This window comes from Andrographis paniculata, unplaced genomic scaffold (assembly GCF_009805555.1).
Source record: "Andrographis paniculata isolate CXL003 unplaced genomic scaffold, ASM980555v1 Contig80END, whole genome shotgun sequence".
Lineage (NCBI taxonomy): Eukaryota > Viridiplantae > Streptophyta > Magnoliopsida > Lamiales > Acanthaceae > Andrographis > Andrographis paniculata.
In genome coordinates this window covers 245,002-389,180 of record NW_026137618.1, presented here as the reverse complement: position 1 = coordinate 389,180, position 144,179 = coordinate 245,002, and the positions used below count along the sequence as shown (strand labels likewise).

Sequence of the window (144,179 nt, the reverse complement as noted above, 5' to 3'; positions counted from 1 at the left end):
TGAGCCATTACGATGCATCCCTAGTTTCAATGGTTGTTCTGACCCTGAGACATTCCTCGATTGGGAGTGAAAGATAGAGCTTGTATTCAATTGTTATGGATACAATGACGAACAAAAGGTACGAGTTGTTGTACATGAATTTACTGATTGTGCTTTGAGTTGGTGGGACCAGATCCATCGCAAGAGAAGAGATAAAGGAAAAGCACCCATAACTACTTGGGAGACACTGAAAAGAGCGATGAGAAAAATATTTATACCATTTTGGTATGAACGAGAGCTTTACCAATGTGCACAAGAACTCCATAGAAAGAAGATGAATAAGCGAGTTGATTGCTATATTCACAACCAGGAAGACAAGGCGATGAGCAATATAATTCCCGTGGAAGCATGCAACATTTTATTTAGGCCGATGACGCAGTTCCATGAGGTTTCTGTTTATGATTGTGAGATGACCACATTCACCTTAATGTCCGAAGGTGAGAAAAAGGTACAAAAACCACCAAGTCTTGTTCGTGAGGCTAAAGAAATAGAAGAGGGTGAAGTGAATGAGAGAAAAGAGAGTCAAACACGAGAGAAACGTAAGCAAAAAAGAGTGAGGGAAGTGAGTTGAGTGTTAGCGAATTGAGAGCAAATATTGGGGAGAGTTCACTCACTTTAAAGGATTGTAGATCCATACAAGTGGAAGAAATCGATAGGCATAATATTTATATGTATAAGTCTTATTGCCTACCACTTCAAGATTTTAAATCTAACCCATTACCCGAGTTTTGTGCTGTTTTGCAGAAACTTTTTGATGCCTCTACTAATGATCTACCCAGAGGATTGCAACCAATGAGAAATATTGAGCATCCAATTGATGTCATCCCCGGAGTTCGACTACCAAATCAAGCAATATATAAAGCTAACACCAAGAAGATGAAAGGAATCCAATTCCAAGTTCCCAAATTCTTTTTGAGATCGATCTTTACTTACATTTCCACACCTTCAATATTGGTGATACAAAAGGAAGAAAATTTTACTTGGGGGGAATGCATTTGAGTATTTTGATTATTCATCCACACTTGCACATATAATTAAAGTTCCTAATATTTATTTAACCTTTGAACTTGAATATGTTGCATTAGGAATTGGTGTAGGAGTTATGTTGATATGGAGCTAGCTGCCAACTAACTCTTTTTATGAGCAAATAAATAGAGTTGCCTTGAATTCTCCAACATATGAGAAGGATGTGTATCCACTCATTCAAGCCCAACAGGTTTGGCAACACTACTTACATGCTAAGGAAATTTTTATATACATTGATCAAGACTCCCTTAAGCACATTAAAAGTCAATCTAAATTGTGCAAGAGGCATGTTCATTGGATTGCATTCATTAGAATATTTCCTTATATCATTAAGTTCAAGAAAGGGATGGAAAGCGTGGTTGGTAATGTTTTGTCTGAGCCTACATATCCACATGCTATCTTGATATCATGATTGATAGGTTCAATAGTTATGAAAAACCTACATGAGCATGATTTAGACCTTGTTGAATCTTTTCCAAGATGTCAAGAATCTGTATTTAATGAGAACTTTTTTCTTGATGGATTTTTGTGCGAGTCTTACATAATGTGTATCATTCCTAAAGGATTATTTAGACTTGTGGTTACTAATAAAGCCCATGAAGATGGACTTACGGGACATTTCGGTGTCACCAAAACTTACAAGTTGTTGCAGGAAAACTTCTATTAGCCGGCAATACACGCTGATGTTGTTAAGCATATTTTTGGATGTATGGTAAGGCGAGCCAAACCCACGGTGAAGATGCATGATTTTGTCGAGGATGTTCTCTACATGCCTTGGGTTGATGTTAACTTGGACTTTGTCCTGGGATTGCCCCGAACAAAGGAAGGTAAGGATTTTGTGATGGTAGTAGTAGATCAATTTTCAAAGATGGCTCTGTAACACCCCGATCAGCTCAAACCAGAGCGTCACTGCCACACCACACCGTAAGGCTCGTTCACCAACCAACTAGCCCTACGTTTTGGCGCTAAAGCTAAAATAACCATTAAAAAACAACTATTTAGAGATTTAGAATTAAAGCGCACCGGTTTATCATTTAAATAAATAATGTTCGAGTCAAAAGCATAAGTTGGAAATAGTTCAAAAGGCATTAGTTCTTAAACATTAATAATGGATTTGAAAAATATTTTAGAAGATAATGTAGTTATAGTTCTCCCAGATGGATCATACGATGTGGATGAATCATTTCGGTATAACAGAAACATGATCACCTACAAAAAAGTTGTAAGAAGAGGGTCAACACAATGGTTGAGTAAGCGCAATTAATCGAAGATAAATAATACGGTATAATGCCACAAAATTATTTGAAAAAGGTGATTTGAATAAGATGACACATATCACATAAGGATAACTCACACACACGAGTCTTTTAGCGCCTCCCTTATATCTCATTTTCATTCTCAAATAATAGTGATGAGCACATCACGAAGAAAACTCCACTAGGCCTTAATCAGGGCCGTCTCGACCCGGTTTTCCAACCTTATTACTTCGTATGATACGTCACATAGTTTCACATAACAAACATAGGGTCACAACCCTCAACGAAAACTCCACAATATGTACATAAGGGTTCGAAACCCAAAATACACGTAAATTAATTTATTTATTAGTTTGCGAGGGGCGCCAAATGGCCCATAACCCTCTAGTCTCCAATATAACATACCAAGAGGGGATTGAATGCAATCCAACCCTCCATCATGGATGACGGTTAAAAGACCTTTTTCATCGTGAATGACGGGCACCTCGGAATCACGCAAAAAGGGAACCCGCCATCTCAATCCCTCGACCTAGCCCATTCGGGATCTAGGTCAAGGTTAGCTAGTTATCCTAAAATACCGGTATACCCTCACGTGTTTGCAAGGCACATAGGTGGAAGGCTATGCCTTAACACCCAAACAATCGACGAGTTGATTGGACTCGACGGGTAGTTTTAATTACCAATTTGACCCAATATTCAACATGCTATTTGGAAAATTTCAAAAAGAGAACTTTAAACTCAAAACATTCCAATTGCTAACATTTAACCAACCAAAAAGTGGAATATTAAACCCAACAAGTTCGTTATTATCTCACTTTATTTCGCCAAATAAACATTAAAAAAATATGTCAATCACAATAGGCATGGTCTAACTCCAAAAATCATAATATTTAAATATAATCGTAAATCATTTTCCAAAAACCATAACTAGGTTAGGGAAAAACTAAGGTTTCAAACCCATCCCATAAATTCTATGATTTTCAATTTAGAATACAATAATAACCTTCACATAAGCCTCAGTTGACATTATAATCAACTTTCTAAAAGAAATTGGCAAAACCTAACACTTTTAGGGTAAACCCATTTGAAAATAATTTTGACTCATTCTCTCTCTATATATAGGCACTCTAACTTGGATATGATATATCTTAACAAACTACGGATAAAGATATCTAAATCAAGAGATACAGATAAACTAAATCTAGTTTATTATTTATTTTACCCCAAACTCAATTTTACTCCTAATTTAAAGTCAATTCATTAATTTCTTACACCAAAAGTCCAAAATAAATTAGGTCCAAAATAATATGGTTCGACTCCGACGTCGAACTCCGGCAAGTTCGGGCGAACTTCCAGCGAGTATTTTTACAGGGTATTACAGCTCACTTTGCTATTTGTCGCAAAATTATTGTTGGCATGCATATTGCTAGCTTATTTTTAAATGAAATCGTGGGTTTGCATGGACTGTCCGTCACTATTGTGTCTAGTAGGGTCACAAAGTTTTTTTGTTGGTTTTGGAAAATTGTTTTTGGAGAGTTGGGTATTGAGTTACTATTTTCAATATTGTACCACCCAGAAACTAATGGAAAGATTGACATGATCACGAATGATATGGTCATATATTTTGCTACTAGTATGTCTTACTTTTAAGTTGTTTATGGATTTTACCCACTCACTCTACTTAATTTGGTGCCATTGCCTAGCAATGAACAATCTCATAGAGATTTCAATAGAACAAGTGCACAAGATCCTACAACTTCACAAAGAAAAAGAGCATCAAGTGAAATTGTGCAATTCAGAAACCAAAAAGCATGCCAACCACAATTCCAAGAGAGTGATTTTTCGACATGGATATAGAATACGGTTGCACCTTCGGAATGAGAGTTATCCTACCAAAAGAAATTCCAAGTCATCCCTACGAGAAGATGGAAATGAATGGTTGATGGAACAACCTTTTGAAAAGGGAGAGATGATGTGACCATCATGAGAGATATTAAATCATCAATTTTCCTAGCCGAAATGAATACCTGGGGCCGAGTACAATAAATTCAAATAGCTATGTTCTTCTTCGAAAATCGTACCATGGATTCCATTATCGAAGAGACTGCCAAAGATAGACCAGCTATGGAGTATTATAAGTTTGTTCCCCAATCACTTAATCATCCCGTGATCATCATTAGAAGATTCAAGACTACCAACCAAGATTTCCAACAAAAAATATCAATAATTATCGAAGGAGTCCAAGTTTCCATATTACCTATTTCTTTATAGTATAAGTTTCCTTTTATTATATTTCCTAATAAGTTGTTTCCTTATTTTTCTATTTCCTAGTTTAGATGTAGCCTTTCAAATTATTTCCTTATTTTCCAGTGTTTCATTTCTTCTATCCTCAAGGACCTCTATATAAAGGCCTTGTTTATCATTGTAAAAACACACAACCATGATATTTCTTATAAAATTTCTTTGCTTTGAAGAGTGATTCTTGCTTGCTTTATTATTTGAGAATGTGAGACGCAATCCTCGGTAGTCTTTCAAAATCGGGTTGTTTTTGAGTGATTCGAGACAGATCATCGCCTCTCAATCGGTGCTTGACCGTTTATTGCGTCAACTCCATTCTTTGATTGGTTTAGAGATCTTGTGTTGCGTGCTGCCTAGTTCTCACGTGGTGCTCATCCGACCAACCATGTGGATCAAGAATCCAGATTATCCTTCTTTATTCCTTGTTGGTTTTTGAGATTCTGTGTTGCATGCTTCTCACGTGGTGCTCATCCAACCAACCATGTGGATTGAGAATCCAAATTATTCTTCTTTATTCCTTGTTCGGTTTAGAGATTTTGTGTTGCGTGTTACTTAGTTCTCACGTGGTGCCTATCCGATCAACCTTGTGAATCGAGAAACCAAAGTATCCTTCTATCCATATCTTTTTCATCCTTATCCTTCCACCAAATTCTGTATCTTTCTTTTTCTTTATTCCCGGTGGTTTGCAAGTTTCCGAATCCTTCGGTTACGTTCGCATCATAAACCCAATACAAAATCCATACTAATATCTATCCAAGGTCCTTTACGGGGGTGGAAGAGGTATGTAGAGTCCATCTGGCTTAAGTGTTGACTTTGGCTTGAGATACGTCACGCATTGCGAAATATAATCTGCCACTTGCTTGCGTATTCCAGGCCTATAAAATTTCTCTCCATGAGTTTCCATTGTAGCATTCTTCCCAAAGTGGCCTATCATGTCACCACCGTGAACTTCTTGTATTAGTAACTCCCAAATGGAGCATCTTGGGATACAAAGTCAATTATCGTAATACAAAAATCCCTCATGTCTGCAATACTTATCATGCCCATGCAATTCACACAAAGCATACACATATTTGAAATCCTAATCAGTGTGGTATAATTCCTTACATGCTCAAATCCTAATAAATGCGTGGACACGTATGAAACTAAAGCATACTTGCGTGAGAGTGTATCCGCGACAATATTATCCTTAGCCTTTTTGTACTTGATGGTGTATGGAAATGACTCAATAAAAGATACCCAGTATGCGTGCCTTCGATTCAGTTGTTGTTTCCCCCTCAAGTGCTTCAAGGTCTCATGATCGGTGTGTCTCACAAACTCTCGTGGCATCAAATAATGTTGCAATGTCTTTAAAGCCCATACTGGTGTGTATCACACTCAAATTCAAAGGTCTTCTTAAAATTTAGTAGCACAAGTACTGGTGCATGAGTAAGCTTTGCCTTCAATGTCTCAAATGCTTCTTGGTCTGCTTGTTCCCATTTAAATGAGACCCCCTTCTTGAGCAAGGACGTGAGAGGAGCAGCGATCAAGCTAAAATCAAGCATGAACCTCTGAAAAAATCCACACATTCCCAAAAACCTCCTAATTTCTCCCACATTCATTGGAGGTGCCATTCTTTAATTGTCTTCACTTTTGTTACATCAACCTTCAAGCCATCCTCGCTAACTACAAACCCAAGGAAAACAACTTCAGTAGTGTGGAATATGCACTTTTTAAAATTAGCATAGAGTTGTTATTCCCTTAACCGTTGAAAGACGAGTCGCACATGCTCCTATTCACTTTTACTATAGACAAGAATATCATCAAAGTACACTACAACAAATTTACCAATGAAAGCACGTAGAACATTATTCATTAAACGTGTGAAGGTACTAGGGTCATTAGTTAGACCAAATGGCATTACAAACCATTCGTACAAACCTAGCTTCGTTTTAAATGCCATCTTCCACTCATCACGGGGTTGTATACGAATCTGGTGGTATCCACTCCGAAGGTCAATCTTGGAGAAGATTATCTCTCCATTGATCTGATCAAGCAAGTCATCAAGGCGCGGGATTGGGTGTCGATACTTAATTGTAATCGCATTCACCGCTCTATAATCCACACACATCCTCCAAGTTTCATCTTTCTTGGCGACAATGATAACAGTAATAACACATGGTAATAAGCTCTCCCGAACCCATCCCTTCTCAAGAAGTTCTTAGACTTGTTTTTGAATCTCGTTATTCTCATCTGGGTTTCACCTATACGAAGAACAATTTGGAATCGAAGCACCAGGTACGAACTCTATTTGATGCACTATCCCACGAGTGGGCGGTAGTCCTTGCGGTAGTTCCTCTGGGTATACATCCTTCATCTCTTCAAGCATCCTAGCAAAGAGATGGGAAATTCGAGAGTAGATTATGTTTATCAGAATGAAATAAATCTTTGCATAACAACATAAAACAACCCTCCTTTTGATAATCTAGGTCACCAACTTCTCGCTAAGAATTGGTAAGTGAAAGAAGGATGTTGAAACCCTTAGCATTAGACTCTCTCTTTTCCTCTTTGGATACTTGTTTTCCTTTAGCTCTTTTAAGGCTTTCAGCCTCTTGCATCTTCCTTCGCAAACTTTCTTGATCTTTTTTAGCCTCCTTCAATGGCAAAGAATGAATCATTACCTTAGCTTGTAGCCCTTGTAATAAAATCTAACTTTGTTAGTCTTTTCATCATAGATAATTCCTTTATCGGATTGCCATGGTTGTCCAATGAGCACATGGCATGCGGTCATCGGAGTAACATCACAAAGGACATCCTCTTTGTAGGGGCCGATTGAAATTGGAACTTTGGCTTGCCTAGTAATCTTCATATCTCCACTAGAGTTTATCCATTCAAGATGGTACGGAGCCAGATGCTTGATAGTTTGGAGTCCAAGCTTGTCTATCATATACCAACTTACGACATTGGTGAAACTTCCATTATCAATGATTATCGATGCTTGTTTCCCACCAATCTTGCACCGACAATGGAATAAATTTTCCCATTGCTCCTTAAGCCGATCAACAAATTTTTCCAATTCCTGTGGAACAGGGCCAAGCATTTGTAAAACCACTAGAGACTCCCCGGATAAATTTTCTTCAACTTGCTCTTCCATCTCTTGGATTGTTTCATCCTCACTCGCCTCAACCTCATGTTCCAAATCTTCAACCTCATCATCTGAAAAATGTACATAGTTCCCATTGTCACAAATCACAACAGTTCGCACATTAGGGTATGCATTGACGTAGTGACCTTTCCTTTGACACTTAAAGAATGTGATATCCTTTGCTTTGTTTGGTGAACCATCATTGCTGACTTTCCTTTGTTCATCACGCTTAACAACCTTAAGTGGCTCATTCTTGGTCGTGTGCTTTTCATCTCCTTTGGGCCAAGATTTTGTTGGTCCCGTATTACCCCCATACTTGTTGAAATTTGGTGACGCCTTTCCAAAGCTCACACTTACTCCTACCTTTCCTTGCGATTCAATTTTAGTAGCAAGTTGGCCAAGTTCCAAAGTAGAATTGTAAGGATACATATCCATTTGAACCATAATATCACGCCTCAGCCCATTGAGAAACCGATACATGGCGACTCCATCATCTTCCACAAGCTGAGCCCGTATCATAAGCATCTCCATTTCCTAGTGGTATTGCTCAACCGTCTTGCTACCTTGGACTAAAAATTGAATTTTCTGAAGGAGATCCATTCGATAATGCGGGGGCACAAAACGTGCATGCATAGCTCGAGTAAGGGCTGCCCATGTCTCAATCGGAGGCATTCCGTACCTTGCAATATCTTGTACCTTCTCCCACCAAACAAGAGCGTACTTCTTAAACTCCACAACAACAAGCTGAATTTTCTTGCGCTCTGAGTAATTATGACATGCAAACATCATCTCCACTTTGCTTTTCCACTCAAGAAACTCATTAGGATCAGCCGATCCTAAGAAATGTGGTATGGAGAACTTGATGGACTGCGTGTTATCATCAACCTCATTAACTCGAACTCGGCTCCTTCGGTCATAGATATCTTCTTCCAAGTCAAATTCATCAAGCAACTCTTTGGTAGCATCCTGTTTTCCTCGTCGGCCTTGGATAGATGTAGGCCTTGGACTAGTATGATGCTTTCGCCAAAATCATTAACTTGGATAGATCGATTTGGTAGAATACTTGTTGAGCCAGTAGGTTGCTTGGCAAGGTGGATTTCTTCATGTCTAGCATCACTATGACTTCCCCTTTCTTCAAGAGTAGCAACCTTACTGAAAACCTCATCGAGTTTTTTTTCGATATTTTGATCAACCTTCCTCAACAAGGCCTCCGCATAAGCCTTTATCCGAGCATCCACGACATCTTCTATGTCATCTCGAACATGATCTACTTGACTCCGTAGGTCATGTATCTTTTGACCTTGCTAATCCACTCAAGATGTCATGCTATCCATCTTTCCGCCTAACTCGTCTTTAATATGTCGCATATCCTTGCGTTGCTTATTTATCGCAGCCAAGATATCATCCAATGAAGCCATACCTGCACCAAAACAAACTAATATATGTATATTGAAAGTTAGTCCTCACAAGTCCCCCTCTCGCACACTCGTGTATACCTCTCGACAAATGGATAGAGTTTCCAAGCTCTTAAAGTGTGCCTTGATGGAGTCGTAAAGGTGGAACCTGAGTGATGTATGCGTTTAAAGTGGACAAGAAACTTTAAACACCACTCAATCAAAGAAAGCTCAAGATAGTGTCAATCATGCAATGCAAAGAACCAAGCTCATTCATTCATGGACGAATGACCAAACGTACACAACACACAAATGCCGGAACTAAGCAAGTCAACAACAAACACAAGCTGAATTAGATCTAAAAAACCACCAAGTCACCAAAATACTCAACCCCTTTTAAAACGTGTCAAACGAATATGAAAAGCACAAAATCGATTCAAACTCAAAAACCCAAAACTGAATAATCAATGTCAATTACAAATTAACAAAACCTGATTAATATATCTTTATCCCCACTTCACAAGCTTTTCAGTAACATATCATACATGAAAAATAAAGCTCGTATGAGAAAACCACAACTCAAACAAGATTATCGACAAAAATTTGCTCTAGTCCTCCCGATCGATTTTTTTTTTCGTATTTCATTTTTTTTTTGCAACTTCTTGTTTTTATTTTTACTTTTTCACGGAAATATTATGAGGCCTAGGCAAAACAATACATCAACAATAACTCCTTATACTTCCCCAATAACATCCAACTCAAAATTAATTCAACCTCACTTTAAACAACAAGGAACTCAACAACCTGCAAACTTGCAAAACTCAAACAAGAGTGAAGTTGCAAAACTCAAACAAGAACAAACTTTAAACACTCAACCAAGAACAAACTCGCAAAACTCAAGCAAGAGCATGAAGTGTACAATTAAAATCACTCGTCAACAAAGTCACAAGCTTGAGTTCATATAATGCATATGGATGTAAGGTGCATGTTGTACACTAGGAAGCATAGATGATCAAATCCTCTACACTAGAAGGCCAAGCAATGACAAAACTTGAGATCAAATTTACGTCAATGATATGCATTAAAAAAAACTCAACTAAGTTACAAGAAGATAGAATGAAAAGAAAAAATATCAAAGGAAATTTTTTTTCAGAAATTTTGGAATAAAGATAGTGTAAATTGATCAAACTGCTCAGATACCAAAATTAAATAATATATGTCAGGGACCGAATTGACCAACTACACAAGACACAAAATAAACTAACTAAACATAACTAACTAATAAACAACGAGAAAAAAACAAATAACTAAACGAAACTAACTAAGCAAGAAAACAATGAATTAACTAAACGGAACGGATAAAATGAGAAAAAGGATAATCAAAAGAGAAGCAAACCTAAGTAAGTACTAACGTAAGCACGGCGACCTGATACCCTTCTAGCATCGAAGCATCCTCCACGAAGGCACCACCTCGGTCGACACTTTGAAGAGCTCTTCCACCTTCCCCAAATGCCACGAACTTGAGGCTTTATACTCAAATAAGAATTTTTAAACTATACCCCATGGAGCATGCAATAGAAATTGTATTCCATGAAATATTAGACTAAAAGAGAAAGTATTGCTATGAAGCATAACTTTCCATAAAAGAAAGTGATCATAAATGATCAAATATTCATAAAAATATATTTGCTTGGTGTGTCTTACAATGCACCTTAAGGGTCCTATTTATAGGAGTGGGGGAAGGAGAAAGTAGAGTGATTTTCCAATGTGGGATGGGTTTTGCATAAGTAATCTCCCAATGAGTGACACCTAACTAATGCATGTGAGAGACATGAAAGAGCTTATTATATATATATATATATAAGTGGTACCAATGGATGGTCCCCCCACTTGAGCATGTGCAAACCTAGGTTTATATAATTACATATTAAAACCTCTACTTTAACAAACTCCTAGGTTTGCACAATTTTTCCGTTAGTTGTTCGATTGAGGCGTTACAAGCTCCAGTGTAACCTTTACAACCACGGCACTCGCCCTAGGATTTCCATCATGTCCTCGCATGTTGTAACATAGTCCGTCGGTTGGGCTCCAATTCTCTAATTTCTTCACCAAGCCTTGCAATTTTTCAATGCACGCTTTCGCTCGAGCTCTCGATACTCGTCTGATTGGAATATGTGGGATTGTAAGTCCCGATCTTTTTGTATCCGTGTCACATTTTGTAAGGTAAGTGGCTAACGTATTATAAGTGTTCTATAGTATGATCCCAGTTGTATCTTAGAATGATAGTTGTGCAAAAATTAGACCTTTGCAAGGGTACATTCACATGTATATTGAAGCACTTACAGATGAATAATTTTAGTTTTATTGTCAGTGCAATTTTGAATGTACAAACACGACGATGTAGACAACACAAGCAAGATAAGAAATTGCTAATTATCTATAGATTTTGAGACATCAATAAAAAAAACTTCGCCTAATAATCTATTACTTTTGTTGAAACAGTAAACACGTTTTGCTAAGTAAGTATAACTAACGATAATGGAAACGAAAACAAATCATGAGACATTTTCATTAATAATGTAGGAAGAAAAAGAAAGAGATACAATATAAATGCAATGTCGCATTGCATGACAAGAGAATCCGCTTGCAACTCTAGGTTTCCACCTTAAGTTTAATCGTTGGCCATGGATTTGCACTATTTTTCAAAAGGAAATTCATCTTCAAGAAATGGTTGAAATATTGTCTGACTTTCCCATTAAAAAAAAACAAGCCTCTCTGATTGAAAAGCTTAACAAAAAACAACCGAATTTAAGTTTTGTAAATACCATATAGTACACTTTTCTTTCCATATCACTCTTCAAGCGAAAATCATACATCATTCCTAAACAAGACAATAATCATATGCTACATAGAGTGCAAATTAATTAATCGATTACCACAAACTTAACTATTGTCAAAATTGATGGCCATAATCTTATCCATCATGATAAACACTATGATTTAAAAAAAAAACTATAATTCAAACTGTTTAACGAAACACATAAATAAGATAATCAGATAGGTCAAGAATAAATAAATTTGACCGATAACAGTCGGTACAATTTTCTTATTATGAAGAGGAAAAAAGAGAATATGAACTAGATTATGGTGTGCTTAGGAATGTTTTGTTACCTTTAAATTGAGAAAAGTACCTTAGAACATAAAGCATTTCATAAGGGAAGTGGCTAACGCATTTTAAGTGTTGTCCAGTGTCATTCCATATGTATCTTAGAATGATAGTCGTGCAAAAATTAGGCCTTTTTAAGGGCACAATCACGTGTTTGTTGAAGCACTTATAGAGGAATAAATTGAGTTTTATTGTCAGTGAAATTCTGAAAGTACAAACACGGCGATGTAGACAACATAAACAAGATAAAAAATAGCTAATTATCTACAGATTCTGAGACAGTATCAATAAAATAACTTCGCCTAAGAAGCTATTACTTTAGTTGCAATATTAAAGACATTTGGATATGTATGTTTAGCTAACGATAATGGAAACCAAAAGAAATCATGAGACACTTTCATTAATGACGCAGGAAGAAAAAGAAAGATATACAATATAAATGCATATATTGCATGCATTGCATGACAAGAGCATCCGCTTGAAACTCTAGGTATCCTCCCTAAGTTTCATCGTTGGCCATGGATTTGCACTATTTGTGAAAAGGAAATTCATCTTAAAAAAATGGTTGAAACATTGGTTTACTTTCCAATGAAAAGAAACAAACCTCTCTGATTGAAAAGCTTAAACCAAAACAACTGAATATAAGTTTTGTAAATACCATAAAGCACACTTTTCTTTCCATATTACTTTTCTAGCTAAAATCATACTACATTCTCAAACAAGACAATAACCATATGCTACATAGAGTGCAAATTAATTAATTGATTACCGCAAACTTAACTATTCTCAAAATTGATGGCCGGAATCTTATGTCATGATAATCACTATGGTTCAAAAAAGACTATAATTCAAACCATTTTACGAAACACGGAAAGAAGATAATCAAATTGGTCAAGAATAAATAAATTTGACCGATAACAATCGGCACAATTTTATTATTTTGAAGAGGAAAGAAAAGAATATGAACTAGATGATGCTGTGGTTAGGAATGTTTTGTTACCTTTAGATTGAGGAAAATACTTTAGAACATAAAGCATTATATAAGGAAAGTGGCTAATGTATTATTAGTGTTGTCTAGTGTCATCCCAGATGTATCTTACAATGATAGTTGTGCAAAAATTATCAAATATCAAGATATTTGTTATTTACTTCTAATTCTCAAATCATCTTTTCTTATATATATATAAAAAAAAAAATCTATTTGGATTATTTGTCTTCTACCTTCATTCTTAACTTATATTTCTTTTGCTTTCACTGCTGTTTTGGATTATTTGGCTATCGTCTTTGGGAGAATTCCATCGATTTGATTTGAGTCTTTTTCGTGAGATGAAGAGGTACATAAGGTGTGGAGTGATACACAAGAGTTCTAGTGAGGTTATTATTATTTTTTTCTTCTCTTTTCTAATGGCAAGGGATGAAGGATCCAATTCTCAACAAGTTGATGTACAAGGTCTTCTCAATACCATTCTACAAGAGTTCAAAACGCTTCACTATTCTGGATTGGAATTGATGAATAATAGGATGGATCAACTAGAAGAGAATCAAAAAACATACAAGAGAATATCCAACCGTTACTTGAAGCTCAGAGGTGAAATGATGTTCAACCGCATTGAGGCCAAGACGCAACATCTGGCCCCCACCCCCACACAACTTTGATGAACCCGACGATGAGGAGTTTGAAGGAAATTGAGAATGACCTAAGCATCATAATAACCATCACCGACGGGATGGAGATGAGGCTATCAACTCGATCAAGTTTTAAGTGTACCGTTCCAAGGAAAATCCGACCCTAAAGCATTTTTGCAATGGGAACAAAGGTTAGAACTAATCTTTGATGTTCGACAATTAACTGACGAACAAAAACTCCATGTGGCTGTAACGGAGTTTTTGGATTATGCCCTTGCATGGTGGGACCAATTGAGCATCAACCATCATAGAAATAGGGAGGCTCTAGTGCGTACTTGGACAAAACTTCGTACACTCATGTGAAAGAGGTTTGTTTCCCCTCATTAACATCATGAAGTATTGCAGAGATTTCAGAGTATACAACAAGGCTCCCGGTCAGTGGAGGAGTACTATAAGGAGCTTCAAACACTTCTTCTACAAGCTGATATATGTGAAGATCAGGAGCAAACGATGTCTAGATTTTTGAATGGGCTTCTAAGGGATATTGCTGATACGGTAGAGATGTACCAATACGTGGATCTTGAGGAGATGGTACACTTGGCCATAAAGGTTGAGAAGCAACTAAAATCAAAGCAGATGCAAGGTAATCCGTTTAAACTTTCTCCAATTGTAGGGTTACCTGCCGCTTCCACAACATATCAACAAGGGAAAAGAGGTAGAGCGAGTTGATTCGACGCGCCTGCCAACAAATGCCCAAAAGAAGACCACCCGTAGCCGAGATGTGTTATGCTTCAAATGCCAAGGCCGAGAACATTTTGCGAATCAATGTCCACACAAGCGTACTATGGTTCTTACGACCTCCGGCGAGTACGAATCCGAGTCAGAAACTGAAGAGGCTAATGAGGCAAATACCTATGACCAAGAAGCTGTAGAATCCATATGGAGTCCAATTTGATGTTAGTACTCTCCGAGCTCTTAGCACCCTTCCAAAGAAGGTTGAAGATACCAAACAACGTGAAAACTTATTCTATGGAAGGTGTAAGATTGCGACTAAGAAATGTACTCTTATCATTGATGGTGGTAGTTGTACTAATGTCATTAGTGACCTTGCAGTGAAAAGACTTAATTCGAGGATGAAGTTGCACCTGAGGCCTTACAAACTACAGTAGCTTAATAATTGTGGGGAAATCAACGTCACCAAACAAATGTTGGTGGGAATTGAGCTACAAGGTTACAAGGATGAGGAAAAATGTGATGTAGTTCCAATGCAAGCATGTCATGTTTTGCTTAGGAGACCATGGAAATTTGACAAAGAAGTTGTACATGATGGCCGCGGTAATTGATATACTTTCACTCATATAGGACAGACCATAGTTCTAAAGCCGTTGAGTCCTCGAGAAGTAAATGAAGTTCAAAAATACTTGTACAAGCAGTTTTCCACTGAAGCAATAAAGAAAATAAACCAAAATAATGACGACAAGATGGTGAGCTATGTCGCTGAATCAACTCGATGTGAGGAATCCAATTTGAAATCCTCCTTAGAATCACCCACAACAAAAGTACTCCGCATACAAGTGCATCTACTCTTTCATATAGCCTAACTACCCCACAACCTCTCAAATCTTCATCCTCACCAATAAATACATCTACGCCAAACCACTCTCAAATACTCTACCCTTCTACTCAAAAATCAAACAAGAGTGTAGTGATTTAGGGTGAAACCAACTGGAATCTTAAACACGACAGTGGGAGGTCTTATCTTTTTATGTGTAGGAAGAAAGCTTTACGCTTAGAACATGGAGTTCATTGTTTACTATTACTTTCTAAACCTACTTATTTTTTCATGAATGACTCTACCAAACTTCCATCTAGTTTTGCTAAGTTATTGCAAATGTATGATGATGTTTTTCCTGATGAAGTACCCCATGGTTTACCACCCACTTGTGGAATTGAGCACCAAATTAATTTTGTCCCGGCAGCATTAATTCCTAATCGGCCAGCCTATTGAGCCTACCCGGATGAAGTAAAAGAAATAAAAGGCAAGTGGAGGATCTACTGAGCAAAGGTTGGATTCGTGAAAGCCTAAGTCCTTGTGTTCTACCTATCCTATTGGTGCCAAAAAAAGATGGAGGTTGGTGCATGTGTGTGGATTGCCGAGCCGTCAATGTTATAACAGTTAAGTATCGTCATCCCATTCCTAGATTAGATGACATGCTTGATAATTTGTGTGGTTCTATAATTTTTTCAAAAATTAATTTAAAAAGTGGCTATCACCAAACTCGGATGAATCAAGGTGATGAATGAAAAACTTCCTTCAAGACTTCTTTTTGTCTATTTGAGTGGTTAGTTATGCCATTTGGACTTACTAATGCCCCAAACGCGTTTATGCAACTGAAATCATGTTTTAAGGAATTTTATAAATAAGTTTGTGTTAATATACTTTGATGACATACTTGTTTACAGTACTTCTATTGAAACACATGTTGTACATTTACAAGCAGCTTTAGATGTTTTATTGGCTGAGAAGTTATATGCTAACTTAAAAAAAATGCGAATTTAGTGTCGACAAGTGCAACTTTTTGGGTTTTATTGTAGGAAAAGATGGAGTATGTGTAGATCCTGCGAAGGTTGCAGCCATCCAAGAGTGGCCTACACCTACTAGCGTACGTGATGTCCGCAGTTTCCATGGCCTTGTAAGTTTCTACCGTCGATTTGTGCGGAACTTCAGCATTATTGCAGCACCCTTAACTGCAATTACCAAAAAAGAGGATAAGTTTGAGTGGGGAAGTGAACAACAAAATGCTTTTGATACTTTGAAATTGAAACTTACATGTGCAGGCGTACTTGTTTTACTTGATTTCTCTAAACCGTTTGAACTTGATTGTGATGCCTCTGGTGTTCCTACACAAAAATTTCAAGATTCATTAATAATCCCTGACCGAGGATTAAATAATATGTATTGATTATACATTTAATTATTTTGTATTGTATTGAGAATTGTAAAATTTTTAATATATAGGTGATGCAGTGTACTTATGTGGAAACATGTAGTTAGTTGTCGAGCTGCTTCGATCCAATGGTAGGTTTCATAATACATGTTTAAAATGGAAGTCGTTTTCAAGTAATGATATTTTTCTTTTTTCCTAAAAAGAAATAGTAAAATTTTTACCTTACATTGTGGAACAAACCATCAAAAACAAATTGAGATCACAACGATTTTACTTTTGGGAACTGAATTTGCTTCTTAGATGAGAATATTTATTTGAAGATCTAAGTGTTAAATTGGTTCGTTGTATTCTCCATAAATGTGTGAGTAATGATTTTGTGTATATTGTCAGACTGTCTGTGTATTTTAAGGATATAAGTACATGTGCTACTGCTATATGTATGTTATTTTAAGCTTGAATGGTGGACAATAGTCCAACAAATAAATGGAATTGATGGATTATCAAGACTGAGATTAATCTCAAATCTAAACAGTTGGCATGAGAATTGACACATATTTCTTGTAACGGTACATCCTTGTTGGTTTGATGAGAAATAGTTGTGAATATAAATAAGTATTCGGGCCTATTGTTGATATTTGTTACTCTTGTTATAGAGGTACATACCGTCGGTTTTCCCCTTATATTGTGAAGGTTTTGTGTTAGTTAAAAATACAAAACAAGTGCCTTGCATAAACATAGGTGTGGTTTATTCTAATGAATTCTACAACTTCGTTTTTTCTAAGATGGAGTATGCCCGTGGGAAAATTTTATATCATGGTTTTTTATTGTGTTAATTTTACATAGTGTCAATATATATTATTTATTAATATAGATACTCTTTACATAGTGTCAATATATATTATTTATTAATATAGATACTCTAAAGTATATATCTGATCATATATATATGTATACGTACATATATTGGTTTGCTCTTCATTATGTTCTCGTTCTTGTTGTACATCGTTGCCAATTACTATTGCATTTAAAAAATATAAAGCTTGGTTAATTGAATTAAAAATTTTGTAGTAGATGATGGTATGAAGATGGTGAATATGATCAGCGTTAGTTTCACGTATTATTGTTATGATTTAATATCACATTTCTAGGTAGATAATGATAGTGCTCCTCACTTCTCACCTTAACTATTTATTTTATGTTATTTTAAGGCCTTCATTATTATTAGTCAATTAAATGGCCTTTTTTACAAATGGATTCATACATTATATGCATGCCATTTTCACACACTTTTAATTTGTTTAATTGACAAAGTAGCATTTAGGCAAGGGTGGTAAGATCTACAGAACGGACTTGCAGACATGAAAACAATTATGGCTGATATAAAAACCATTAAGGCTGATGTCTCTGCATGTTTTCGGAGAAACTTTGAAGCATTTACTGGCCGATCGGTAAGTTTTCCAAATTTCTATCTTACCCGTAATACTACATCACATTGTGTAATTGAAAAGGAATTAATACTGTTATTCTTATTCTTAATAGGCCACACCTTGCATCGAATAATTTCTGAATCGTTGAGCCTGATTTCAAACCACCTATGATGGTATGATGCCTTGAAACACTGGAAAATAAGAATTAATCAATGCAGTGCTTTCTTTAGGTTCTCCTTGATATCTATCAATGTATTTAACTCAATGAAAATACCCGTTGTAGGTTGGAACCCGTGTGCTTTTATTATCCCGTACGTTGGAAAAGCAAGTTGTTGCTGAGGTTATAATGCTTTGCCTACTTCCGGTTTCTGGCCTAATGACCCAGGTTTTTACACTAAAAGTGGTCAATAGGGTGTTCGTTCCATTCTGCAAATGATGTTATAGTTCAGGTTTTGTGTGGCATATGATACATGGCTTTGTAATCTTAGCTTATTCAAATCGATGCATGTGTCTGGTAGATTAATATGCAGGTTCACAATAGAGGGATTTTACCTATGCTAATAGTATGGATTTGATCAATCATGTTCCATTTATTTTCCATTTTTCATTCTTGAAGTGCACATTGCACACGCATAACAGTTAAATGTTGGTTTATCATCCCTTTTCTCTGTAATCCTAAGCTGCTTACACTATATGTGACAGGCTATGGTTTAGTAACATTTTAATAGTGCTTATGTAGTACGGTAGTGCCCTAGAAATATTCTTGATTTGTCCTTGTTCGATAGTCCGATCTTGAACTTCCGTACGGGTGTTTTGCATAATCTATGCATAAATGGTTATTAATTTTATTAGACGTGATTTTAAGACACAAATATATGGAGCAATGACATCTGGGAGTAACCTTATAAATTTACTCGTTGCTGAAATTAGTATTTTAATGTTGTTGACGATTGATTCATTACCAATCATTTTTTAGGTGTTTAATTGAGTTAAAAGGGGTGGGATCATTAAGGAAATTACTAGTTTGTGTGTTTATGTGGCTAATTTATGGGTAAAAAGCCTTACATTGTCACTACAAAAAATAATATATTTGTAACGGAATTATGTCCCTAAAGTTCACGTAGCTAACGTAATTCCATTACTAATTCCGTTTCTAATGTCATTAATAACAGAAAAATTAGATTTAGAGACAAAAAATTTTTGTTACAAAAATGATTTTTTCTTGTAGTGTGTACTCCCTCCGTCCCAAACAAGGTGCAACATTTGATTTTGGCATGAATTTTTCGGTCGGTAGTATTAAATAGGATAATTTAGAAATTAGGTGATGTGATGGAGAGAGAAATATAAATTTAATTTTTTTATTTGGATGATATGAGGGGATAAAGTGTGGGGTAGAGATTAAGTATAATTAATTATTTCTTATTTTGCAAATGTTGCATAGTGTTTGGGACATACCAAAAAGGAAATGTTGCAGGGTGTTTAGGACGGAGGGAGTATTACTTGTTGAAATGTCTATACACATGAATATTGAGTTGGCAAGTTTACATTTGGATGTGTGAAGGCAAGTCGAGGTTATTGTTCTCAAGTGTCTTGATATGTACAGTGAATTACGTACTCACATATTTTCCTTGCGAATATTGTAGGTGATTCACTTTTCCTTGTCAAGGTCTTTGTGGCATCCGCCTTAGTCCTAGACACACCCCTTATTCTAGAGCAACTACAATTCCTTATGTCATGTTATACATACAGTTTGAATGTGTGTTAATATATACGGTGAACTATATGCTCACAAATTGCACTTGTGAATATTGTAGGTAACACATTTTCTCTTGTCAAGGTCTTCGTGATATCCGCCTCAACCCTGGACACACCTCTTATTTTGCCAATCATTGTTAAGGCGACTACCATTCGCGACGTTGTCAATGAAGATCTATTAAGTGGAACTACAAAGACGTACGGATCTACTTTCATACCTTTCATATATTGAATTTCAAAACTTAAAATAAATATAAGTTAAACTATACCTCTTATGTTTGCAATTGCAGCTCATGCGCTACCCCTGAAGCATATTAATTGATTGCCTGTTTTGATGGTAGGTTGTTATGGCTATGTGAAGTACCTATGTATTAGATGTATAGACATTTGGAATTATCTTTTTGTAGTGAGAACCGTGGTTATGGATTGATGGATAGCCCTACTTGCTTATTACTTGGTTGGATGTTTGAAATTCTTGCGTTTTGCGGAACATAATGTCATAGTGGAGATGTTACTAGGCTTGTTTGATGGATTACTTAATTTTGTTGTTAGGTGATGAACATCGACTAGTAAATATTGTTATGTTAATATCCTATATTGGGAAGAAGATTTTACGTTGTCTATTTTTTGCAATTATGACCGATCGTGATATTTATAGTATGGTTGTATACATAATTTCTTTCGGTATAAGGAAGATCACAAGAGGTCAATTTGTTACGCACAATTTCAACTACATCAAAACTACTATTTTTTATTAGACACTATTTTTCTGTAACAGAAGGATGAAATGACATAACAAAAAGTGGTTTCTGGATGTTTGTTGTTACGGCCGATTTCGTGACCATAAGAAAATATATTTTTTATTACAGGTTCAATGACGTAACAAAAAATCGTAACATAATCATACTCTGACAAACGGTCACTCTAAGTTTTTTGTAACGCGAGGAACTTTCGTAACAAATATCATGACTAAAAGCCCTGCCACTCGCACGGAAAGCTGAACATTTGATTACGAGAGAAAATTTGTGACAAATGTCGTAACAAAAACCCTCCCATAGGAGCGTTGACCGACATTAATAGTTACAAAAATTGGCGTGGCAAAAAATATTCGTTACATGAGTATACATTACAGATAAAAATCGTCACTAAGGCGTAGCAAATACGCAAATAGTACGAAAAATGGTTTTTTGTTACGATTTTTCAGCTGTAGTAGAAAACAATTTTTTTGGTAGTGTACCAAAAGAAATTCCAAGTCATCCCCACGAGAAGATGTCAATTTCAATTGATTGAGTGGATAAACAACTATGCTTCTAACTTGGGTTTACAAGGTAAGTACAATATACATGTTTTTGATGTTTCTAACTAAACTCTTTTCGATGTAGGAAATGAACGGTTGATGGAACAACCTTTTTAAGTGGGAGGAGATGATGTGACCACCATGAGAGCTACTAAATCATCAATTTTCCTAGCTGAAATGAATACTCGAAGCCGAGTACAATCTATTCAGAAATTGACAACTGAGCGTCAACAGGGCCGACCCGCCCCCGATGCTAGTCGATCTACAAGGCGAAATCCTATATAACGAGGTAGGGAAGACTCTTCTGAAAATTTTGATGAAGAATGGGAGCCACCCCCTCCAAATAGAGACAACCGAAATCAAGATCCTACGAGGAACTTGAAGATTAGCATCCCCTCTTTCAATGGGAGTTCTGACCCGGATGTTTATCTTGATTGGGAGAGGAAGATGGAGTTGATTCGAGATTACTTTACATATGATGATGAGCTATGGATGAGAATTGTTTTAATGAAGTTCACCGACTATGCCCTTAATTGGTGGGAACAACTGAGTACAAAACGAAGGCGAGAAGGGTAGGCCCGGATCACCACATGGGATGGGCTCAAAAAGGCTAGAGGAAACGATTCATACCATCCTGGTATAGGAGGGAGCTGCACGAATGAGTTCAAAAAAGGTCTTAAGGTAATTGAACTGTAGAGGACTATTACAAAGAGTTTGAGACAACCATGATGCGGGCTGATATTGTGGATGACTCTGAAGCAACCATGGGTTGATTCATAAGTGGAATCAACCGAGATTTTAGGGATACTCTAGAGCTACACCAGTATGTTGACTTGTTAGAATTGCTCTAACGTGCGATTTTATTGGAGAAACAACACAACCGAAAGGGGCAAGCTGATTCCTTCAATCGACCACCACTCCGGTCCACCCAAACTATCCTGGAGCCCCGAGGTATTCCCAATACTAACGTCAATAAATTTTCTAATGTTGACAAAGGAAAAGGTGTTGCGTATGCTAGAAAAACTCGAAACCCCCAAAAGGAATATGTCTATGGAAGGAATCCCCGAAACAATGAAATTACCTATTTTCGGTGTCAAGGGAAAAGGCACTATGCCTCTGAGTGTCCGAACAAGAAGGCCATGATCTTGACGGGTGCGGGTGAAGTCATCACCTATGAGGAATGATATGTAGACGGTGAGCAAATTCTTGAATGTAAGGAGAGTACTGCTGTAGAAGATGATGAATATTCCAAAATCACGATGGTAACTCTGCGGTCTCTTAGTACATTTCAAAAGGAGGAACCAACCCAAATGCAAAGGAAGAACATCTTCCATTGTCGTTGCAACATATACGAAAAGCACTATCTTTATTAGCTTAAAGCACTATGTAACATATACGAAAAGCACTGTAACTAGAACTCTAGAACAAAAAGTATAATCCCATAAAGCGTTATTCAGTAAAAGGAAAAGTGGTGAAGAAACAAAAGCACTAACTTTATTTACTTAAAACACTATATAATATATATGAAAAGCACTGTAATTAGAACTCTAGAGCAAAAAGAATAATCCCATCAAATATTATTTAATACAAAGGAAAAACGGTGAATGAACAAAAGCACTATCTTTATTACCTTAAAGCACTATATAACATATACGAAAAGCACTTTAATTAGAACTCGAGAGCCAAAAGTATAATCCCATAAAGCGTTATTTAATAAAAGGAGAAGTGGTGAAGAAACAATAGCACTAACTTTATTCACTTAAAACACTATGTGACATATACGAAAAGCACAATAATTAGAACTCTAGAGCAAAAAGTGTAATCCCAAAATGCGTTATTTAATGCAAAGGGAAGGTGGTGAAGAAACAAAAGCACTATCTTTATTACCTTAAAGCACTATGCAACATATAGGAAAAGCACTGTAATTAGAACTCTAGAGCGAAAAGTATAATCCTATAAAGCGTTATTTAATACAAAGGAAAAGCGGTGAAGAAACAAAAGCACTATCTTTATTATCTTAAATAACTATGTAACATATACAAAAAACACTGCAATCAGAACTGTAGAGCCAAAAGTATAATCCCACGAAGCGTTATTTAGTACAAAGGAAAAGCAGTGAAGAAATAAAAGCACTATCTTTATTAGCTTAAAGCACTATGTAATATATACGAAAAGCAATGTAATTAGAACTCTAGAGCCAAAAGTATAATCACACAAAACGTTATTTAATACAAAGGAAAAGCGGTGAAGAAACAAAAACACTTTCTTTATTACCTTAAAGCACTATGTATCATATACGAAAAGCACTGTAATTAGAATTCTAGAGCAAAAAGTATAATCCCATAAAGCGTTATTTAATACAAAGGAAAAACGGTGAACAAACAAAAGCACTATCTTTCTTACCTTAAAGCACTATATAACATATACGAAAAGCACTGTAATTAGAACTTTAGAGCCAAAAGTATAATCCCATAAAGCGTTATTTAATACAAAGGAAAAACGGTGAACAAACAAAAGCACAATCATTATTCCCTTAAAGCATTATGTAACATATATGAAAAATACTGTAATTAGAACTGTAGAGCTAAAAGTATAATCCCATAAAACGTTATTTAATACAAAGGAAAAGTGGTAAGAACACAAAAGCACTATCTTTATTACCTTAAAGTACTATATAACATATGCAGAAAACACTGTAATTAGAACTCTAGAGCCAAATGTATAATCCCATAAAATATTATTTAATACAAAGGAAAAGCGGTGAAATAACAAAAGAACTACCTTTTTTACCTTAAAGTACTACGTACCATATAAGAAAAACACTGTAATTAGAAGTGTAGAGCCTATAGTATAATCCTACAAAGTGTTATTTAATACAAAGAAAAAGTGGTGAGAAAACAAAAGCACTATCTTTATTTCCTTATAGCACTATATAACATACACGAAAAGCACTGTAATTAGAACTCTAAAGCCAAAAGTATAATCCTATAAGGCGTTATTTAATACAAAGGAAAAGCGGTGAACAAACAAAAGCACTCTCTTTATTACCTTAAAGCACTATGTAACATATACGAAAAACACTCTAACTAGAACTCTAGAGCTAAAACTATAATCCCATAAAGCGTTAGTTAGTACAAAGGAAAAGTGGTGAAGAAACAAAAGCACAATCTTTGTTACCTTAAAGCACTATGTAACATATACGAAAAGCACTGCAATTAGAACTCTAGAGCTAAAAGTATAATCTCATAAAGCGTTAGTTCGTACAGAGAAAAAGAGGTGAAGAAACAAAAGCACTAACTTTATTTACTTAAAACACTATGTAATATATACGAAAAGCACTGTAATTAGAATTATAGAGGAAAAAGTAAAATCCCATAAGAAGTTTTTTAATACAAAGGAAAAACGGTGAAAAAAAGCACTATTTTTATTCCCTGAAAGCATTATGTAACATAAAAAGCACTGTAATTAGAACTTTAGAGCGAAAAGTATAATCCCATAAAGCGTTATTTAATTCAAAGGAAAAGCGGTGAACAAACAAAAGCACTATCTTTATTCCCTTAAAGCATTATGTAACATAAAAAGCACTGTAATTAGAACTCCAGAGCCAAAAGTATAATCCCATAAAGCGTTATTTAATACAAAGGAAAAGCGGGGAAGAAAGAAAAGCACTTTCTTTATTACCTTAAAGCACTATGTAACGTATACGAAAAACACTGTAATTAGAACTTTAGAGCTAAAAGTATAATCCCACAAAGTGTTGTTTAATACAAAGGAAAAGCGGCGAAGAAACAAAAGCACTATCTTTATTACCTTAAACCACTATGTAACATATACGAAAAGCACTGTAACTAGAACTCTAGAGCTAAAAGTATAATCCCATAAAGCGTTAGTTCGTACAACGGAAAAGTGGTGAAAAAACAAAAGCACTAACTTTATTTACTTAAAACACTATGTAATATATACGAAAAGCACTGTAATTAGAATTCTAAAGCAAAAAGTAGAATCTCATAAAATATTATTTAATACAAAGGAAAAGGGGTGAGGAAACAAATGCATTATCTTTATTACTTTAAAACACTATATAACCTATACGAAAAGCACTGCAATTAGAACTCTAAAGCCAAAAGTTATTCCCATAAAGCGTTTATACAAAGAGCAAAAAGTATAATCCCATATACGAAGAACCCAGTAATTCGAACTCTAGAGCAAAAAGTATAATTCCGTAAAGCCTTATTTAATGCAAAGGAAAAGCGGTGAAGAAACAAATGCACTATCTTCATTACCTTAAACCACTATGCAACATACACGAAAAGTACTGTAATTAGAACTCTAGAGCCAAAAGTATAATCCCATAAAGCGTTTTTTAATACAAAGGAAAAGCGGTGAAGAAACAAAAGCACTATCTTTCTTACCTTAAAGCACTAAGTAACATATACGGAAAACACTATAATTAGAACTCTAGAGCCAAAAGTATAATCCCATAATGCGTTATTTAATACAAAGGAAAAGCGGTGAACAAACAAAAGCACTATATTTATTCCCTTAAAGCATTATGTAACATAAAAAACACAGTAATTTGAACTTTAGAGCCAAAAGTATAATCCCATAAAGCGTTATTTAATACAAAGGGAAAGTGGTGAAAAAAAAAACACTAACTTTATTTATTTTAAACACTATGTTATATATACGAGAAGCACTGTAAGTAGAACTCTAGAGCCAAAAGTATAATTCCATAAAGCATTTTTTAATACAAAGGAAAAGCGGTGAAGAAACAAAAGCACTATCTTTATTAGCATAAAGCACTATGTAACATATACGAAAAGCACTGTAATTAGAACTCTATAGCCAAAAGTATAATCCCATATTGAGTTATTTACTACAAAGGAAAAGCGGTGAACAAACAAAAGCACTCTCCTTATTACCTTAAAGCACTACATAACATATACGAAAAGTACTGTAACTAGAACTCTAGAGCTAAAACTATAATCCCATAAAGCGTTATTGAATACAAAGGAATAGCGGAGAAGAAGCAAAAGCACAATCTTTGTTACCTTAAAGCACTATGTGACATATACGAAAAGTACTGTAATTAGAACTCTAGAGCCAAAAGTATAATCCCATAAAGCGTTATTTAATACAAAGGAAAAGCGGTGAACAAACAAAAGCACTATCTTTATTCCCTTAAAGCATTATGTACCATAAAAAACACTGTAATTAGAACTTTAGAGCCAAAAGTATAATCCCATAAAGCGTTATTTACTACAAAGGAAAAGTGGTGAAGAAACAAAAGCACTAACTTTATTTACATAAAACACTATGTAATATATACGAAAAACACTGTAATTAGAATTCTAGAGCAAAAAGTAGAATCCCATAAAATGTTATTTAATACAAAGGAAAAACGGTGAAGAAACAAAAGCACTATCTTTATTACCTCAAAACACTATATAACCTATACGAAAAGAACTTTAATTAGAACTCTAAAGCCAAAAGTTATTCCCATTAAGCGTTAATACAAAGATCAAAAAGTATAATCCCATATACGAAGAACCCAGTAATTAGAACTCTATAGCAAAAAGTATAATCCCATAAAGCCTTATTTAATGCAAAGGAAAAGCGGTGAAAAAACAAAAGCACTATCTTTATTACCTTAAAGAACTTTGCAACATACACGAAAAGGACTGTAATTAGAACTCTAGAGCCAAAACTATAATCCCATAAAGCGTTTTTTAATACAAAGGAAAAGCGGTGAAGAAATAAAAGCATTATCTTTATAAGTTTAAGGTACTATGTAACATATACGAAAAGGACTGTAACTAGAACTCTAGAGCCAAAATTATAATCCCATAAAGTGTTATTTAGTACAAAGAAAAAGTGATGAAGAAACAAAAGCACTAACTTTATTTACTTAAAACACTATGTAATATATACGAAAAGCACTGTAATTAGAACTCTAGAGCAAAAACTATAATCCAATAAAGCGTTATTTAAGATAAAGGAAAAACGGTGAAGAAACAAAAGCACTACCTTTATTACCTTAAAGCACTATGTAACATATACGAAAAGCACTGTAATTAGAACTCTAGAGCCAAAAGTATAATCCCATAAAGCGTTACTTAATACAAAGGAAAAGCGGTGAACAAAAAAAAACACTATCTTTATTCCCTTAAAGCGTTATGTAACATGAAAAGCACTGTAATTAGAACTTTAGAGCCAAAAGTATAATCCCATAAAACGGTGAAGAAACAAAAGCACTATCTTTATTACCTTAAAGCACTGTGTAACATATACGAAAAGCACTGTAACTAGAACTCTGGAGATAAAACTATAATCCCAAAAAGCTTTAGTTAATACAAAGGAAAAGTGCTGAAGAAACAAAAACACTAACTTTATTTACTTAAAATACTATGTAATATATACGAAAAGTACTGTAATTAGAATTTTAGAGCAAAAAAGTAGAATCCCATAAAATGTTACTTAATACAAAGGAAAAGCGGTGAAGAAATAAAAGCACTATCTTTATTGCCTTAAAACACTATATATCCCATACGAAAAGTACTGTAATTAGAACTGTAAAGCCAAAAGTTATTCCCATAAAGCGTTAATACAAAGAGCAAAAAGTATAATCCCGTATGCGAAGAACACAGTAATTAGAACTCTAGAGCAAAAAGTACAATCCCATAAAGCCTTATTTAATGCAAAGGAAAAGCGGTGAAGAAAAAAAATCACTATCTTTATTACCTTAAAGCAGTATGCAACATACACGAAAAGTACTGTAATTAGAACTCTAGAGCCAAAAGTATAATTCCATAAAGCGTTTTTTAATACAAAGGAAAAACGGTGAAGAAACAAAAGCACTATCTTTATTAGCGTAAAGCACTATGTAACATATACGAAAAACACTGTAATTAGAACTCTAGAGCCAAAAGTATAATCCCATAAAGCGTTATTTAATATAAAGGAAAAGCGGTGAACTAACAGAAGCACTATCTTTATTCCCTTAAAGCATTATGTAACATAAAAAGCACAGTAATTAAAAATTTAGAGCCAAAAGTATAATCCCATAAAGCGTTATTTAATACAAAGGTAAAGTGGTGAAAAAAAAAGCACTAGCTTTATTTATTTTAAACACTATGTTATATATACGAGAAGCACTGTAATTAGAACTCTAGAGCCAAAAGTATAATTCCATAAAGCGTTTTTTAATACAAAGGAAAAGCGGTGAAGAAACAAAAGCACTATCTTTATTAGCATAAAGCACTATGTAACATATACGAAAAGCAGTGTAATTAGAACTCTAGAGCCAAAAGTATAATCCCATAAAGCATTATTTATTACAAAGGAAAAACGGTGAACAAACAAAAGCACTATCTTTATTCCCTTAAAGCATTATGTAAAATAAAAAGCACTGTAATTAGAACTCTAGACCAAAAGTATAATCACATAAAGCGTTATTTAATACAAAGGAAAAGCGGTGAAGAAACAAAAGCACTATCTTTATAAGATTAAGGCACTATGTAATATATACGAAAAGGACTGTCACTAGAACTCTATAGGCAAAAGTATAATACCATAAAGCGTTATTTAGTACAATGAAAAAGTGACGAAGAAACAAAAGCACTAACTTTATTTACATAAAACACTATGTAATATATACGAAAAGCACTGTAATTAGAACTCTAGAGCAAAAAGTATAATCCAATAAAGCGTTATTTAATACAAAGGAAAAACGGTGAAGAAACAAAAGCACTATTTTTATTACCTTAAAGCACTATGTAACATATACGAAAAACACTGTAATTAGAACTCTAGAGCCAAAAGTATAATCCCATAAAGCGTTATTTAATACAAAGGAAAGGCGGTGAAGAAACAAAAGCACTATCTTTCTTACCTTAAAGCACTACGTAACATATAGAGAAACACTATAATTAGAACACTAGAGCCAAAAGTATAATCCCATAAACCGTTATTTAATACAAAGGTAAAGTTGTGAAGAAACAAAAGGACTAACTTTACTTCCTTAAAACACTATGTTATATATACGAAGAGCACTGTAATTAGAACTCTAGAGCAAAAAGTATAATCCAATAAAGCGTTATTTAATACAAAAGAAAAGCGGTGAAGAAACAAAAGCACTATCTTTATTACCTTAAGGCACTATGTAACATATACGAAAAGCACTGTAATTAGAACTCTAGAGCCAAAAGTATAATCCCATAAAGCGTTATTTAATACAAAGGAAAAGCGGTGAACAAACAAAAGCACAATCTTTATTTCCTTAAAGCATTATGTAACATAAAAAGCTTTGTAATTAAAACTTTAGAGCCAAAAGTATAATCCCATAAAACGTTATTTAAAAAAAAAAAAAGGAAAACCGGTAAAGAAACAAAAGCACTATCTTTATTACCTTAAACCACTACGTAACATATACGAAAAGCACTGTAACTAGAACTCTGGAGCTAAAAGTAGAATCCCACACAGCGTTATTTTATACAAAGGAAAAACGGTGAAGAAACAAAAGCACTATCTTTATTGCCTTAAATAACTATGTAACGTATACGAAAAACACTGTAATTAGAACTGTAGAGCCAAAAGTATAATACCATTAAGCGTTATTTAGTACGAAGGAAAAGCGGTGAAGAAACAAATGCACTATCTTTATTAGCTTAAAGCACTATGTAACATATATGAAAAGCACTGTCATTAGAACTTAGAGCCAAAAATATAATCCCATTAAACGTTAATACAAAGAGCAAAAAGTATAATCCCATATACCAAGAACACAATAATTAGAACTCTAGAGCAAAAAGTATAATCCCATAAAGCGTTATTTCATGCAAAGGAAAAGCGGTGAAGAAACAAAAGCACTATCTTTATTACCTTAAAGCACTATGCAACAGACACGAAAAGCACTGTAATTAGAACTCTAGAGTCAAAAGTATAATCCCATAAACAGTTTTTTAATACAAAGGAAAATCGGCGAAGAAACAAATGCACTATCTTTATTAGCATAAAGCACTATGTAACATATACGAAAAGCACCGTAATTAGAAATCTAGAGCCAAAAGTATAATCCATAAAGCGTTATTTAATACAAAGGAAAAGCGGTGAAGAAACAAAAGCACTATCTTTCTTACCTTAAAGCACTACGAAACATATACGAAAAACACTGTAATTAGAACTCTAGAGCCAAAAGTATAATCCCATAAAGCCTTATTTAATGCAAAGGAAAAGCGGTGAAGAAACAAAAGCACTATCTTTATTACCTTAAAGCACTACGTAACATATACGAAAAACACTATAACTAGAACTCTAGAGCTAAAAGTAGAATCCCACAAAGTGTTATTCATACAGAGTAAAAACGGTAAAGAAACCAAAGCACTATCTTTATTACCTTAAAGCACTATGTAATATATACGAAAAGCACTGTAATTAGATTTCTAGAGCCAAAATTATAATCCCATAAAGCGTTACTTAATACAAAGGAAAAGCGGTGAACAAACAAAAGAACAATTTTTATTCCCTTAAAACATTATTTAACATAAAAAGCACTGTAATTAGAACTTTAGAGCCAAACGTATAATCCCATATAGCGTTATTTAAAAAAAAAAGGAAATGCGGTGAAGAAACAAAAGCACTATCTTTATTACCTTAAAGCACTACGCAACATATACGAAAAACACTATAACTAGAACTCTAGAGCTAAAAGTAGAATCCCGCAAAGCGTTATTAATACAGAGGAAAAACGGTGAAGAAACCAAAGCACTATCTTTATTACCTTAAAGCACTATGTAACATATATGAAAAGCACTGTAATTAGAACTCTAGAGCCAAAAGTATAATCCCATAAAACGTTATAACAAAGAGCAAAAGTATAATCCCATATACGAAGAATACAATAATTAGAACTCTAGAACAAAAAGTATAATCCCATAAAGTGTTATTTCATGCAAAGGAAAAACGGTGAAGAAACAAAAGCACTATCTTTATTACTTTAAAGCACTATGCAACAGACACGAAAAGCACTGTAATTAGAACTGTAGAATCAAAAGTATAATCCCATAAACAGTTTTTAAATTCAAAGGAAAAGCGGCGAAGAAACAAAAGCACTATCTTTATTAGCATAAAGCACTATGTAACATATACGAAAAGCACTGTAATTAGAACTCTTGAGCCAAAAGTATAATCCCATAAAGCGTTATTTAATACAAAGGAAAAGCGGTGAAAAAAAATAAGCACTATCTTGATTCCCTTAAAGCATTATTTAACATAAAAAGCTCTGTAATCAGAACTCTAGAGCCAAAAGTATAATCCATAAAGCGTTATTTAATACAAAGGAAAAACGGTGAAGAAACAAAAGCACTATCTTTCTTACCATAAAGCACTACGTAACATATACGAAAAACACTATAATTAGAATTCTAGAGCCAAAAGTATAATCCCATAAAGCGTTATTTAATACAAAGGTAAAGTGGTAAAGAAACAAAAGGACTAACTTTATTTACTTAAAACACTATGTTATATATACGAAAAGCACTGTAATTTGAACTCTAGAGCAAAAAGTATAATCCAATAAAGCGTTATTTAATACAAAGGAAAAGTGGTGAAGAAACAATAGCACTATCTTTATTACCTTAAAGCACTATGTAACATATACGAAAAGCACTGTAATTAGAACTCTAGAGCCAAAACTATAATCCCATAAAGCATTATTTAATACAAAGGAAAAGCGGTGGACAAACAAAAGCACAATCTTTATTCCCTTAAAGCATTACGTAACATAAAAAACACTGTAACTAGAAACTTTAGAGCCAAAAGTATAATCCCATAAAGCGTTATTTAATAGAAAGGAAAAGCAGTGAAGAAACAAAAGCACTATCTTTATTACCTTAAAGCACTAGGTAACATATACGAAAAGCACTGTAACTAGAACTCTAGAGCTAAAAGTATAATCCCACAAAGCGTTATTTAATACAAAGGAATAGCGGTGAAGAAACAAAAGCACTATCATTATTACCTTAAATAACTATGTAACATATACGAATAAGATAGTAATTAGAACTGTAGAGCTAAAAGAATAATCCCACAAACCCTTATTTAATGCAATGGAAAAGAGGTGAAGAAACAAAGGCACTATCTTTATTACCTTAAAGCACTATTCAACATACACGAAAAGCACTGTAATTAGAACTCTAGAGCAAAAAGTATAATCCAATAAAGCATTAGTTAATACAAAGGAAAAGCGGGGAATAAACAAAAGCACTATCTTTATTACCTTAAAGCAATATGTAACATATACGAAGAGCACTGTAATTAGAACTCTATAGGCAAAAGAATAATCCCATAAAGCGTTATTTAATACAAAGGAAAAGCGGTGAACAAACAAAAGCACAATCTTTATTCCCTTAAAGCATTATGTAACATAAAAAGCATTGTAATTAGAACTTTAGAGCCAAAAGTATAATCCCATAAAGCGTTATCTAAAAAAAAAGGAAAAGCGGTGAAGAAACGAAAGCACTATCTTTATTTCCTTAAAGCACTACGTAACAATACGAAAAGCACTGTAACTAGAACTCTAGAGCTAAAAGTAGAATCGCACAAAGCGTTATTTAATACAAACGAAAAACAGTGAAGAAACAAAAGCACTATCTTTATTACCTTTAATAACTATGTAATGTATACAAAAAACACTGTAACAAGAACCGTAGAGCCAAAACTATAATCCCATTAAGCGTTATTTAGTACGAAGGAAAAGCGTTGAAGAAACAAATGCACTATCTTTATTAGCTTAAAGCACTATGTAACATATATGAAAAGCACTTTAATTAGAACTCTAGAGCCAAAAGTATAATCCCATAAAACGTTAATACAAAGAGCAAAAAGTATAATTCCATATACGAAGAACACAGTAATTAGAACTCTAGAGCAAAAACTATAATTTCATAAAGCGTTATTACATGCAAAGGAAACGCGGTGAAGAAACAAAAGCACTATCATTATTACCTTAAAGCACTATGCAACATACACGAAAAGCACTGTAATTAGAACTGCAGAGTCAAAAGCATAATCCCATAAACAGTTATTTTAGACAAAGGAAAAGCGGCGAAGAAACAAAAGCACTATCTTTATTAGCATAAAGCACTATGTAACATATACGAAAAGCACTCTAATTAGAACTCTAGAGCCAAAAGTATAATCCCATAAAGCGTTATTTAGTACAACCGAAAAGCGGTGAACAAACAAAAGCACTATCTTTATTCCCTTAAAGCATTATTTAACATAAAAAAAACACTGTAATTAGAACTCTAGAGCCAAAAATATAATCCGTAAAGCGTTATTTAATACAAAGGAAAGGCGGTGAAGAAACAAAAGCACTATCTTTATTACCTTAAAGCACTATGTAACATATACGAAAAGCAATGTAACTAGAAATTTAGAGCTAAAAGTATAATCCCACAAAGTGTTATTTAATACAAAGGAAAAGCGGCGAAGTAACAAAAGCACTATCTTTATTACCTTAAATAACTATGTAACATATACGAAAAACACTGTAATTAGAACTGTAGAGCCAAAAGTATAATCCCATAAAGCCTTACTTAATGCAAAGGAAAAGCGGTGAAGAAACAAAAGCACTATCTTTATTACCTTAAGGCACTATGCAACATACACGAAAAGTACTGTAATTAGTACTCCATAGCAAAAAGTATAATCCCATGAAGCGTCATTTAATACAAAGGAAAAGCGGTGAACAAACAAAAGCACTATCTTTATTCCCTTAAAGCATTATGTAACATAAAAAGCACTGTAATTAGAACTCCAGAGCCAAAAGTATAATCCCATAAAGCGTTATTTAATACAAAGGAAAAGCGGTGAAGAAAGAAAAGCACTTTCTTTATTACCTTAAAGCACTATGTAACGTATACGAAAAACACTGTAATTAGAACCGTAGAGCCAAAACTATAATCCCATTAAGCGTTATTTAGTACGAAGGAAAAGCGGTGAAGAAACAAATGCACTATCTTTATTAGCTTAAAGCACTATGTAACATATATCAAAAGCACTCTAATTAGAACTCTAGAGCAAAAAGTATAATCCCATAAAACGTTAATACAAAGAGCAAAAAGTATAATTCCATATACGAAGAACACAGTAATTAGAACTCTAGAGCAAAAAGTATAATTTCATAAAGCGTTATTTCATGCAAAGGAAACGCGGTGAAGAAATAAAAGAACTATCATTATTACCTTAAAGCACTATGCAACATACACGAAAATCACTGTAATTAGAACTGCAGAGTCAAAAGTATAATCCCATAAACAGTTATTTAATACAAAGGAAAAGCGGCGAAGAAACAAAAGCACTATCTTTATTAGCATAAAGCACTATGTAACATATACGAAAAGCACTCTAATTAGAACTCTAGAGCCAAAAGTATAATCCCATAAAGCGTTATTTAATACAAAGGAAAAGCGGTGAACAAAAAAAAGCACTATCCTTATTCCCTTAAAGCATTATTTAACATAAAAAACACTGTAATTAGAACTCTAGAGCCAAAAATATAATCCGTAAAGCGTTATTTAATACAAAGGAAACGCGGTGAACAAACAAAAGCACTATCTTTATTACCTTAAAGCACTATGTAACATATACGAAAAGCACTGTAACTAGAACTTTAGAGCTAAAAGTATAATCCCACAAAGTGTTATTTAATACAAAGGAAAAGCGGCGAAGAAACAAAAGCACTATCTTTATTACCTTAAATAACTATGTAACATATACGAAAAACACTGTAATTAGAACTGTAGAGCCAAAAGTATAATCCCATAAAGCCTTACTTAATGCAAAGGAAAAGCGGTGAAGAAACCAAAGCACTATCTTTATTACCTTAAGGCACTATGCAACATACACGAAAAGTACTGTAATTAGAAATCTAGAGCAAAAAGTATAATCCCATAAAGCGTTATTTAATACAAAGGAAAAGCGGTGAACAAACAAAAGCACTATCTTTATTCCCTTAGAGCATTATGTAACATAAAAAGCACTGTAATTAGAACTACAGAGTCAAAAGTATAATCCTATAAACAGTTATTTAATACAAAGGAAAAGCGGCGAAGAAACAAAAGCACTATCTTTATTAGCATAAAGCACTATGTAACATATACGAAAAGCACTCTAATTAGAACTCTAGAGCCAAAAGTATAATCCCATAAAGCGTTATTTAATTCAAAGGAAAAGCGGTGAACAAACAAAAGCACTATCTTTATTCCCTTAAAGCATTATGTAACATAAAAAGCACTGTAATTAGAACTCCAGAGCCAAAAGTATAATCCCATAAAGCGTTATTTAATACAAAGGAAAAGCGGGGAAGAAAGAAAAGCACTTTCTTTATTACCTTAAAGCACTATGTAACGTATACGAAAAACACTGTAATTAGAACTTTAGAGCTAAAAGTATAATCCCACAAAGTGTTGTTTAATACAAAGGAAAAGCGGCGAAGAAACAAAAGCACTATCTTTATTACCTTAAATAACTATGTAACATATACGAAAAACACTGTAATTAGAACTTTAGAGCCAAAAGTATAATACCATAAAGCTTTACTTAATGCAAAGGAAAAGCGGTGAAGAAACAAAAGCACTATCTTTATTACCTTAAGGCACTATGCAACATACACGAAAAGTACTGTAATTAGAACTCTAGAGCAAAAAGTATAATCCCATAAAGCGTTATTTAATACGAAGGAAAAGTGGTGAACAAACAAAAGCACTATCTTTATTCCCTTAAAGCATTATGTAACATAAAAAACACTGTAATTATAACTCCAGAGCCAAAAGTATAATCCCATAAAGCGTTATTTAATACAAAGGAAAAACGGTGAAGAAAGAAAAGCACTTTCTTTATAACCTTAAAGCACTATGTAACATATACGAAAAACACTGTAATTAGAATTCTTGAGCCAAAAGTATAATCCCATAAAGTGTTATTTAATACAAAGGAAAAACGGTGAAGAAGCAAAAGCACTATCTTTCTTACCTTAAGGCACTACGTAACATATACGAAAAACACTGTCATTAGAACTCAAGAACCAAAAGTATAATCCCATAAAGCGTTATTTAATACAAAGGAATAGTGGTGAAGAAACAATAGCACTATCTTTATTAGCTTAAAGCACTATGTAACATATACGAAAAGCACTCTAATTAGAACTCTAGAGCCAAAAGTATAATCCCATAAAGCGTTATTTAATACAAAGGAAAAGCGGTGAACAAACAAAAGCACTATCTTTATTCCCTTAAAGCATTATGTAACATAAAAAGCACTGTAATTAGAACTCCAGAGCCAAAAGTATAATCCCATAAAGCGTTATTTGATACAAAGGAAAAGCGGTGAAGAAAGAAAAGCACTTTCTTTATTACCTTAAAGCACTATGTAACGTATACGAAAAACACTGTAATTAGAACCGTAGAGCCAAAACTATAATCCCATTAAGCGTTATTTAGTACGAAGGAAAAGCGGTGAAGAAACAAATGCACTATCTTTATTAGCTTAAAGCATTATGTAACATATATGAAAAGCACTCTAATTAGAACTCTAGAGCCAAAAGTATAATCCCATAAAACGTTAATACAAAGAGCAAAAAGTATAATTCCATATACGAAGAACACAGTAATTAGAACTCTAGAGCAAAAAGTATAATTTCATAAAGCGTTATTTCATGCAAAGGAAACGCGGTGAAGAAATAAAAACACTATCATTATTACCTTAAAGCACTATGCAACATACACGAAAACCACTGTAATTAGAACTGCAGAGTCAAAAGTATAATCCCATAAACAGTTATTTAATACAAAGGAAAAGCGGCGAAGAAACAAAAGCACTATCTTTATAAGCATAAAGCACTATGTAACATATACGAAAAGCACTCTAATTAGAACTCTAGAGCCAAAAGTATAATCCCATAAAGCGTTATTTAATACAAAGGAAAAGCAGTGAACAAACAAAAGCACTATCCTTATTTCCTTAAAGCATTATTTAACATAAAAAACACTGTAATTAGAACTCTAGAGCCAAAAATATAATCCGTAAAGCGTTATTTAATACAAAGGAAACGCGGTGAACAAACAAAAGCACTATCTTTATTACCTTAAAGCACTATGTAACATATACAAAAAGCACTGTAACTAGAACTTTAGAGCTAAAAGTATAATCCCACAAAGTGTTATTTAATACAAAGGAAAAGCGGCGAAGAAACAAAAGCACTATCTTTATTACCTTAAATAACTATGTAACATATACGAAAAACACTGTAATTAGAACTGTAGAGCCAAAAGTATAATCCCATAAAGCCTTACTTAATGCAAAGGAAAAGCGGTGAAGAAACAAAAGCACTATCTTTATTACCTTAAGGCACTATGCAACATACACGAAAAGTACTGTAATTAGAACTCTGGAGCAAAAAGTATAATCCCATAAAGCGTTATTTAATACAAAGGAAAAGCGGTGAACAAACAAAAGCACTATCTTTATACCCTTAAAGCATTATGTAACATAAAAAGCACTGTAATTAGAACTACAGAGTCAAAAGTATAATCCCATAAACAGTTATTTAATACAAAGGAAAAGCGGCGAAGAAACAAAAGCACTATCTTTATTAGCATAAAGCACTATGTAACATATACGAAAAGCACTCTAATTAGAACTCTAGAGCCAAAAGTATAATCCCATAAAGCGTTATTTAATACAAAGGAAATGCGGTGAACAAACAAAAGCACTATCTTTATTCCCTAAAAGCATTATTTAACATAAAAAACACTGTAATTAGAACTCTAAAGCCAAAAATATAATCCGAAAAGCGTTATTTAATACAAAGGAAACGCGGTGAACAAACAAAAGCACTATCTTTATTACCTTAAAGCACTATGTAACATATACGAAAAGCACTGTAACTAGAACTTTAGAGCTAAAAGTATAATCCCACAAAGTGTTGTTTAATACAAAGGAAAAGCGGCGAAGAAACAAAAGCACTATCTTTATTACCTTAAATAACTATGTAACATATACGAATAACTATGTAATTAGAACTCTAGAGCCAAAAGTATAATCCATAAAGCGTTATTTAACACAAACGAAAAACGGTGAAGAAACAAAAGCACAATCTTTCTTACCTTAAAGCACTACGTAACATATACGAAAAACACTGTAATTAGAACTGTAGAGTCAAAAGTATAATCCCTTAAACAGTTTTCTAATACAAACGAAAAGCAGCGAAGAAACAAATGCACTATCTTTATTAGCATAAAGCACTATGTAACAAATACGAAAAGCACTGTAATTAGAACTCTAAAGCCAAAAGTATAATCTCATAAAGCGCTATTTAATACAAAGGAAAAGCGGTGAACAAAAAAAAGCACTATCCTGATTCCCTTAAATCATTATGCAACATAAAAAGCACTGTAATTAGAACTCTAGAGCCAAAAGTATAATCCCATAAAGCGTTATTTAATACAAAGGAAAAGCGGTGAAGAAAGAAAAGCACTTTCTTTATTACCTTAAAGCACTATGTAACATATACGAAAAACACTGTAATTAGAATTCTTGAGCCAAAAGCATAATCCCATAAAGTGTTATTTAATACAAAGGAAAAACGGTGAAGAAGCAAAAACACTATCTTTCTTACCTTAAGGCACTACGTAACATATACGAAAAGCACTGTAATTAGAACTGTAGAGTCAAAAGTATAATCCCATAAACAGTTTTCTAATACTAACGAAAAGCGGCGAAGAAACAAAAGCACTATCTTTATTAGCATAAAGCACTATGTAACAAATACGAAAAGCACTGTAATTAGAACTCTAGAGCCAAAAGTATAATCCCATAAAGCGTTATTTAATACAAACAAAAAGCGGTGAACAAAAAAAAGCACTATCTTGATTCCCTTAAATCATTATGCAACATAAAAAGCACTGTAATTAGAACTCTAGAGTCAAAAGTATAATCCATAAAGCGTTATTTAATACAAAGGAAAAGCGGTGAAGAAACAAAAGCACTATCTTTCTTACCTTAAAGCACTACGTAACATATACGAAAAACACTGTAATTAGAACTCTAGAGCCAAAAGTATAATCCCATAAAGCCTTATTTAATGCAAAGGAAAAGCGGTGAAGAAACAAAAGCACTATATTACGTTAAAGCACTATTCAACATACAAGAAAAGTCCTGTACTTAGAACTCTAGAGCCAAAAGTATAATCCCATAAAACGTTATTTAATACAAAGGAAAAGCGGTGAAGAAACAAAAGCACTATCTTTACTACCTTAAAGCACTATGTAACATATACGAAAAGCACTGTAATTAGATTTCTAGAGCCAAAATTATAATCCCATAAAGCGTTATTTAATACAAAGGAAAAGCGGTGAACAAACAAAAGAACAATCTTTATTCCCTTAAGGCATTATTTAACATAAAACGGACAGTAATTAGAACTTTAAAGCCAAAAGTATAATCCCATATAGCGTTATTTAACAAAAAAAAGGAAAAGCGGTGAAGAAACAAAAGCACTATCTTTATTACCTTAAAGCACTACGTAACATATACGAAAAACACTATAACTAGAACTCTAGAGCTAAAAGTAGAATCCCACAAAGCGTTATTAATACAGAGGAAAAACGGTGAAGAAACCAAAGCACTATCTTTATTACCTTAAATAAGTATGTAACGCATACGAAAAACACTGTAATTAGAACTATAGAGCCAAAAGTATAATCCCATTAAGCGTTATTTAGTACGAAGGAAAAGCGGTGAAGAAACAAATGCACTATCTTTATTAGCTTAAAGCACTATGTAACATATACGAAAAGCACTCTAATTAGAACTCTAGAGCCAAAAGTATAATCCCATAAAGCGTTATTTAATACAAAGGAAAAGCGGTGAACAAACAAAAGCACTATCTTTATTCCCTTAAAGCATTATGTAACATATACGAAAAGCACTGTAATTAGAACTCTAGACCCAAAAGTATAATCCCATAAAACGTTATTAAAAAGAGCAAAAAGTATAATCCCATATACGAAGAACACATGAATTAGAACTCTAGAGCAAAAAGTATAATCCCATAAAGCGTTATTTCATGCAAAGGAAAAACGGTGAAGAAACAAAAGCACTATCTTTATTACCTTAAAGCACTATGCAACAGACACGAAAAGCACTGTAATTAGAACTGTAGAGTCAAAAGTATAATCCCTTAAACAGTTTTCTAATACAAACGAAAAGCAGCGAAGAAACAAATGCACTATCTTTATTAGCATAAAGCACTATGTAACAAATACGAAAAGCACTGTAATTAGAACTCTAAAGCCAAAAGTATAATCTCATAAAGCGTTATTTAATACAAAGGAAAAACGGTGAACAAAAAAAAGCACTATCCTGATTCCCTTAAATCATTATGCAACATAAAAAGCACTGTAATTAGAACTTTAGAGCCAAAAGTATAATCCATAAAGCGTTATTTAATACAAACGAAAAGCGGTGAAGAAACAAGAGCACTATATTTCTTACCTTAAAGCACTACGTAACATATACGAAAAACACTATAATTAGAACTCTAGAGCCAAGAGTATAATCCCATAAAGCGTTATTTAATACAAAGGTAAACTGGTAAAGAAACAAAAGGACTAACTTTATTTACTTAAAACACTATGTTATATATACGAAAAGCACTGTAATTTGAACTCTAGAGCAAAAAGTATAATCCAATAAAGCGTTGTTTAATACAAAGGAAAAGTGGTGAAGAAACAAAAGCACTATCTTTATTACCTTAAAGCACTATGTAACATATACGAAAAGCACTGTAATTAGAACTATAGAGCAAAAAGTATAATCCAATAAAGCATTATTTAATACAAAGGAAAAGCGGTGAAGAAAAAAAAGCACAATCCTTATTCACTTAAAGCATTATGTAACATAAAAAGCACTGTAATTAGAACTCTAGAGCCAATAGTATAATCCCAAAAAGCGTTATTTAAAAAAAAAAGAAAAGCGGTGAAGAAAGAAAATCACTATCGTTATTACCTTAAAGCACTACGTAACATATACGAAAAGCACTGTAACTAGAACTCTAGAGCTAAAAGTAGAATCCCAAAAAGCGTTATTTAATACAAAGGAAAAACGGTGAAGAAACAAAAGCACTATCTTTATTACCTTAAATAACTATGCAACATATACGAAAAACACTGTAAATAAAAATGTAGAGCCAAAAGTATAATCCCATATAGCGTTATTTAATACAAAGGAAAAGCGGTGAACAAACAAAAGAACTATCTTTATTCCCTTAAAGCATTATGTAACATATACGAAAAGCACAGTAACTGGAACTCTAGAGCTAAAAGTATAATCCCACAAAGCGTTATTTAATACAAAGGAATAGCGGTGAAGAAACAAAAGCACTATCTTTATTACCTTAAATAACTATGTAACATATACGAATAACACTGTAATTAGAACTGTAGAGCTAAAAGTATAATCCCACAAACCCTTAATGCAAAGGAAAAGCGGTGAAGAAACAAAAGCACTATCTTTATTACCCTAAAGCACTATTCAACATACACGAAAGCTACTGTAATTAGAACTATAGAGCCAAAAGTATAATCCCATAAAGCGTTTTTTAATACAAAGGAAAAGCCGAGAATAAACAAAAGCACTATCTTTATTAGCATAATGCACTATGTAACATATACGAAAAGCACTGTAATTAGAACTCTAGATCCAAAAGTATAATCCCATTAAGCGTTATATAATACAAAGGAAAAGCGGTGAACAAACAAAAGCACTATATTTATTCCCTTAAAGCATTATCTAACATAAAAAGCATTGTAATTAGAACTCTAGAGACAAAAGTATAATCTCACAAAACGTTATTTAATACAAAGGAAAAGCGGTGAAGAAAGAAAAGAACATTCTTTATTACCTTAAAGCACTATGTAACATATACGAAAAGCACTGTAATTAGAATTCTTGAGCCAAAAGTATAATCGCATAAAGTGTTATTTAATACAAAGGAAAAACGGTGTAAAAGCAAAAGCACTATCTTTCTTACCTTAAGGCACTACGTAACATATACGAAAATTACTGTAATTAGAAGTCTAGAGCCAAAAGTATAATCCCATAAACCGTTATTTAATACAAAGGAAAAGCGGAGAAGAAACAATAGCACTAACTTTATTCACTTAAAACACTATGTGATATATACAATGAAAGACACAGTAATTGGAAGTCTAGAGCAAAAAGATTAATCCAATAAACTGTTATTTAATACAAAGGAAAAGCCGTGAAGAAAGAAAATCACTATCTTTATTACCTTAAAGCACTATGTTACATATACGAAAAGCACTGTAACTAGAACTCTAGAGCTAAAAGTAGAATCCCAAAAAGCGTTATTTAATACAAAGGAAAAACGGTGAAGAAACAAAAGCACTATCTTTATTACCTTAAATAACTATGCAACATATACGAAAAACACTGTAATTAAAAATGTAGAGCCAAAAGTATAATCCCATATAGCGTTATTTAATACAAAGGAAAAGCGGTGAACAAATAAAAGAACTATCTTTATTCCCTTAAAGCATTATGTAACATATACGAAAAGCACTGTAACTGGAACTCTAGAGCTAAAAGTATAATCCCACAAAGCGTTATTTAATACAAAGGAATAGCGGTGAAGAAACAAAAGCACTATCTTTATTACCTTAAATAACTATGTAACATATACGAATAACACTGTAATTAGAACTGTAGAGCTAAAAGTATAATCCCACAAACCCTTAATGCAAAGGAAAAGCGGTGAAGAAACAAAAGCACTATCTTTATTACCCTAAAGCACTATTCAACATACACGAAAGCTACTGTAATTAGAACTATAGAGCCAAAAGTATAATCCCATAAAGCGTTTTTTAATACAAAGGAAAAGCCGAGAATAAACAAAAGCACTATCTTTATTAGCATAATGCACTATGTAACATATACGAAAAGCACTGTAATTAGAACTCTAGATCCAAAAGTATAATCCCATTAAGCGTTATTTAATACAAAGGAAAAGCGGTGAACAAACAAAAGCACTATATTTATTCCCTTAAAGCATTATCTAACATAAAAAGCATTGTAATTAGAACTCTAGAGACCAAAGTATAATCCCATAAAACTTTATTTAATACAAAGGAAAAGCGGTGAAGAAAGAAAAGAACATTCTTTATTACCTTAAAGCACTATGTAACATATACGAAAAGCACTGTAATTAGAATTCTTGAGCCAAAAGTGTAATCCCATAAAGTGTTATTTAATACAAAGGAAAAACGGTGAAGAAGCAAAAGCACTATCTTTCTTACCATAAGGCACTACGTAACATATACGAAAAGTACTGTAATTAGAAGTCTAGAGCCAAAAGTATAATCCCAGAAAGCGTTATTTAATACAAAGGAAAAGTGGAGAAGAAACAATAGCACTAACTTTATTCACTTAAAACACTATGTGATATATACAATGAAAAATACAGTAATTGGAAGTCTAGAGCAAAAAGAATAATCCAATAAAGCGTTATTTAATACAAAGGAAAAGCCGTGAAAAAACAAAAGCACTATCTTTATTACCTTAAAGCACTGTGTAACATATACGAAAAACACTGTAATTAGAACTCTAGAGCCAAAAGTATAATTCCATAAAGCGTTATTTAATACCAAGGAAAAGCGGTGAACAAACAAAAGCACTATCTTTATTTCCTTAAAGCATTATGTAACATAAAAAGCACTGTAATTAGAACTTTAGAGCCAAAAGTATAATCCGATAAAGCCATATTTAATACAAAGGAAAAGCGGTGAAGAAACAAAAACACTATCTTTCTTACCTTAAAGCACTACGTAACATGTACGAAAAACACTATAATTAGAACTCTAGAGCCAAAAGTATAATCCCATAAACCGTTATTTAATACAAAGGGAAAGTGGTGAAGAAACAAAAGGACTAACTTTATTTACTTAAAACACTATGTTATATATACGAAAAGCACGGTAATTAGAACTCTAGAGCAAAAAGTATAATCCAATAAAGCATTATTTAATACAAAGGAAAAGCGGTGAGGAAACAAAAGCACAATCTTTATTCACTTAAAGCATTATATAACATAAAAAGCACTGTAATTAGAACTTTAAAGCCAAAAGTATAATCACATAAAGCGTTATTTAAAAAAAAAGAAAAGCGGTGAAGAAACAAAATCACTATCTTTATTACCTTAAAGCACTATGTAACATATATGAAAAGCACTGTAACTAGAACTCTAGAGCTAAAAGTAGAACCCCACAAAGCGTTATTTAATACAAAGGAAAATCGGTGAAGAAACAAAAGCACTATCCATATTACCTTAAATAACTATGCAACATATACGAAAAACACTGTAATTAGAAATGTAGAGCCAAAAGTATAATCCCATAAAGCGTTATTTAGTACGAAGGAAAAGCGGTGAAGAAACAAAAGCACTATCTTTATTACCTTAAAGCACTATGTAACATACACGAAAAGCACTGTAATTACAACTATAGAGTCAAAAGTATAATCCCATAAACAGTTTTTTAATACAAAGGAAAAGTGGCGAAGAAACAAAAGCACTATCGTCATTAGCATAAAGCACTATGTAACATATACGAAAAGCACTGTAATTAGAACTCTAGAGCCAAAAGTATAATCCCACAAAGCGTTATTTAATACAAAGGAAGAACGGTGAAGAAACAAAATCACTATATTTATTACCTTAAATAACTATGCAACATATATGAAAAACACTGTAATTAGAACTGTAGAGCCAAAAGTATAATCCCATTAAGCGTTATTTACTATGAAGGAAAAGCGGTAAAGAAACAAATGCACTATCTTTATTCGCTTAAAGCACTATGTAAAATATACGAAAAGCACTCTAATTAGAACTCCAGAGCCAAAAGTATAATCCCATAAAGCGTTATTTAATACAAAGGAAAAGCGGTGAACGAACAAAAATGCTATATTTATTCACTTAAAGCATTATGTAACATATACGAAAAGCACTGTAATTAGAACTCTAGAGCCAAAAGTATAATCCCATAAAACGTTATTACAAAGAGCAAAAAGTATAATCCCATATACGAAGAACACAGTAATTAGAACTCTAGAGCAAAAAGTATAATCGCATAAAGCGTTATTTCATGCAAAGGAAAAGCGGTGAAGAAACAAAAGCACTACCTTTATTACCTTAAAGCACTATGTAACATATACGAAAAACACAATAATAAGAACTCTAGAGCCAAAAGTATAATCCCATAATGTGTTATTTAATACAAAGGAAAAGCGGTGAAGAAACAAAATCACTATCTTTATTACCTTAAATAACTATGCAACATATACGAAAAACACTGTAATTAGAACTCTAGAGCCAAAAGTATAATCCCATAAAGCATTTTTTAATACAAAGAAAAAGTGGGGAATAAACAAAAGCACTATCTTTATTAGCAAAAAACACTATGTAACATATACGAAAAGCACTGTAATTAGAACTCTAGATCCAAAAGTATAATCCCATTAAGCATTATTTAATACAAAGGAAAAGCGGTGAACAAACAAAAGCACTATATTTGTTCCCTTAAAGCATTATGTAACATAAAAAGCACTGTAATTAGAACTCTAGAGCCAAAAGTAAAATCCCATAAAACGTTATTTATACAAAGGAAAAGCGGTGAAGAAAGAAAAGAACTTTCTTTATTACCTTACAGCACTATGTAACATATACGAAAAGCACTGTAATTAGAATTCTTGAGCCAAAAGTATAATCCCATAAAGTGTTATTTAATACAAAGGAAAAACGGTGAAGAAGCAAAAGCACTATCTTTCTTACCTTAAGGGACTACGTAACATATACGAAAATCGCTGTAATTAGAAGTCTAGAGCCAAAAGTATAATCCCATAAAGCGTTATTTAATACAAAAGAAAAGTGGTGAAGAAACAATAGCACTCATTTTATTCACTTAAAACACTATGTGATATATACGATGAAAAACACAGTAATTAGAACTCTAGAGCCAAAAGTATAATCCCATAAAGCGTTATATAATACAAAGGAAAAGCGGTGAAGAAAGAAAAACACTTTCTTTATTACCTTAAAGAACTATGATTTATATACGAAAGCACTGTAATTAGAATTCTTGAGCCAAAAGTATAATGCTATAAAGTGTTATTTAATACAAAGGAAAAACTATGAAGAAGCAAGAGCACTATCTTTCTTACCTTAACGCACTACGTAACATATACAAAAAACACTGTAATTAGAACTCTAGAACCAAAAGTATAATCCCATAAAGCGTTATTTAATACAAAGGAAAAGTGGTGAAGAAAAAATAGCACTAACTTTATTCACTTAAAACACTATGTGATATATACGACGAAAAACACAGAAATCAGAACTCTAGAGCAAAAAGTATAATCCAATAAAGCGTTATTTAATACAAACGAAAAACAGTGAAGAAAACAAAGCACTATCTTTATTACCTAAAAGCACTATGTAACATATACAAAAAGCACTGTAATTAGAACTCTAGAGCCAAAAGTATAATCCCATAAAGCGTTCTTTAATACAAAGGAAAAGCGGTAAACAAACAAAAGCACTATCGTTATTCCCTTAAAGCATTATGTAACATAAAAAGCACTATAATTAGAACTCTAGTGCAAAAAGTAAAATCCAATAAAACGTTATTTAATACAAAGGAAAAGCGGTGAAGAAACAAAAGCACTATCATTATTACCTTAAAGCACTGTGTAACATATACGAAAAGCACTGTAATTAGAACTCTAGAGCCAAAAGTGTAATCCCATAAAGTGTTATTTAATACAAAGGAAAAGCGGTGAACAAACAAAAGCACTATCTTTATTCCCTTAAAGCACTATGTAACATATAGGAAAAGCACTGTAATTAGAACTCTAGACCCAAAAGTATAATCCCATAAAGCGTAATTTATTACAAAGGAAAAGCGGTGAAGAAACAAAAGCACTATCTTTATTACCTTAAATAAATACGTAACATATACGAAAAACACTGTAATTAGAACTGTAGAGCCAAAAGTATAATCCCATAAAGCCATATTTAATGCAAAGGAAAAGCGTTGAAGAAACAAAAGCACTATCTTTATTACCTTAAAACACTATGCAATAAATACGAAAAGTACTGTAATTAGAGCTGTAGAGCCAAAAGTATAATCCGATAAAGGCTTATTTCATGCAAAGGAAAAGAAGTGAAGAAACAAAAGCACTATCTTTATTCCCTTAAAGCATTTTGTAACCTAAAAACCACTGTAATTAGAACTCTAGAGCCAAAAGTATAATCCCATAAAGCGTTATTTAATACAAAAGAAAAGCGGTGAAGAAAGAAAAGCACTTTCTTTATTACCTTAAAGCACTATGTAACATATACGAAAAGCACTGTAATTAGAATTCATGAGCCAAAAGTATAATCCCATAAAGTGTTATTTAATACAAAGGAAAAACGGTGAAGAAGCAAAAGCACTATCTTTCTTACTTTAAAGCACAACGTAACATATACGAAAAACACTGTAATTAGAACTCTAGAACCAAAAGTATAATCCCATAAAGCGTTATTTATTACAAAGGAAAAGTGGTGAAGAAACAATAGCACTAACTTTATTCACTTAAAACACTATGTGATATATACGATGAAAAACACAGTAATTAGAACTCTAGAGCCAAAAGTATAATCCCATAAAGCGTTATTTTATACAAAGGAAAACGGTGAAGAAAGAAAAGCACTTTCTTTATTACCTTAAAGAACTATGATTCATATACGAAAGCACTGTAATTAGAATTCTTGAGCCAAAAGTATAATGCTATAAAGTGTTATTTAATACAAAGGAAAAACTATGAAGAAGCAAGAGCACTATCTTTCTTACCTTAACGCACTACGTAACATATACAAAAAACACTGTAATTAGAACTCTAGAACCAAAAGTATAATCCCATAAAGCGTTATTTAATACTAAGGAAAAGTGGCGAAGAAACAATAGCACTAACATTATTCACTTAAAACACTTATTAATATATACGACGAAAAACACAGTAATCAGCACTCTAGAGCAAAAAGTAAAATCCAAGAAACCGTTATTTAATACAAAGTAAAAACAATGAAGAAACAAAAGCACTATCTTTATTACCTTAAATAACTATGTAACATATACGAAAAGCACTGTAATTAGAACTCTAGAGCCAAAAGTATAATCCCATAAAGCGTTATTTAATACTAAAGAAAAGCGGTGAACAAACAAAAGCACTATCTTTATTCCCTTAGGGCATTATGTAACATAAAAAACACTGTAATTAGAATTCTAGAGCCAAAAGTATAATCCCATAAAGCGTTATTTAATACAAAGAAAAGCGGTGAAGAAAAAAAAGCACTATCTTTCTGACCTTAACGCACTACGTAATATATACGAAAAACACTATAATTAGAACTCTAGAGCCAATAGTATAATCCCATAAAGCGTTAGATAATCCAAAGGTAAAGTGGTGAAGAAAGAAAAGGACTAACTTTATTTACTTAAAACACTATGTAACATATACGAAAAGCACTGTAATTAGAACTCAAGAGCAAAAAGTAAAATCCAATCAAGCGTTATTTAACACAAAGGTAAAGCGGTGAAGAAACAGAAGCACTATCTTTATTACCTTAAAGCACTATATAACATATACGAAAAGCACTGTAATTAGAACTCAAGAGCAAAAAGTATAATCCAATCAAGCGTTATTTAATACAAAGGAAAAGCGGTGAAGAAACAAAAGTACTATCTTTATTACCTTAAAGCACTATGTAACATATATGAAAAGCACTGTAATTAGAACTCAAGAGCAAAAAGTATTATCCCAGAAAGCGTTATTTAATACAAAGGAAAAACGGTAAAGAAACAAAACCGCTATCTTTATTACCTTAAATAAATATGTAACATATACGAAAAACACTGTAATTAGAACTGTAAAGCCAAAAGTATAATCCCATAAAGCCTTATTTAATGCAAAGGAAAACGGTGAAGAAACAAAAGCACTATCTTTATTCCCTTAAAGCATTTTGTAACCTAAAAACCACTGTCATTAGGACTCTAGAGCCAAAAGTATAATCCCATAAAGCGTTATTTAATACAAAGGAAAAACGGTGAAGAAAGAAAAGCACTTTCTTTATTACCTTAAAGCACTATGTAACATATACCTAAGTCGCGACGGGCTTAGACTAAGAACGTGCCTCGTGGCACGGCAGCACCCGTAGGACACCAGAATATCGAACCATGAACGAAGAAAGGCGACATTACATCTCGCGGAACACTTTTGACGACGGGTAGCTGGTCATCACCAAAGGAAAAGTATAATTAGAGAACTCTAGAGCAAAAAGTATAATCCAATAAAGCGTTATTTAATACAAAGGAAAAGCGGTGAAGAAACAAAAGCACTATCTTTATTACCTTAAAGCACTACGTAACATATACGAAAAGCAATGTAACTAGAACTCTAGAGCTAAAAGTAGAATCCCACAAAGCGTTATTTAATACAATGGAAAAACGGTGAAGAAACAAAAGCACTATCTTTATTACCTTAAAAAACTATGCAACATATACGAAAAACACTGTAATTAGGACTGTAGAGCCAAAAGTATAATCCCATATAGCGTTATTTAATACAAAGGAAAAGCGGTAAACAAACAAAAGCACTATCTCTATTCCCTTAAAGTATTATGTAACATAAAAAGCACTGTAATTAGAACTCTAGAGCCAAAAATATAATCCCATAAAGTGTTATTTAATACAAAGGAAAAGCGGTGAAGAAAGAAAAGCACTTTCTTTATCACCTTAAAGCACTATGTATCATATACGAAAGCACTGTAATTAGAATTCTTGAGCCAAACGTATAATGCCATAAAGTGTTATTTAGTACAAAGGAAAAACGGTGAAGAAGCAAAAGCACTATCTTTCTTACCTTAAAGCACTACGTAACATATACGAAAAACATTGTAATTAGATATCTAGAACCAAAAGTATAATCCCATAAAGCGTTATTTAATACAAAGGAAAAGTGGTGAAGAAAAAATAGCACTAACTTTATTCACTTAAAACACTATGTGATATATACGACAAAAAACACAGTAATCAGAACTCTAGAGCAAACAGTAATATCCAATGAAGCGTTATTTAATACAAACGAAAAACAGTGAAGAAAACAAAGCACTATCTTTATTACCTAAAAGCACTATGTAACATATACAAAAAGCACTATAATTACAACTCTAGAGCCAAAAGTATAATCCCATAAAGCGTTATTTAATACAAAGGAAAAGTGGTAAACAAACAAAAGCACTATCGTTATTCCCTTAAAGCATTATGTAACATAAAAAGCACTATAATTAGAACTCTAGTGCAAAAAGTAAAATCCAATAAAACGTTATTTAATACAAAGGAAAAGCGGTGAAGAAACAAAAGCACTATCATTATTACCTTAAAGCACTGTGTAACATATACGAAAAGCACTGTAATTAGAACTCTAGAGCCAAAAGTGTAATCCCATAAAGCGTTATTTAATACAAAGGAAAAGCGGTGAACAAACAAAAGCACTATCTTTATTCCCTTAAAGCACTATGTAACATATAGGAAAAGCACTGTAATTAGAACTCTAGACCCAAAAGTATAATCCCATAAAGCGTAATTTATTACAAAGGAAAAGCGGTGAAGAAACAAAAGCACTATCTTTATTACCTTAAATAAATACGTAACATATACGAAAAACACTGTAATTAGAACTGTAGAGCCAAAAGTCCCATAAAGCCATATTTAATGCAAAGGAAAAGCGTTGAAGAAACAAAAGCACTATCTTTATTACCTTAAAACACTATGCAATAAACACGAAAAGTACTGTAATTAGAGTTGTAGAGCCAAAAGTATAATCCGATAAAGCCTTATTTCATGCAAAGGAAAAGCGGTGAAGAAACAAAAGCACTATCTTTATTCCCTTAAAACACTATGCAATATACACGAAAAGTACTGTAATTAGAGCTGTAGAGCCAAAAGTATAATCCGATAAAGCCTTATTTCATGCAAAGGAAAAGCGGTGAAGAAACAAAAGCACTATCTTTATTCCCTTAAAGCATTTTGTAACCTAAAAACCACTGTAATTAGAACTCTAGAGCCAAAAGTATAATCCCATAAAGCGTTATTTAATACAAAGGAAAAGCGATGAAGAAACAAAACCACAATCTTTATTACCTTAAAGCATTATGTAAAATATACGAAAAGCACTGGAATTGAACTCTAGAGCCAAAAGTATAATCCCATAAAGCGTTATTTAATACAAAGGAAAAGCGGTGAACAAACAAAAGAACCATCTTTATTCCCTTAAAGCATTATGTAACATATACAAAAAGGACTGTAATTAGAACGCTAGAGCAAAAAGTATAATCCCATAAAGCGTAATTTAATACAAAGGAAAAGTGATGAAGAAACAAAAGCACTATCTTTATTACCTTAAAGCACTACGTAACATATACGAAAAGCACTGTAATTAGAACTCTAGAGCTAAAAGTATATTCCCACAAAGCGTTATTTAATACAAAGGAAAAACGGTGAAGAAACAAACGCACTATCTTTATTACCTAAAATAACTATGTAACATATACGAAAAACGCTGTAATTAGAATTGCAGAGCCAAAAGTATAATCCCATAAAGCGTTATTTAGTACGAAGGAAATGCGGTGAAGAAACAAATGCACTATCTTTATTAGCTTAAAGCACTATGTAACATATATGAAAAACACTGTAATTAAAACTCTAGAGCCAAAAGTATAATTCCATAAAGCGTTAATACAAAGAGCAAAAATTATAATCCCATATACGAAGAACATAGTAATTAGAACTCTAGAGAAAAAAGTATAATCCCATAAAGCGTTATTTCATGCAAAGGAAAAGCGGTGAACAAACAAAAGCAATAACTTTATTACCTTAAAGCACTATGCCACATACACGAAAAGCACTACAATCTGAACTCTAGAGCAAAAAGTATAATCCCATAAAGCGTTTCTCAATACAAAGCAAAAGCGGCGAAGAAACAAAAGCACTATCTTTATTAGCATAAAGAACTTTGTAACATATACGAAAAGCACTGTAATTAGAACTCTAGAGCCAAAAGTATAATCCCATAAACCGTTATTTAATACAAAGGAAAAGTGGTGAACAAACAAAAGCACTATCTTTATTCCCTTAAAACATTATGTAACATAAAAAGCAATGTAATTAGAACTCTAGAGCCAAAAGTATAATCCCATAAAACGTTATTTAATACAAAGAAAAAGCGGTGAAGAAACAAAAGCACTATCTTTATTAGCTTCAGGCACTATGTAACATATACGAAAAGGACTGTAACTAGAACTCTAGAGCCAAAAGTATAATCCCATGAAGCGTTATTTGGTACAAAGGAAAAGTGATGAAGAAACAAAAGCACTAACTTTATTTAGTTAAAACACTATGTAATATATACGAAAAGCACTGTAATTAGAACTCTAGAGCCAAAAGTATAACCCCATAAAATATTACTTAATACAAAGGAAAAGCGGTTAAGAAACAAAAGCACTATCATTCTTACCTTAAAGCACTACGTAAAATATACGAAAACACTATAATTAGAACTCTAGAGCCAAAAGTATAATCCCATAAAGCGTTATTTAATACAAAGGTAAAGTGGTGAAGAAACAAATGGACTAACTTTATTTACTAAAAACACTATGTTATATATACGAAAAGCACTGTAATTAGAACTCTAGAGCCAAAAGTATAATCCAATAAAGCGTTGTTTAATACAAAGGAAAAGAGATGAAGAAATAGAAGCACTATCTTTATTACCTTAAAGCACTATGTAACATATACGAAAAGCACTGTAATTAGAACTCTAGAGCCAAAAGTATAATCCCATAAAGCGTTATTTAATACAAAGGAAAAGCGGTGAACAAACAAAAGCACAACCTTTATTCCCTTAAAGCATTATGTAACATAAAAAGCACTGTAATTAGAACTTTAGAGCCAACAGTATAATCTCATAAAGCGTTATTTAAAAAAAAAGGAAAAGCGGTGAAGAAACAAAGGCACTATCTTTACTCCCTTAAAGCACTACGTAACATATACGAAAAGCACTGTAACTAGAACTCTAGAGCGAAAAGTATAATCCCACAAAGCGTTATTTAATACAAAGGAAAAACGGTGAAGAAACAAAAGCACTATCTTTATTACCTTAAAGCACTACGTAACATATACGAAAAGCACTGTAACTAGAACTCTAGAGCTAAAAGTATAATCCCACAAAGCGTTATTTAATACAAAGGAAAAACGATGAAGAAACAAAAGCACTATCTTTATTACCTAATATAACTATGTAACATATACGAAAAACACTGTAATTAGAATTGTAGAGCCAAAAGTATAATCCCATAAAGCGTTATTTAGTATGAAGGAAAAGCGGTGAAAAAACAGAAGCACTATCTTCATTACCTTAAAGCACTACGTAACATATACGAAAAGCATTGTAATTAGAACTCTAGAGCCAAAAGTATAATCCCATAAAGCGTTATTTAATACAAAGGAAAAGCGGTGAACAAACAAAAGCACTATCTTTATTCATTTAAAGCATTATGTAACATAAAAAACACTGTAATTAGAACTTTAGAGCCAAAAGTATAATCCTATAAAGCGTTTTTTAATACAAAGGAAAAACGGTGAACAAACAAAAGCACTATCTTTATTAACTTAAAGCACTACGTAAGATATACGAAAAGCACTGTAACGAGAATTCTAGAGCTAAGAGTATAATCCCACAAAGCGTTATTTAATACAAAGGAAAAAGGGTGAAGAAAAAAAAGCATTATCTTTATTACCTAAAATAACTATGTAACATATACGAAAAACACTGTAATTAGAATTGTAGAGCCAAAAGTATAATCCCATAAAGCGTTATTTAGTACGAAGGAAAAGTGGTGAAGAAACAAATGCACTATCTTTATTACCTTAAAGCACTATGTAACATATACGAAAAGCACTCTAATTATAACTCTAGAGCCAAAAGTATAATCCCATAAAGCATTGTTTAATACGAAGGAAAAACGGTGAATAAACAAAAGCATTATCTTTATTACCTTAAGACACTATGCAACATACATGAAAAGTACTGTAATTAGAACTCTAGAGCCAAAAGTATAATCCCATAAAGCATTTTTTAATACAAAGGAAAAGTGGTGAAGAAACAAAAGCACTATCTTTATTAGCATAAAGCACTATGTAACATATATGAAAAGCACTGTAATTAGAACTCTAGAGCCAAAAGTATAATCCCATAAAGCGTTATTTAATACAAAGGAAAAGCGGTGAACAAACAAAAGCACTATCTTTATTCCCTTAAAGCATTATGTAACATATACGAAAAGCACTGTAATTAGAACTCTAGACCCAAAAGTATAATCCCATAAAGCGTAATTTAATACAAAGGAAAAGCGGTGAAGAAACAAAAGCACTATCTTTATTACCTTAAAGCACTACGTAACATATACGAAAAGCACTGTAACTAGAACTCTAGAGCTAAAAGTATAATCCCACAGAGCGTTATTTAATACAAAGGAAAAACGATGAAGAAACAAAAGCACCATCTTTATTACCTAAAATAACTATGTAACATATACGAAAAACACTGTAATTAGAATTGTAGAGCCAAAAGTATAATCCCATAAAGCGTTATTTAGTACGAAGGAAAAGTGGTGAAGAAACAAATGCACTATCTTTATTAGCTTAAAGCACTATATAACATATTTGAAAAGCACTGTAATTAGAACTCTAGAGCCAAAAGTATAATCCCATAAAGCACTAATAAACAACGAGAAAGAAAAAACAACTAAATGGAACAAACTAAGCAAGAAAGAACAAATTAACCAAGCCGAAACGAAGAAAGCGGGAAAAAGGATAATCGAAAGAGAAGCAAACCTAAGTAAGTACTAACGTAAGAACGACCCGATATCCTTCTAGCATTGAACCATCCTCCACGAATGCACCACCTTGGTCGACACTTTGGAGAGCTCTTCCACCTTCCCCAAATGCCACGAACTTGAGGCTTTATACTCAAACCCGAATTTTGAAACTAAACCCCATGGAGCATGCAATGGGATTGCATTCTATGAAATATTAAACTAAAAAAGAAAGTATTGCTATCAAGCATAACTTTCCATAAAAAAGAAATGATCAGTAATGATCAAATATTCATAAAGTATTCTTGCTTGGTATGTCTTACAATGCAACTTAAGAGTCCTATTTATAAGAGTGGGGGGAAGGGGCAAGTGGAGTGATTTTCCAATGTGGGATGGGTTGTGTATAAGTAAGTAACCTCCCAATGAGTGACACCTAGCTAATGGTCCCCCCTTGCATGTGAGAGCTTATTATATATATATAAGTGGTCCCAATGGATGGTCCCCGCTCCGATCTCCGTGCCCGACCTTGTCCTGTCCGACCTCCGTGCCCAACCTTATCATGTCTGACCTCTGTGTCCGACCTTGTCCTGTCCGACCTCAGTGTCCGACCTTATCACGTCCGATCTTAACGCCCGACCTTATCACGTCTGATCTCTATGCCCAACCTTATCACGCCCAATCTCTGCACCTGACCTTATTACAGCCGATCTCTGCTTTCTCCCGAGGAAGTCTTTTCCTTAACAGCGTTTTGTACTCTCTTTTTAGGATCCCATCATTTTTTTTGTGCTTAACAACTTGCCTCATCCCGCCCAACTCCTAAGCGTCACTTCTCGGGACGTTTAGGAGTTTTCAGGCCAGCATCTGAGGCCACGTCAGCCTCAGATCCGACCTGCATCATCCGAGGTTATGTCAGCCTCTGATCCGACGTCCATCTATCGTGTACTGGTGGTGGCCTGCGCGTTGGTCGATCTCGCATTATAATTTCAGCCACCATTTCTTCAGCACCTCTCCCTTGTTCATCGTCTGGTGGATGCATCTCTCTAAAAAAGGATTCTAACCTCCCCGCCTTGGATGCTAAACTGGCCAGATCTTAAACGTCGTGGGCCGTTAAAGCCTCCCGCAGTCGTGTATACATATTCCTGACCACCAGGTTGGTCATTTCGCTCTCCTCAATGACTGTCGGGCAACGCTCCTTCATTAGACGAGTTCTTTCGATGAACTGTGAGGTGGTCTCTTCTGGATATTGTTTCATTTCCAACAAATCGGAAAGAGAGACGGCTGGTAAAGGGTCGAAGAATCTAGCATGAAACGTCATCTCTAAACCTTCCCAGGTTTGTATTTGCCCAGGTGACAGATTTACAAACCATGAAAAAACTATCCTGTTAAAAGACTAACCAAATAGTTGCAGTTTATAAAAAGGGTTATTACCGACTTCTCCTAACTGTGCTGTGAACCGACCCACATGCTCGATGGTGGAGGATCCATCTTCTCCCGAGAAAGCATGAAAGTCTGGCGGTCGATAATTCCTTGGGAGAGGAAAATCATTAATGATCCTTTTTGGAAAAGGTCTTTGATATGCCGGCCTATTCACCGTTTGCGGATTCATTCCAAAATGCACCCGCAGAACTTGAGCGATGTCTTCCGGATCTACTCTGGGTGGAACAGGGTCGAATACAGGAGTGGGATTATGAGCCTGTCCCCCGAACCTCTCTTTCTCTGGGGATGGTTGGCTCGGCTGGGATGGGATTGTGAGCCTGTCCCCCCAATCTCTCTTCCCTTACGATATTCGGCTGAGTATTATCAACTCTTGGTCCCAAAGGAACATTATCTGGGGAAGTTAGAGGAGTCTTCCCCATATCTGTTCGGTTGAAAGTTGTGACACTTGGAAATGTACTATCAACGTATGTTGGCCCTGCAAACGTTGATCCTGGAAAAGTTGCCTGAAAGCGAGAAGGTGACAAGGCTGGAGGCATGTTTGAATGTAGTGTGAATTTAGAGAACGCCTGATCCAACATGTTCTGCATTAGATTTTGTTGTTCACGCAACATGAGGTATCACGCAACATGTTTTGCATGACCAAAATTTGCTGATTGTTCAATTGTTGAACATAAGACACCCAATCGGTAGGTACTTGTGGTGCTTCCCCTGCATTCGGCATAGCAGATGGTGAAATTGTTTCTCCCACCGGTGTTGAAGACGCTTGAGGTTGTGAACCTGCCATATAGATCCTTATGATGATTCGGCCAGACCTCAATCGTATAAAACTCTCTGTTGACGTAGGATCAACAATCATGCCTTTCTCCCACTGTGGTCACAAAATTGTTGATACGATTTTTCAACAATAAAAAGTAAAATCCGAAAATAGGAAATTATTTTCGAATTTTATATAATTAGTGCCTGAGATTATGAATCTCTAAACACTGTAGAATACATAAATAAAATAGGAAAAATAAAACTACAGACTGGAAAATAAAGTGGTGATCCCCAAAGGCAATTCTTTTGAATTTGATGTCGATTGAAGATGATTTGTCAGAATAGACCCGAATCCTTAAATAAGCCCTTAAAGAAACGGTTTGAACCGCCTTCTAGTCGGTTACAACAACCGTTGTCAACCGCCCACCAGGTCCTCCTCTGTTGACACGTGTGTTAATCGACTCACCAACCGCTCGCACCAGTTACAACACTCAAATGTCTCGGCCGACCGCTTCTGAAAACCTCTCTGCGTTAAATGGGCGGCTGGTCCCGACCGACTACTCAACCGCCCAACAATAACCTCTGGCTTCTTAGACTGGTCGCTAGACCAAACGACTCATCGGCCGCCCCATCAAGCGACCACCATCTGATTTCTCCAATCGGCTGAACAATGAATCATCCAGACGATTCAATGGTCGCCCCAACCAAGCGACTGAACTACAGTTTACTTAAGTAGGCGACCAATTAATAGACCCTTTTTCGACCGACCTCCGTATCATCCGTCCTTCTTCGCCCGACTTCCTCTTTCCACCGACCTCCGTATCAGCCGTCCTCCGTCCGACCTCAGTTGGTCCGACCGCGGGCCAACCGACTACGGACCATTTGACCGGCCCAACCGACTGCGAACCATCCGACAGCGAACCAACCGACCGGCTCTGTTTGCCTTATCTCCTTAGATGGACAACTGGTTCAACAGACTATCCTCTTGACAGACCTCCGCGTCTGCCGATACTTCTTTTTTGCCCGACCTTCGTCTTGACAGACCTCCGTGTATGCCGATATTTCTGCTTTGCCCGACCTTATCACGTCCGATCTCCGTGCCCGACCTTGTCCTGTCCGACCTCCGTGCCCGACCTTATCATGTCTGACCTCAGTGCCCAACCTTGTCCTATCCAACCTCAGTGCCCGACCTTATTACGTCCGATCTTAACGCCCGACCTTATCACGTCTGATCTCTGTGCCCGATCTTATCACGTCCGATCTCTGCACCCGACCTTATCACACCCGATCTCTGCTTTCTCCCGAGGAATCCTTTTCCTTAACAGCGTTTCGTACTCTCTTTTTAAGATCCCATCGTTTTTTTGTGCTCAACAACATCTAAATAAAATCAAACTTAAAATTAAAATTAATTAATTTATAGTGGTGGGTGAATTTAAATGATTTGATAGGTTCGAAAATTTTCGAGTGTAATTAAAATAGGTTCGGAAGATTCTAGACTAATAAAGGTTCAAAAATTTTCGAGACGGTAAAAGTTCGGAATTTCCGAGACTATTTGGAATAGGTTTGGAAAATTCCGAGACTAATTCAGATATGTTCAGAAGTTCGGAGACTAAAGAGGTTCGGAATTATCCGAGACTAATTAAAATAGGTTTGAAAATTTTCAAGATAGTAAAAGATCGAAATTTTCGAGACTATTTAGAATAGTTTCGGAAAATTTTGATACTAATTTAAATAGATACAGAAGTTCCGAGACTAATAAAGGTTCGGAAATTTCTGAAACTCTAAAAGTTCAGAATTTCTGAGACTATTTGAAATAGGTTTGGAAAATTCCGAGACTGATTCAAATAGGTTTGGAAGTTTCGAGACTAAAAAGGTTCCTAATTTTCCTAGACTAATTAAAATAGGTTTGAAAATTTTCAAGATAGTCAAAGATAAAAATTTTCAAGACTATATAGAATTGTTTCGGAAAATTCCGATACTAATTAAAATGGGTTCAAAAGTTCCGATACTAATAAATATTTGAAATTTTCCAAGACTAAAATGGTTCGGAAATTTCAAAACTATTGATAGTAGGTTCAAAAATTCTGAAATTATTCAATATAGTAAAATATATATTAAATATAGCTTCGGAAAATCTGAAACAAAATTAAATGACCTTGGACTTTCCGAGACAAAAAAAAAATATATATATTTGATTTTATTTTTATTATATATATTGTTATAATTTAGGAATTGTTTCCAAGACAAATTCTACATTAAATAATAAAATTCTAGTAGTGTAAATTTGATAAGGGAAACATTAAATAGTAATAGTATTATGGTAATTATTATTATTATTATTATTATTATTATTATTATTATTATTATTATTATTCCAAGGTTATTAAGGATTCTGAGTAGATATTGAACTCGACAAGTAATGCTTGAAAGTCAATTACACTACTAATGCCAAGAGAATAGGCCAATAGTTTTCTTTTCTTGAAAATTAGCTTGGCTAGGGAGCTTAGCTCTTGTCCTGTATACGAAAAATCTAAAATAAATACAAAAGGATGAATGTACTGATATTATGCTTAATTTATAATATGATTAATGATGTTATGGGTAAATGTATTTAGATTTGGTTAACATATTATAATATGAGAATTGTATTGTTTATTATTATTATTATTATTTTGTAATGGGCAATATGATGAAATCTTTGGTCGCCAGAACAATGCTTTGAACTCTTTGACGGTGCTTCAACTATTGTGATATAATGTGTCCATTTCCATTGTAACATACCATCAAAATATGTCACTGATGAGCTTACTAAATGCACTAATATGTCTATTCTTGGACAATAGTTTATGCCAGAAATTTGTGTAACTTTTATGATACATTAAGTATCTCTGCTCATTATTTTTAACGTATAATTTCCTTTACAATATACTGCCTCTTTTTTTTCTTTTTTTTTTATTTTTTATTTTACTGTTGTTTAAATATGAGTGCTTGCATATAAACAAAATTGTATCTAACAATGAGACATTCAATACAGTAAATGTCCGGATACATGCTGTACCCACTTCAATCTAACAATCAGTTAAAACAAGAGCAATGTGCAAAACATAAAGATTTGTTAAACGGGTTTTGTTCTCTATAATCCGTTCTAGGGGATACAAATCCATGTCTACTCCCTACTAGAGTAATTATAAGATAATAAACACAATAAATCTCTGTAAACCCGATCTAGGGTTTTCTGGTCTGTATAATTTTGAGGCCGAATTTCTATACGACCACTTAATATATATACATAAGTGTGCAATTGTGAAACGAAGACTATATACAAGTGGCAGCTAATTTTTAAATTTACAAAATAATATATTCTATTTATACATATAAAATGGCTTATATTATATTTATTTATTATCAAAAATCTAATTAGTCTTTTAGTTGGCATATTTTGAAAAAGAAAATATAAAAAACAAACTACAATATTAATAGTAGTTGTATATTATAAATATTTGAATTTTTTTTTCATCTGATAAACTATACCGTTCTCATTTGAAAAAAAATAATTATATAATTTTGTAGTATTTTTTATCCATTAAATTTTTTTATACTCTCTCCGACCCTGAAATTAGTCTCACTTCTTCTGGGCAGGAGTTTAAGAAATATTTTATTAGATAGTTAATTATGCTGATAAATTTATATAATATTTATAATGTATTGTTGTTTTAATTATTTTTATTTAGTGAAATATTTTAAAAAATAAAAATAATTTTTTGTTTTTACTATTTATGTTGAATATTTTATATTTTGAATTTCAATTTTTTAATAAAATTATTGTATTAATTGGAAAACAGTAATGATGTAAAAAGAAAAATTAATTTTACTAATCTAAATATAATTAAACAATAAAAATATGATTTGACTATAAACTTTTAATTTAATTACATTTTACGTTAAATTCTTTCAAAGTAAATACGAAAAATAAAACTTAAAACTGAATTTAGTTGTTGATAGTAATAAATATGATACATAAGTTCATAAATTTGTTCATTCTCACAAATATTAATTATAGTTATAATAATATTCTTTCCGTCCATCAAATTTAATCTCATCTTTTGTAAATATACAAAATGAATAAGGTTAAATTTACTGGACGAGGGAGTAATATATTATTTTTTCTTACAAAATAATACAATTGAATATTTTATTAATATTTTTACAATTTTCAATAACAAATAATTAAAAAAAAATCTAAAATCTAAAAGTATTGCAACTTTATTATTATTTATTTTCGCAAGAAATAAATACAAATTCTAATCTTTAATATTAAATCAAACACCCTAATAAAAGATTTTTTACACCGCTTTATGATTAATATTGTTAAAAAAGTATAATATATACACATCAACACAAACTATATATTCTACAAGCTTATGAAAATTTAACAATTTTAAAAAAATTATTTTTTATATTATCAACAAATTTCTAATAGCTAGTATAGAAAAATATCTCAAATTAAAAATACAAACAAGTATTCTCTCTATCTCTTGTTAATGTATATATCTTTCTATTTTCATCCGTATGTATATATTTTTTAGTAACAATGGCCCCCACTTTTTTTTTTCAAATACCGGTATTTACTATCATTACTTTTACATAAAAAATCAAAGGCAAAATTAATTCTATAATATTTTTAACTACTCACTACAATTAAAATACTATTATTATATTAATTTTTAAATTGCAAAGTACACATACATTATAATGCGGAACAGAGGGAGCATATTTTTATTTTTTATACTATATTAAAAATTAATATAATATTTAAAAATATAACGTCAAGACATATTTATATTACATCAAAATATAAAATTTTATTATTCAAAACTTTAAATTCAACTCTCAAATGTATGACCAAATAAAATCTAAAGAAAAAATACTAGTAATTTAATAAAATATAGTTAAATTGGCGATATAAATTATTATTTATTAATTATTGATTTATTATGAAATAAGACTAATTTGACAGGACAACTGAAACAAAGAGAAATTATATATGGTTATAAAATATAATACTATAATATATGTGTATAGTCGAGAAAGAAAATATACAATTGTATAAATATATATCTTTAAAGATAAGTATTTATAAATGGTATGTATGTATGTAACGCATGTGTATTTAAATAGACAACACAAATAAATAAATATAATAAATATATATATTAGAGAGTGAATGAGAGGTGAGAGAGAGAGTGTTCAAGAGCAAAACGTATCATTATTTCATGCAATTTACAAAAGCCTATAAATAGACTTTACAAGAATGGAGTACTCATCAGTTGGCCACTTGGCATTACAAGATAATAACACGTATTAAATAATATAATGAATTATAACATATACTCCCTCCATTCCATGTAATATAGGTGTATTACTGTAGACACGAGAATTTAGGTAAAGTATAATTAATAAGTAATTAAAAAGTGTATTAGTAAAAATAATTATAGATTAAGATTAAGATAAATAAATAGTTTAATTATAATTAAGAAAATTATAAAATTTAAAATACGATTAAAGTGTATAATTATACTTCCAAAAATAAAAATGACAAATTATGTGGAACAAACGAAAATAGAAAATATGAACAAATTATGCGGGACGGAGGGAGTATATTTTTAAATAAGTAAAAGAAAAATTAATAGGGTGGAGTTCGTGGGGTGAGGGCTCCAGCCCAGCCTTGCCCCGACCTCTGTCTGCTTCCGAATGTACGCACAAAACACACAATTGTCATCATTAATTCAATACTAATATTACCTTTTAATAAGATTGTTAGTCGGTGGCGTAGGATGTGATTGATGTAAACACATCAATATGTTAAGGTACATAATTACCTCGGGCAACTTTAAGAATATATTGTTCGAATTGAGGAAGAAATTATTGAGTTAAATAAAAATTATTTGGAGCTATGCGATAAAAGACGGCGGCTACGGTGCTGAATTTTACAATGCTAACAATATATTACAGCACATGGTGTGTTATCAGACAACAGATGGTGTTACTACAGGCAGCACAGCGTATGCATTCATATAATAAAAATACAACACATTAACTAACAACATATGCTATAGTCTTATACAACACAATCAATAGTTGATTTCAGCACAACATATACTATCATACAACACACTTATAATTATGAACCAACAAAACGAATACAACACATGCTATAGTCTTATACAACATAAATAATAGTTGATTTGGGCACACCGCATACTGCTATACAACTCACTTATAATTATAAACCAACAACACATGTCTTTACTCTATAACATGTGTTGTGTATAATAAGACTGTATGTTGTTTATATATGTTACGGGTGTTGAAAAATCAGCACGGCACTGAATTTTCAAAATCAGCACCCTAATTGTTTCTGTGATAAAAATATTGTAAAACTATCAATAAAAAAAATAATACTCCATTCGTACCAATACAATAGTCTTGTTTACTGTTTTTATCCGTCCCAAAATAATACTCGTATTTCCATAAATGCTCATATCACTATAATATTACCCTTATTTTTTCATTATTAAACAAACGTGACTACTTTTTACTCTAATACATCCACGAAGTACAACAAAAGTGTTTTATTCATAATTTTTACTAACTATCAATATAATATCAATATGTTTTAAATTTCGTGTCCAACTCAAATAAGATCATAGTTCTCAAACAAAGGGAATAATATACATATAAATATAAAGTGACCTAACTAGTGCTTAATTATTGTTGTCATGCCACTTTCTTTCTCCAAAGTATAATAATAATAATAATAATAATAATAATAATAATAATAATAATAGAAGGTAAGCATGTATAATCAAAATAAAAAATGGTAAGTGAGTTGCCTAAAAACCAATTCCCTTCTTCTTCTTCAATCTTCATTGCAAATCTTGAATGCCATCGCCATCCCAGCAACACTCTTAATAGGAAGCTGACCATACAGTTCCTCTGAGCAAGGAGGAGGTCGAAGAAAATATTATTCTGATGACCGGAGGGAGACTTTTGCAGCGCCCCAAGAAGAGGCCAAAGTACCTTAAAAAAGATATGGAGGTACATATCCTTATTTGATTCTAATTTTTCCTACGACTATTTTTTATATGTTGTCACTGATTTCATTAATTCATATTATTTCATTGCAGATTTTGTTTCTTAGAGGATTCTTTGCAACTATTTGAAAGGTAATTAAACACAAAAGCCTCTCATTTCTTCATTGCAGATTTCATTAACTTGTATTATTTTTTATTGCATATCCTAATGTGTTTTAATTTTATCATCTGTAGTAGGTTCGTTGTTTGTGTTTTTTTTTTTCTTTTTCAATCTTAATTTTTTCATGAAAATTATTTTTCATTCTTTATTGTTTGTATTAATTACTTATACAATGTGATGACTTTCCATGAAGATCAAGCCAAAGCATGGATATGGATGTTAACGTAAAGGGCCAAATTTTTTTTCCTTTTATAGATTAAGAGACCATCCTGTTTGCATGAGCTCAATTCGGCGCTCTTCCTGCCAATGATGGCACTGCATCGCCAGCCACTGTGATTCGTACTTCGCTTGGTCTTCTTGTTCCCGAGTTGGTTCGTTTCATGTCGAGGCCTTGTGACTGGTGCATCCTTTGTTTGCCAATTCGAGTGCGTTGACATTGGATTTCGCTGCCGGTTGTGGTCGAAGGTGGTGCTTGCTGAGGTGATTCTCGGCCATGGCTGAAAGCAGGGAAACCAAAGACCAAGCTATGCTGAGGTCGTTTCCTCTTCTACATGCACTCCAGGTGCTCGACAAAATGACTCTTCCAAGTCATGCGCTTATTTTGACACTTCTGAGGGTTTCGGATCTGTTGCAACGGTTAATGGGTATCCTAGGGTGAAGTTCTATGCTGCTGAAACATTCGACCTTACCTCGGAGTATCAATTTGCTCTTGCTGGGAAATTTTCACAGAGATATGCATCGTGGAAAGCGCTTGTTTTATGGTTTGATAATCTTAAGCTTGTTGGATAATTCTCAATCCGTAGATTGAATTAGAAACATACTCTCATCCACCTCTCTAACGAAGAAGACTATTCTAAATTGAGATCTAGAGGGGTATAGTTTTTTCAAGGCTTCCGGATGCGTGTGCACAAATGGTCACCGGTACATCTCTTTCATAAGAAAGTCTTAACATTGATTGTCTCTGTTGTTTTTATCATTATTAAATCTTCATGCGTCGAAATATTACACACAAAGACATAAATATAATCCAAATATACAAACAACAATATCTTTTATTCTTTTCCAATTCGAATGAATATTTTATATTATTTTAACATGTATTCATCAAGTGTCTACATTTTTTTATTCAAAAGAATTATTTATAATATCAAAAAAGCAAAAATGTATTTCAAATTAAAACATTTGAACGTATCAAACAATTCTTAATCAAAATAGTGCATTGCTTAGTAGAATTCTAACCTCTAGAGGGCCTCAAATCCGCAATTGCATTGCAGTTGTGCCTGTGAACATTACTTAATGTGAATGTAATGGAACTTGCGGAAGGGGAAATGCATATTTTTTATAGCCATCCATGAAAGGGAAGAAATTATATCGATAATGGATAAATATGAAATAATGTAGACATAAATATGAGTATAAAGACTAATATAAACAACAAAAGTATTGTTTATACATAAAAATACAAAACTATGATAATTGTTTTATCGAGTAGAATATTTCATGTTGACAACAATTATACAATGAAACAAAAATAATGAACTTATCTGATAAAAAGTCAACAAATATCGGTCTGTCTCATCTTAAAGCTACACGCCCCCTCGGGTGCCCTCAGGTGCAAGTGGGCCATGTGAAACTTGCACATGCATACTATGTCGGATGCAGAATAACCATCTCACCTAAAAGCTCGAATGGTTAGAAAAACGTAGTCATTAATGATATATCCGCAAACAGGAGTCCCCAACAAAGTACATACACAAACATGTTTTAAACTTTTGCAATTTAGGTAAATATAGATTTTATTATCTTAATATGTATTCATTTCGTGTACCTATTTTTCTTATTAAAACAAAATTTTACATTATAGAAATAGTTTTGTTGCAATTTTAAAAAATTTAGATCACCAAATAAGATTAGTTAATAATCTAGATATATGTATAATCCGTGAATTACTAAAATAAAATATTTTTTAGGTTTAGAAATAGGAATTGTATATGATGGAACATGTCTCTTTAATAAATGGTCGAGTTGGTGCAGTACGATGGATTGTGACAACAATATTACTTGTTTAAATCTTACTAACATTTTTCCAATTAAGTTTGTCTCATAAGACTTCTCCAAAAGCAATTTCTCGATTGGTGTGATTTACACGCTATTTCGCTCAAATAAGAAATTAATAATTTTTTTGACTGGCGTGATTATTAACATATTTGTCAATGCTTAGTGATGTAGATAATAACTTTGGTTATATTATTCTAGAAATTGAAATATAAAAAGAAGCAATGATTTTTTTATAAAACAGGAATTTTAGTTTATGCAAATTTTATCAATAAATTATTATTCTTTGTGATGATTAACTTTCAAATTTTTAAATACTTTATTATAAATTATGTTGTAATGTCATTTTTAATTTATTACTTAGCTTTTTAAAAATTTTCTGAGGAAGTAGAAGAATAGCACTAACGAGAAAACTAAAATTACAAAACTTGAAAGGAAGAAGAAACAAAGAATAAGAATGGAAAATAATTTGCAAGTTACACTCTTTTTATAGGAAATAGAGTCTACCTACTAACTACAACATAAATTCTACTTACAAATATATAAAACATAAATTAGTAATTTTTAATGCATTAATATTAAATGGTGGTAGGTACCAAACCTCCACTAAGTCTAATTAGTAGCAATGCATAGCTAACGTAGGTGATTTTTAAGTCAAATTTACTTCGCATAGCGATGTCTTATTTCTCTTTGTCATTTTTTTTCTTTTTTTTTTTTCTCATGTAGCTAACATAATTCTATTCCTATTTTCGTCTCTAATGTCATTAGTAACGGAAAAAAATAGATTTAGATACAAAAAAAATTTGTTACAAAAATAATTATTTCTTGTAGTGAGAGTAAGACGAGATTGGTCATTTTCTTTTGTTGGATCTCCAATAATTTCCGTCCTCCAGCAACTCCTACGGTGAATTTAAGTATTAAAAACGTATTCAAAATATGGAGATAGAGTTACATATGAGTTAGAGCACATACAATTATTTCTCTCTCTAAATTTTGTCTCTCTAATGTGATAAATGACAACAATGGTTTGTTGACTTAAGAACTCAGACCAATTAATTTTCTTTTGCACCGATTCGAGTGGAGTGTTTCTCAATATATGTAACATTACTTTGATTTACCCCCTTCTTCTCTTTTGTCTCTATTTTATTTCTCAACCAATGAGATGAAATTGTATTTGCCGCTACATTTTGTGCCTTCTACGACCCCAAAAGAGTCAACTCTGATGTATTTGGGTTCAGAGGACAACTGGACGCAGAGATTGAGAATTTTGTCCATATGCTTAAAAAAAAATGGTATTTTCTTGTAACAAATATTTTCTTAATAAATATTTTATATAATTATAATGTAAAATTTATGAATACTTTTGTAATATTTATTTATTTTTATTATATTTTATTGTTAATAATAGTTTTCGTTGTTGCAATCTATTTTATTTTATTTTATAGTTTAATGAATGGAAATCAATATTGAAAATTAAAGAGATAACATAAAGTTAACAATGCAAATGATAAGCCGATACACATTTGTAATCTTCAAGGGAAAATCTCAACAAAAATTCTATTTTGTTTAATGAATGGAAATCAATATTGAAAATCTCTTTTGTTGAGGGAATTCTGATTTTAATTTTGATTTTGATTTTGATTTTGGAATTTGATCTGGCTGTGCGGATTTCGTTCAGTTAGAAAATGTTTTATTTCTTACACCAAAGGCGTACTTCCATTCCGGAGCAGCTGGATGGAGGCTTGAGCTGGAGAGTGATTGATGGATGTAGATGAGTTTATAGCCCTTGAGGCTTTCTGGGGTTGTTCTTCTTCCACTGCAGCTGTGGCCGGAGGGAGAGTACAACTTTGGAGCTGTAACTGAGGCTTTCCCTGCTCGCTGGAGGAAGACATGCCTTGATGAGTGCAATGAAATTAGGGAACAAGAAATTGCAGCCTTCGGTTGAGAAAACTAAATTTGTAGTGAACGTTAGCTGAAAGACTTGTGTAGATACACATGAGAACTGTATATTGCAATCGTTCCTGCAAATTGTCACACATACATACCTTGAGTGATACAAATTTAGTTATAATAATATTTATTTTTAGTTTACTTTTATTTTCATTAAAAAAAATCACAAAATAAGGTAGAAATCATAAATTGTGCTGTGCAGCTAAATTAAAATCATCCTATAATAAGATACATTATATATATATAAGTTCAATGAGTTTTATTTTTCAGTTTTTAGTTTTTATTTTGTTTAAATTGTTTGCAAATTGTGCATTTTGTGTGCATGCGGGAAGTTAGGATATGTGTAAATTTAGTTATATATATAATAACATTACCTGCAAGTTTTCTGTTATATATATATATATATGCATATCATAAAAAATTATATATATATATTTTTTGTTAGACACTATTGACTTTTACTTTACATTCAATAGAACTATTGCTCCCTCCGTAACCGATATAGGGTGTGTTTAGCCATTTCTTGATAGCTTTTACATGTTAGTTGACTCAATTAGCTTAGGTGATTTAATTAGCTAGTTTGACTAGGTGATTCAATGAGTTGATTGTATTAAAGTGTATGATAAATCAACTATTTATACTTATAATGACAATTGAAAATAATTATATTTTATTTTTCAAAACATTCAATTGTGTTAGTTTAGGTTTAAATTTTCTATAAATTTTTGTTATTAAATTATTATAAATTTTGAAAGTATTATTAAAACTTCAATTTTATTATTTTTTTTATTTGAAAAAAATAATATATTTTTAAGTAAAAATATTAATACGTTTTATTGAGAATTGCGTAAAATATAAAATAATAAAATTCTCGTATATATATCTTTTTTTTATTACTAATTAATTTATTAATTTATTATACTTATAATTTTCAATAAATTTATCTATTTTATTTATTTTTTAATATAAAATTATATATAAAAATAAATTAATAATTTATATTTTCTAGTATGTTTTCATTTTAACAAACTTATATATTTTTCAAATAGAATAAATTACAATAAAAATTTATAAAAAAAAATTATAATTTAGTAAATAAAATATATTAAAATAATTAATAACTACTGCAATACAAATATATTTATAGGTATAGGAAATAAATAATAATTTTTAAGGGAAAAGAAGGAAGAAAGAAAATGAGAGTGAGAAAGCTCTTATAAAACATTGGGTTATATAGTTTTTCCAAAATTAGCTTTTTGATTGGCTCTAATAAGCTACTCCCTCTGTCCCAGCTAAAATCATTTAGCTTAGACACGGAGTTTTAGACAGTGTATAATTAGTAAATAATTAAAAAGTGTATTAGTGAAAATAATTATGATTTAATAAAAATTATTATAAATTAAGATTAAAATAAATAAATAGTTTAATTAAAATAAAAAAAATTATTAATTATGAATTTTAAAATATGATTAAAGTGTATAATTATATTTCCTAAAAAAGCAAATGACAAATTATGTGGGACAGACGAAAATATAAATAGTGGACAAATTAAATGGGACGAGGGGAGTATTTCTAAAAACTAATTTACCAAATAACTAAATTAGCTTTTTGACTTACCAAACAACTTAAAGTTGTTTAATAAAGTAAAAACTCAAATTCTTTGTCAAACTCCTTCGTGGTGTTACAGTTATTATAGCCAAAAATTTAAGGGATATGTGATTACTAAATAATTAAAAATATATTAATAAGAATAAGTACAATACAATCAGATGAGCATTGAGGAGAGGAAGTTGGGTTTTTATAGAAGATTCTAACCAATGAGCAGATATAAATGTGAAAATACTTAAGCTATATGTTAAACAATGCTATAAGCATGACAGATGGATTTTGGAATATTATTATTATCATTATTTCCTTTATTAATTTTGACTTATTTCCTTTCTTAATTTTGACTATGTTCACCCAGTATTTTTGGATGAATTAATTTTTGGTGTATGGTATAGGAAATTGTATTTAATGTATAAAATATATTATTTTAAATTAAATATTTGACATTTTGAAAAAAAGTGTTTAATTATTTTTTTTAAAATTTATATTTTGTGTGTGATATAAAAAATTGTGTAAAGAATACCAAAAAGTTGTTGCACGAACAGATCCTATTGTATTATTTTATTATTACCTCGTTTTTTTTTTGTTTGAATTTAATAAAAATAAAAGGTAGGAAATAAGTAATAAAGAGAAGGGATAAATTCATTTAATATAATTGTAAAAATAATATTTGATTTATTGAGTAGGACATTAATCTTGAATTTTACCCTAGCAATCTCACTCAAATGATGAAACATAATATTCAATATGTGTAATATCAAACTAATTGTTAATTTTTAACAATATGCGTACAATCAAATTTAATGAGTTGAGAAGTACAATATTGCAGTAATGCCATAAATTGAATGTCATCCTAGTGACCTCATTCTTCATGATGACATTAAATAACTGGCATACATAAAAATGAATGTACTATTAGCATATGATGTCGAAAATTAAATCTAAGCAAATAATATGTAAATAGTTATTAAATGTGATAGTTTCAAAAAAAAATCTTGAACTAGTAAAATTTTAAAAAGTACAATATATGTATATACACTAGCATATAATATGATTTATACACGGGTGATAGTTATAAACCAAATATCTAATGAACCAGAGAAAGTAGCATCCGCTGGGTGGGGGGGTGGGGGGCGGCGATAGATTTGAACTGGTCGGCTTATCAGTTTCCAGCAGTGACAATGTTGCTGCCTTCGTGTCACCAACACCAGTCACTCGTATCATGGAGCTGAAGGCCGAACAATCTCAAGCCATTCTCTCCAATATGATAAAACAACTTGAGACTCGCAAATTCTTCATTCAGGGGGCTGATCGGACAGCTAGAAACTGAGTGGATTGATTGCTACGCCCAAAGTTTGGGGACGAGGATCGGCTGGGGTGCATCAACTGAATTTTCCGATGAGAACAGCAGTCAAGAGGCGGCGAGATTGAATTGCCCGGTGGAGATTGAATGGGAAGAGAAAGGGAAGAAAAATAATGTGTGGAAGGGTTCTGGTATGGTGTGGAATTGTAGTGTAGGGTTTGAGATTATGATTTCATCCAGAAGTTTTGTAATTAAACCTTAATACATAAACATGTGCTGAATAACATGCCATATATATAATTTATTGGATCGAATTCAATACACAATAATATAAAAAATTATCAGAAAATTTCTATATACAATCTCAAACTATAACAACAATACAAAGTACCAAAAAAATAGATACTATGTATTCATGTTTTTTTGAAAATATTTTACAAGTAATTAGTAATATTTTTTATCCTTTAATTATCCCTCGTGAACAACTTTTATATAATCATATAATACACTTATCTAATTGGCTCTGATCTCCAACATTATGACTTGTACAGTTTTTTTTTTTTTTTAACTATATATAACAATATAGTAACGGTGGATTCGTGATTCATGATTGTGATTTTCAAACTTTTGTTCGGACAAAGGTAATAATTCCTGAAAAAAAAATTATAGTTTGAACAATTTGGATATGTTGCATTGGAGAAACTATGAAATAAATAAATAATAATAATAATTACCTCAAAAAAATATATATGATTGTAGTTAGGGTAATTGAATTCAATCCAGCTTTGAGAACGGACATGAAAAATCCTGTTGTCCATAACACAACTATAAGAACACAACTATAAGAGCATCTAGTGAGTAACAAACTCTTATACAAATTTTCTTAAAATTTAAATATATATATATATTAAATCACAAAATCACTATTTCATAATATAAAATTTATTTAAAATATAAAACTATTAAACAGTATACTTTCATCTTCACAAAATCAGTTTCATTCACAGGAACATATTTCTTGAATTTAAATTGTCCTTCACTTACACCATTCTGACAATATGATAAAAGATATTAAAGTCTAAAACTAATAGTATAAAAAAAAGTATTTACATAGAAATTAAACTTTCTTATCTATGCAACATGCTCCTTATACAAAGAATTAGTTCGTCAAACCTTGATGTTCGCATCAGAGACCATAACCAGCAACTGTTTCGCCTCGAAGGCTGTTTGGTTTCTCTATTGAGTAAGAGTTTTCTTTGGTTCAATAGTTTCGGAAAGACAACACCAAGTTGTACAAGATCTAGTGTCAGATCTGAATGTATGTTCAGTTCTATGCACTTTGTGGCCCTCATTCTCAAGTTTACGATGGATCTACTGTATTTTGGTTGCAATTTTCCAAAATATTATTTAATCCTGACCAAGTTATGTTTAGGGTTCCGATAGGATATAGGTCGGTAATATGATGGTGAGGGACATATGGTGCCCTAACCCTACAGTGGTGCTGCTGCCTCCTTATAAATTGTGTTTGAAGGTTAAAACTCCTCAAACACAATAGCAACTTGGGTTTGTCATTTGTAAGAGCATAATTGTGATTTTCAGAGGTTTTTGACGGTTTTGGCTTGTGATTTGGCATAAAGAGGGGAAAAAAAGAAAAGTGATTAAATTGGAAAGGATAGGTGGAGAAGAGAAAGTGAGATTAGTATTGAGAGGAGAGATGTAGAATGTAGGGTTTTTATAGTGTGAGCTGATTAATGTATACGTAAAAAGTGTGAGACACGTATCACTTTCCATGTTAAGAAATACTGTCAATATGACAGGTGTATTTCGGAATCTTTATCCTATTATTATTATTATTATTATTATTATTTTATTATTAATTTCTTTTTAATTTTATTATTGTAATATATTTTTTTTTTGGATGAATTTAATAAATAAATAGTAAGAAAATAAGCAACAAAAAGAAGGGATAATTAAATTGTGCATTTCATATAATTGTAAAAATAAATTTTGATTTAGTGAGTAGCATATCAATCTCGAATTTGATCGGAGCAGCCTGATTCGACTGATGACAAATAATATTCAACATATGTAAATCGAACTAACTTTTAAATTTTAACAATGATTATGAACATAGAATTTAATGAGTTGAGAAGTACAACGTTGTCGTGATGCCAAATATCAAATTGCCTCAAGTGATCTCCTTTGACGTGACGATAATAAATATGCAACATACATAAAAGTGAATGAAATATTGATTTATGATATCGGAAACTAATCTAAACAAATAATATATAATTAAATATTAAATATAACGTCTTAAGAAAATAAGCGTTATTTGTTTAATGTTATGATTTGATTTTTTTTACCTAAGATATAGGGAATCGTGTCAATAATATTAAAAATAATATTTTATTTTGAATATTGACTTTTGTTAGAAGAAAAAATATATATTGAAAATCGCGTCAGAAAAAATTTTATGGGCAAACAAACCTTAAATTTTGTTTAGTTGCACATGACTTCTTGAATTTCATCGATTGTCACATCAACTATTTTTTTTTTTTATGGAATATTACTCGTTTAATAGTTAAAGCCAGAAGTTGTGATATATATTTATGACAATATTGCTCTCTGTGACTTTTAATTTTTGCAAATTAAAATCAGTTATAAATTTATGTAATTATCAATCTTTTTTCTAGAAGTGTATAAGAATTAATTATCCTTGTATTCAATTCAAACCTTCAACTACTAACCATCAACCAAAGAATTAATTACCGTTTCATTTAATGCAATTCTCAACTACTAACCATCACCAAAGGAATTAATTATCTTTTCATTCAATGTCATTTTCAACTACTAACCATCACCAAAAGAATTAATTATTTTTTCATTTAATGCAATTTTCAACTACATGAACCACAAAAATTAATCATCGTTACATTAATACATCTTTAAACTATTAGTCATCAATTATAAGAATTAATTAACAGTGCGATTGGGGACTTTATTACCGCGCCTACTTTCACTGTATCAGAGTGGGTTTGTGAAAGAGCGCGGGATCGCGGATAATCTATTGATGGCATTCGAGATGGTTCATTATTTGAACCTTAGAGGCACGTCGCATAACGAGCTTATGAAACTAGACCTTAATAAGGCATATGATAGGGTGTCTTGGCATTTTTTTAGGCATGCCTTGTTGAGGTTCGGTTTCGCAGAGGAGTTCATTACATTGCTGATGCATTGTATGGAGCATGTTTATTACTCTGTCTTCATTAATGAAGATCTTGGGGGATTTTTTAAATCCTCCCGGGGGGTCCGAAAGGGGGATCCATTTTCGCCTACTTTGTTTGTACTTGCGGCGGATCTTCTATCGAGGGATTTGGAGCGGCTCTACCAGGGGTTTCCGGAGCTTTACTTTAGATGTAGAAGGGGGTTTCGGTTGTCGCACCTAGCATATACCGATGATGTTTTGATCTTTGCTAGTGCTTGTGGGGAGATGATGAGCTCTTTGATGACCTATTTGGCCGATTATGCGAGGATCACTGGCCAAAAGGTTAACTGTTAGAAGAGCACGATTGTTTTCAGCAGATGATGCCCAGAGGGAGTTCGAGAGCAGCTCCAGACAGTTACGGGGTTTAGAGTGGCTGATCTCCCGATTACATATCTTGGTGCGACTCTCTATGTGGGGAATCGGAGGAGTATTCTATACAAGGAGCTTCTAGGGAAGCTTCGGAGATACTTGAGCCGTTGGGATCGGGTTGTATTGTTACATGGCGGCCGATTACAGCTTATTCGGAGTACATTTTTGTCCCTTCCACTATATTTACTTCAGGTGTTGCATCCTCCACAGTCGATACTTCATGAGGTTGAGCAGATTTGTGCACGGTTCTTTTGGGGCTCGTATCATTGTCACCGCCAGCGTCATTGGATTTCTTGGGTGAATGTTGCACGGCCGCAAGAGGAGGGTGGTTTGGGACTTCAATGTCTCTCGGATATGGTTCATGCATTTTCCATGAAGCTTTCGTGGAAGCTTCACGAGGGCTCCTCCTTGTGAGCGGAGGCGATGCGGCACACGTACTTTCGCGATTGCTTTATGGGCAGTGCTCCTTGTCGGAGCTACCACAACTCGGTGTGGAAACGCTTGTGCCGATTTAGGGATGATGTTCAGTTACAGATTTATTGGACTTTAGGTCCGGGGCGTGTTATTTGTGGTATGATAGATGACTTGGAGAGCAGCCCCTTTCGACCTTTCGGGAGGGCAGACTACCGCCGCCGCCGCCGATCTTGCTTCGAGATATGTGGAGTGGCGACTCGTGGGATATTGTGAGATTGCGAGCATATCTTCCCGAGTCGGTCGTTTAGCGTATTTTGGATGTCCCTATTGATAGACAATCTGACGATCAAATGAGTTGGATGGCCTCGTCATCCGGTACATTTACGTTATCCTCAGCTTGGGAGCTTTCCCATAATACAGGGGTACGGAGTTGGCTATCGGGGATATTGTGGTCGCGTATTCTTACTCCGACAATATCAGTCTTTCTATGGAGATTGTTTTGACGACGGATACTGGCAGATGAGATTATTCAGCATTATGGCATTTCGATTGTCTCACGATGCCACTATTGTCATATCGAGGTCGAGACTATCTCGCATCTCTTTATTAGTTCGGCGGTTGCCTTAGGAGTGTGGGAGAATTTTGTGGTGCTTTTTAAGATATCTTTGCCGGAGACACATACACTGCATCTATTTGTGTTTTCGTGGAGACTTTCTTTAGCACATTCTCAAGTATTAGAGCGTATGTTCCGTTGTTGATACTATGGTTCATTTGGATAGCTTGGAACAATGCGAAGCACAGGGGGCTTCGCGTATCTTCCGAGAGGATCATCTGACGGATTCATTCACACTTGCAGACTCTTTGGCGTGCTAGGATTCTATTATGTCGACATTGGGTGGGCGATTTTCATATAGCATATGGACTTGGATTTCGATACTCCCCCTCCGATCCCTCGGCCTCCGATTATGGTGCGATGGTTGGCACTGTCTCCGGGATGGTTCAAGCTTAACACAGATGGTGCTTCGCTTGGCAATCCCAGAGCAGCAGGAGCGGCAGGTATCATCCGAGATTCGGCAGGAGTAGTTCTCATTGCATTTCAGAATCTGATTGCACAGGCGACGAACACTTTGGCAGAGCTGACGGTGATTCAGACTGGAGTAGGGATAACGATTGATCGAGGATTGACGCCATTATGGATTGAGAGCCACTGGTCTCTCCAACGATGCCTTACATGTATTCGGCTGCGGCTTAGGGATACGACTTGGCGGATACTTATATATATAGAGAGGGGAACCGCATCGCAGATGCCTTAGCGACTGTGGCGGTTTCTCTCCCGATTGAGCGGATACTTCTCCCGACAGATATCCCTTCGTCAATTAGAGGCCTCCTTCGAGCGGATGCTGACGGTCTCTCACCATTTTACTTGATTTTGACTTAGCTTAGATCGATGATATTTGGACTGGATAACTTAGTGCTTGATATGGTGTTGATACCTTAGACATATTACCTTTGGATCTTTGATACTTAGACTACCTACGCTTGTCTTGTAGAGAGCAATCCATTCCATTGGTTGTAGTGTGGTGTGTGTGTGGGTGGTTTTATTGCAGTGTGCATTTGACAATGATACACAACGAAAAGGAAAATGAATTGGTTAGCATGTAATGTAATGTAATGTAATGTTGTTGTATTGGAATTTGGAGTGTGCACTTTAGGGGGGCTGACTGATGATATATAGTTGGCTCACCCGCAAAGCATTTGCGGAAATGAATAATCAATCAATCCATAAATTTTGAAGTGGTTGAACACTGCTTGGCATGCTTCAACTTGGAATTCACTTTTGATTGAGTGCATGAGTATGGGCATGTCGGGATAAAAATAAATAATATTAAACAAAACTTTACTCAAGTTTTCACCGGAGGAGAAAACCGCGATCTATTGAACACTCAGACGGTGGATCCCATCAAAACTACAAATTTACGCACCTCTTCAAAAGTGTTTATATTCCACATTTAAGAAAAATGCAAAAACCCTACACCAACAAGCAAGGTAAGTCACAAGTCCACCCACCATATCAATTCGAGAAAATTCTCTACCCCATGCAATTTACACCATCGGCTTTCTTTAACAGAATGTATAATTTCTTGCTATGGCCCGGTAAAGGGGTTGTAGATACTGTTGTACGAACATCCGATGCTGGATGAATGGTCTTGATTTAGTGGACGACACTGACAGCCCCTACAGCCTGCTATCTAACAAGATTTCTTTATAAACATAAGAACTTGTGTCCTATACCCAACATTATAATCTCTAATTTTATGTTCAGACATACGAAGAAGAGAAATGTAAATTTAAAAAACAATCTGGATTGTGTTTATTTCTAGCTCAGGGAAAGAATGACACAAAAAATTAAAATTACTGTGTAAAGTTCTAAGGATTGTTAGGTTTTTTCAACTATTGTAACCCCAACGAAGTCTTTTGATAGAAATCTAAATTATGCAGAAAAGATAAAAAGTAAGAGATCAAAAGAGGACCGCAACCTTTTACTATATTAGATCGTGCAGAAAGAAAGATACATATAGATAGTGCATTTAACAACTCATTTAACTTCTCCATAACTCTTAGATACTAAACTTACATAAATGCTGGAAAATGTGATCACCAAGAGACTCAAAACTGACACGAAACCAACATCACATTAATAAAGATATAATTGCAAGTTTATTAATTCAACATCTTTGAGGGACTCGACAAAGTCTCCTCCAGCAGTGTTAGACTAATTTTCACCCAACGCTATTGGTTGGTGGAAAACCGAATAGGCACAATGCTCAAAATCACATAGCGTAACTCCGGGCATGGATGGACAGACAGCTGATCCAACTCCTTCCCCTGAAAGAGCAGTAAATTCTCAGAGGGTTATTTGTCGTCGAGTTTCTTGATAACCTCAACGTATCTAGCTCGAGCACCTTCCAGAGTCTCTTGCTATTTAGGTACCTACACTCAGAAATGCACCCTCTTAGCACAGAGAAATTCAACTTTGACAAGTATATGAATTTAATCGCAGTGTAAATCTGACCGGTGAAGAATGAAAATTACCTCCTTATAAACCAATTCAACAGATTTATCAACAGTTGATTAAGTTGTTCAATACACTCTTGACAATGATCCTCGATAGGTTGGGCAGCTCCTATGATAGGCTGGTTGGAAATTCTATATCTTTCGAACACAGACTCCATGGTGGGATGGAGAAACGAGTATGGATTGTTCGTCGTGGAGAACATTATGATCCCAATGTTAACTCCACAGGTGTAGTAGTGAGCTGGCTTGCCTATTTTCAATAAGTTGCATCGGAATTCTTTGGCACCCCTGAATTTTTCTGCCCATCATTTTAGAAATAAAAAAATTATAAAAATTGAACAAAATAAAAATAAGTGATATAGACATTGATTTATTAGATGTAGGGGTATGTAATACAAGAAGTATTATTTACACTTTTGCTTTCAATGTCATGTTTTACCTATCTGTCTTACCGACTCAATTATTATTTTCTTCCTAAAGTTTACTATAATTCTTTTTTCAGCAGCATGTGACATAATATTTTTTTCCACCACTGTACTTTTTACGATTGTATTTAGGTAGCGTAATGAGTAAGTGTTTTACTATAAACCATAGAATTATTGTTTATAGAACATATATATATATATATATGAAACCAATGATAACTGTTTTATGCACGTGCACAATGATACAAACAACATACATCTATTTGACATAAATTTGTATAACAATCCATCTATATATATATATAGAATAACTACATATGATGAAACAACTATAATTTTAATATGGAAACGACAATATATTTTATCTTTAGCAATTAGGGTAAACATTTGATATTATTTTATATGCAATATTTGTTTCCTCTTGTTGTTACTTTTCTTATTTAAAACAGATATTTACATGTCACCGTTTTAGTTAAATTTAATCAGACAACACAAGATATATATTTACATAATACAAATAGAACAAATAAACTGGCGACATTCAACAACAAATACTACAATTGATCTTAGCATACAAGATTTACTAACACGGTACACAAATAACAACACAATTAATACCCTAATAGAATGATTTTGTAACACCCCCAAAATGCGGGTATGTCACATGTTGGCATTAAAATAATAATGTATATAAACACGCCATGCTATAATACCGAGGCTTCACAAAAATCACCTATTTTGTTTTTACATAATATTTATTTTAAAACATAGGAATACATCACTATCACCCACAGTATTTCTCAAACTCATGAAAAAAAGTGAAACTGGCATATTACAAAATAATACAAAAAATTTGCATGCTGTAATTCAAAAGATCCTTTTCCAGATGATATGTCAATTACTGACCCGAGGGTCCAACTACGAAGTCTGTAGGAGAAAAACGTAATATCATTTGCAACACCAGCTGAGTATTAAAAACATACATAAACAAAAAGCGCAACCAACCGTAATTCAAAAGTCATGGCAGTACTCATGACCATTCATACAATCTTACCACAAGCAAGTTACATATATAACACAATCAGTCTCAAAACGATAGACCAATCTTGCTTTTAATGTAGTTAATATCACATCGATATAAGCTAAACGATAATTAATGTCACATCGATAGTCCACTCCCGGCTAAACGATAATAAATGCCGCATCGGTAGCCCACTCCTAGCTAAACGATAATAAATGCCACATCAATAGCCCACTCCCGGCTAAATGATAATCATTATCACCAAGGATAATAGCAAAAGAAATTCTTTGATTAAATAGCTGAATAGCAAATTATGAATTTTTTAAGGATTTCTAATTTAATACACCAATATTCAAATTCATATTAAAAATTATAATCAAAGCTTAATCACAACAAGAAATAGAATATCAAAATCAGAATTAAAATCGGACGGCTAAATCTTTTTTTTTTCTTTTATTCCTTCCTTCTTCTTCTTCTTCCCTGCGTTCTTTATCCTTCTGCTCGAAGTAAATGTTTGTTTTACTTTTGTTTGACTTATCTGAAAATACGAGAGCACCAATATGATAACTTTTACGACTTAGCGCATCAGTTACCAAGTTCTCCTTGCCCTCGTGGTATAATATCTCAGCATCGTAATCCTTAACCAATTCTAATCCTTAATATTTTATATTCACTCTTGTTTCATTATTTTTTATTTTATATATCATTTGACACTTTTTTCGGCTATAGGACAACAACGGAACTAAAACGACTTTAAAATAATCAATAGTTTCTCTTCTCTCTCACCAATAGGTATGAGTTTCTTATAAATTTATTTTCAATTTAATTTGAATTGTGAGTACTTTTTTTTTTAATTAGAATTAAATTTACACCAAGAAATAAGATTTGTGAGCGTTGATTTGTAGTTTGTATTACTTAATATTCTTATTATTCTATGTTTCTAATACAAAATATATATAAATTTAAATTGTGATATGAAATTTGCTAGATTTTATTTTCAACTATATAATTTTTCAAATTATATGTAATCTGAAAAACTTGTATAGTTCAAAATAAAATCTAACAACATGAGAGAAACAATGACGAAAGATTAAAAATTTCTCTTCTTTGACACCAATAGGCATGAATTTCTTTCAAATTTATCTCAATGTTTAATTTAATATGGATTGGATGAGTTTTTTTTTTTTTAAGTTTAGGCTGTTATATCCAAATTCTATTTATATTGCATTTTTTTTTTTTTTTTTTTTTTATCTCATTGACTCCATTTCTTTTTTATTTCAATATTTTAATTATGCTTATAGCCCTTTTTTTTTGTTCATGAATTAATTTTGGCTATTTTCATATCTAAGATTTACATATATACAATATGTATTATTGTTAAAGGAAAACTTATTGTTTACAATGTAAAATCAAATTAAATATTACATTATGTAGTGTATATATATTGCCTGCATGGGTTCATCATGCTTATAGCCTGCATGTGTTCATTATGTGCATGTTGAGTACAAAAACTGTGCATTTTGAAAAGGTATGTGATGAAAATATATTAGCAAAAAGATATAAGATAATTGAGCATATAGAGAAAACATATATTGAAAATTTTCTAGCAATATATCTTTTTCCAACAATATATTTAAACATTGTTGCAGTAGATAACAAAATCTTCCTTTGATCATTCTTTCTAGTCAATGTTCATTGCTGTATCTGCGGCCTTAATGATGTTATTCTTCTGGATTGGCTTCCGCGGCCTCAGATTCCAGGTCTTGGCCTCCTCGCCTTCATCTTGATCAGCCTGTGCCGTGGATTAAAGTTTGGGAGCTAGCATATCTGGTTTAATTTGTCTTTTGTTGAGGGAAGTTTCATTTTGATTTCCATCATTTTAGAATTTGATGTGGATGTGCGAATTTCGCTCAGTTCAGAAAATGTTATTTTTTTCTTTCTCCAGATTTCTAAGTAGGAAAAAGTGTAGCTTCTTTTTTTTTTTTTTTTTTTCTCCTTTCATGGATAAAGTGTAGCTTGGCAGACCGCGGATCTGCAAATTCTGGGTGAATTCTTCACGGCCAGCGACAGTTTGGAGACAGATTTGTTTGGAAGAGAAGGACCTGCCACTAAGGGATGAAGTAGATGAGTTTGTAGCCATTGATTTCATGGGGCGGCGGCGAGGGATCTTTCTGGGGTTGTTCTTCTTCCACTGCAGCTCTGGGGGGAGACTAAAATTGTGGAGCTGTACTTGAGGCTTTCCCGGTTCGCTGGAGGAAGACATACCTGAATGAATGCAATGAAATTGGGGAAGAAGATATTGCAGATACAGGTTGGAAAAACTGAATTTGTAGCAAAGGATGATGAAGAACAAAAAGAGAGAGGGCAAAGATTTTTGTATCCCTCTCACTGGTCACTCACCAACTACAACAGATCCCAAATTAAAAACTGGATCAATTCATGTATTGTGTGATTGCATAAATATATATATATATATATACAAACTCAATGAGTTTTATTTTATTTTATTTTATGTTTTGTTTAAATTGTTTGCAATTCTGTGTATTTTGTGTGCATGCCGGAAGATAGGACATATCGCATATGTAAATTTAGTTATATAACGTTATTTGGTTTGGGTGACACTACCAAAAAAGCAGTTTTATGCTACGCCCAAAAATTGTAACTAAAACTTGTTTTTCGTGCAAAATACAGTTTTTGTGATGCCGTAGTTATGACTTATTATCGTAATGTATACTCGCGTAACGAATATTTTTTACCACGTAATTTTTCGTCACAATTGTGGATGGTCAACGCTGCCTGCCCGCGCGTGGGACAAAGCTTTTGTTACTATTTTTATTACGCTCTTTCTTCATCACAAATCAGCTTGGCCCGTGCATGGGCTTGGCTTTTGTTACATTTTTTGTTACGTCACATAGTTCGTAACCAAAAATCGGACTTTTTGCATATGGGATTGGCTTTTTTTACGATTTTTATTACGCCATTTCATTCGTCAATAAGAATCACAAAAACATTTATTACGGAACTATAGCGGTAATATCAAAGACTAAGCCATTCCATTACAATCAACACCGTACATCACACTACAAATTCTAAGACAATAAAAATAATAAAATGTACAATTCCTACTCAACCACAATACACATTGAAAAAATATTCATCAGTCCTCAAGAGCAATTCATACAATATCTCATTTCACGGTGAGACACCTAAAAAAAAGCAATAAAGAAAATTAACCACCAGGAGAGTAAAGTGGAAATGAATCCCCGGAAAAAGTATCCAAGAATGAGGCCAATGAAGAAGCTGCACTGAAATCATAATAGTATATCGGTCTAAATTTTAAATTATTAAATCGATGTTTGAAATATACAAAAAAACAAAAAAAAAAGTATCAAAGGCTAAAAACAAGTTGCATTGAAATGCTAAGATAATAACAAAAAGACATTAGACTAAGTTGCAAATCAATTAGATAATAACAAAAAATACAAATCCAACTAAAAATTTATAAATCCTTGTATGTCTCTTCATTTGGATCAACATGGAATACATTAAACCAATTCAATCAAACAGGTTCTATATAAATTACAAAAAACCTATTTCAACCAATTCGAAATTAAATAAATTAAATTAAACTTATTTCAACCAATCCGAAATTAAACAAATTAATTAAACCTATTTCAACCAATTTGAAACTACACAAATTACATTACATTAAATCTAACCCATAACATGGTTCTAAAAAGTGAGATACAAAAATTTGTACTACAACAAAAAATTTCCATCAAATTATTGTCTGGATCCTATTTTAAATAAGCATATACCAACAACTAAAACCAAAACATAACTTCGGGGTGACCACTAAAACATAATAACAATAAATCATACAACAATAATAAGCTACCAAACAGCTCTACAAATAAATATTAACATGTGTGTTTGTGTAGGCCCATGCAGGTGTTTACACTTATACATCTATAGGCATTTGCATCAAAATGGAATGGCAAACATCTCACAACACCTGAAAACAATAAGAAGTGAATATTCTTACAATTTTTTCAGCCATTGCTTTTGAATCAATCCTTGGAATCAATTTCATAGTTACTTTCTTCCGAACTTCATTGACATATACAACCTGGCATATATTGGTTAAATTCACAAAGTTAGCAAATTGTTTTCCACAAATACCAATGAAATTTCTCAATGTTAGCAGATAGTTTTCTACCTATGCAAGATCACGTTTATACCTTCCACTAAAGATCGGGCCAACATGCCCTTAGAGATTCCAACCTTTTTGTTTGTTACCGATTGAAAACGAGAAATTTCATTAGTTAGAACCTTCATCACTTTACTGGAATATACAGTCCCAATCCCTTTATATGCCTGCAAATTCAAAATTTTCGATAGTTCCTAACATTACTAAGAATTCAAGTAGATATATGATAATATAATACACCCACACGAAATTGTTTATGCATGCATCTAACAAAAAGCCTCAAATGTAGATAGATTGTTCAAACACATTTACTTTAACTAGATATAATAATCAGATACTCGAACAAGGGCAAGTAAATCACTTCATAGATATCATGTTGTCTATCAGTTTCAACAAAAAAATAAAGCCCTTTAAGTGATCAACAACACATGCAGATATAATCTGCAATTTTGTTCCTATTTCCTTCAAGTTTACAAATTTTTTCATAAGACATAAGGCTGAATGCCTCTCACGTCCAACCTAATGTTTCAATATTTTCCAATTACCACTATTAATGTGTTGAACAACTAATATCAAAATGTTGTATGTTTCTATGAAAACTATTGTCCCGATAGTTAAAATACACATGTAATATAAATTCAACATTAAATTTCTTTTGCAATAAAAAAAAAAAACCTATTCCATTCTGATTTTTTTTTTGTTTTGAACTTTATCTTCATTCACAACATATTGGAACTCATCAAAATATGCATCATTTTGCTCCATCTCATCGACGCTCCTATTTCACCGGATATTTTTCCAATGGACGTCGGCAGATAACATGCAACTTTCTTCTTTTTGGGTATAAAATGATTAATTTTAGAATATGAGCACACAGCATAAATTCTATATCGATATATGCAACCTCTTAGATTACGCACAATTGAATAATTGTCTTAATTACTACATAAAGCAAATTACAGTACATATCTTAGATATCTATCCGTACACACAATTTCATCCGTTAATCTTTCCACAATATGGAAAATTTAGGACCATCCTAAAATATACAATCAAGACCATATCCAGAGCAATATATCATAAAAAATGATGTTTCTTTCTTTTTTGTTTGGCACGTATTGACTTGAGTTTACATTCATTAAAACCCTTAGTATACTTTATATTTTTTATGCATAAAAGGGGGGTTTATTTTTTTATTGTTTTTTTTTTTTTTTTTGGTGGCATATGTTAATATACACATGATTGTTTTGGCTTGATTTTCATGGAACTCATCGCATGGCATAAATAATTAATACAAAGATAGTAACAATAATGTTTGTTCATTTTGTCTTTTTTAAACAGATGTATTTTTTTATGTCAGGTATAAAAGTTGTGTTGGCAATATAAAAAATAATATTTTGTATTAGATTGTAACTTTTCTAAGTGAATAAATATGTATATTATATATTGTATTAATACGTAAATTTATTATATTTTTTAATAAAATTTATGGGAATTGTGTCACTCCACAACACTTAATGAACAAACTACTTGTTTATTATGGCATATAAATAAATAATTTTCTAGAAAACTATAAATAAAAAAAAATAAAGAGGTAGAACAATGATACAACTTCAAATGATAAAACCAAAATACATCAACCACCTTGAAAAACACAAAGAAGCAATCCATCTCAAGTATCACCCCAACCCCAACATCAAAGATTGATGGATGATACGGAAAAGACAATTTTGTTGTGCTGATTTTGCCGGTAAGCTCGACTGCTGTTATGTTTCTTCCTCGATATTCAGTGTTGGAATTAATAGTTGAAAAGATTTATTACCATAATTATATATATATATCTCTTCTAAGCATATATATCATAACACCCCTCATAAAAAGAAAACTAATGGTAATATCAAAGAGACCAACCTGACTTTCCAGGAGAAGAGTGGAGGTGACAACGAGAATCTTCTACTAAGTAAGAGTACGCTAAGTCTCTGAACAGAGTCAAAGTTGTTAATAAGACTTTGAACATAATTAATTTCGGAGCAAGGGTTTTGATAAGATAAGAGTTGGAAGTAGAACTCTGAATTGAATTAGAGTATAAAGTAGGTCTCTTAATGGAATCAAAGTTAAAAACAGGATTTTGAATTGGGTCAGAGTCGAAAGCAAAACTCTTAATAGAATCAGGGTCGAAGTCAAAGATTTAAATAAAGTAATAGTCAAGAGCAGGACTCTGAATGAAATCAAAGTCGGAATAGGCTCTGCCCATGGGAATGAATATCGTAGAAGTGATGTGGTGCACTACAAAAAAATAGTATATTTGTAACGGAATTCCGTTCCTAAAGTTCACGTAGCTAACGTAATTTCATCCCTAATTCCGTCTCTAATATCATTAGTAACGAAAAAAGTGGATCTAAGAACGAAAAAATCTTGTTACAAAATTGATATTTTTTTGTAGTGGTGGATACGATGGTGGAATGTGTTGACTTATTTTTCCTTAATGTGGAAGGGCATTTCGGTAAGTTCACATATGGATAATCAACCTAGGTGTAAATTTGATATTGAGTGGATTAGGATCTGAGAGTGGTTAAGAAAATTGCAGCCGCCACCTTACTCATCTTGTGCGCAGTCTCCATAAAACTACGATTTACGAATATTCAACCATCAGATCGTCCCCAGATTTCCGTAGAAGGTTTTTCACTCATATTTCTACATTCTGAACGGTCGAGACCAGTTTCGGTGTTGATATCTAATCGGATGATCTAACCGTTGGATCAGACTGAAATTTAAGTATGTTGTTGGGGACATCGTGGAGTAAATTATGAACAGTGGAGATCCTGATCAGACCTTTAGATCATTGAGTATTTTTGTCTGAATAGAAGGGTACTGTTTGTGAATTTTCTATTTAACTCACATATTCATTGACAAGATTGGTGTTATATCTTGTGAGTTGGAACCTGGGTTGATTTCTGTGTTAAACGATTTGTACCCCTTTTTCTATTATAGTGGAGATTTTGTGGACTTCGGTCCCGTAGTTTTTAGTCCTCACATCGAGGAGGTTTTTCACATAAACTTGCTCGTGTCCTTGTTGATTGGTTGCAATACCTTTTTTTTCGGCGTGATTATTCTATTGTTATTGTTTCCTACTAGATTCACACAAGGGGGATAATTCCTATTTTACGAGCATTCTTCCCATAAAAGTTGTATCAGAGCGAGGTTTCTGTTTTATTTCTTGTGGTGAATATGGAAATGAATACAAGTAGAATGGTTAATCTTAATGGTTCAAACTATTATGTATGGAAGGGAAAGATGGAGGATCTTCTATATGTGAAAGATTTCTATCAACCAGTTTTCAAAACTGACAAGCCTGAGGGTAAAAGTGATGCCGAATGGAATATCATGCCTCGGCAAGTATATGGTTACATCAGGCAGTGGGTGGATGATGATGTTTTGAACCATGTTAGCGGAGAAACAAATACACGGTCACTATAGGAGAAGTTGGAGCAATTATATACAAGGAAAATTGAGAATAATAAATTATTCCTGATTAAGAAGTTAGTAAATCTGAAATACAGAGACGGCACCCCTATGATTAATCACTTGAATTCATTTCAAGGCATCATTACCCAACTTGCACGAATGAATATCAAGTTTGAAGATGAAGTACAAGGATTATGGTTGCTTGGTACATTGCCGGATTCGTGGGAGACTCTTAGGACATCTTTGTCAAATTCAGCCTTTGATGGTACTATTACAATGGACTTGGTTAAGGAAGTGTGTAAAATGAGGAAACGAGAAGAAAATCGCAAGGCTCTCATCAGTCAGAGGTTTTGATCACCCAAAGGGGGGGAAAAGCAAAGGTAGAGGTCCAAGAGGCAAACCAAAAGGCATAAATAAATCCAACAGATATAGAAAGATTAAGTGTTGGAATTGCAGCACTCCTGGGCACATAATGAAGCACTGCAGAAAACCCAAGCAAGATAACAAGAAGGATAAAGGAAAAGAAAAGATGCATTAATATAAAAAGGATGATGATAGAGTCTCTACTATAACAGGTGATTTCTTATCCTCTGTGATTATGAAGTTGTCAATCTTGCATACCATGAGAGTAGTTGGGTGATTGATAGTGGTGCATATATACATGCCACATCTCGGAGAGATATGTTCACATCTTATACATCGGGTGACTTTGAAAACATTATGATGGGTGATGATGGGTGATGATGGTTTGGCTAAAGCTATTGGTGTTGGAGATGTATGTTTGCATACTACTAATGGTACTGCATTGGTTTTGAAGAATGTTAAGCATGTGCCTAGTCTTCGATTGAACATGATATCCGTTGGAAAACTTTATGATAAAGGTTTTTGTAATTTTTTCTCTAATGGTCAGAGGAAGCTCACAATGCGTTCTTTGGTTATTGCTAGAGGAAAAAGTATTCCTCATTATACTTGATGCAAGCAAAGCTACTTGATCGCTCTATAAATGTGGTCTTGAATGAAGGAAGAATTGAGCTATCGCACAACACACTCAGCCACATTAGTGAGAAGGGATTGAAAATCATAGAGAAATAAAAACTCATTCAAGATTTGAAAAATCCATCTTTGAAGAAGTGTACTAACTGTTTGGTGGGAAAGCAAACTAGAGTGGCTTTCAAGGCATCAACTCTTTTTAAGGCGTCAGGTACACTTGACTTAATTTATTCTGATGTTTGTGGCCCTATGAGAACAAAAACTCTTGGTCGTGCTCTCTATTTTGTAACTTTTTAGATGATCATTCAAGAAAGAGGTGGGCTTACACATTAAAGACGAAAGATCAAGTGCTTGATGTCTTCAAGCAATTTCAGAACAGATAATGGTGGGGAGTACATTGGTCCTTTTGATGAGTATTGCACGAAGGAAGGCATTTGACATCGAAAGACTCCACCAAAGAATCCTCAGTTGAATGGACTTTCTATAAAGATGAATAGACACTAGTCGAGAGAGTAAGATACTTGTTTTCCGAAGTAGATTTGTCTATATCTTTTTGGGGTGAGGCTTTAAGTACTGTTGTGCATGTTTTAAACCTTACACCATGTGTTCCACTGAACTTTGATGTCCCAAATAGGGTTTGGTCTGGGAAGTCTGTTTCCTATGATCATTTGCGGGTCTTTCGATGTAAAGCATTTGTGCACATCCCCAGATATGAAAGGTCTAAATTGGACAGTAAGACTCGAGAATGTGTATTTATCAGGTATGGACAAGATGAGTTTGGCTACAGATTTTATGATCCGGCAAGGAATAAACTTATTAGAAGTCGAGATGTTGTGTTTGTTGAGGACCAGATAATAAAGAAAATTGAGAAAATGAATAAATCAGCTCCTACAGTCAAAGATGATTTGATAGACTTGGATATAGTCCCTCTGAATCATATTTTGGTGGAAGCTCAAGATGAGAGTTAGGAGGAGAATCAGGATCAGCCTACTTTTGGTGGTGATGATACAAACACACTACCGCCAGAGGTTCTTAAACTAGCTCAGGAACCACTCAGAAGAATCAACAGAGCTCATGTATCTTCTAAGTTGTATAATCCAGATCAATATGTGCTTTTGAATGATTCGGGAGAGTCAGAGTGCTATGAAGAAGCAATACAAAGCTCACAAAAAAATGAGTGGTTGAAGGCTATGCATGAAGAGATGAAGTCTTTATGTGAGAATGACACGTATGAACTATTAAAGCTTCCTAAAGGGAATAATGCTTTGAAAAATAAATTGGTGTATAAACTGAAGCAAGAAGAGCATACTTCACGACCACGATTCAAAGCTAGACTAGTTGTGAAGGGCTTCAGTTAGAAAAAAAGGGATTTATTTTGATAAAATATTCTCTCCAGTTGTTAGGATATCTTCTATTCGGTTTTTGCTTGGCTTAGCAGCTAGTCATGATTTAGAGATTGAGCATACGGATGTAAAAATGGCTTTTCTTCATGGTGAACTCGATAAAGAAATCTATATGGTGCAACCTGAAGGTTTTGAAGCAAAAAGGGAAAGAAGACTGTGTGTGTAAGCTAAAGAAAAGCCTTTATGGTTTAAAGCAAGCACCTAGATTATGGTATCAGAAATTTGAGTTGGTTTTGGGGGAGCAAGGCTACCATAAGACTAGTTCTGATCATTGTGTGATTGTGCAGAGACTCTCGGATAATGATTTTATTATATTGCTGGTTTACGTTGATGATATTCTAATTGTTGGTAAAAATGCTTCGAGAATTGACAGATTGAAAAAGCAGTTGAGCAAATCCTCTACTATGAAGGATTATGGACCAGTCAAGAAATTTTTGGGCATAAACATCTCCCGAGATAGAGCAAACAGAATACTACAGTTATCTCAAGAATCGTACATTGAGATAATTCTGGAGAGGTTCAATATGAGCAAAGCTAAAGTGATTAGTTCTCCTCTTGCTACTCATCATAAGCTTTGTGCTCACCATAGTCTTTCCACAGATGATAAGAAAGAAATGATGAAAAGAGTTCCATATGCTTCAGCTGTTGTAAGTTTGATGTATGCAATGGTATGCACAAGGCCAGATATAACTTATGCAGTTGGCGTTGTTAGTCGCTACATGTCTAATTCAAGAAAGGAGCATTGGAATGCAGGAAAGTGGATATTGAGATATCTACGTGGCAGTTCCAGTTAAAAGTTTACATTTTGTGGTGGACAACCTTTGTTAGTTGGCTACACGGATTCAGACATAGCAGTTGATGTGGATACTAGGAAATCCATCTCAGGATACCTGATAACCTTTTTCAGTAGAGCTGTATCTTGACAATCAATGTTGTAAAGATGTGTTGCACTCTTTACAATTGAAGGAGTGTATATCGTAGCGACTGAAGCTTGTAAAAAGTTGTTGTGGATGAAGAAATTTATGGAGGAGCTTGGGTTCAAGCAAGAAAGGTAGGTAGTACTTTGTGATAATCAAATGGCTATTCATTTGGAAAGAATTCTACTTTTTCCGGTGGATAGAAATATATTGATGTGCGTTATCATTGGATAAGAGATGTTATCAATGATAAATTGATTTAACTTGGAAAGGTTCATACGGATGATAATGGAACAGACATGATGATGTAAAGCTTTACCAAGGGAGAAGCCTTAGATTTGTAGATTGATCGCCGTTATGGCGAATCTCTCCACATAGTTGCTCAGACTTGAGGATTGTTCCACATAGTCGGAAAATGGGGAGTTTTTTTACTTATTTTTCCTTAATGTGGAAGGGAATTTTGGTAACTTCACATATGGATAATCAACCTAGGTATAAATTTGATATTGAGTGGATTAGGATTTGAGAATGGTTAAAAAAAGTTGCAGCTGCCACCTTACTCATCCAGTGCGCAGTCTCCGTAAAATGAGATTCTACAAATATTCAACCATCAGATCGTCCCCAAAATTCTGTTGTACGTTTATCACTCATATTTCTACATTCTGAACGGTGGTTTCAGAATCGAAACATTACAGGTTCTAATATAGACACGAACATAGAGCTATGTTCCTTCTTAGATTCTGTCTAATCGGAAGATCTAACCGTTGGATCAGGCTGGAATTCGGGTATGTTGTTGGGCACATCGTAGAGTAAATTATGAATGGTGGAGATTATGATCAGATCTTTGGATCATTGAGTATTTTGGTCTGAATGGAAGGGTACTGTTTGTGAGTTTTCTATTTCACTTATATATTCGTTGACAAGATTAGTGTTATATCTTGTGAGTTGGAATTTGGGTTGATTTTTGTGTTTAAAGATTTGTACCCGTTTTTTATTATAGTGGAGATTTTGTGGACTTTGGTCCCGTGGTTTTTACTCCCCACATCGAGGAGGTTTTCCACATAAAATTGCTCATGTCCTTGTTGATTGGTTGCATTACCTTTTTTTTTTGACGTGATTATCTATTATTTATTGTTTCCAACTAGATTCACACAAGGTGGATAATTCGTACTTTACGAGCATTCGTCCCATTAGAATGATCTTGGATGGAAGCAAAGAAATCAACAACAATATATACAAAATTTAACGGTCATTGATATACTGCAAGCGTGTCGCACAGCTGCAAAATAAATGTTAGTTCCTACGTCACATAAAAATGCAAAAATGCAATATAGCTGTGGTGAGTAGGGTTGTCTCCGCAGGGAAAAATAATGATTTTGACTATTCAATTATTTTTAATTATACTATATATATAAATTGTGGAATTTTGATTATCACACTAAATAAAGTAAAAATAAATTCCTCAATTAAAAAAATTAAAACTCAAAAAAATGCAAGACGATTGATTTACCAAATATGATTAATCTCTAGCATAGACATGAATTTTCTGTTCGGGATATAAAATTGTTCATCGATTAAAAATCAAGTTCATTGACTAGTTGGCTAAATTGGCTATAGTTGATCTACACACGTTCACAACCAACCTTTCTTTACTTTATCGATAGCTAAGGTACGACCGTTAGCTATTTCACTAATCAAATGAGAATCCTAGGTACAACCGAGGTTTTACTGACGTGACAACATTAAGGACTAGAAAGACCTAATTCCATTTAACAAAATTCCTACGCGGATTTGTTCAAAATTGATTTTAGTTCTTCCCTAGAATATTCTTCATCGAGGTTGCTACACCAATTGGAAGATTACACAATTACGAGTGTCAATCTCCAATATAGATATAAAATCTCAAATCAATACGTGTGCAATAATCAATTTAAGATTTCTAAACTCGTAAATTAGAAGAATTAGAAATACCAAACATCGATGAACACCAAATTAAACAAACCAAGTCTCACAATTTCAATCCCAAATATCAATTCAACTACGCTTGGAATTTATAGAAATGGAAAACATAAAACAATCCAAAAAGTTCATCATGCCTTCAATTCTTTAGAAATGGATAAGGAATAACAATAATAAAATAGAAAAAGAATGCCCCGGAAACTCTTTTGCACTACTTCCTCAAGTTCTCTGCTCTGCCTGGTTCTTCTTTCTCCCTTCTCCCCTTTAAGAAATGATGTCATGTGTAGAACGTGGTAGTGAGCTTCATCTTCCTTTTCTTCAATTGCAAATCTTGTTTCTTAATTCTCATCCCATGATCCCTTTTGTAATTAGATCTCCTTTGTAATTAAATAACCTAAAACTCTCTCAATTGCCAATTCACCCTTGAGAACTTCTTTGTACTTTCCACATTTCCGACATTGTGCTGCGTGATCACGCCTAAGGCCTTCGTGCATTCTGCTTTTTCTCTGAAATATGCCCAAAATTTGTCAAACTCAATGAAACCTATTACACAATAAAAAACACACAATAAAGAGCATATATACGAAATTTTGTATCCATAAGTTGCCCAAAATATAGTAAAATATTATCATATATAGCACATATCATATACCTAGAAAGAATTTGTCTGTGATTAAATATTGGAATGTAAAACTAAAATCCTCTATTTTAATCTTAAGAAACTCTATATATTTATAGTGTGATACATATCATTTAAATGCATCTAGAATTCTATAAAACTGACAAATAAAGTTATACCATAATTATATTATATAATTACATATCTTATAAATAGATATTACAACATTAAGAACGCTGATCATGTAATCGGTGGGGGTTTTGCCGATAGTGGATTCTTCTCTGTCAGATATGGTTTGAATGTTTTTCCGGAGGCTTGAGGCACCTTCCCAAAAGAATCCCAAATAGGATGTGGAGTATCCGGGATACACTTATCGATTGCAAGCCCCTACTTTCATCGTATGGCGATAGCAATGCTCTTTCTACCGGTGGGAGATTTTTTTGCATTCAATTTTCTAACCTTGAAATATTGTTTTACATTCAATTTGCTTCACCGCACACTATCTACCTGTAAAATAAGAATAACCCACGTCGTCTAAAACCTATCCCTACTTAAGAATTGAACGCTTATACTATGAGGTTGCAAATATGCATATATAAATATTTATATAGGAGGAAATCAAAAAAATTAGGCATACTGAAAGGTTTAAATATGTGTGTTTTTTGCTTTGTGGTTTTATTAAATATCAAAGATTTGAATGCAGTAAAATTTTATTTTGGTTTTTAATAATGATAATCTAATATGATTTTAAAATGTATCTTAAACAATAAAAAAAAATATGACGGCAAAATTCGAAAGTAACCTATTGAGCATACTTTATGTAGATCGGGACATACATCAATATATAGATACAAGTATAACAATATAGAATATTATTCAATTTTCCTATCATCTATCTAAACACCAATTTATTTTCCAACTACCACTACCAAAAAAAGGGCTATTCACCACGGGTTGAGAGTCCGTAACAATAAAATCGTAACAAATAGATATATTAGTTACGACAAAATCCGTGACGAAAAAAAAAAAACCCGGTCAACATTTTAGGTTCTGTCGTTACGCAAAAAATATCGTAACAAATAATGAGATGGTAGAATTTGGTCAAAATAACATTAGTTACGTAAAGTGTTCGTAACTACTGGTATTTAATTTTTTATTTTTGGAAAAGTTAAATTAAAAAAAAAAAAAAAAAAGTAAAATACTGGATTGACGCTTTCATTCCAGAAACGATCAAAATGGACAAAAACGCTATATCATCCCACACTTAGACAAATTAGGGCATCTGGTTCATTTCCCTCGTTCGCTTCTCACAGTCGCCAGCGATCCGATTTCCTGTAGCTGCCGACGACGACGCGCGAGGTGAAATCGATCCGTCCCTGGGATCTACTCCGGCGCACCTCACCCAGGTAAGGTTTTGAAGGTAGCTCGAAAAAGATTTTGTATTACGCGAGGTATCTTCGACAAATTAGGGCATAATCTCATTTCTCCCTTGTAGAAAACTCGATCGAGTTTCCTTCCTCTGAACCTGCAGGACGACGAGCATTGTGAAATCAACGGAAACGAGGGATCTACTCCGGCATCTAGGTAAGGTTTTTAATTTTTCTCCCGAAAGATTTGGTATTACTCCAAAGTTCTTCGCCTCTTTCTCGGTATGGATATAGTCTTACATTTTAACTCCATTTGTTTGGGCTTTATCGTGTGTTACATTTGAGGTGAATTTGTATTCCTTTGTCCAGAAGGAGAGTTTTTTTGGTTGAATTTATTTTTTTGATATTTATCTTTAATTTATAGTTAAACACCAAGTGCAATGCTTTACTGTATGTTAAATTTATGAGGTATTTCTTTGTTCTGGTAGCTTAAATGTTAGATTAAAACATATTAGCTCAATCCTCTTGCTAATTTGTTCAGAATACAAAGTAATACATTACGTCAGGAAACTTAATTCGGCTGTTGCGAAGCATTTAACAAGATTTATGAATTGCGAAATACCTCAAGTTGCATGCTTCTTGAATTGCAGTTCAGTTTTCTGATCGTAGGTAATTTACTATCAGATTTCGTTATCCTGCATTTGTAGTATGCGTATACACATACAGTCACCCATACATATATTCATTATAGCATTTCTATAAATTAAGGATAAAATCCAGGGCTTATTTACACTTTGCATTGAGAGTAGGGAGTAGAGAGTAGAGAGTAAAGGATGAGGGCGAGAGTAGTAATGTGAGAAGAAGATGATGCAAATGCAGTTTTGGTGGAAACAGATACAGTGAATCTTGTGGCTTTGGTGCTGTGTACTATTCCTATTTGTATCCCTCTAATTGGGGTAGAGAGCCATTTCTGTACCTCTATATATATATATGTATATCTATCTCAAAATTCTTATAGTACACGTCTTCCATCTCAATCTCCATCTTCCAGTCCCATATAGATAGATAGATAGATAGATATAGTGGTTGCAGCATACACACGGATGTCCCCCCCATGCTCCCCATGTCTTGTCAATTTCAGAAACTTTTTCACTTCTTTCTCACTCTCTCTTGCTGCTGATGTGTCTATTTGTGACGGCCCAGCATTTGTGACGGGAAATATATCCATATAATACTATTTACATTGCATCTATGGAAGATTTTTAAGTGGTGAGGGCTGCTGATTTTGGTCCATGTGCCTTAACGTTGTGATAAATTATAATGCTAGCGTCATGAAGAGCATCCATGTTTCCTATTATATCGGTGAAGGTTATGTTGTACTTATATGTTTTTGGTTGCATGTTTTGTTGATGGAATCGCATGTATATTATATTGCTAGATGGATAGGAGTTGGATAGACAATGCGAACCATATCTCCGCTTAATATTTGGACGGGGTCAGGGCTTTCTTAGATTTCGCATTTAAAGATCGTAGCTCTGAATCTTGCATCTATTGCCCCTGTACATCTTGCGGAAATCGCTTAACAAAATCTCGTAGAGATGTCTTGCTCCATTGTATTCGTTATGGATTCGACCAAACCTACAAGGTTTGGACTTGCCACGGAGAAGGAGAGGTGAACCCTGCTGTTGCAAACGACAATATGCCAATGCGTTGGGAGGAGGAACTAGAACTTCTATTGCGAGAGTGTGCATATACAGAGCACACCGATCCGGGGCCCAGTGGAAATGAACCTCATAGGGATGACGAAAATGAACATATACATCATGGCAGTAAGGGGTATAGAAAGATGTTAGAAGATGTTACCTTTAGATGACGGAGGCAATGTTAGAGGAGCAGCCGATTACTGGCTAAGGGAAGGTATTGAGGGGCAAGTAGTAGAAGATGCAGGGCAGATGGACCATGCCGATACTTCGCCTTCGGATTCGGAGGAATCCTCCGAAGATGATGGTGCTTAGCGCAGAATCAAATAAGCGGGCATTTTTGGTAGTATGCGAATATAGCCTAATTGGCCCATTTTTGATGGTTTGGCAACCACGCAACCTTTTTGAGTTCGCAGTTTAGAATAAATTACACATCTCAACAGATGGTCATCTATGTGGGGAGGGGGGGTCGGTGATTGAAGTACGTAATAGGTAACCACTTTCGGACATGCATGCCATCGTTCATAGGCCCTGTTTTCGCTTGATTTGCTGAAGCACTTTGCATCCATTATGCGCGCGCAGGATGTTATGACTTTTTCCGAATATGTCAACGCGGATAAGCTCTTTACCCCCGTTTGCGTATGCTGAAGCAATTTACCCTGATTAATTGCAGTAACTATTATGTGAATTTCTCGTAATATGTCACTTCATAAGCTTTGTTGTGATAAGTGTGTTTTGATTTTCTCCTAATATACGTTTTCATACTGCCAACTAACACTGGTGTCTTGCAGGTTATGGGCAAATCTCAACGTGCTGCCGTTGGAGGGTCACAGGATCCGGCAGTCTCTCCCGCAAGACGTTTTACCCGGGCATCCGCACGTAACAGCCCCCTAGAGGCAACTCATCCCGCAAGCAGGAATCCATCGCCCATCCGCAATCCCACAAAGAAAGTGACAAAACGGAAGGGATCTCGGGTCTCGCCACTGCTCCAGCGACTCCGGTCCATCACATCAGAGTGGGAGAAAGAGCGCGATGCTCGTGGTCAAAGCATGAAGCCAACATCTTCCACTCGAAGGGCAGTGCTTCAGGATTCAGAGGGCCCTTTGGAGGTAATGTGGTTCCTTTGCCGAAAGCATGTCCTTATTTGAACTCTCAGTATAACACTACAATAGGCTGACACTGTTAACCCCAACAGGAACATGATGATAGGGATGTTCCATCACTTTTTGATCCGACGGCACTGACACAGGATGACGATGATACAATCCCCCCCACACAAGCAGATGACGAGACACTTCCGCCGACGCAGGACATGGAGACTGCAGAGAGTGATATGCCACTCTTGGATGAAGGGCCAGGCTCCGACCCCACTCTGATGACAGGAACAGAGGCGGGCAATATGGCACCATTGGACGAGATGACATCGCACGACGGTTTGGAAATTAGCCTTCAAAGATTACCGATTACATTTAGTGACTTCATATTTTGCATGTAATATCCTTATTAGAACATGTAATCTCCTGTTTGTGTCAGCTGGTTCGTCAAAGAAAAAGCAGGGGAGAGGGGCGGCACGAATGCCGCGTGGATGGGGAAAAGATCACAGGATGCTTGTATTCACATCGCCGGATGGTAAAAGCATCGTCGGACCCGACGTAAACGAGTACAAGACAGCCATTGGGGTCATTGCACGCAACGGAGCTCGACTTCCTCTACATTACCCCACGTTCGCTGAGATACCGGAGACGAAGAGACAGGGTGCATGGATGGAGGTTCAGGTGATGCAAACTTCATTAAATTGAAAGTTCTTTTATTTCATATAGATTCTTATATATGGCCCTACCATCTTCTCCGGACCTGGTGGAAACCGTGTGAAACGGCATTCCAGAGTAACAGCGGATTACCAGACTCAGCGGAGAAAGTGGTCTTGGCTGACCTAAGGGAAGTTTGGAGGCACTGGAAATACAGCATCAAATCAACTTACTTCAATCCGATCGAGGACGATGAAGAAGCACTGAAGAAGGTTCCCTCAAGCAGGATTGTGCCCGATCAGTGGCCGAAGTTGGTTGAGTATTGGCGCGACGAGAAGGTGAAGGTACGCATAGGGACATGCCAAATTAATATACGTTAAATCTACACGGGCATGGACTGAGAACTAAATAACTTTGATTGACGTAGCTTCAATCCAAGAAAAATGCGTCGAACGTAGCGAAAAGAAGCTTTCCACATCGTACTGGGCGGAAGTCATTCACGACTCTGGTAGAGGAGGTACCTTTTATTACAATTAAGTAATTAGTCATGTCATGCTCCATCCCCATATTTTCCTCTCCTATATTTCATTATGTTTTCGATGACAGAAGGCCTTGTATTGCTGCAGATCAAGGCAAAGGGGAAGGACCCCGACAATCTGGAGATTTGGATTTCCAGTCGCACACAAGGCAAGGGAAAGGATGACCAAGAAACCGAGGAGATATTGGTAGAATAAATTCGTTCCCAACTTAGTTACAATTCAGTCAGTATTTACATCTCTAACAACAAGAGCAAGTTCGGCCTCACTTAAATCTTTCCTGTAGACTTATTTACAGAATGAGCTAAACAAGGTTCCCCCTGAAGGGCGGACTCCCTCTGTTCGGGAGACTCTGTACCGACGGGCCCTTGGGGGAAAGATTAAGAAGCGGTCAAAGGTCGACAGTGCGGCAAGTTCAGCTCATCCCCGCAGCGAGTCAACTGGTTTAACAGACAGTGTAGCATTCCAGCATGGGTGGGAACAACTACAGAATGGAATGGAGGAGCTGAAGGCAATGATGGATGAGTTCAAAACCATCAAGGCTGATGTGTATGCATTCATGCACAGAAACTCCGGAGCGGTTACTGGCCAGGCAGTAAGTATTCATAATCCCTGACCTGTTTGGTATGAGTATCCCATGAGATTTGGATGGCGAAGGAATTTACCATCCTCGGCATGTTATATGATAGGGCACATCTCGTATTGATTCAGTCCCTGAGATTCCCAGGCCTGTGTCCGAGCCAAGCATGACGGTATGATTCCGTGACGCCCTGGAGTTTCTTAGAAATCAGTGCAGTGTCTAATTTAGGCTACTCTTGACTGCGTACTACCTTATCCAACTCATATGCCCTGTCTGTTGTAGGTCGGCACACATGTGCTTCTATTATCCCGCACCGGTGAGAAAAAAGTTGTTGCAGAGGGACTTTTGCTCTGCCCCCCTGGGCCAGGTTGGTCCGGTATCTTTGAGGATGTTTAATTAAACTTTTAATATGCCTCAGCGAGATATCGTAGGTTTTCGTGACTGTTCAGGCCTCATATTGCGTATTAGCATGGATTCACTAAGTGTAGAAGTATACAATGATACGATCCGTGGATTTCCAAAGCGATGTAGACTGTTAATGTAGGGGTGGTAAAATAACTGCTATTATGACGACCCATGTTTATTGAAGGATGTTTGGTTTAAAGATCAAGCTGCAATTACATAGGAAATTAGGGTATAATGTGCTTCGCTACCTAACTCATGAATGTAATACCATGTACTGTACGACATGTCTGAATGTACGTACTCCTCTTGTTCTAGTTCCAAAGTATTACACTTATAATGTCTGTGTTATGACATGTTATATATACAGTTCGAACGTCTGTTGATATATATGCTTGAATGTAATCAAAAATTGCTCTTGTGAATGCTGTAGGTGACACACTTTCCTTGGTCAAGGTCTTCGTGACATCCGCGTCAGTCCCGGACACACCCCTTATTTTGCCGACCATTTCTGGGGCGACTACCCTTCGCGATGTCGTCGGCGAAGATCCTATTGAGTGGAGCTACAAGGACGTAAGGATCTACTTTAATACCTTTCTTGTATTGCCTTCCGAAATTTATAAGAAGTATGACTTAAAGTAATCTCTGTGTTGGCAATTGCAGCTCATGCGCCGGGCTTGAAATGTTGGTACCGATACACCCATGTTAATTGCCCCGTTTGTCATATGGATTGAATGTCGAACCTGTCTTTGGATGGATTGTGTTGAGTTTTTGTTGAACTATGTCTGGAATTGATGCGTAGACCTTTGTGGTTTGAATTCGTATGGTGAAAAATGTGCCTAATGGGATTGATGGATAACCGTATTTGCTTATTGCGTTGTTTACTTGTGTTTGAACTGTTAAGCACGTTTTGCGGAATAGGTTGTTGATGTGTAGATACTAGTAGGCTTGTTCTATGGGTTGCTTTACTTTGTTGGTAGGTATGGAATTCAGATTTTAATATGAATTAATGTTTGCGCAGGGCGTAATGATGATGATGTTTATAGCAATCTTTGTATTCGTAATTTATTTTCGTATCATACGCATCACAGCAGGTCCATTTGTTACGAACAATTTCAATTGCAGCGTACCCCCTGTTTTTCACAATACGCTATTTTTCCGTAACAAAAGGCCAGAAAATCGTTACAAAAAGTGGTCTTTGGATATTTGTTGTTACAGACGGTTTCGTGACTATAAGTAGGTAATATTTTTTTTACGGGGTTCAATGCCGTTACAAATAGTCGTAACAAAAACCAAGTTCTGACAACCGGTCAATGGAAAACACTTGTAACGCGAGGAACTTCCGTAACAAATACCGTAACTAAAAGTCCTGCCACACGCGCGGAAGGATCTACCTTTCGTTACGAGAGAAAATTCGTAACAAACATCGTAACAAATACCATACTTCAGGGAGCGTTGACCGATCGTAATAGTTACGAAAAGTGGCGTGGCAAAAAACATTCGTTACGCGAGTACACATTACGGAAAAAAGTCGTAACAAAGGCGTAGCAAATACGCAAATTGCACGAAATATGGCTTTTTGTTACGATTTTCCGGCCGTAATAGAAAACAGTTTTTTTGGTAGTGTACCTTCTAATTATGTGCACTTTGGGTATAAGAAGCACAAAATTTGAAAGTTGTAGCATAAAATATGCAGCAAAAACATACAAAACAATTGCCATAATTAGGTGTTGTAAAATTACCATACAAACACAATAAATTTTTAATCCAAAATCATGGAGAAGATTAAAGAGACACTGTTGGTGTGTTTGTGCGTCAACCCACACCCAAACCCAGATCCGACCCGACCCTGTCCGACCCGATCCAGAACCGACCCGGTATGTTATCTCCTTAAATCAAACCGATCTCTCCCCATTCTGTTCGATCCTTTGAATCGGTCTCCCATCCGTTCCGTCATTCACGGTGCTAATCCCTATTTCTTCGAGATTAATTGAGTCCGCCATGGGTGTTGATAAGGTAAGGTTGTTCCCTATTCTTTTGGGTTCTATCCATCTGCCTCCTCTGTATATACATGGGTTTGGGATTTTGGGAGAGAACAGTCACAAGTTCGCTATTCAGTTCTCTGTTATGTGAGAGACGAACCTACTGCCTTAGCCTATCGACTTCTCTCGTTATTTTTTGTCCTGATACTGCGTGTGTGAGGAACACTATAGGGTTCTTAGGTTACTTCGTGTTTGGAACCACCGCAATCGAGACCTCTGTGGGTTACCTCGTAGGACGACTTGGAGTTGGCGAAAGAGTGGCTGCGATCTGAGCCTACACTACCGATTGATCTATCTTTCTTTTCAATTCTTAACATATATTTATGTTTTACATTCTTAATCTATCATTTTTATCCGCACTAATTATTTGGTTGAGAATCTGTGCAGATCACCCAACGTTTAGGAAGTTCGAGAATCCCAACATTGGTATCAGAGCGAGGTTAAAAGCTGGACGCGGGCTGAATTTGCTACCCTAGTTGCCAAGAGAAATTGGTAAAATTTGCCCCAATCGGTAACGGATGGCTAACCCTTGAACCTCTATGTGTTAGATAATACTTGGGCATTCGTGATTGTTTATATATGAATTGTGTGACACAACTATCACGTAACTGGCTGCTCCAAGAGCGAGTAAGTAGCTGACCACTGATAGTTAGTGAATTATTGTCTGACATACTTGATTGTGTGTGTTGGCTATTACGTACCAAGCTGCTCCTAAAGGAGTAGGTAGTTGACCTCTAATAGCCCCTTGTGTGACCGTGTGAATTATTTGTTAATATGTCGTCTGTGTCATCTTCCAATATTGCACCATTCGATGGAAAAATTGATTTTTCGATTTGGCAACTAAAAATGAAAGGACTTTTAGTAACTCAAAAAGTTTCAAAAGCAATTGATGGTGATTATAATGCGTTACTGACGGAAGAGAGAAAGGCTGAAATAGATGAATGTGCTTATTCTCTGATTATCTTGAACTTGTCTGATTCTGTGATTAGAAAGGTAGGAAAACTTGATTCTACGAAAGAATTATGGGAAAGATTAGAAGAGCTTTACATGGACAAATCTTTGCCAAACAAACTGTTTTTACTTGAAAAGTTTTTCCGTTTTAAACGTGATTTGAATCGAAACATTGAGCATTATGCTAAGCAAAACAATTGGGGAAAGAGCAATGAGAGATCTAGGTCTAAGTCTAGGTCTAAGAACAGAAAGTGTTACAACTGTGGGGAACCCAACCATTATGCTAAGCAATGTCCACATCCTAAGAACTTTAGAAACCAACAAAATGAGCATGCTAATATGACTATAGGAAATGAATATGTAGGAGATGTTTTCATGGTTAAAGGAAGTTGTGCTGCTGTTAATACTATATGTGCTAACGAGTGGTTGCTTGATTCTGTGTGTACCTTTCACATGTCTCCTTTGAAAAACTTGTTTTCAAACTATAGGTCTATTTCGCATGCTAGTGTTTCAATGGAAAATGAAAAACTTTGTAAAGTTGTTGGTATAGGTGATGTATGTCTAAAGTTTGACTCTGGCTATGTGTTAACCTTAAGGAATGTTAGGCATGTTTCTGATTTGTGCAATAACTTGATTTCATGTGCTGCATTAGATGAAAGTGGATTAATAGGAAAATGGGGAAATGGCGTTATGAAAGTCTTAAAAGGTTCATTTGTTGCATTTAAGGCTGTTAGACAAAATAATTTGTACGTTGCTTATGCTGAACCAAACTGCATGCCAAATGTGAATTCTGTTGTTAATGATAAACCTGAATTGTGGCATAGACGATTAGGTCACCTTAGTGATAAAGGTCTTGAGATATTAAAGAAAAATGGTTTTCTTGAAAATGATAAGATTACTACTGTGCCTTTTTGTGACTCGTGCGTTTATGGTAAGCAACATAGGGTAAAATTTGATTTGTCCCATACTCCTAAAGTGCCTAAATGTATGTGCTTGAATATTAGCATGCTGATGTGTGGGGTCCTGCTCTTGTTCCTACTCAAGGTGGAAGTCGTTATTTTCTGTCGGTAATTGATGAATTTTCACGAAAAGTTTGGATTTTTCTATTAGAACAAAAATCAGATGTTTTTGAAATTTTTCAAGCATGGAAAAAGTTAATAGAAAATCAAACAGGTAAGCGCATTAAATTTTTTGAGAAGAGATAATGGTCTTGAGTTTTGCAACAATTTGCCTGATTCATTATGTGCTAAATCAGGTATAACTAGACATAAGAAAGTTCCCTATACACCCCAGCAAAATGGGGTGGCAGAATGAATGAATCGAACTCTTATTGAAAGGGTGAGGAGCATGTTAAACTCCTCGGGCCTTCCAAAGAGTTTTTGGGGGGAAGCTGTTACTATGGCTGCATATTTGATTAATAGGTCTCCCTCTGTGCCACTTGGGGGTAAGTGTCCTGAATCTGTATGGTCGGGTAAGAAACTTGGTTTTTTCAATTTGAAAGTATTTGGTTGTACAACATATGCTTTATATAAAGGTGATAAACTTGAACCTAGAGTTGTGAAATGCGTTTTCTTAGGTTATCCTTTAGGAGTAAAAGGATATAGGCTATGGTTAAAAGATGAACCAGGTTTCAAAGTGCTAGTTAGTAGAGATGTCACCTTTAATGAAAATGAGATGCCCTATCTAAATGTATCAAATACTGAAATAGATTTGACTTCTAATGAGGTAGAGCCAAATAAGGTAGAGCCAAATAAATTGGAAATTTCTGAAAAGTTGCATGACAAATCTGATTCTCATGATAAGTTGCTTGAAAATGACCTACCAAATGCTGAAAATTCTGAATCAGAATATGAGAACATAGAAAACTACCAACTTACGAGAGATAGGACTAAGAGAACCACTAAGCAACCGTCTAGATTTGATGAATACGACTTGACTTCTTATGCTTTTAGTGTGTTCGAAACATTAGATGGAAATGAACCTAAGTCCTATGAAGAAGCTTTTAAATCTAAACATGCTGAAAAATGGTTAAATGCAATGCATGATGAAATGAATTCCTTGCATGTTAACAATACGTGGATTCTTGTTCCTAGGCCAACTAATTGTTCTATTGTTGACTGCAAATGGATTTTCAAAGTCAAAAATGAAAATGATAATGTTAGATTTAAAGCTAGGTTGGTAGCAAAAGGATTCACTCAAAAAGAAGAGATTGATTACACTAAAATTTTCTCACATGTGGTTAAATATACTACTGTTAGGATAATGCTTGCCTTAGTTGCTCACTTTAATTGGGAACTAAAACAAATGGATGTTAAAACTGCTTTCCTACATGGTGATCTAAGTGAGAAAATTTACATGAAACAACCTGATGGCTTTGTAGATAAAGGTAAACCTGATCATTTGTGTCTACTGAAGAAATCATTGTATGGTTTGAAACAATCACCTAGACAGTGGAACATTAAATTTGATGAGTGCGTGAGATCTTTAAAATTCACAAGAAGTAATTTTGACCATTGCTTGTATTTTATGAGATCAAATGATGTTCCTATTTTCTTACTTATTTATGTGGATGGCATGTTATTGATTAGTCCTTGTGTGAATCCTATCAAGCATGTTAATGATTGTTTGAGCAATAAGTTTGACATGAAATATTTGGGTGATGCAAAGAATATTCTTGATATGAACATTATTAGAGATAGGACTGCTTTTACACTTTTGTTAAATCAATCTGCATATATTGAAAAAGTCTTGAAACGATTCTGTATGTCCAATGCAAAGTCAACTAATGTGCCTCTAGCTTCTCATTTTATGCTAAGCAAAGATCAATGTCCTAAATCTGAATCTGAGATGAATTACATGAAAGATGTGTCATATTCGAATGCTATAGGCTCTATGATGTACTTGATGATTTGCACTAGACCTGATATTGCATATTCTGTGAGTTGTTTGAGTCGTTTCATGTCTAATCCTGGAACTGAACATTGGAATGCAGTCAAGTGGTTATTTAGATATTTGTGTGGTTCTAGTAACCTAGGGCTAAAATTTGGAAAATGTGTTGAAAGAGTAGAATTGAAAGGTTATGTGGACTCTAATTATGCGAACGATAGAGACAATAGAAAATCTATGTGTTTACTTTGTGTGGCTCATGCATAAGTTGGAAATCACAACTCCAACATATTGTTGCTCTATCTACTACTGAATCAGAATATGTTGCGATAACTGATGCTCTAAAGGAAGCGCTGTGGCTAAAAGGTTTGCTTTCTGAAATTGAAATATTGCGTGACAATGTGACTGTCTATTCTGATAGTCAGTCTGGAATCCAATTATGCAAGAATCCTGTTTTTCATGATAGAACCAAACACATAGATGTTAGGTTTCATTTTATAAGGGACATAGTTGCAAAAGGGTCAGTTAAGTTTGAAAAAATACCTTCTCAATTTAACCCTGCTGATATGGGAACCAAATGTCTGCCTGTTTCCAAGCTTCAGTCATATTTAAATATGTTAAATTTTGATACATTGGATTAGAACAGTGTCTGCTCTTCATTGATAGCATGTTTTATTTCTCTGTGATTAATGTATGCTCTACAGAATTGACTCCATGTTAAGATTGCAGGAATAATGGCGATGATGATAGTATGTTCCCACTCTCGATTGCCCTCCAATGTAACCACGAGGGTCGACTAGAAGCAAGGTAGAGATTGTTGGTGTGTTTCTGCATCAACCCACACCCAAACCTAGATCCGACCCGACCCTTTCCGACCCGATCCAGAACCGACCCAGTTTGTGATCTCCTTAAATCAAACTGATCTCTCCCCATTCTGTTCGATCGTTTGAATCGGTCTTTCATCCGTTCCGTTATTCACGGTGCTATCCCTATTTCTTCGAGATTGATTGAGTCCGCCATGGGTGATAAGGTAAGGTTGTTCCCTACTCTTTTGGGTTCTATCCATCCGCCTCCTCTGTATATATATGGCTTTGGGATTTTGGGAGAGAACAGTCACAAGTTTGCTATTCAGTTCTCTGTTATGTGAGCGACGAACCTACTGCCTTAGCCTATCGACTTCTCTTGTTATTTTTCGTCCTGATACTGCGTGTGCGAGGAACACTATAGGGTTCTTAGGTTATTTCGTGTTAGGAATCACCGCAATCGAGACCTCTGTGGGTTACCTCGTAGGACAACTTGGAGTTGGCGAAAGAGTGGCTGCAATCTGAGCCTACACTACCGATTGATCTATCTTTCTTTTCAATTCTTAATATATATTTCTATTTTACATTCTTAATCTATCGTTTTTATCCACACTAATTATTTGGTTGAGAATCTGTGCAGATCACCCAACTTTCAGGAAGATCGAGAATCCCAACAGATACACTTTATTAAATAAACCAAGGTTTAGTTAAATTACAGATTTCGTATCCCTAAGTCTATTTAAATAAACCAAGGGAATACATCAGACGGGCTCAGCCCAATACTAGCGAGACTCTTGTGAAAACTCAGCGAAGTGGCAAACTATATTAAGAGCATATCAATAAATCTCCACATTGACTTGAATTCCACTTACGGATGCATCACTACAAAGCCAGATGAACAGACTCCTCTATTCTGCCTCAGATTCACCATTTTTGGGCAACTATCAGCTTGTGACATTTAGCAAGTTGAACCAATGTTAGAACTTGCTATGAGGGACCGGTTTGGTGAACATATTAGCAGGATTATTAGCAGTACCTACTTTCATCACATTGAATCTCTTCTTATTCCTCAGAAAATGATACCTCACATCAATATGTTTGGTCCTCTCGTGATGGACCTGATCCTTGACAAAATAATAGATTGCACTTAAGCTATCACAATAATCCATATGAATATAGTCAAGAGTCCCCTTGGTTTGATGAGCGCCTTATTTTGGGAACTTACTACGATGAAGCTTCCCAAAAATACAATGTTCACAGAATTCAAGATTTTTGCACTTTTTGTCCAAAAATAATATCCCGCTTTGACAGAATCTACATCCCTCTTTCTCCCATATGGCCAAGTCTCAAATGCCATAGCCTCATCATATCCTTAGTTTGAACCTCAGATGATGCAACACAAGCAGAACCTATCACGGTAGAACCTCGCTGAAAATACAAAGTACCATGTTTCAAGCCCTTCAGAACCACATTTGAACCTTGACAGACATATATAACTCCACCCTCACCTCTGAACCTGAAACCCTTGTTGTCAAGAAAACTCAATGATATCGGATTCTTTGTCATCTTTGGAACATGTCTAACATCATTGAACGTGCAAAATACCCCATCATGTGTCTGTATCCTAACTGAGCCAATGCTAACCACCTTGCAGGCAACACTGTTGGCTATGCAAATATTGCATCCATCTATCTGCTCATAGGTTGAGAAAAATTCCTTGTTAGGACAAATTTGGTATGATGCCCCGGAATCGAGAACCCACACATCATTACGTTATGCTTGTTCATCAACAACCAAGGTTAGATCTTCTTCAGAATTTGTATCAGTTTCTGCCATGGCTGCAGAACCTCCGATATATGCTTTATTTTCCTGCTACATCCTTTTCTTAGGACAGTCATTCTTCGAGTGCCCCATTTCTGTACAATAATTGTAGATGTCTCTGGCTTTAGGACCTTTTGAACCTTTATGGTTCGGCTTCTTCTTTCCAGATTTCTTATGCCCCTTACACGTAATAGACAACCCTGATGCCTGATTTTCTGTGGCCGAACAAGATGCCTGTTGACGATCTTCTCTACTGTGGAGGGCAGATAGAACATCTACGAGAGATAGATTCTCTTTCCATATAAGAAAAGATTCAACAAAACTCTCATATTACTCGGGCAATGATAGTAACAAGATTAAAAAACATCCTCATCATCTACTTTAATATCAATATTTCGCAGATCAAGTAGAATTTTGTTCGGTTTATCCAGATGGTCCTGAAGAGAGGTACGTTTCTGCATTTGTAGCCTGAACAGACGTTTCTTCAAAAGAAACTTATTGGTTAGATATTTCATCATGTACACAGTCTCCAACTTCTTCCAGAGGCTAACAGTAGTTTCCTGATCAGAAAATTCAATGATTACATCATCGGACATACATAGCATGATTGTCTAGCGGGCTTTTTCCTCTGTGATATCCCACTCTTCATCATCTACTTCTTTACCTCTCGGTTTTCCAAACAGCGGCACCCACAAACCCTACTACCTTAGCAAAGATCGCATTTTGATATGCGATAAGCTAAAACTATTTCTCCAAGTGAATTTTTCAACCCTTACGTTGAAAGCAGACATTGTTGATCAATTCAAGAAACCCTAGTAGTGCAGAGATAAACAAAAAACTGATCAAAACAACTAGGCTCTGATACCACTTTGTTGGGACGGATTAGGGTTAATGATCGAATAACAAACATAAAACATAAAGAAGACACATATTTACGTGACCAATAACGTGTTGGCTACATCCATGGGCAACAATGAAGAACATATTTATTCACGATGGCAAGGTTAAAAATTATAGATTTTGTATCCCTAAATCTATTTAAATAAACCAAGAGAATAAATCAGACGGGCTCAACCCGATACCAGCGAGATGCCCGTGAGAACTCAGCAAAGTGGCAAACTAGATTGAAGACATACTAACACATCACTCCTCATCAATACCTAACTCCTACCGGATATATAGACCTAATATTATATAAATCTGTAACAACTTAGCTTTTACGAGAAAAAGTCATTCTAAAAAAGTTAAAGATTCATTCAATGCGATATTTCTCAACTATATAAGAAGTTTATATGTACACAAAACGGGACATCGACTTCTTCAGCCGTCATGACAACATTAATTCTCAAACACATTTCACCATCAATCGAATTTTATTCATCACCATCTTTGTTTAATAGATTTTTTCATGAACTCTCCGTATTAACTTAAGCTAAATTCAAAATAACTAAATTCTTTTATATTGAGATATTTTAGATATGTTTTTTAAGATTTAGTAGATTTTATATTTAGTCTATCTTATCGACAAATTAGATTACTTAGATTTGAGTCTATCGAGTCCATTTTGTATTACTTATATATAGGCCCCTTTATTTTGATGATCAATAAGATAATTTTATTATTTTCCCCCAAAAATTCAAACATGGTATCAGAGCCTATTTTTGTCATGGGCTAGACATAGCTTACCAACCCTTGTTTCTCCGAGTACATTCAACCTGAATTGTATCCGGTAGTCTTGTTATTTTGAGATCATGCATTTGCAAATATGTCTCTGAAATTTGTCTGAGATATGTTTGCTAGCCTAATTTTCAAAAACACAAACCCTAGCCGCCGTCACTGTTGTTCGCCCCCGCCCGCTTTTCGCCAGTCGACACCGCCACCGCTGCTGGAAGCGCCTCGTCGTTGCCGGCCAGCCACCAAAAATTTGCCGCCAACCGCCGCGCGTGGAGTCCCCATGCGCCGCCGATGCAAATTACGGCGGAAGAGCTTTTCCACCGCTACTTTTCCGGCCGCGTGTGCGGGTGCGTGGGGCTACCTCCGGCCGTCTCCTCATGTTTTAACTCCCTACACTGTGGTGTAGTTGGTTTTTTGATCGAAGTTGATTTTGTTTTTTTACTATTACTGGTTGGGTTATTCGATCTGTTCTATGATCTGTCTCGTGTCTGCGATACTGTTCTGTGATCTTTCCGATTTTTTAGATGTGATCTGTGTGTTGTCTGCGATCTATTATATGATCTGTCCAATGTTTGCAATCTGTTCTGCAATTTATCCGGTGTTTGCGACTATTCTGCAATCTGTCTGATGTTTGCGATCTGTTTCCTATTTTTTATTTATCCGATGTCTGCAATCTATTTTGTGTGCAATCTGTCTGCAGTTGACTCTGATTTCAATTTTAGATATAGTAGATTTATATTTAGATTTGGTCTTATCCAAAGATTAGATTACTTAGATTTGATTCTATCGAGTTCATTTTTTATTGCTATATATAGGCCACTTTATTTTGATGATCAATAAGACAATTTCATTATTTTCCCGAAAAATTCTAACATTTTCAAACCAATAGCATCATCTTCACCAAAATAATCCAATCGAAAGTTTTTTATTTCAATAATGATATGAACACTTATAACGAATCAATAACCATTACCATAAAAAGTAGAAAAGTGATATTTTATTTAAAAAAATTAATGAGAATAAATTAATATTACAACAAGAAAAGAAATTGAAAATAAATTTGCACGACAGAGGAAGAGGGAGTAATATTTTTTATACATTAATTAATACTTTTGAACGAAATTTAGATAATAATATACTCCCTTCGTCCCAAAACAATAGGGGAATTTGGGATGGACACCAAAATTAAGGACTAATAGTATTATATTGATAGCAGGTGTAAAAGTGTTTCTAAAAGACCAAAATGTCCCTACTTTATGTAATTGTTGTGAAAAATTTAAGGATATTTTTGTAAAAATGTGAGAAATTAATTAATAAAAATAGAAATGAGACTATTGTTTTAGGACAGACGAAAATAACAAAATGAGACTATTATTTGGTGACGGAGAGAGTAATACATTTATTTAATTGGGATTTGATCTTCAAAATTGTGACTTGTAGACTTTCTCTTTTTTTTTAAAACTATATGTATATAGTAATTGTGGATTTGTGATTCGTAGTTGTGATTTCCAAAATTGTATTTCCACGAGTTGATGGGCTGGACAACTGGTTCCTAAAAAAAAAAATATAATATATAATTTCAACAATTTGGATATGTTGCATTGAAAAAATAAAATAAAATAATTACCTCCAAAAATATATATGACTTCAATCACAAGAGCTGAATGCAATCCAGCCTTGGGAATGAACATGATAAATCATGTTGTCCACAAGACAATAATAGGAGCATTTGGTGATGAGTGACAAAATGTCATACAAATTATCTTAACAAGATAAAAAAATAAAACAATATTAAATCACAAAATCATTCTTTGATAATATAGAATTTATTTAAAATATAAAACAATCAGTGTACCTTTCATCTTCACCAAATCAGTTTCGTTGACCGAAACATTTTCCTTGAACTTAAACTGTCCTTCACTTACACCACCTTGAAAATATTAAAGTCAAACTAATAATATAAGAAGAAAAAAAGTATTTACAAGAAAATTAAACTTTCTTATTTATGCAACATGCTCCATGTACAAATAATTAGTTAGTCTAACCTTGATATTCGCGTCAGAGATCTGTAAGAATTAAAATATTAGCGGAAGCGACAATTAAAAAACCTCCAGTCATTGCTAAAATTTAAATCTGTCTTTGAGATCTTCTTCTTCAAGTAAACAGTAGGTTGGAACCGTGGGAAGATGGTGTTGCCAAACCCTTACTCCCAAATAACAATGGTGTATTCTAAATTGTGAGAGTAGGTTTAGTAACCCGTATGTGAGAGTATTTATAATTGAAAAGAAAAACCGTCCATCACAATTTTTCTGCCACTTCTCACGTATATTTTGAATGTGATGGACTTAATGGGAGAAAAGTGGGCCACAATTTAGGGTTAGTTTAATTATATAACATAATCTAAAAATAATCCAAATTCAAATATGATTAATTAATTAAATTAAATTAACATTCTCCCACTTGGCCCACTCAAACCATCACAACATAACGGGAAACTTTACATACGAATCATGGCGGTAGGTCGTCTATAAACGAATGTTACCTGTCATGCATCACGATATGTCAAGCATCTCAAACTAAATTCACAATTCAATGAATAAATCTTATATTTATTCCAGGTTTAACTTAAGCGAGTTTTCTCAATAATAAACAAATATGTGCACAATAACGCGAGAAAACATCAAACTAAATAAGAGTCTCAAATAACAATGTGCGCAAATAAACTACATTGTAGAATCAAGTCCCATACTTGCTACGTGGTCCCTGAAATTCTTTAGTGGCATGCCTTTAGTCAAGGGATCAACAAGCATCAACTCTGTACTAACGTGTTCAATGACCACTTTATTTTCCTTGACATGTTCTCTCAAGGCTAAATATTTGATGCCGATGTGTTTACTTCGACTCCCACTCTTATTGTTTTTAGCCATAAACACCGCAGCAGAGTTGTCACAGTACAACTTGATCGGTCTAGAAATAGAGTCAACGACTCTAAGCTCGGATATGAAACTCTTCAACCATACACCATGCGAGCTAGCCTCGAAACATGAAACAAACTCAGCCTCCGTATTGAAAGTAGCAGTGATAGACTTCTTCGCACTTCTCCACGAGATAGCTCCACCAACCAACATGAACACATAACCCGATGTGGATTTTTGAGTGTCAATACAACCAGCGTAGTCCGAATCGGAGTAGCCAATCACTTCCAAGACATCAGTTTGTCTATACATGAGCATGAAATCCTTCGTACCTTGAAGGTACCTCATCACTTTCTTTGCAACTATCTAGTGGTCAACACCCAGATTACTCTGATAACTCCCGAATACTCTGACAACATATGATATGTCAGACCTGGTGCAAACCTGAGCATACATAAGACTTCTGACTGCTGAAGCACAAGGGATATTTCCTCATCCGTTCCCTTTCAAAATCATTTTTCGGACACTGACTCAAATCGAGTTTGTCACCCTTCACAATGGGAGCTACACTAGGTGAACAATCTTTCATATTAAATCTTTCTAGAACTTTCTTGATATAGGTTTCTTGAGACAAACCCAAAATGCCTCGATTTCTATCTCTATGGATCTTAATGTCAATGACATAATATATCTTTCATATCAAAGTTCTTTGAGAGAAATTGTTTCACCTCATATAACATCCCTTTATCATTAGTTGTAAGCAAAATATCATCCACGTACAACACAATGAAGCAAATACAACTCACATTAACCTTTTGGTATATACAGTGATCCATGACGTTTTCTTCAAAACCGAATGAAGAGATAACATCATGACATTTCAAATACCATTGGCGGAAGGCTTGCTTCAATCCATATATGGATTTATTAAGCTAACAGACTAAATTTTATCACATTCCTCCATCAATAGTCTCTCCTCCTCTTGAACACAAATGGTCATCAATTCATTGATGGACATCTTTACGTGTGTTGTAGGATATCTTAAATGGACCGTATTAATGAGGTAAAGTGCACAAAATATAATGGACAAGAAAGAACTTAGACATGATCACCTCTAAGCTTATATATGCGCCGCAATGTCCTGCATGCGCATTATGTGCTCGCGCACACCTCTCACACCCGTGAACCTCATGGTGGAGAAATGAAAGATCAATGTACTGGCAAGAGCCTTATCAGACTTGACAATTTTTTCGTCAATAGCCTTCAAAAGCTCTCTGGCATTATTATGCTAATTGACAGACGCACATATACTAGCAGAGATCTTGGTCTTTATGAGCATCATGGAAAGACAGTTAGATCTCTCCCATTGCTCATAAAGATCCATATCATCTGGCTCGCTGGTTTCAGTAATACCCAGTGGCTCGTCTTTCCGAATAGCATAATAGAGGTCTATCTAGTCTAAATGAAGGAGAATCATCTCCTTTCATATTTTGTAATTATCACCAGTCAATTCGGGAATATCACACTTAATATCAGAGAAATTCATAGGATTAAACACTCCAAAATTAAATCTATATGTTCATCAATAAACGAGACAAATAAAGTACATGTTCTACCAATGTAAACATGTTAAGACATGAATCTAAAGACATAAGACTTGCCTATGGGCTAAAGTTTTACTCAATTAGATTCAAACAAAACTTAACAATAAAACTATCAAATTGTGTTCCTTTTCTTAACTCCTGTGGGTAGATTAAGAAATACAATTCGATATTTTATCCCAATTACTCATATAAATATAACAAGACTCCTGTGAGTAGATCTCATCACATTGTACATAATAATTACAATCGATGTCTATTAATTTGATTCCAAATAAATCATGAATAAATGTTTAATTAATCGAGGATGTTGTGGTTATTCTCCAGTTAAATAAAATTTAAAATAAATCACAAACATCATGAACATGCAATCTGAAATACACATGTCTATAAGCTATTGAGTGCTCCATATATGAATTTATAAAATAAATTAGCAATCTTATTACAAGTTATCGAACAACATCAGCAATTGTCTTTGGACAAATTACTGACTCGCCAGTGATAAATTTGTTTTGACAATCAAAAGTTGACAATAAAGTAGTGTGTCGAACAATACTCCACTTTGGACAAATCTATTGTTCACACACAAATAACCAAATTATCATCACCACATTAAATGTCATTAAAAATGCATGTAACCACTCAATCGGTAACTTGTCTTTGGGTCAATCAGCAGCCTTATAAATTACATACACAATCTTCTAACATATAAAATAAACTGATTTATACAGAAGAGAACGCTTTGGCAACATTACTGTTTCAACCAATTCATAAAATATATTATAATATTTATTGCTAATTAAATTCACCTTAAAGAAAACTATGTATGTCCGATACATATGAAAGCTATAACAACAACAATTAATTTATGGACTCATTAAAATAATCAAATAGTCCAGAAAATACTAAATGCAGCGGAACTACACAGGCAAAAATATGCCACTCAAAGAGACTATATATTAAATACAATAAATAATTATAGTCGAATTTGAATAAATGCATATTGCCGAAAAAACAAATGTTGTTGTATCTCAAATTTAATTGGATCATCAAACGAATCATAATGATAGTCGATTATTCACAAAAACAACCATAAGAAATAAATAAATAAATATGGCATGACAAGTTACCAATTAATTAAGCATGACCTTCCATAAATTATTTCAATAAGAATAAATAAATAAATTTGATTGCAAGTATATGCACTGCATGTACATATGTGTATGTCATTCTAATTGAAATAATCAACTAATTTTATAATTAAATGATCAATTGATATGCAAAATTCATGCAAACACCAAATATCAATCAATATTGCATTATATATACATCATTATCAGCATCGATTGCAAACACTCCACAGATCAATGCAGACTAATACATTTGGAACAATTTTCAATCAAACATGAATAAATAAATGACTTGGATGAATTCACATGGTTCCAAATCCAGTAACACACAGTGTTTTCAATAATTTCAATCCTTATTGCATCAAAAGAAATTAATGTGTACTCGATTGCATTAAGTATTGAATAAATTAATAATACTCTTAATACATAAATATAATTGTTATTCCAAATGCAATGACATTACTTCTCTGTATGGTAATAAGAAGAAGGAATACAAGTACGGATTCATATATATTTCCGATAAAAATATTCATGTGATTGAAGATTGCTAATTTCATAAAATCAAATTAAACTTCAATCAAGACTAATTTTAATTAAGCGATCAATTCACGATACCAAGAATTGGTAGAACATGCAAATTAATTGATTGATCCAAAACAAAATAATTATCTATGTCATTCTTGAATCTACTCGATTCTTTTTCAATGTAAATTAATCGGACAAATCATCTCAATAATTCAACACGAACCGCTTCCTCAAGGTAATTAATTACGCATACAAGTTGACACAGATATGAAATGCACAGAAGACATTATAGAAGAATTTGAACACTCCATCGAAACATAGGAAAAATTCGGAAACTTAATATTTTGCATAAATTAATTTCAAAATAAAATTCAAAGTTTTTCTCAAAAACAGAATGAAAATTTCTCAAATCGCAGGGTCGGATCTTGATCAAGAAAATATCGCAAAGCAATTTTTGAACATAAAAAACAAAAATATATCCAAATAAGAAATTAAAGCGAATATTGATCAAGAATTTGATGAGAAGAAAATTCAAAGCAAGGCAGAGGCAAAAATGACTCTGATACAAAATGTAAGAAATAAAATATTAGCGGAAGCGACAATTAACAGTAGGTTGGAACCGTGGGAAGATGGTGTTGCCAAACCCGGAACCTTTGGGAAGATGTTGCCAAACTTTGGAAACCTAAGAAGATGTTGCCAAACCCTTACTCCCAAATAGCGATGGTGTATAATTTTAGGTTTAGTAACCCATATGTGAGAGTATTTATAATCAAAAAGAAAATCGTCACAATTTAGGGTTATTTCAATTATATAAGATAATCTAAAAATACTTAAAATTCAAATATGATTAATTAATTAATTAAATTACCAAGATCATGACCAGCAACTGTTTAGTCTCGAAGGCTGCCTAGTTTCTCTCTTGAGAAAGAGTTTTCTTCGGTTCAAAATATTATTTAATCTTGACCAAGTTATGTTTAAGGTTCCAAAAGGAGATATATCGGTAATATGATGGTGAGGACATCTGGTGCCCTACCCCTACAGTGGTGCTGCTGCTGTAAGATATGACCTCGTGTCATTTATTAATTATGGATGGTTTAAATAAAATAAAATAAATAAATGATAATATTAAGTGGAATTGGTCTAGTCAAATTAATAGTGGTTTAATACCACTTTATCATTATCCCACGTTGATAGAACGTGAGATAATGATTTTAACACAAAGGATTCTGGTCCTCTCTCTGCCTATAAAAGGTCAGAACAGATCTATTCTATCACACAAAAATTTAAAACTTGTGTGTTCTGGCATTGAGGCTAAGAGGGAGAAACCAAATGATCCAACCCATCGTCTAAAGAAGAGGATCCAACTCATCATCTAAATTAGAGCATCCAATTCATCGTCTCAACCAGAGGATTCAACCTGTCATTCTGAGAGAATGGTTTCCAACCAAGGTCAGAATATATACGCATTTATATGATAGAACGTGAGAATCATAAAGTTCAAGATCTTGTGAATTCAAATCGATTATATTTTTTTTTAAACTTACATGTGGTATCAAAGCTTAGTTTTGAACTTGTGAATTCTCCGATCAATGGTTAGAATTATGTAAGGATAGATTTTTTTTGCTGCAATCTAAATGTTAAATTTGCGAAAGTATTATTTCTAAAATTATTATTATTATGTAATTTAAATGATGATATGCATATGTATTTCTGAAAACTTCGTGATTTTGGAAATTAATTTGAGATATCCAAATATTATTATTATTATTATTATTATTATTATTATTATTATTATTATTATTATTATGTTTTAATGAGGATTAATTTATGCGATTATAATGAGATTCAATTATCATTACTATGTCTATGTTCATATTTTGCTATTGTGATTATGTAAAACCCTGCGTATATGTGTATATATTATGCGTATATATTATGCAAATATTATTGTTAATTTAAATCATCCGGGGATATGTTATGCGTATATGTGTATGCTTTTAATTAAATTATTATCTTTAATGATTTTATTTAATAATAATATATCATGAGATTAGTTTATTGACAATTAGTTGAATAAACATCCCACGATTTATAAAATTCGTGATTTATTTGTATAACGCTTGTGCATTAAATAAAATAAAGATTAATAGTATATCTACTAATAGAATTTCCATTAATTAATTAATGTGACTATTGGATCTACCCTGTGTGATAAAACTTTGTTTTGCTATTGTATGTTATTTAAATAATACATAATTATTGTTGTAGATTATTTTTAATTATATTCAAATATATTATTTAATTTAATGTTTAAATTAAAAATAATCTGTTAATCACCAAAGTGATCAGATTAGAAAGAATTTAAATAAATTTAGATATATTTGAATATATTATTTAATTTAATGTTTAAATTATAAATAATCTGTTAATCACCAAAGTGATCAGATTAGAAAGATATTAAATAAATTCATATATATTTGAATATATTATCTAATTCAATATCGATATTATGAATAATTTGTTAATCACCAAAGTGATCAAATTAGAAAGATATTTGTGTAGATATGAAATTAAATACAAAATTTAATTACTCATTAGAATATGACGCATTTATGACATTATGTTTTAATAATGGGTAAATTAAAGTTCATTAATTATAAGATATTTTAGGATCAACCCAAAGGTAGATCAATTATTTTATAATTAAGAACATGATTGAAAATTATTTAAGTACTTTTATGAAATGTGCAAGATTATCCAAGGATGACATGCATGTTCAATTAAAGTGCGAATTATTGTGCGATTTATGTTAGCGTCAATTATGTTTAATTAGTACGTTGTTGTTCACCCAAAGGAGAATTACAACGTACATTTATTGTTTTTGCCTTAAATCTGATTTGGAAATCTCAATTATTTTAATTTGCAGTAACTGTGCCCGCTTCGCTTCATTCGTATGCATCATCTATTCCTATGTTTAATGGGCTCAACTATCTCAAATGGTCTGAGCACATTCAATTTCAACTTGGTGTTTTAGGTCTTGACCTACCATTCCATGTTGAAAAACCTCATGCTATTACTGATACTAGCAGCGAAGGTGAAAGGTCACTCTATAATGATTGGAAGAGATCGAACAGATTAAGTCTGATGCTTATGCGAATGAGTATAGCAAACAACATGAAGTCTACTCTTCCTGAAATCGATGATGCTAAGGAATTTATGAAAGCAGTTGGGGAACGCTCTCAAACTGCAGATAAGTCTCTCGCTGGGACACAAATGGCTACGCTAACCACCATAAAGTTTGATGGTTCACGATCCATTCATGAGCATGTCGTTGAAATGACGAACCTGGCAGCAAGATTGAAAGCCTTAGGGATGACTGTGGATGATAACTTTATGGTGCAGTTTATCTTGAATTCACTGCCCCCTGAGTATGGTCCGTTCCAAATGAACTATAATACCATGAAAGATAAACGAAATGTGAATGAACAGTATGCTAGTTCAAGAGGAAACACGGCTTAAAAATCAGGGCTCTCATTCAATTCATCTTATTACCAACCAAGGAGATGGTAGGAGACTCAGGAATAAGAAAGTGAAGGGGAAGTGCGGACCATTGAAAGTGAATGTGCCGTCTTCCTAAGCCCCGAAGAAGGAACTCAATAGTGTCAAGTGTCGCTTTTGTGGAAAACCCGGACACTTTCAAAGAGATTGCCTGAAACGAAAGGCTTGGTTCGAAAAGAAAGGTACTAATGCTTTTGTATGTTTCGAATCAAATTTGATTGAAGTTCCTCATAATACTTGGTGGCTTGATTCCGACTGTACCACTCATATTTCAAAATCCTTACAGGGATTCCTTACGATCCAAACTACAAAGCCAAATGAAAGATTTGTTTCTATGGAAAATCGAGTCAAAGCTCCCGTTGAAACCGTAGGAACCTACCATTTAATTTTAAATTTTGGACATCATTTAGATTTATTTGACACTCTTTATGTACCTTCTGTTTCTCGCAATTTGGTTCCTATTTCTAAACTCAATTATGTTGGATATTCATTTAATTTTGGCAATGGTTGTTTCACTTTATTCAAAAATAATTATCCAATTGGTTCTGGTGTTTTTGAAAGTGGTCTTTACAAATTCAAACTTGACAACCTCTTTTCTGAAATTCTTTTAACCCTGTTGTAGACAAAAAATTGTGTTATTTTTAATAAACACAAAATCTGTACAAATTATATTTGATTTGAATTTAAAGCAGGTCCTATTCTCTAAATGGATCCTTTGATTCTCCTTCCGGGTCGATTTATTTTCCAACTTGGTTTTTGATGGCTTCTTTGATCCGAAGAGGTTTGGTCTTCAGTTTGACTTTGCCGGCTTTTGGGAGGGTTTTGGTCTCCGTGCGGGCGATTTGATCGTCGGCTTTGGACTTGATGTCTTTTTTTTTTAGACGATCCGAGGCTTTGATCTTTGATTTGGCTTTGCCGCCTTTTGGAGAGTTTTGGTCTCCGTATTGGCGATTTGATCATCTTCTTTCGATTTGTTGTCTTCTTTGGACGATCCGCGACTTTGACATTTGTTTTGGTTTTGCCGCTTTTGGAGGACTTTGGTCTCCGAATTGGCGATTTGATCATCATCTTTGGATTTGTTGTCTTCTTTGGACGATCCGCGACTTTGACCTTTGCTTTGGCTTTGCCGCTTTTGGAAGACTTTGGTCTCCGCGTGGGCGACTTGATCGTCGACTTTGGATTTGATGTCTTCTTTAGACGATCCAAAACTTTGATCTTTAGTTTGCCTTTTCCGCCTTTTGGAGAGGTTCGGTCTCCGTGTGGGCGATTTGATCCTAAGCTTTGGATTTTATGTCCTCTTTAAACGATCCGCAGCTTTGATCTTTGAGAAGGTGGATTTGGTGCTCCATAACGCTTTTGGCGGCGTGTCCCTTTAACTTTTGGATCGAAGAGGGCCGAGTTGTTGCTTTGGTGAAGAATGCGATGAACACCTCGAAGCTTTGGGATGAACTTTGGAGACCTTCCGTTGGCTTTGACGAATTCCTCAACGGCTTTGAGAGCTTTGATCCTTGAAGAGATGGATTTAGTGCTCCATAATGCTTTTGGCGGCGTGTCCCTTTGACTTTTGGATCGAAGAGGGCCTAGTTGATGCTTTGTTGAAGAACGTGATGAACATCTTGAAGCTTTGAGAGGAACTTTGAAGACCTTCCCTTGGCTTTGCCGAATTCCTCAACGTCTTTGAGAGCTTTGATCCTTCCTCCGGCTTGGACATACGAAGAAGAACGTTAACTTCATCGATTCGTCAACCAATATTGGATCATTTGTCCAAATCGGTGACTTTTCGATGAAGAACGCTTTGAAGGACACGAAGAACAATGAAGAACATTGCAGAGAGTCTAGAGAGACTTACCCTTGCGCGAGTCTTCAAATGAACTTCGGTGTGTCAAATGAATTGGCTATGGCTCCTATTTATAGGGGATGGGTGGCCTTGGCTTCCTTTTCGGATGGTGCCACGTGGATAAAAAGATTTTATAATCTTTCCTTTTCTATCAGATGTTGTTTTCCATTCTTGACGGATTTGATTGTGCACCTTCCTTTCTCGCCAAAATCTTATATCATTGCCTTTTTTGGAAGATATTAATTTATATACTTCCTTTATTGACAAGATTAATTTATTTTGCTGCCAAATTTATTATGGCTCTATTTATGCACGTAATATTTGTAAGATATCTTCCATTTTAAGCAGATTTTTACATTAATGGTTGGTATTTTTTGTACAAAAATTAACATATGTGCATAATTAAATACCATATATTTATTTTATTGGAATTTTATTTTCTTCCAAAATATATGATATTTAATTGATTTTAGACAAATATATTTAGTGTCTACAAAATGCCCCATCGAGACTCTTTTAAGCCGACGCAAAGCGTTTAAGGCGTGAATGAGTCTCGAAACTTAAGTCTATTTTTTTTTTGACTGATTTTTTTTTATGGCTATTTTGATTTTTTTTTTTAGCCAATATTTTTTTCAAATGGCTTTTTCTTTTTTTTTTTTCTGGATGAGATTTTTTTTGTCCAATTGATATTTTTTTAAGCTCGATTTTTTTTTTGGCATAATTGACTGAACTCGGAGTTATATTCCAAGTTGCCTACGTATCCGGTTAAGGAATCAAGTCATAACGTAGTTCAAAACAAATTGAATTTGTTTGTTTTTGTTAACAGTTTATTCTCATGTTAAGGACTCTTGTTAGAAAGTTTATCCTCATTTCTTGGAGATTAGAGAAAGTTTATCCTCATTTCCAGGAGTGTTGTAGAAAGTTCATTCTCGTTTCTAGGAGATTGAAGAAAGTTTATCCTCGTTTCCAGGAGATTAGAGAAAGTTTATCCTCATTTCCAAGAGATTAGAGAAAGTTTATCCTCATTTCCAGGAGTGCTGTAGAAAGTTTATCCTCGTTTCTAGGAGATTGAAGAAAGTTTATCCTCGTTTCCAGGAGATTAGAGAAAGTTTATCCTCATTTCCAAGAGTGCTGTAAAAAGTATATCCTCGTTTCCAGGAGATTGAAGAAAGTTTATCCTCGTTTCTAGGAGGGTTGTAGGTATGATTGCCCCCACTGTTTGAAGTGTTGTATTTCTCGTCATCAGAGAAATCTTCAGTAGGCGGTCCATACATTCCACTAGACATCATGCTCAATTCCATATCATGAGCGCGAGTGGCGAGTTCTTCAAAAGTATGGAGTCGGATCCCTTGTAGGATGTATTTCAAGCTCCATTGCATCCCTTGAATGCACATTTCTATGCCGGAAACCTCGGACAAACAGTCTTTGCAGTTGAGGCTTAGACTTCTCCAGCGGTTGATGTAGTCAATTACTGGTTCATCTTTCCATTGGTGGCTGTTGGTGAGTTCAGTCATGCTGACGGTTCTCTTTGTGCTGTAGAACCGATTTAAGAACTCGTACTTTAGTTGTTCCCAATTGTTGATGGAACTAGCCTCTAAGTCGATATACCAGTCGAAGGCGTTGCCGTTTAGTGACCGCACAAATTGTTTGACTAGGAGGTCTCCATATGTTCCGGCATCGTTGCATGTCTCGAAAAAGTGCGCTATATGTTGCTTTGGGTTGCCTTTGCCGTCAAATTGTTGAAACTTTGGTGGTTGATAGCCCGTTGATATTTTGAGGGCGTCAATTCTTGCATTGTAAGGCTTGGCGTAAGTGTGCGTCGGCCTTGAACTCCCTTCGAATTCTTTTTTGATTGTTCCCTTGATGTATTTGTCAAGTTGGGATATATGGATAAAGGAGTTGGATAATCCTTGAAATGGATTTAATTCCGCCACCTTTTCTTTGCCATGACGCTACTCCACAAATGTTGCCGCTTTATTTTGGACCGCTAGGGAAGATTGTTGCTTTTCAGTTGCATGGCCGGCTTCTTCAAGCTTGTCCAGCTTTTTGAGAAGTTTTTCAATGAGGGCGTCTTGTTGTTGCATGTGTTGAGACATTCCTTCAACGATTTTGGCCAATGCTGCAAGTTGATCTTCTATATTTGAAGTGTTGATAGTCATCACCGGAGCAGAGCTTGATGCGGTTGAATGACTTGAAATTGGCCGATGAGTAGGTGGCATGAAAGTACCTTTGAAGCTTTTATATTCCTCGCAGAGAATACTTTGATCCACAATCTTTGGGTCCTCAATATTTGAAGCGTTGGTAGTCATCACCGGAGCAGAGCTTGATGCGGTTGAATGACTTGCAGTTTGTTGAGGGGTGAACAGTGCGGCAGTACTCTTAAAGTTGTCGTCTTCTTCATAGAGTGGACTTTGCTATGTGATTTTTGAAGAAGTGTCTTCAGATAACGACAATGCTCTTTTGGTCATGCTTCGTGTTGTCATTCCAGTATTTGTCGAAGCGCTTGAGGTTTTGGACGAGATGGGTGCGCCAACTTCTTTGGCGGCGACGGCGGCTTGAGCAACAACTTTTGACGCAACGTTGGAAGTCTTGATCTTGTAGGAAGCCATTGGTTGTTGAAAGTTCGTCGGAAAGAGAGATGAAAGGTAGAGAGGTCCCACTGGGCGTGCCAAAAATCTGTAGACAAAAAATTGTGTTATTTTTAATAAACACAAAATTTGTACAAATTATATTTGATTTGAATTTAAAGCGGGTCCTATTCTCTAAATGGGTCCTTTGATTCTCCTTCCGGGTCGATTTATTTTCCAACTTGGTTTTTGATGGCTTCTTTGATCCGAAGAGGTTTGGTCTTCAGTTTGACTTTGCCAGCTTTTGGGAGGGTTTTGATCTCCGTGCAGGCGATTTGATAGTCGGCTTTGGATTTGATGTCTTTTTTCTAGACGATCCGAGGCTTTGATCTTTGATTTGGCTTTGCCGTCTTTTGCAGAGTTTTGGTCTCCATATTGGCGATTTGATCATCGTCTTTGGATTTGTTGTCTTCTTTGGACGATCCGCGACTTTGACATTTGTTTTGGCTTTGCCGCTTTTGGAGGACTTTGGTCTCCGTATTGGCGATTTGATCATCGTCTTTGGATTTGTTGTCTTCTTTAGACGATCCGCGACTTTGACCTTTGTTTTGGCTTTGCCGCTTTTGGAGGACTTTGGTCTCCGTGTGGGCGACTTGATCGTCGACTTTGGATTTGATGTCTTCTTTAGACGATCCAAAACTTTGATCTTTAGTTGCCTTTTCCGCCTTTTGGAGAGCTTCATTTTCCGTGTGGGCGATTTGATCCTAAGCTTTGGATTTTATGTCCTCTTTAAACGATCCGCAACTTTGATCTTTGAGAAGGTGGATTTGGTGCTCCATAACGCTTTTGGCGGCGTGTCCCTTTGACTTTTGGATCGAAGAGGGCCGAGTTGTTGCTTTGGTGAAGAATGTGATGAACACCTCGAAGCTTTGGGATGAACTTTGGAGACGTTCCCTTTGCTTTGACGAATTCCTCAACGGCTTTGAGAGCTTTGATCCTTGAAGAGGTGCATTTAGTGCTCCATAATGCTTTTGGCGGCGTGTCCCTTTGACTTTTGGATCGAAGAGGGCCTAGTTGATGCTTTGTTGAAGAACGCAATGAACATCTTGAAGCTTTGAGAGTAACTTTAGAGACCTTCCCTTGGCTTTGACGAATTCCTCAACGGCTTTGAGAGCATTGATCCTTCCTCCAGCTTGGACATACGACGAAGAACGTTAACTTCATCGATTCGTCAACCAATATTGGATCATTTGTCCAAATCGGTGACTTTTCGACGAAGAACGCTTCGAAGGACACGAAGAACAATGAAGAACATTGCAGAGAGCCTAGAGACACTTACCCTTGCGCGAGTCTTCAAATGAACTTCGGTGTGTCAAATGAATTGGCTATGGCTCCTATTTATAGGGGATGGGTGGCATTGGCTTACTTTTCGGATGGTACCACGTGGATGGAAAGATTTTATAATCTTTCCTTTTCTATCAGATGTTGTTTTCCATTCTTGACGGATTTGATTGTGCACCTTCCTTTCTCGCCAAAATATTTATATCATTGCCTTTTTTGGAGGATATTAATTTATATACTTCATTTATTGACAAGATTAATTTATTTTGCTGCCAAATTTATTATGGCTCTATTTATGCACGTAATATTTGTAAGATATCTTCCATTTTAAGCAGATTTTTACATTAATGGTTGGTATGTTTTGTACAAAAATTAACATATGTGCATAATTAAATACCATATATTTATTTTGTTGGAATTTTATTTTCTTCCAAAATACATGATATTTAATTGATTTTAGACATATATTTTTAGTGTCTACACCTGCATTATGATGTTGGAACTAAACGTGGTTTAGTGAATGAAAACTCTACTTACTTGTGGCATAAACGTTTGGGGCATGTTTCCAAAGAAAGAATTACAAGATTAGTGAAGAATGAAATCCTTCCGGATTTAGATTTCACTAATCTTGGTGTTTGTGTGGATTGTATAAAAGGAAAACAAACAAAACACACAAAGAAAAGAACCACAAGAAGCACACAGCTTCTTGAAATAATACACACTGATATTTGCGGGCCATTTGATGTTTTCTCTTTTGGAAAAGAAAAATATTTCATCACCTTCATTGATGACTTTTCACGTTATGGTTATGTCTATATATTACATGAGAAATCTCAGTCAATAGACGTTCTAGAAGTTTTTATTAATGAGGTTGAAAGACAACTAGATAGAAAAGAGAAAATCATCAGATCTGATAGAGGTGGTGAATATTATGGAAAATATAATGAATCGGGTCAATGCCCGGGTCTGTTTGCCAAATTTCTTGAAAAGCGTGGCATATGTGCTCAATACACTATGCCGGGTACACCACAACAAAATGGTGTCGCTGAAAGGCGTAATTGAACACTCTTGGATACGGTTAGGAATATGCTCAGTAATTCTTCACTGCCCATATAGTTGTGGATGCATGCGATTAAAACTGCCATGTACTTATTAAATAGGATTCCTACTAAAGCAGTTCCTGAAACTCCCTTTGAGTTATGGACTGGAGAAACCTAGTTTAAGGCACCTGCATGTTTGGGGTTGCCCGGCAGAGATAAGAGCTTATAATCCACATGAAAGAAAGTTAGACTCAAGGACGATCAGTGGTTTCTTCATTGGTTATCCCGACAAGTCTAAAGGGTATAAGTTTTATTGTCTTAATCATAGTAAAAGAATTATTGAAGCTGGAAATGCAAAGTTCATTGAGAATGGTGAAGTTAGTGGAAGTCAAGAATCATGAAAGATTGACATTCAGAAAGTCATGGTGCATATTACTGTACCACTGACTCCTAATAATGTTGTTGTTCCTCCTGTTTTTGAAGCTCTTAACACTGGACACGAAAAACAAATTAACGAACAATTGACCCACAATGAAGATAATGAACTTGTAGTAGATGAACGACGTGAAATAGTGTTACGAAGGTCTGAAAGACAAAGACGCGCTGCTATTTCCAATGATTATGTGGTATACCTACAAGAGTCTGAATGTGATTTAGGACTCAATGACGATCCATCTTCATTTTCACAAGCCGTGGGAAAGTAATAATTCTAATAAGTGGTTGGTTATTCAGAGTCGGGTTATGCCGGATGTGTTGATACTAGAAAAATCCACTTTCGGATATTTGTTCCTACTAGCCGGAGGGGCAATATCATGGAAAAGTGCGAAGCAGTCTGTCATAGCTACATCCACTATGGAAGCTGAATTTGTGGCATGCTTTGAGGCCACAGTTCAAGGAAATTGGCTGCGGAACTTTGAAAATTTATTGCGATAATTCCGCAGCATTGTTCTTTTCAAAGAACGACAAGTGCTCCAAATGTGAAAAACATATGGATCTAAAGTACCTTGCCGTTAAAGAAGAGGTTCATAAACAAAATATGTCAATTGAGCATATAAGCACCAATCTTATGGTTGTGGATCCGTTAACTAAAGGTTTGCCTCCAAAGACATTTATTACACCTGTTGAAAGAATGGGCATTATGAATGTAACTTGATGAACATTATGTTTATGTATTTGACATCTCGAGCTCCCTTATGTATTGTTTCTGAAATTGAATATTTTCTTGTTCACTCATTTGTGCGCATGATTGTTTGAACAAGATGTAGTCTATTTTAGACATTAAAGTGGACCATTATCGATGTTTCCAATTATGAATGAATTAAGTAGAAAATTAGTATGTGGTACATGGAAGGAACTATGTCGATTCAATTACATAGAACCGCTATGACTCATATTAGTATATACTTAATGAATGATGTTGGACTTGTACCAATAAAGTTTATTATTTTATTTAAACCAAGAAGACATGTTCTCTCACTCGGCCAAGTGGGAGAATGTAAGATATGACCTCGTGTCATCTATTAATTATGGATGGTTTAAATAAAATAAAATAAATAAATGATAATATTAAGTGGAATTGGTCTAGTCAAATTAATAGTGGTTTGATACAACTTTATCATTATCCCACGTTGATAGAACGTGGGATAATGATTTTAACGCAAAGGATTCTGGTCCTTCCTCTGCCTATAAAAGGCAAGAACAAATCTATTCTATCACACAAAAATTTAAAACTTACGTGTTCTGGCATTGAGGCTAAGAGGGAGAAACCAGAGGATCCAACCCATCATCTAAAGAAGAGGATCCAACTCATCGTCTAAATTAGAGCATCCAATTCATCGTCTCAATCAGAAGATTCAACCTGTCGTTCTGAGAGAATGGTTTCCAACCAAGGTCAGTATATATACGCATTTATATGATAGAACGTGAGAATCATAAAGTTCAAGATCTTGTGAATTCAAATCGATTATATTTTGTTTTAAACTTACAGCTACCTCCTTATAAATTGTGTTTGAAGTTTAAAACTCCTCAAACACAGCAGCAACTTTGGCTTGCCATTTGTAAGAGCAGAATTGTGATTTGTAGCGGTTCTTGACGATTTTGGCTTGTAATAAGGCATAAAGAGGTGATGATAAGAAAAGTGATTAAAAGGAAAGGATGAGTGGAGAAGAGAAAATGAGATTAGCATTGAGAGGAGAGATGCAAGGTGTAGGTTTTTTATAGCGTAAGCTGACCAATGTGTACGTGCTAAATGTGTGGACACGTGTCACTTACTGTCAATATGACAGGTGTATTTTGGAATCTTTATCCCATTATTATTATTATTGTTGTTGTTGTTATAATTATTATTATTATTATTATTATTATTATTATTATTATTATTATTATTATTGTTGTTGTTGTTGTTGTTGTTGTTATTATTGTTATTATTATTGTTATTATTAATATAATTATTATTGTTGTTATTATTATTATTATTACTATTAATTTCTTTTCAATTTTATTATTTTAATATATTATCTTTTCTTTTTTTTTTTGTTAGAATTTAGTAAATAAAAAGTAAGAAAATAAGCAACAAAAAGAAGGGATAAATTGTGCATTTAATATTGTTATGAAATTTATGAACGATTCTAACAATTTTATTTATGAAATCAAGTAAAAATACAAATATTGAACTAGATTAGGTTAGGCTCAGCCCCAACCAACTCGGAAAAACCAAAATCGACACAATACACACCTAATCTAGCGACTACACAAACGAACCGGCCACGACCGTGATACACACGATATATAACCCCACACAAACAGTAAAAAGGCACCCGAAGGCCTATCGCATTGGACGAGCCCCTTTCGGCTATGAACGACTACTCAAAAGGGAAAATATGCCACAGGAACTCCACAATATTACAGGAGGAAGGCACCGCCGTGAAAAATTGCCGGAGAAGACAAACCGTTGGTGGGTCGAGAGAGAGAGAGGCTAGAGAGCAGTAAGAGTAGAGTGAGAAAGTGAGGGAGTGTTAATTAATGAATATCTCTCTCTGTATATATATATATATATATACTCAAGCCAAGGACGCGGATCCCAGCCAAAGGACGCGGATCCCAGCCGGGTCACGGGGCGGGTCACGGGCACGGGCGCGGGCGAGGGCATGGGTCAGGTAAGTGTGTGAGTAACCGGTTTGGGTTGTGGGTTGTGGATCACAAGTTAGGCCCAGTTCGAATGGGCTGCTTAGATAATTGGTGTGTAGTGTATTTAATTGGGGTGGATCGAAAGGACAAAAAATCCAACAAATCCTCCACCTGATTTTTTCGTCCAACTGGAATGCGGTTCATCATCGCCCATAATTTTGGATTATTTACCTGCACAAAGAAAAAGATAACAAAGTAAGACAAACAATACATTAATTTAGCCTACCATCTACACACATGTAGAACACAACTAATCAAATGTATCAAAACATATAATTTTCAAACAAGATACAAATTTCTTAATTTTCCACAGTATTGTATCTTCAACGGCAGGAATATATTAAAATCAAAACTTCGACAGAACTACATTACATTGTAAATGTGTCATACAAACAAAACATGTAGCACACAATATACAAACAAGAACAGTAGCAAGCTTCACAAGTTTCCTATCATTCACAACCAATGATAACATAACACAAATAAGCCAATACCAAATCCTAGAAACTGATTTCAAGTATTTATTATCACCTAATGAGCTGTTATCTTCCTTTAACACTAAACATTGAGACTTACTTTCGGGATTAAACAATTTCCAATCACACATAGGTTTATCCACTTCTAAGTTCTCAAACATACTTTTAGGTAAAGAAGATGAATCAAAATTACCAAACATAATCAAAATTAGTTTCTACATTATTTTTAATCTGAGAAACTGTATTTTCAATTTTATTCACAAACTGCCTTGGAGCAGATAAAATTCGAAAATCACCAACAAAAATATCAACTAGATATTTTCTCATTATCTACCATACACTCTACATTAGAGACAAGAACATTTTCATTCACAAAATCAATATATTGCTCAACAACAGTTTCATATGCAACAAAGAATCAGAAACAATATCAGCATCAACTTAAACATCACAAACACAATTTCTGATTCACAACTAGTATTATCAACATGTATATCACAAAAATGCACATTTATATAATCAACAACCATATTCTGATTTTCAGAATAACAACGAAAAACAGAATTTTCAATTTCTTTCTCTCCAATGTCAATTATATCAATCTCCACCTCACTTTGAATGCCATTATCACAAACAGAGGTAACTTCTCTCTCAAAATTGACAAACTCAATTTTAGCATCAATTTGCACATTATCAGCAGATTGAATATTAACTTCATGCAAACCAAAATTAATATAATCACAATTGAGAAAACATTCTTCTTCCTTCCCAATTTTTATATTTTCGTTTTGTACAGTAAACAATTTTCCAGCAGCATCATTAACAGTATCATCAATATCATAATCAATTTCTGCAACTTCTAAATCATCAAATTGCACCAATTTAGATTCACAATTATTACATTGCTCAACAGCACAATCAAAACAAAAAACTGGTTTCTTAAATTCAATCTCTCTCTCATATTTTGAATCTTCATTTTTGAAAATAGGTAAATTTTCAGCAACTTTAGAAACATTTTCAGAACCCATATCAGTAATTTTTAAAATAGGACATTGCATAGAGTTGGGTTCACAAACAGCACGTTGTTTACCACTCAAATCAAAACGAAAAACAGACAGTTCAGAATTATTTTCTGCTTCTTCCACATCAATCACATTATGCTCCACCTTATTTAAAACAACACTAAAATTTGTAAAATTTTTAGCAATTTCAGAATCAAACAACTTAGACTTTTCATACAAACAGGGCATATAACTTTCATTAAATGTAACTATAGACAAAAAATTGTGTTATTTTTAATAAACACAAAATTTGTACAAATTATATTTGATTTGAATTTAAAGCGGGTCCTATTATCTAAATGGGTCCTTTGATTCTCCTTCCGGGTCGATTTATTTTCCAACTTGGTTTTCGATGGCTTCTTTGATCCGAAGAGGTTTGGTCTTCAGTTCGACTTTGCCGGCTTTTGGAGAGCTTTGGTCTCCGTGCGGGCGATTTGATCGTCGGCTTTGGGTTTGATGTCTTTTTTAGACGATCCGAGGCTTTGATCTTTGATTTTCTTTTTCCACATTTTGGAGATTTGGTCTCCGTGTTGGGGATTTGATCATCGTCTTTGGATTTGTTATCTTCTTTGGACGATCCGCGACTTTGACATTTGTTTTGGCTTTGTCGCTTTTGGAGGACTTTGGTCTCCGTGTTAGCGATTTGATCATCGTCTTTGGATTTGTTGTCTTCTTTAGACGATCCGCGACTTTGACCTTTGCTTTGGCTTTGCCGCTTTTGGAGGACTTTGGTCTCCGCGTTGGCGATTTGATCATCGTCTTTGGATTTGTTGTCTTCTTTAGACGATCCGCGACTTTGACCTTTGCATTGGCTTTGCCGCTTTTGGAGGACTTTGGTCTCCGCGTTGGCGATTTGATCATCGTCTTTAGATTTGTTGTCTTCTTTCGACGATCCAGACTTTGATCTTTGAGGAGGTAGATTTGGTGCTCCGTAACGCTTTTGGCGACGTGTCCCTTTGACTTTTGGATCGAAAAGGGCCGAGTTTGCGCCTTTTATGAAGAACGCCATGAACACCTCGAAGCTTTGAGAGAAACTTTGAAGACCTTCCCTTGGCTTTGACGAATTCCTCGACGGCTTTGAGAGATTTGATCCTTCCTCCGGCTTGGACATACGACGAAGAACGTTAACTTCATCGATTCGTCAGCCAATATTGGATCATTTGTCCAAATTAGTGACTTTCAACGAAGAACGCTTCGAAGGACACGAAGAACATGAAGAACAATACAGAGAGAATCTAGAGACTTACCCCTTTGCTTGAATCCTCGATGCAACTTCGGTGTCTCAAATGAATTGGCTATGGCTCCTATTTATAGGGGATGGGTGGCCTTGGCTTCCTTTTCGGATGGTGCCACGTGTATGAAATGATTTTATAATCTTTCCTTTACCATCAGATGTTGTTTTCCATTTTTTACGGATTTGATTGTGCACCTTCCTTTCTCGCCAAAATCTTTTAATCATTGCCTTTTTTGGAAGATATTAATTTATATACTTCCTTTATTGACAAGATTAATTTATTTTGCTGCCAAATTTATTATGGCTCTATTTATGCACGTAATATTTGTACGATATCTTCCATTTTAAGCATATTTTTGCATTAATGATTGATATTTATTGTACAAAAATTAACATATGTGCATAATTAAATACCATGTATTTTTATTATTGGAATTTTATTTTCTGCCAAAATACATGATATTTAATTTAATTTAGACATTTAATTTTTAATGCCTACGGTAACATTATTACTAATAGTGGTTTTAAAACCAGGTCTAGTACTAAGCCATAACCTATAACCTGTAACACTATAACCCAAGAAAACACAATTTTCAGTTTTCATATCTAAACTATCAGTGCAAATAGGTATCACAGCAGAACACCCAAACACACGAACATTAGACATGTTGACAATTCTACCCAACCACTTATTTTCCGGACATTCACCTTTAAGGGGGATAGAGGGTGATCGATTTAAAATATAGGCTGCTGTTACAGCAACTTCACCCCAAAATTTTATAGGCAAGTGTCTGATTTAACCTCTCAGCAACCCCACTAAATTGGGATGCCTTGGGGACAGATTCAAAATTGATACAATTTTGCACACAAAAATTACTAAACCAGGTGTTACAAAAATTTAAGCCATTATCAGTTTTAATACATTTAATTTTTCCACCAATTTCACTTTCAATTTGAATTTTTCAATTCTTGAAAACCTTAAACAAATCAGGTTTATTTTTCAATAAGAAAATCCAAATTTTTCTAGAAAAATCATCTATTGTATATCTACTTCCACCATGAGTGGATTCATTAAAAGGATCACATAAACTTAAATGTATATTTTTCAAAATCCTTTTTGAAAAAACAACATTTTCAGGGGTTTTTGACAAAAATTGAACTTTATTTAATTTTCCAAGTTTGCACATATTACAAAAGGATACCACATAAAATTTCTCATTTTCTAAATAACCAGATTCTTGCAGAATATTCAGACTATTATTGCTAATATGACCTAACCTCTTATGCCATAATTCAGAACTAAAATCAGAACATGCATTAATAGGTATAGCAGAGGTTATATACAAGTCATTTTTTAAATCTGCCCTTCAAATCACGAAAGACCCTTTTGTTATTTTCATGCAATTTAAACCCCACTTTCCTTCTAAACCTAAAGTAGATAATCTAACACATGACATCAAGTTGTTTGACAAATCAGACATATCTCACATCATGCAGTTTTATCACATTACCGGATTTAAATTTCAAATGGACAACACCAATTCCCTCAACTTTACACACATGATTATCATCCATAGTAACATAACTGTGTGTTAAAGTTTTAAATTCAGAAAAAATACTTCTCAAAGGCGTCATATGGAATGTACATGCAGAATCAACAATCCATTCATTTGTACACAAAGAATTTCAAGTTAAATCTGTCCTAACATCAAACACATCCCCCACATTTCGATTCACATCAATCAAATTGGCTAAGTCACCTGCATGTGCTCTTTTATTATTATTACTACTACAATTATGTTCAGCCATGATTATCAATTTCGAAAACAATTTACTCAAAAACAGTTTTGAAAAGAACACAGATTGTTTGGCTAAAAATAGTTTATTAGAAAACAATTCATCAAAAATACGAATTATTTTAAAAAAAAAAAAAATTGAGAACCAAACAAACACCACAAATTACAACACACAAACAAATCACAGAAAAGCAAACACTGCAATCAAACACGAGCAAACAATAAAGCTATCTATTACAACATTCACTTGTGACTATTCAACCGAAGGTACTCAAAAAATCACTCACAATAGTGAGGATCGGAGTTTTGTAACCTTGGTATCCCAATAGTCTTTACAATCGATTTGTGCGGGATAAACAGAGTGATAGAAACAGTAGTAACAAAGCTTAAGGTTTTAGATTTTACCCTCGAAGCACTGCAACAGTATTTTCCCTATAGTATACAAGAGAAAATATACACAAGCCTATACTCTTTCGAGAATAGGGGTTAGCCAATATATAACAACAGTTATCTACAACAAAGACACTGTTTCTCTTCTAACTAATGTTAGAATCATAGAAATACAAGTTCAGGGGATATCTAGCATGATACAAACAGAGACAGATATATACCACATAAATTTTCAGAATGAACCGATTTATATAGAAACAGTTTGGTTTTAAAAAAAAACACTTTTAACCGGGAAACAGATTACAGTTTAACAAATTTTTAACCAAACACAAAACAATTTTCAAATCGGTTTTCAAGATATTCAAAAGTTTAATCAAAACAGAGACAGATTTTAAGTCTCTTAAAGACTTTAACAAGACATAGATGACGGTTTTATAGATCTAAAAGAATTTTAGAAGAATCCAAAACCAGTTTTAACAAAACAATTACGATTTTGGAAAAACTTTTAGATTCAAAACCAAACAAACACAGATCTTAACTAATAATAAGGCGAGCAAAAAGATATAGGGTTTATTTTCTCAAAAAACAACTGAGACTCACTCAAAACTCCACCGATCTACACAATACAGTAGTAGTTTTGTTCGAAGATTACAGAAAACAACTCGACAGTGGCCTAAAAAACACAGATCGATTTCAAACAGGGCTGATTTTGAACAAATCTAAAGGAAAAGAACCGAACGCACTAACACAGGTTCGATTCAACCAGATCCTTTCGATTTAACACAGATCTATCGAGAATTGAGTAGAACTTTACAAAATCAACAGCAAATCACGATTTCGTAAATAAAAAACTCAACCGAAGCTCTGATACCACTTGTTATAAAATTTATGAACGGATCTAAGAATTTTATTTATGAAATCAAGTAAAAACACAAATATTGAACTAGATTTGGTTAGGCTCAGCCCCAACCAACTCGGAAAAACCAAAATCGACACAATACGCACCTAATCTAGCGACTACACAAATGAACCGGCCACGACCTTGATACACATGATATATAACCCCACACAAACAGTAAAAAGGCACCCGAAGGCCTACCGCATCGAACGAGCCCCTTTCGGCTACGAACAACTACTCAAAAGGGAAAATGTGCCACAGGAACTCCACAATATTACAGGAGGGAGGCACTGCCGTGAACCGCCGTGAAAAATCGCCGGAGAAGACAAACAGTTGGTGGGTCGAGGGAGAGAGAGGCTAGAGAGCAGTAAGAGTAGAGTGAGAAAGTGAGGGAGTGTTAATCAATGAATATCTCTCTGTGTATATATATATATATACTGACGCGGATCGCAGCCAAAGGACGCGGATCCCAGCCGGGTCACGGGGCGGGTCACGGGCACGGGCGCAGGCGAGGGTGCGGGTCAAGTAAGTGTGTGAGTAAGCGGTTCGGGTTGTGGGTTGTGGATCACACGTTAGGCCCAGTTCGAATGGGCTGCTTAGATAATTGGTGTGTAGTGTATTTAATTGGGGTGGATCCAAAGGACAAAAAATCCAACAAATATAACTGTAAAAATAAAATTTGATTTATTAAGTAGCATATCAATCTCAAATTTGATCCGAGCAATCTCATTCGAATGGTGACAAATTAATATTCAACATATGTAAAATCGAACTAACTTTTAAATTTTAACAATAATTATGAACGTCGAATTTAATGTATCGAGAAGTACAACGTTGTGGTGATGTGAGATATCAAATTGCCTCAAGTGATCTCCTTTGACATGACGATAATACATATCTGACGTACATAAAAGTGATGAACTATTGATTTATGATGTCGGAAACTAAATCTAAACAAATAATATATAATTACATATTAAATATAATGTTTTAAAAAAATAAAGGTTAGTTTGTTTAGTACATAATACCTAAAAAAATTATGTCTAAGCTAAAATAGACAAATTAAATGGGAGAGAGAGTACAATATAACATCAACACACTAGCATATTTGACATTGTTCTAAGGAAATGCTAAAATTTTATGCCATGGATTCCAATTTATTTCTTTTGTGTATGTTTAAAATTACTTAATCTTATATAATTAATAACTTTGTTTACGGTGTTGATTCTGTGAAATCAGCATACTACTAATTTGACTCAATTAATACATATCTATTAAGAAAATAATAAATATTGATGTAATATATAACACATATTTGAATATCATCTTATATAATTATATATAACAAAATATATCATAATTTTAGCAAAATATATTTTTATGTGACCAGAATAGTAATTTTACTCAATCAACAAATTTTATAAAAAAAAATAGGAAATATTAATATAATATATAACGCATTATTTAACACAACATGTGTTATTTGTTTTATGACGATTTGGTGATTGTTTCAAGTTAATGTACTAACTTATTAATATTCTATTTATGATGATTTGCTAATTACTTCAAGTTGATTTAGTCAAATTAGCAAGGTGCAGATTTGACCAAATCAGTATCCTAGCCATCGTCATAATTAATAATACAAAAGCATGGTATGCTGAGATGACAAAAATGAAACTCTTATTCTCTATTTTTTTCTTACTTTTTTCTCTTCAATTATTATTATTTAATTTGCAATAATTTTTTCGACAACTGTATGATATTGAATATCATTTTTTTTTTTTAATCAAAACAACACATTGAGTAATTATTTATAACGTGAACAAATATTTCTAAAAATGCAGTACTTTCACCATTCACTAAGTCATGTAGGTTTGTTTGGACAAAAAAACTAATAATTCTATTTTAATATTAAAGTAAGATAGATATGAGTAAAATAGAGGTATTATGGGTAAATTACTAAAAAAAAATTGATAAAAAGTTGTTGCTAGAAAAGATGGTAACAAATTCGTTATTTTTTTCATTACACCTTATGTTCATCAAATTTATTCATATTTTTCCTTTTTGTCCATCTCTTAAATATACCACCCAATTACTATATTTAAGAAAAGCAAAAGGTAAAATATTCATTTTTGAAAAATTTTCGCGTCATATACCAATGGATTAAATTTTTTCGGACAAAGGGAGTATTAGTTAAGATATCAGTAACAAAATTATGAGTGTAAAAGTTCTTAACTATAAATGGATTAGACACTAGTTTAGCGACAATGACAAAGATTATTAATATAATTTTGGTGGACAACAAAAGTGTATCTTTATTGGGAATAATTGATAGTGTATTTTAGCTATGTTTTGCGAAAGCAAATAAAACTAAAATATTTGGAAAATACAAACAAACACAAATATTTGCAAAAAATCACATGGAAATCAATATTGAAAATTAGAGAGATAACTCAATGATAACAAAGCAAATGATAAGCCAATCCAATTGTAATCGTCAACAGCAAATAAAATAAGTTTCCATCTCATTAATCCCATCTAAGCCTGCACATATATATATATATATATACATCATCATCATACAATCCGTAGCAGAATCAATCAAATAAACACTTTATATATGCCGGGATAATTTGGAGTTCAGAGAGTTTTGAGAGTAATTACGTACCTTGGGGTGTTTGACAAATAGCTTTTTGAAGAGCTTTTAGCTTATTGAACAGCTTTTAGCTATTTGACCAGTAAAAAAGCTAATTTAGGTGTTTGGTAAATTAGCTTGGAATAACTTTTTGACCCAAAAAGGCTAATTTCTGAAAAGCTAACTTAGCCAGTGTTTTGAAATAGCTTTTTCTGTAAAAAAAAAAAAAAATTATTTCGTATATGCCCTTAAAAATTTATTATTCATTTTACACCAATAAATATATTTTGATTATTTATTAATTATATTAGAATATTTTATTTTATTATATTATAGTTTTACTTTTATAAATTTAAAATAATTAATTTTTATATAAAATTATTTTAATTGTAAAATATATAAATTTATTAAAATCAACATAAAATAGAAAATATAAATATTAGTAATTTATTTTTATATTAAAATTACATTATATAAATTTTATACTAAAAATAAATTAAATAAATTAAATTTATTAAAAATTATAAATATAATGAACTAATCGATAACTAACATAATAAATATATACACGAAAAATTTATTATTTTATATTTTATATCATTTTCAATAGAAAACACTATTTATATATTTTAATAAATATATATTATTTTTTAAATCTAACTATAATAACTAATAACAAAAAATTTTAAACATTCTAAACTCAAAATAACATAATTGAATATATTTTAATACATCAGCTGGTCCAACCAGCTAATTGAATCACCAAACAGCTATCAGCTAATTGAATTAGCTAACAGCTAATATCTATCAGCTAATTGTCAAACACGCTCCTTGTATCTTTTGAGAGAAATGGCGGCCAAGCATTCTCCCGGAAACAAAATCTGTAATAAAAATGATAAATAATAAAAAAATCAAATACAAACATACGAAACAATCAGACCCTAAACCAGATTATTCAAGAAAAAAAAGCTGGAGTACATATGGTCATATACTTCTGAAGGTGCTTCGGCCTCTTCTTGGGTCTCTTGGACAGCGTCCCACCTGTCATTCAGACGATATCCTCTTCCACCTCTTGAATGCTCAGAGGAACCGTAATGCCCAGTTTCCTATTTTCCGGCAGCGGCAGCAATGAGGAGGGAGGCAGAGTCTTTTCCTTCTTCTGGGAAGGAGATGATTTGTTCCTCACTTACTTGTGGACATCCTCATCAGCTGGATCTGAAGCCTTTCTGATGGTTTTATTCTGTAATGGCTTCCGCGGCCTCAGGTTCCAGGTCTTGATATCCTCACTGGCATTTTCGTCCGCCTGTGGGGGTGGATTAAGGTTCGGGAGCAGATCTACTTTGTGGCTTGTTGTGGGAAGTTTGATTTTAATTTTGATTTTTGTTTTAAATTTGTGTGTGGATAAGTAGAATTCACTCTTATATTCTGCAAGTGTTTTATTTCTTTCAACAGACTCAGAAGGACCTGCAGCTGAGGAATCTCCACAAAGGGATGGAGTAGATGAATTTGTAACCCTTGCAGATTTCATGGGGCGGCGGCGAGGGGTCCTTCTGGAGGATATGTGGGGTTTGTTCTTCCAGTGCATCTCCGGTGGGAGAGTAAAGTAGTGCAGCTGCAATTGAGGTTTTTATTGTTGGGCTGAGGAAGACATATCTTGTTCACTGTAATTAGAATGGAGAAGAAAAAGTTTCCAGCTACTGGTTGGAATTACAGAATTTGTAGTGAAGGTTGAAGAAGAACCAAAATATGTAGGACAAAGATTTTGTATACTTCACTCTTTATCACCAAATTAATTATTATTACTTTTTTTATAACCACCAAATTAACTACTATTATTATTATTACAGAGAGAGAGAGTAGTAATTAAGAGTATGGAATGATAATAAAATTCTACCTAAGACTTAGGGCTTCTCTCTAAACAGTCACATAAACCATATATATAAAAAAAAAAAAAGGGCAGAAATCAAATAAACAAAATGTTACTTGACATCTGAATTTAGAGGACAAATAGTTTAAGGGTAAAATCGGCTCATCAAAATAAAGAATAGAAACTAAAAACAAAATCAATCTTCCACCAATGAACAATAAACTAATTTGCCCCCCTCTTAGACCTGTGAATGTTATGATGGTTTTTAATAAATCCTACATTTAAATACTAATGTTAAATGTGATATTAAGAGAGAGAGGTAGGGGATAGAACAATAAGTATGGACCCGAAAATAATGATAAAACATAACAACCACAACAATGTTTAACAACAAAGAGAAGTAATAATCCATCCATATATTACTCAATCTTTAGCTCTGCTATTGGTGTGTTCCTTCTCAAGAGGTTGATTTATCCTCCAATTGAGAAGTTGGATCCCTTTGTTCATTTAATGTTTTGTAAGTTTGGAATTCAAACAATAAGATTAAACTACATTTTCCATCGTAAATAGCCTTCCATGTGAAATTTGTAGTCCCAAACCCCACCGTTCCATTCAAGATCGTTCTGGAATGGTGTTTTGGATGAGAAGGTAAAACTACCGGATACATTCAATAAATTTTTTTTTTTTTTGAGAAATGTTTTAATGTAACAATACATTTAGTTAGTAGTTTAAACAATTTCATTAAAACTGGGCATCAATTTTGAAACATATATTATTTTTTTTAGATTTAATATTCTACATCATACACTAATAGTTCATTAATGTTTATGTATGTCAGATATTTATTGTTTTCATGTTGAATAAGGTAACTTGTTTCATGTATGGTTTTTTGCATCACTACAACATTGTGCTCCTCAACTCATTAAATGTGATTATACATATCGGTCATTAAAAGTTAGTTGAATTTTACATAGGTTGAGTATTATTTGTCGTCATTAGAATAAGTTTGTTCCCATCAAGTTTGAGGTTGTTGTCTTACTCAATACATTAAGTCTTTTATAAGTATATTAAATGTACAATACACCTCTCTCCTTTATTACTTGTTCTCTTATTTTTTATTTGTTGAATTCATAAAAAGCGACAAAAATAAAAGAGAAGAAAAAAAAGAAATAGAACAACTGTAAAATTAAGAACGAAATAAAAAAATATATGACTATAAAAACAGTGGTAATAATAATAATAATAATAATAATAATAATAATAATAATAATAATAATAATAATAATTGGATAGATATTCAAAAACTCAATTGTAAACTCAATTGTCATATTTTAGAGTATGAATTGATATGCAAAGTGTCCCTATTCTCACAATTCATGTCTACTCATTAGATTGCTTCTCCCGTAAAAACCATACATCCTTTCGGTCCCTTTCACTTCTCGTCTTATTTTTTCTTCTATTCCTCCTATTCTCTTTTCTTTCTTTCCTAATGGCCAAATACAAAGTCCAATAAATCATAAACTTTTTAGAGTTATATATCTGCTCTCACCAATGACAAGCCAAAGTTGTAGTTCCGTTTGAGGAGTTCTTTCCTACAAAGACGCAAAAACATGTTGAGAGGTAATTGAGGTAGGGGCAGTGCACCAAATGCCCCTCATAGCCACATTTTTATATGTCTGTAATTGGAAATCCTAAACTTAATCTGGTCGGGATTTCATAGTACTTTGGCAAATTGTAACCATGACATTGAAGATTGATCGGAAATTTGGAAATGGAGGGCTATACAGGACATATATTGACCCGAACAAGCAGTTAGATTTGAGATTGGAGCCCAGTCGGAACCAGTCGGAATGAGGATAATTATGTCTCAGGAGAGACTTTGGGCAAACTTAGAGGCTGAACAGTTGCGGGTGATGGTCTTCCATACAAATATTAAGGTTAGACTGGTCTATTCTTAATAGCGGGAGCCTATTATTACAAGCCTATTAAACAAATATGATCTCGAATAATTCAAATATATCAAAATTAAAAGTTTAAATGAGAAATCTAAAATTTTAGAATGAAAACATAACTGACATTATTTGTAATATTATTAATAATATTACAGGTGGATATTCTAAATTTCATAAGGGAAATATTAACTCGTAATAATATTGTGGTTATTATTATTATTATTACACTACCATCAGGTCTGATTGCTCGAAATCGTGCCAAGAAGTTTCAAACTAATATTATGGCATTAATTCTATACTTGGAAGAGGAGAACATGCATAAAATAGAAGTATGGAGGCCAATGGGAAGAGCGTTATCAACATTGGAGTGCATTCACCCTTGAAGACCACAATTTATAACACCCATGGAGTTTCTACTCACATCATTACCCATGTGGGATAAGAGATGTTTTATTTTATTTAATAAAGTGGATCCCGTCAATCTAATTAATTGGTCATCTCTTATTTACTTAATTAGTGGGATATAAATAATATATATTTTTGTCCCACATTGGTTGTAGAGTCTTTTTCCGAGCTAGCCTCCTATATAAATAAGGCACTTGGCTTCACTTGTTAGACACCTTAAAATTGATATCAATTAAAGTTTTTATCTTTATTCCATTACATTGGAATTAGTGTGTGAGCGAAGGTTACCCTTGCATACGCGTATCATTCTCAAATCGGTCCTTGGGTTGATTCCTTGGGTTCGTGGCTTCCGAAACCGACCGGAGTTTCTACCCAAATTGTTCGAATCTCCATTGGTTTAGAGGTGTTGGGTCTAGGCAACGCTTAGGTTCACATCCGATTGATTGACGAATCGGACACCGGTAATATCTTCTTCTTTCTTAGTTTTTTTTAATTTGAATTTAGTTTTAAGTTTCGGTTAGTATAGTTTAGTTACTTGGACTGCGTCAGATTATGAGTATATTGAACTCGACAAGCGAATGCTTTACTACAATGTGATGCTTGAAAGTCAATTCCACTACGGGATGTTTATCTTCCCCGCCAAGAAAAGAGGCCGAGACTTTTCTTTTCTTGATGTTAGAATTTGTGGAGAATTATGAAATTGTATTATTAGTGTAAAAAATATATATTAGTGAGCTTAGGCTAAACTAATTATGAAACTGTATTATTAGTGTAAAAAATATATATTAGTGAGCTCAGGCTAAACTAAAATAAATAATACAAAAGAGATAGTTTGCTAGAATTTGTAGAAAAATTATGAAATTATTATAAAAATAAGAGTACAAGAATATATATACTAGTGAGTTTGGGTCTAAACTAAAATATTATTAGTATACATGTTGTAAATGAAAATTTTATTGGTAATAGTATTGTGTTTATTATTATTATTATTATTATTATTATTATTATTATTATATTGCAAGCCTATTAAACATATATTATCTACTATATTTTTTAATATATCAAATCTAAAAGTGTCTATATGAAAAATCTAAAATAAAATAATAAACAATACGATTGATATTATACTTAATTTGTAAAATGATTAATGATATTATAAGTAGATGTCCTAAATATCATTTGGTTACCGTATTATTGGAATATATTTTGTAAATAAAAATTTTATTGGCAATAGTATTGTGGTAATTATTATTATTATGTACAATGTTTTGAACAGTCTGTCCGTACTTCACCTAGTGTGACAAAGTGTGTCAATTCCATTATATCATACAACTAAAATTTGTCACTGATTAGCTT

The 144,179-nt window shown here is 33.9% G+C and overlaps 4 protein-coding genes and 2 long non-coding RNA genes across 6 annotated transcripts; 4 read left to right on the top strand and 2 right to left on the bottom strand.

Annotated features, from left to right (window-relative positions):
* Positions 1 to 5,382: 5,382 nt before the first annotated feature.
* On the bottom strand, positions 5,383 to 8,274 carry LOC127240882 (uncharacterized). The gene is made up of 7 exons (XM_051259732.1): positions 7,280 to 8,274; positions 6,919 to 6,988; positions 6,540 to 6,804; positions 6,265 to 6,284; positions 6,038 to 6,169; positions 5,776 to 5,966; positions 5,383 to 5,599 (listed from the first exon to the last, which is right to left on the bottom strand). The coding sequence occupies exons 1-7, from the start codon at positions 8,272 to 8,274 to the stop codon at positions 5,383 to 5,385; spliced, it is 1,890 nt and encodes a 629-aa protein (XP_051115689.1).
* A 56,285-nt stretch (positions 8,275 to 64,559) lies between these two features.
* Positions 64,560 to 65,760, top strand: LOC127241088 (uncharacterized). Its single transcript, XR_007836455.1, has 3 exons — positions 64,560 to 64,692; positions 64,782 to 64,820; positions 65,104 to 65,760. It is a non-coding gene; the product is annotated as an uncharacterized LOC127241088 (long non-coding RNA).
* Positions 65,761 to 71,461: 5,701 nt separating this feature from the next.
* LOC127241055 (uncharacterized) lies at positions 71,462 to 73,451 on the bottom strand. Its single transcript, XR_007836441.1, has 3 exons — positions 72,938 to 73,451; positions 72,499 to 72,571; positions 71,462 to 72,415 (listed from the first exon to the last, which is right to left on the bottom strand). It is a non-coding gene; the product is annotated as an uncharacterized LOC127241055 (long non-coding RNA).
* A 24,085-nt stretch (positions 73,452 to 97,536) lies between these two features.
* LOC127240881 (uncharacterized) lies at positions 97,537 to 99,255 on the top strand. Its single transcript, XM_051259731.1, has 6 exons — positions 97,537 to 97,605; positions 97,758 to 98,075; positions 98,162 to 98,399; positions 98,500 to 98,741; positions 98,852 to 99,058; positions 99,142 to 99,255. The coding sequence occupies exons 1-6, from the start codon at positions 97,537 to 97,539 to the stop codon at positions 99,253 to 99,255; spliced, it is 1,188 nt and encodes a 395-aa protein (XP_051115688.1).
* Positions 99,256 to 99,313: 58 nt separating this feature from the next.
* On the top strand, positions 99,314 to 101,119 carry LOC127240879 (uncharacterized). Its single transcript, XM_051259730.1, has 6 exons — positions 99,314 to 99,439; positions 99,549 to 99,845; positions 99,940 to 100,002; positions 100,113 to 100,197; positions 100,666 to 100,805; positions 100,896 to 101,119. The coding sequence occupies exons 1-6, from the start codon at positions 99,314 to 99,316 to the stop codon at positions 100,911 to 100,913; spliced, it is 729 nt and encodes a 242-aa protein (XP_051115687.1). The 3' UTR covers positions 100,914 to 101,119.
* Positions 101,120 to 119,550: 18,431 nt separating this feature from the next.
* On the top strand, positions 119,551 to 120,099 carry LOC127240878 (uncharacterized). The gene has a single exon (XM_051259729.1). The coding sequence runs from the start codon at positions 119,551 to 119,553 to the stop codon at positions 120,097 to 120,099; it is 549 nt and encodes a 182-aa protein (XP_051115686.1).
* The last annotated feature ends 24,080 nt before the right edge of the window (positions 120,100 to 144,179 follow it).

Coding starts and splice junctions, on each gene's coding strand:
- LOC127240882 (XM_051259732.1), bottom strand. CDS start 8,274: ATGGAGATGCTTATGATACGGGCTCAGCTTGTGGAAGATGATGGAGTC. Junction 6,989..7,279: donor TACAAGGGCTACAAGCTAAG/GTAATGATTCAT, acceptor TCTCTTTGCTAG/GATGCTTGAAGAGATGAAGG. Junction 6,170..6,264: donor TTAGCGAGGATGGCTTGAAG/GTTGATGTAACA, acceptor GGATTTTTTCAG/AGGTTCATGCTTGATTTTAG.
- LOC127240881 (XM_051259731.1), top strand. CDS start 97,537: ATGCGCGCGCAGGATGTTATGACTTTTTCCGAATATGTCAACGCGGAT. Junction 98,742..98,851: donor GTGCATGGATGGAGGTTCAG/GTGATGCAAACT, acceptor ACGGCATTCCAG/AGTAACAGCGGATTACCAGA. Junction 99,059..99,141: donor GGCGCGACGAGAAGGTGAAG/GTACGCATAGGG, acceptor TGATTGACGTAG/CTTCAATCCAAGAAAAATGC.
- LOC127240879 (XM_051259730.1), top strand. CDS start 99,314: ATGACAGAAGGCCTTGTATTGCTGCAGATCAAGGCAAAGGGGAAGGAC. Junction 99,440..99,548: donor AAGAAACCGAGGAGATATTG/GTAGAATAAATT, acceptor ACTTATTTACAG/AATGAGCTAAACAAGGTTCC. Junction 99,846..99,939: donor GAGCGGTTACTGGCCAGGCA/GTAAGTATTCAT, acceptor GTTATATGATAG/GGCACATCTCGTATTGATTC.
- LOC127240878 (XM_051259729.1), top strand. CDS start 119,551: ATGTTTAATGGGCTCAACTATCTCAAATGGTCTGAGCACATTCAATTT.